Source organism: Xiphophorus hellerii, chromosome 2 (genome assembly GCF_003331165.1).
Source record: "Xiphophorus hellerii strain 12219 chromosome 2, Xiphophorus_hellerii-4.1, whole genome shotgun sequence".
In the NCBI taxonomy this organism is placed as follows: Eukaryota; Metazoa; Chordata; class Actinopteri; order Cyprinodontiformes; family Poeciliidae; genus Xiphophorus; species Xiphophorus hellerii.
The window spans coordinates 6,446,765-6,590,943 of NC_045673.1; the positions used below are offsets into that span (position 1 = coordinate 6,446,765).

Below are 144,179 nucleotides of genomic sequence, written 5' to 3' on the forward strand. Positions count from 1 at the left end.
AAAAAAAATGAAGATAAAAACCTAATATCTAAAGATCATGACACAAAGAAGTGTGTGTAATCTCCATTTACTCTCCATACCTGGGCGAAGGTATGGAGAGTACCACTCAACTACCACAGCTCATGATCGTACTATAAATGTAGTATAACTGACTAATTGTTCATACCATACAACCCATCTAATTGCAGTTATATCTTCTAAATATTTTAATATTAAAGTGAAAGTATTTTAAATCAATAATTGGTAACATATTGTTCTTTAACTTGGTATTTTTTTCAATGCTTTGCAAGGTTAGAGCAATTGGTTCAAATGTATTTAATGGATATTTTCTGTTATTTCTATTTATTTCACATACTCAGCAGAGTCACAGAAACAAAGAAGGTAAACAGAAGATTATAATAATCAAAAATGATGAACAGTTTTCATAATAAAATGCAACAATAGGAGTAAACAGTTCTGGAACATTAAGCACATTTAATTATAAATAACTTTTTATTTGTTATTTATGTCACTGATACTTTACAGTGCAAATGACTCTTTTTGTGCTTTATATAAAACCAAGAGTTTGTTTTTAAACTTTATAGAAAAGCCTTTAGATGCCACATCTCTTACTTAAATGAACAAATTCTAGCCAATAGGTGATATTTGTCATTTTTTATACACGGGACTCAGTAAAAACTTCACTTTGAGGTTTAATTTCAGATGCATTTAATTTTCCGCTGACGAAAATATGCAACAAACCAACAAATGAAGAAAAGCAGAGACAGGCTCTGCTGCACAACTCGACCAAATGCAGCTATTCCTACTTTTATCCAGCAGGTGGCGCCACAGTCCCAGCTGTTCCATCATTATTCATGGAGAAATTAAAACCTTCATACAAATAGAGTGAAAAGTATCGGTCCTATTATGGGTTTTCTTCAGTTCTTCCTTTTTTACCACAATTATTTCAGATCATAAAACAATTTAGATTTTTAATGATCAAATTGCCAAATTTATTAAGCCAAAACAGCAATTCAAACCATCTTAATCATTTATTAAATCATAAATTAACTAAAATTAACCAAATTTTTTCATCCGTTCACTGACCACACCCAGGTCTAAATACTACCAGACCCATTAAACTAATAAATCACCTACAATTGAGCTTCTCTGACAACATGAAGGAGACTAAAAGGTCACACATATTGCTTAATGAGACTAAAAACTAGCAAAGGATTTCAGAGAAAATAATGTACTAGCAACAGAAACTACATAGGTGGTGGCAGTATGATGGCCTGGGGCTGCTTCAGAATATGGTCAACCTGCAGCAAGTTGATGAATTATAAATTGCTTTTAGTTACTTTCTTACATAGTTTGTTTGGATATAAAACACCAGTCAGTTGGTTTTTCAAAATGGTGTCTTCTGTTGAGTTTTTATCACCCAGTCGGTCTAAACTTAGTCACAATACAATACTTGGAATACTGCAACTAAAAATTAAACAAAAGTATGAAAAAACAAAAACTGCTACTATAACTGAAAACTAAGCTAAAAACTAATCAATATTTATCTAACAGTAACTAATAAAAACGAACTGAATTTGACAAACAAAAAGTCACAACAAAATAAAACTAAACTATAACAAAAAATACAGCTATTATAAACGTGATGAAGACCCAACATTGCAGATGAATCTATCAAAGCAACATGGACTTTTATTTCACCTCAGCAGAACCGCAGGCTGATCAGCTACATCTCACGCAACGCAATTATTCATGCAAACAACAAGGTATGGAGGGCTGAGCCCACATTAAACATATCAAATCCACAAAAATAACGTGTGCAGAAAATATGCAGTACGACTTGATTCTCTCCATGGTTGAAAAATACTTTAACCAAAACACGAAGATAAGTAATTTGATATAAATGGATTATTTACAGATACAAAGCAAAAGAAGGAAGTGAAAACATTAGAGTGCAAATTGGCGAAGGAACGAGTTCCCACACCCTGGGTTGAATGCCCAGCAGTGAACACAAGCAGGAGAAAAACTAACAAAATCACTTAAAGTTGGCCTCAATTAAGTTATATAGTTTTATATAAATATTAAGTTTTATAAAGAACCAGTCTTGTTTTATTAGTCACGCTTTCACAACACCTCTGTGTTTGTTTGTCTCTCAACAACATGCCTCCTTTTAGAGCACTTTGCATCTTTCCGTTCCAAACACCGACATTTACCTAAAGGTAATCTAGGAATGCAAATATGTTTTGCGGTTGAAAAATTAAAATGAAACAAAACAGGAATAAAGGTACAATTCTAGCAGAAAAACTTGGCCACGCCACCAAGAAGGAGCTTCTGCTTTCTGCTCACGGTAAAATAATTTATTTCTACAATGCAAATATGAAGAATGAATAATTAGTCAAATATCTATATATGTGTATATATGTGTTTGTACTTATGTGAGTAACTATGATAACCAGGTAGCATGTTGAATACAGAATATTCCTGGGTTTGAACAGATTGTCTTGTTCTTTTTCTTTAAAATGAATGGGGAGATTTAATTTCACATGCTTCAAGCAACAGCTGATAAATTATACAAATTATAAATAAACTAAACATTAAAAAATTGCACATCTTTTATGATTTCTGTAGACGTTTATATGGAGATGGTCCAGGTTTTGCAGCTACAGCTTCAACTCTTCCTTAGACCGACCACAAGGTTTTAGGAGAGCAACACACCCATCAGACCTTGAAGACGCCATCAGAAGAAAAACTGTTTTTACCCATAAAACACAATAAGATGATGATGATAGCAACTTATGGTTTAACCTGTCTAAAAGTTTCTCTGAAATTGTATTTTGTCTTTTGGGGAAACTTTTCACATCCTTTTCTTTGTTAATCTTGAGATATTTGCATAGCACTTAGAGGAAAGTGAGATCCACATTATAGTAGAAAATGCTAGTTTGGTTTTTGTGTTAAATTCCCCTATTGAATATGGATCAGTAATATATTAAACAATTTAGGCACTTTTTTTCTATTTTGATTAAGCAGTGGATTGGTTAGTAATGTAACTCCTCCTTCACTGTAATGTTTATAAAAAGCTCAGGTACCTGAATCTTCAGAACTTGAACGTCCTTTACATCTTTTTTCCCTTTTGGTTTCACAGTTGATTATTTGTTTGGATCTACAATATTCATTTCCAACTTCAGATTGGTTTGGTTTGTTCTGCTGAAGACATTGAAGAGTTTTACTCTCGTATTTTGTTGCTTCTGGTCTTTATCTTGACTCAACCCATCAGGTAAATATACTTGCTTAATTTTAATGAGTCAATCTTTAGGATCCTGAGTGATTTTTGTATCTGTAAATGCTGCAGGGCTGACAAAAGAGTTTCAGTCTAACATCTTAAGTTCACATTAGAAGGCGGACATGTGATTGGCAATATTTTGCATGAATGACATGTACAGATAACCTAAAATGTCAAAAATATATTTAGTTTTCTTGCATAATCGGGACCATAACCTTCTACAGCATACCTTGCTGAGGCATTTAGAGAGCTGTGCTTAACTGAAAACCTGAAAATCTCAACGAAGCGAATCCACTGAAGCTTTTAACTACAGTTTCACACCAGCAGCTTCTTTACTCATCTATCAAGCCCACATCTCTCCGGTCCAACATGAAAATACAACCTTCTTTTAAATCTTCGTTTCGCCTTTATTTGCCTGTCCATCTTGTCTTCGCTATGAAGCTTACCGGAATCGCCTGTTCTGTAAACAACCGTCTTCCACTGCAAAGGGGGAAGTGCCAAGCCGAAAGAGGCGGGCAGGCGGCCATTAATGTTAGATATTTGGAAGGTGGTCAGCACAGACTGAACGGATTTGTTCACTTCCTCTGCTGCCTTTGCTAAAACTACAGGCGGACTACAGTTCTAAAACAGAAACAGAAAATCAATGTCATCGTTCACAACTTCTCCATCTGTTCGCTGGTTCTACTGGAGAAATCCAAGTGAATGGGAGAAAGCCCATGCTGTCGGTGAAGTGATGTGTTATGGGAAAGCAATAGCCAGCGTTCCTGTTGGTGTGAACGTTTTAAATAAAAATAACAAACATAGCTGTGATTTTTTACAGCTTTTTCTACATGTCAATGCATCAGCAGGTGGTTTCAGCAAATTACAAGGTTCTGTAAAAACACTCAGAAAACATTAGAAAATGTAATTTGTACTTTTGAATACTTGAGTAGTTCTAAATGCATATTCAGTAGTATTTTCAAAAATCAGTACTTAAGTATTTTAACTTGAATAAACTTGTGCTGAACAATCTTTACTTGTAGCTGAATAATATTTGATCATGAGTATCAAAACTGGATGTACATGAAGTGAATGTGTATTGTACTAGAGCTGAGTACTTTGTCCACTACTGTCATAGTAACAGTAACATAGTAACCTGGAGGGGTTATACTGGGAGGCAGAGAGGTCTGGGGATTTCTTAAACTGGTGCCCCTCCAGCCCAGTTTCAGTCAAGAAGTAAAGGATGGACGAATCTTTCTCTTCTCACAAACAGTATCTTTTCTTCTCCCTTTTTGTCAAACTGAGCACATTTTAACTCATGAATAAAGATGCATGCAGAGCATTTACCATGAAAAGAAACAAGTATTAAAACATTGTAAATTACACTTGGGTATACATTGATAAAATTATATCTATTGCTTCAATAATTTCACTTCTCTCTCTCTGTGTTTCCCAATTATAGAGCTAACTATGGATTTCAAGAACAACTGGATTTCCAAACTGAAAGGAGAATTTTCCAAAAGCCCAGTAGCAACAACTCTAAGCTTTGGACTGATCCAGATGGCAGTTTGAGAAACTGGTGGAAGTAGATTTCGCATGCCCCTGTGACTCTAGATACAATCAATTACATTCTTTGACATGTTTCATTGTTCCACCAATCGTAGTCTTTTTACTAATGTTTGCCATTAAATGTCACTGTAAACCACTTAGAACATTTGACTGTAAATCATGTATTAAATCAGTCTGTAAGGCCGTTAGTATCACCATTATTTCAGCCACAATATGGTTGATAATTGTGTTTTTTGATGGTCGTTATTACGCCTGTGCAAAGACCAGCTGGAAGGGAACCTACGAAACGATTAAGAACGATGAGCCTCTGAAATGGTGTAAACCAGACACAGACAGCTCCAACTCATCTCAGGAGCTACTGGACAAAACCCAGCTGTGGTATTCTGAGTCGCAGGTAAGAAACAAATTAGATTTGCACAAACTAATCAGCTTAAATCGCTGGTGCCCAAGTCCAGTCTTCAATAACTATCACCCTGTAGCTTTTATATTCCTCCTCTAACACACCTGGATCATATGAGTGGCTCATTAGCAGTATTTTCAGAGCTGTGACAGAAGTCAGCTGTAACTCATCCTCTAAATCAGAAGCAGGGATGCAGGTTGGCAGCTTTCGAGGACTGGCCTTGGGTACTTTGTTGTGCTATTGAAATACTGATTTTTACATTTGTTTCTCCATTTTGTCTGCTTTTTAGTTCATCGGATTCTGGATAATATTAGGGTTGACGGGTTTTTGTGTGCTCTGTTTGCTTGGCTCCCGGTGCTCATCCAGTTCTGATGAAAATGATGGAACTTCAAGAAATGAGAGAAACGACGTGGCTTCTGCACCTGTCTGAAGCAAAAACATTAAAAGAAATCATATATGAATGTCTAATTACATAGGACAAGTCATGTGTGGTTCTCATACTTTGATAGTCCTGTGGACTCGTTTAAAATGGGGGCCAAAGTTGCAACATTTGTTACATTTTTAGCTCATGTGTACGGTGGCCGACAGGTGCAAATGCGCAGCAAAAGAGAAAACATGCAAACAAAAAAGAAGACACCCCCGAATGAAATGCAGCAAACAAAAAAGAGAGACAGCAAACACCCCCGAATGAAAATGCAGCAAACAAAAAGAAGAGACCAAACACCCGCGAATGAAATGCAGCAAATAAAAAGAGAGACGCAAACACCCCCGAATGAAATGCAGCAAATAAAAAGAGAGACGCAAACACCCCCGAATGAAATGCAGCAAACAAAAAGTGTTGAAAACGGAAGTGCTCCAGACCACTAGGGGGAGTCAAAGAAAATAGTATTCATTTCTATGGGACCAGATGCAAGATTCAGAGAAAGAAATTTGAAAGAAAGTAAAGGTATCTCTCTGAATCTTGCATCTGGAAAGTGTGATTATTGTGAGAAGTCTGAAACAATAGAGCATGTTATTTTAGAGTGTTGTAAGTATGAAGAAGAGAGAAGATGCATGCTGAGAGAGTGTGTAGGTATTAAAGAAAGGTTTAATTTAATAGAATTTTTGAGGAGAGATTTCGGGAGTAGACATATTCAAATAATTATTCGGTATCTTAAAAAAACAAAGCTATTTCATAGGATATGAGTAGAGCAAGTTGGGTGTGAATGTGTAAAGAATATCAAAGAGGGGTATATAAAGTTATAAGCAAGTTGGATAATATAAGCAGGTGTGTATGTGTGGGGGTATGTTTAATCAGGAGTTAATGGAGGGAAAAGGTAGAAAGTGAAAGTTTATAGACCATCTCGAACCACACTCCATACTGGTAAGTGGCGGTAATGCTACTGTAAGTTTGTTGCCAACCGCTAATAAATACCAAGAAGAAGAAGAAGAAGAAGAATCTTGCATCTGGTCCCATAGAAATGAATACTATTTTCTTTGACTCCCCCTAGTGGTCTGGAGCACTTCCGTTTTCAACACTTTTTGTTTGCTGCATTTCATTCGGGGGTGTTTGCGTCTCTCTTTTTGTTTGCTGCATTTCATTCGGGGGTGTTTGCGTCTCTCTTTTTGTTTGCTGCATTTCATTCGGGGGTGTTTGCGTCTCTCTTTTTGTTTGCTGCATTTCATTCGGGGGTGTTTGCGTCTCTCTTTTTGTTTGCTGCATTTCATTCGGGGGTGTCTTCTTTTTTGTTTGCATGTTTTCTCTTTTGCTGCGCATTTGCACCTGTCGGCCACCGTACATGTGAATCACTTTCACACTGCACTGCGTCAAACAATCCAAACGAATTGAGAAAACCAGTTCCCCTTCTCGCCTGTGGCGGCGCTGCACCAAAAACAATTGAAGGAAACGACAGAAAAACCTCAGAAGAAGACATGAGCCACTTCCTTCTTTGAGAAATCTAACAAACTGGATACATTTCACAACTTGGTGGACGATTATATTTTACAAGTTATGTTTAAAATTCATAATAACATATAACCAGTAACCTCCAATAAAACAAACTAGAAGTAATCAAAAGCATTTATTTTTATTGAATAAATATGTAGAATATATGGAATAAAACCAAGGAAATATATTAAAAAAAATATAAGATGCTATTAAAATAAATACTTAGTTTATATTTTAGGAAATGTAATTTTTTATGTTTAAACTATCATGTGACATGTTAATATTATATGAATAAAATGTATAAAAGTTGAATATGCTTCCTTATTATCGCTAAAACTTTGAGCTTAATATACTAGAAGACAAGAAAATCTATTTATAATTGGTAATATAATAACTTAATTTTTTCAAGGTGTTGCAAGGTTAGAGCAACTGGTTCATTGTATTTAATGTGTTTTCTGTATTTCTATTCATTTCACTCAGCCTTCAATGTGAAGGAGTCACAGCAATAAAGAAGGTAAGGTAATTATTGTCAAACATGATAAACAGCTCTAATAAAATTTAACAATAGGAGTATAATGCTGGAACACTAAACACATTTAAATACAAATCATTTTTATTTGTTTATTTCTGTCATTAGTTAAATTTTTACAGTGCATATGTTCTTTTTTCTGTTTCATATTAAACCAAGTGTTTGTTTTTGAACTTTATAGAATAGCTTTCAAAGCCAAATTTCTTACTTAAATGAACTAATTTTAGCCATTTGTCGTTTTTATACCCAGCACTCTATTATGAGGTTTCATTTTACATGCACTTAATTTTCCCTAGAAGAAAATATGCAACAAACCAACAAATGAGGGATAAGCAGCAGGTTCTGCTGCGCAACTCGACCAAATGCAGCGATTTCTATTTTATTCCAGCAGGTGGCGCCACAGTCCCAGCTGTTCCATTATTATTTATGCAGCAATTAAAACCTTCATACAAATAGAAAAGTATCGGTTCTATCATAGTTCTTCTTCAGTTCTTCCTTTTTTACCACAATTATTTCAGATCATAAAACAAGTTCAGACAAATTATGACTTCATTCATTAAGCCTGACCATCTTATTCCTTTATTAAATTATAAATTAACAAAAATTAACCACATTTGTTCATCCTTTTCACTGACCACACCCTGGTCTTATTACTACCAGACCCATTCAACTAATAGATCATCGCAATGGAGCTTGTCTGACAACACGAAGGAGACTGAAAGATCACATATTCCTTAATGAGATTCAAAACTAACAAAGGACTTCAGAGAAAAATAACATAATCACAACAGACACACATGGTGGTGGCAGCATGATGGCCTGGGGTTGCTTTGCTAAAACTACAACTAATGAAAACTAAACAACTAAATAAGAACAAATTAAAATTAACTGAATTAGACCAAAAAAAAGTCACAACAAAATAAAACTAAACTATAATGAAAAATCCAAAACTATTATAACACTGCACAAGGCCTGACATTACAGATGAAGCTATGAAAGCAACCGGGCTCAGCAGAACCACAGGCTGATCAGCTACATGTGACCCAATGCAATTATTCATGCAAAACGAGGCCCAGACAAATATGGACTGTTTCCTTCTTCCTCCAAACACGGGAGGCTGAAAGTCAAAGGGTTTGAGTTTGTACTAATCTCATCACAGCATCTTTTTGTGACTGCTGATGTTTACAAAGCTGAACATCTGGATGATGAATATGTTAATGTGTCTTCACACTGGTTTAATCAGGGGAATATTTTGTTATTTTTTGATTGCAGAGATCAGATCCACCAATAATGTAAATAAACCTTTTCAAAAATAAACAATGCAATCAAGTTATACATGAAACTGGAGCATTTTCTGATGATCGCCAGTGAAATACTTCACTACTAAAATAAATCAATACATAAATACATTATAAAATGGTTTGTTTACAAGTACAAAGTGAAAGAAGAAAAGGAAAAAACGAGGGGAAACTTCAGCGAATGGATGAATTTCCACAACCGGAGTGTAGACCCAAATTCCCAGCAGGAGAAAAAGTAAGTTTTGTGTCATTTAAAAAAGTATTTATTAAGTGTTTATTGTTAAATTAATTAAAATCTTTATTTTAATCAGTCATGTTTTCTAATCTCCCCTCAGATTTTGTTCATGACACCAGCCTCATGTTGGTTTTTCAGTTCACTGAAGTACAAGCTTCCTTTCAAAGCTCTTTGCATGTTTTCCTTTACAAGCACAAATATTTCCTTAACACTGATCTCGAAAGCAAATATGTTCTGTTGCTAAAAAATTTAAATGATACCAAATGGACATTTCCAACCACTTCAGATTTTGATATTGGTTTATTTTCTGCTTACGGTAAATAATTTCACAATGCAAACTTGATTTTATCAAGATCAAACTGCCTAGTTTTGACTTTGAAACCAGGTGGCACAGGGAATATTAAATATCCCTGATATTTGTTTTGGTTGCTCAGGGTGATTTAGGACATTTTTGTGCTTCCCACTGGAGACAACATCAGCTCTGAATGGATCCAAATGCAATTTAAAAACTCTGACCAAGGTTTTATTGGTCTGATTTGGCAAAAGTTTGAAACAGCTGACCTTTGTGTTCATGATCACATGATTTTTCACCCAGACATTACAGACTCCATCAGAGGGAAAACAGTTTCACCATTTCATGCAGTCAGACCATAATGATAGCTCCATATGGTTCATCCTGTTTAAGATGTTTAATTTGATCATTTTCAGCTTTTGCTTCAGTTTTCTTTCAAAATGTATTTTGTCTGTTTTGGAAACTTTTCACATTTCTTTCTCTCTTTTTTGTTAAAACATTTTGAACTTTACATAGTTGCATCCACAACGTTCTCCAAAATGCTACTTTGTGTTTTGTGTTAAATTCTATTGATTATATTGGGCCAATATATTGAATAAGTTTTATCTAAACACTTTTTTCTATCTTGTTTAAGCAGTGGATTGGTTAGCGATGTAACGCCTCCTTCGTTGTCCTACTAATAAAAGGACAGGTGCGCCTACTTTAATCTTTTTGTGCTTTTGCTTCCACAGTTGACTTTATTTGTTTTGAACTTCTGTTTTAATTTTTTACTTACTGGATCAACCTCAAATTGGTTTATTTTGTTCATCTGAAGACATTGAACATTTTTATTTTGTATTTTGTTGCTGTTCTTCATCTTTATCTTGAGTCACACCATCAGGTAAATATATTTTCTTGATTTAAACTGGTCAAATGTTGGATTCCTGAGTGATGTTTGGGAAAACGGCTTTAGAAGTGACAAAAGGGAATCAGGCTAGGACGGTTAAATTCATATCAAAAGGTCGACTTGTGATAAGATATTTTGTACAATTTACATGCATAGATAGGGCAGATAATCCTGAAATATTCTCTTTTTTTTTGCTTGCTTTTTTCCGTATAATCAGGAAAAATACATCAGAGCAACAACAGTTCTTTATGTGGTTGTATTCAAGTCCAACCAAGAAGATTTATCAATGAAGACACAAGGAAGTAAAGTGAGTTTTATTATGTTTTATTGGGATTTTACTTGAAAAACCACCAGAGCAAGGTAGCATATAAAGTGAAATGAAGATCCAAACATGGCTTTCTGAAACAGAATATATATTTACAGTGTGCAACACACATGTATTCAGCCACTTTAACTCTGAAAGTATTTCATTTCTAAAATGTTCTTCTTGTGATCAGCAGGCTTGAAACCTTTGCCTCTATGTTTCTGATATAGAGAAATGTTTCTGATTGTGTATTCAGATTGTCTGGATGGACTTTGTGGATTCAATTTTATTTTTTTTAAATTAATTTCTTTATTTTTTGCTATGTGATTAAGAGAAACATAAAAACAGTGCAGGTGACCATAACAGCAGGAACTAACAGAATATATTTGCATGAACCAGTTCCTTGTTTACAACGTCAAATTTTCTGTTTTCCAATAACTGTACAAATTATTCAGAGGGAAATACTTCCATGAAGGATTTCCCTATCACTATGGTAACATACCATAGTGAGGAGAGAGTTGAGTAAACAAAGTTTTCATTTTTCCAGTCAGTTTCCCATCTGTCACATTTGCATAGGAGCAGATCTCTTTACACTAAACCTGAAATTAGCTTCTACAGACTGAAATCAACATCTGGAAAAGCTGTGGCGCTCGGTGAAAGTCAGTTATCACTTTCCCAGAAAGGGACTTTCTGTCTTACTGTGGCCTCCATAACCCAGAGTCAGACTCTTCTTGCTAGCAGTGTATTTATTTTCTTAACTGCAGTTAATGGTCTAACTGCATTTTAGATACCAGTTAGATACCAATATTGCTTTTGCTAGGCTTGTCACAATAAACAATAAGTCAATTAATTGCATGATAAATTACAACAAATTCAATTTCCATTTGTATGATTTATTGTTTCTCTTTTTCTACCAACAACTGGATGACAAAAGTCTCCAGTGTGGCGCCTTGGGCTCAACTAGCCCTTTTTTGAAGGACAATTTTGCTTAAAGAGACTTCATAATTAATTGTATTTGTTGTTTTTGGTTAAAATTCTTTATTTATTTCAGATATTTAAAATGTCTTCCAGTTCCAGTGTTAAATGTTTTTTAGAATTTAAAGTTTATTGATCTTTTAGAATGTGTTCTTGCATTATTATGCCATTACCATTATATTGCTCGAAAACTATCTCAACACATTGTCATTTATCGCAATAACTTCTGGGACAAATTATCGTTCAGCATAATTTATTGAGACAGACCCAGTTATTGCTTCTCCTGATTTAATTTTTTTCTGTGTTTTCCCCGTTATAGACTATGGATCCAACTATGGACCTGAGAAACAACTGGATGTCTAAACTGAAAGAAGAATTTTCCAGAAGTTCAGTGGCATCTACTTTAGGCTTTGTATTGATCCAGTTGGTGTTGGAGAAACTGGTGGAAACTGAGTTTTCATGCCCTTGTGACTCTAAATACAACTATTTACATAGTTCAGTATGTTTCATTGTTCCACCATTTATAGTCTTTTCTCTAATGTATGTCTCTGCATGTCACTGTAAACTCTTTGACGCCTTGAAACTCGGCATTATTCCAGCTGGAGTATGGTTGGTAATAGTGTTCCTTGATGGTCGTTATTACGCCTGTGCAATGACCGATTGGTCAGGGAAGTATGAAATGATTGTGAAAGCTGAACCTCAGAAATGGTGTCAACCATTAAACCTCAACTTATCTCAGGAGCTACTGACCAAAACCCAGTTCCTGTATTCTGAATCGCAGGTAAGATATAAGGACATTTTCCTGAGATTTGCATAAATGATGAGGAGTTTTTACTGCGAATGAAATCTAATTTTTAACATTTGTTTCTCTTTTTCTCTGTTTTTTTAGTTCTTTGGATTCCTGGCAGCGTTTTTGTTGACATTTGTTTATATTTCATGTTTGATCATCTCTTCCTTGTTCTCATACTGCTGTGCAAACATGGACAGAACGACCATATTCCTTCTTTCCATTTTTATCGTTCCATTATCTACTTATTGTTTAGTTCTACGGATTTTTGACTCTATTTTGGTTGCCTGTTCATGTGGTTTGGTTTGTCTGGCCCTGATGTTCGCAGGTAAACTCACAGAGGACTGAAGAGTTTAATAACTAACAGGATATACTCAGGGCCGGCCCAAGCCTCCATGGGGCCCTGAGCGAAATTTGGTTTGGGGCCCTCTACTTCTGCTAACAATGTGGATGCTGAAATCAACAGACGATTAGATCATTCACACATCTGATATAAACTTATTGCATCTTTGATGGCGCTGTTTGCATTATACCCTATGCATGTATAGTATAGGATACATTTATCAGCCAATCGATTTCTGGGTTAATTTTGGGGGATCGTGATCAGCCGATACTTACATGTGAAGCCCATCTTATCCACTGATCTTATTTTCGTCAGAAAAGGTTTAAAAATGAATTGATTTAATAAATGTCTTGTGAGTGATTTTACGTTCTGGTTTGTGTCTTGCCTGAGATATCTAAGACCCGGGTAGAGAGACGTGTTTCTAAAGAGATGGTTGTTACTGTCTCTCAACAGTACCAAGGATTCTGTGGAGCCCAACACAGATGGTCTTGTTAAGTGTCTGTTATTGCGCAATAGCCAGCCCCGCCCTTTCCTCACAACTCTCCTGGGCTGACTACTGACCAGTTCTCTGTCTAACAGGTCCGGAAAATCTCTAAGACCTGGGTATTACCCTAATGGAGATCTATGAGAGATAATCTGTTCAAACTGGTGGCGAAAGCGATTCGTCTAGCTCTAACTACCTCCAATCCAGAAGCTACGACCCTTTACAGTTAAGAAACAATCAGCTGAGTAGCCCTCGCAGCTGCATAATTCCAATAACCACTTCTGTTAACGGTAGCTCGCTTCCTATCATATAACTCGCTCTTGGAACCGGCTAGATTAGATTTAGTGACTTGGATGTAAGTCCCGGGGTCATTATTTACACTCACCAAAGGAAATTATGAAGCCTCCTACTTACTGGAATCATGTGCATTAGTTTTACCTTAGTTAAAAGAACTGAAAAATAGTCAAATGACTCAATTAATTCCAATGTCCACCAACCTCATTAGAATTTTATAGTATGAATTTATTAAGCACGCTTAAGCAGGGATATGCGACATACAAATCAATAATCAATTGTATATAATTCAAAAACAGTGTAATAAAATTTACATGTACAATCATACTACCCTGTCTCCTTTCCCTAACTTATGTCGCACGTTCTAAGATGGAATTTCAGGGAGCAGATTCAACTCATACCCAGACGATGGTGGATCTTTTGGCAACAGGAGTTTCTAGCATCCTTGGTCGAGGTCTTTGCCTTGTGTGGAAAAATCCTCCTTAGAAAGGAAACAAAGCAGAACGGGTCCGAATCCTTTTGCAAAACCCAGTTCCTTATCCCTCAGGGATCTTTGTCCTTCCTCCAAGTCTTGTTGCAGAGTTTGAAATTGTTGGGTTGAGACGGGACCGACGGTCGAATAAAGAACCAGAGCTGAGGCGGTGGGATCCAGTCCTTTCTTAGCGGTGTGAAGTCCGAGCTCCCCCGTGGTTCTGAAGTGCGGTCCGTTGCTCAATCTGCTGCTTCGTGTTGTCTCTTCTTCAGCGCCGCCGGACTAGGAACAGTTGGTTCCTCTTTTCAGCCCGTTTTTATACACTTCTCCACCATGTGTGTGTACGGGGAGTTTTTGGTCTACGTGACTTCCTGAACGTCTGCTGTGTCTCGTGAAAAAGTCCCAACGTTTCTCAACCTGTTTTTGCTGACTGTAGTGGAAAGTCCCGTCCTTCCCCAAACCTGTTGATCTTAGCCAACCTCACCGTACCACCCATCCTGTGCGCCCTGGCCATCTGTTCAGAACTGCTTGCGACATTTCCTGTTATCAGGACCTCACCCATAAATTCCTCTTCTTTCTCTAACTCACTACATTATTTGTTACTATTCATTAGACACATTCAACCTGTATTACTACGAAATTGATTTCAAATCATCACAGCTTCTGATATTCATTAACAATAAATCACATCTTTCTCATAATTATTTCATTGTTGTTGCCGTTACAGATCATTATTCAGACATACATTTCAGAATGTTATTCAGTGATTACTTATACCCATATCATACATATACAGTTTCAATTATTATTATAATCAAATCACAAGATTGCTTATTTTCTCTCAGGCCTTCGTGCACCTTTTCTGCGTGCACCCGGAAAGATCTCACACCCCATGCCAGTTTTCTTGACATAAGGAAAGGGGTTGTTCTTTGATGCTGAAGGGGGCATTTAAGTTCTGGGTTGGGGAAGTAACACGTATTGTCTCCATGATCAAGGAGCTCTCCGCTGCTGTTATATGACGCTGCAGAGGTCTATGTGAGAGCAGCTTGACCCGTCTCATGATAAGATTATGCAGATAACCTAAAGCAGAAGAGGAGTGAAGAGCATGTTATAAAATTTTCCATTACAGTGCTCAGGTGAAAGTACAATACACATTGTTTCCTAAAATGCCACTTTCTGTTTTGTGTTCAATTTCATTATACATAATGTTGGGGTAATTTATAGAAGAAGTCGCAACTAAGCACATTTTTAATACTGAATTAGCAGTGGATTGGTTAGAAAAGTAACTCCTCCTTTACTCTCCGAATTATAAAAAGGACAGGTACGCCTATCTTCAGGAAAACTGGAAACTTCAGAATGTCCTTTACATCTTTTTGTGCTTTTGCTTTCAGTTGATTGCTATTTGTTTGAACCTCTTTATCCATTTTTGCTGACTGGCTCAACTTCAAATTGATTTGATCTGATCCACTGAAAATATTGAAGACTTTTACTGTCTTGAATTTTTGTTGTTGTTGTTCTTTATTTTGAGTCATACGATCAGGTAAATACGCTTGTTTTATTTAAATTAGTCAATCTTTAGGATTCCAAGTGATGTTAATAGAAGGGTATGGAGGTGACAAAAGGGAATCAGTTTAGAACTGCTAAATTAATATCAGAAGGTGGTATTAAAAAAGAGGATCATTTAATGCTAGCTTTGGACAAAACGTTTGGCTCCTGCTTCCTCTTTTAATTTTGCCCGGGATCTTCGACGAGTGACGTTCTCAGTGGGCGACGTGCAGCGACCGCGTGCTGGTAAAACGAAACAACAACAAAGCGTGTTGACGTCACAGATCACAGAGTTTAATCTCATACAAAGCAATGAACAACAAAACTGCAGAGGAACAGAGATATGCATTTTTCATAAGAATAAAGACACACAAGGGGGAAGACAGACAAACACAAAACAAATACAAAAAGGCAAAAAATAGCGGCCGCTCTCTCTCTCTCTGCGTGCTCCGTGTACGTAATTTTTATACCAAAATAGGTGTTTCCCTATTTAATTTATGCAGCCAAGGCGTTCCGTTCTTTGACCAATTAGAAACTCCCTCAGCACTCAGAGAACTTGGGAACGCCCCTCATTTCAGCTCCGATGTCTGGTTTTTATCTAAGTGAAAGGGCGGACCACTTCGTCTTGGGCCGTGCCAGGTACGGGGAGAGGCGCCAAAGAGTCTGTAACTCCTATCGGAATGTAAATTTTATTGCTTTGTGTCTGTCAGCGGGGGAGGAAAAAAAAAGCCCTGCTTTGTCTGCTTTCCGCATCTCAGACGAGACCTGTTCCAAATAAGAGTATTGTATAGAACTGTTACACATGTCGTATATTGGCTATATTAAACACCAAAAAATAATCATTTTTCTTAACAGTGGACATGTGATAAATATTTTGTACGATTAACATGCATACATTGAACAGATAACCTGACATTTTACAATATCTTTTTTCAAACAATTAGTTTGAATTTATTTCAGGACCTTGATCTCAGGATGTTGACCATTTTGGATCAAGGCCGCCATCTTCTCTTTTTTATAGACTTCGTATCTGATTGAACTCATCCTACATCTTTTGAGATACAGACTGTTTGCCATGAAACATCAAGGTGCAATAACTTCCACATGCGAGGTCACAGCTGTATCAGACTTTCTGTCTCATTGTAGACCAGCCTTCATCTGTGCCAAATGACATACAATGTTAGAAGCTGGAGTTTTTGTATTCGTAGGGAGCTGTTTTGTCCACCAGGGGGAGCCATAAGGAGGCTTCTGGAGGAGGATGGTCGTCGTGAGTTATCAACCTCATCAACACCAGCATGAGAGGAGCGGGTGGCCAGTTCGCCGGCGCCGGAGTGTTATACCCGTTTTGGTACCCTGAGCCCCTCTGAGCTTCGTTCTCTGAGAATTTATTCGTGTACTCAGCTAGTCTGAGCCTTTTTCCCCTGACCTTCTCACAGGATTCCTCTCGTGGAGCCGTTCCTCGGTCAACTGCGGTCCGACTAACTGCCCGCCCTCCGACGTGCCTCCCTTCGGCTACTCCCAGCCGTCGGAACCTGGACTGAACCCTTCTCTTGTGCAAGAACCCAGACTCCAGCCTCCCTACAATCTACCTCCCTGGCAGATCCTCTTCATCTCTCCCAGTAAGCCCGCTCCATTCCTCCTTCCCCATAATTCCTACAACCCACTTACCTGTCATCTCCCCAGTCCTCAGATCGCTGACACCCCGGATCCAGTGGGTCTCGAAGTTACTCACATTTCACTACTGTTGATCTGTTCATCAATAAATTTTATTTATCTGATCCCTCCATCTCCTGTTTGTGTTCTGCATGTGAGTTAAGCGAGTAGCGTCCAACATGACATACAATGACAATAGCAAAGAGAGAGTTGGGTAAAAAGCCAAAGTTGTCATTCTTCCAGTCAGTTTCCCACCCCTTGCTTATGCACAGGAGCGGATCTCTTTACACTAAACCTGAAATTATCTTCTCTAATAGATGGACTGTAGTCAACATTTGGAAAAGCTGTGGAGCTCGGTGTAAAGTCAGTTATGTTTTCAGGACATTTTCCCAGGAAGGGACTTTCTGTCTTACTGTGGCCTCCATAACCCAGACTCAGACTCTTCTTGCTCACAGTGTATTTATTTTCTTAACTGCAATAAATGTTTCTTTCTTTAGTTAAACTGAGCATGTTTTAGCACATGGATGAGAAGAAACTTAAATCGTCCATAGTAGGTATAAAAACATTTTAAAAAAACATTTTAAATTCCAGTTTATGCATTTTTAAAATGCTTTTTAAATTCCAGTTTGGAATTTTAAAACTGGAATTTTTTCCAGTTTTTAAATTTGCATTTATAATTTGCATGATTAATGCAAATTAACTGATTTGCACAGTGTTGTATAGTAACGAAGTAAAAATACTTCACTACTTTACTTAAGTATATTTTGGAGTACTTCATACTTTCCTCGAGTATGAAAATTTTTGATGACTTTCACTTTTACTTCACTATATTTCCGAACTTAATTGCGTACTTTTACTCCGATACATTTTCAATGTGTGGTTTAGTTACTCCTTACAAAAAAGCGAGAGAGAGAAACGCAAGTGTTTTGACCCCACCTACTGATTAGCAAGTAGCAAGCAGGCTACCGAACAAAGTCGGTAGCCTACTTGCCTGGGCTTGTTCATCACCACCAATAGGATACACCTGTTTCGCTTCTCCCATTAAACACAAAGCAAGTCTCGCAATCAGCAGCAGCCACATGGAGGAGGAGACGGAGACCACAACACGGCTCCAGGGGAACCACCAGCTGGTGATGAGAGCCCATGGCCTTATTTAAACACAATATACTCTTTCGTGGGTGTTAAAGATTCGTCGTACCGCATGCAGTGTATGTTATTCCTGCCCGAAGATGTGGAAATTCTATCTTACAAAAACTCCCCGTCCAACTTGAAGAAACACATCGAGGTAACGTCTTATGAAATGGTTATAATCCTCCTGTTTCAGTAACTATAGCTTGGTCACTATTGTGAAATCTTGAGCATAACGTTACCTGTATAAATGAACTTTGTTTGGCATTGTTTCAGTTCCACACGTGGTGTATTTAGCTTAGGCCTAATGTTGACTGTAGCAGGCTACCTAGACTCCTCTGTTCAAGGGGGGACAGAAGCCATAGCGATAGCAATTTAGACTAAATTTAACGAATATAGGAAAGGCATGCAAGTTCAAAACCACAAACCATTAACATGTGCTACTCTTTAAAACTGGAACAATTTATTAGCAGGTTTAATTTTGCCTGCACTTGGTTGTGTACATTATTTTAAGTGTATTTGACAAGTTTACCAAAATATAAAAAAAAGTCATTCAAACTGCATTTGCTTTGTTTTACTTTTTACTTGTACTTTCATTATATTACTTGAGTACATCCATTTTTACAGTAATTTCCATACTTAAGTACAAGAAGTTTCAGATACTTTAAGACTTTAACTCAAGTAACATTTCAGTCAGTGACTTGGACTTTTACCAAAGTCGTATTTTGGAGAGATACTTATACTTTTACTTGACTCTGAGATTTCAGTACTTTATACAACACTGGATTTGCATTTATTAATCAATTAATAAATGCAAATCAATTAATTGCATGATAAATTTAAATAAATTCAATTTACATTTGTATGATTTATATATATATTTTCCCCCTCTCTTTCTATCAAAAACTGAATGACAAAAGTCTTCAGTCTGGTGCTTTAGTCTCAACCAGACCTTTACTAGAAGCATTCTTCGCCGCTCTCTCCTTCACGCTGTCACGGTTGCTATTCAACCTGAGTTACTAAGGTGGGGGCGGGTGATGGCCCCTGTCATTGATGGCCCCGCCTTCGCCAGGTGCCTCATCTGTCTGTTTTTGATTTCCTGTGACAACCAGAGGCTTATTCCGAAGCAGACTTGGGGTAAATACAGGAAGCTTTCACCAACCGCGAAGGTCTAGCCTTCACGGTTGGTGAACTGTGAAGGTCACCTACTTCGTAGTTGGTGACCTTTATAGTTGGTGAAGGCTAGAGCTGTCCGAATTCACAGCTTTTCTCTTCCGGTCGTCGTTTATTCGTGTATTTGCGGTCTGTGAAGGACGTGTCCTACGCAGACGTGTCACTCGAAGGATGCAGACCCTGAATTCGGACACAGCTACTATCTTGCCTTCTGCTGATTTTGGTTGCTTGGTTACGAACAGCCTTTGCCGTTATTCAGCTATTGTGTTGTTCAATAAAAATCTGAACAGAAAATATTCAGCAAATACATCTGAGCCTCCGCTATAATCGCCCTTTAGCCATTTCCCGAATCAGAAGCTACAATCGGAAGCCGACTTCAGCTTCGATCCAGACGGTCCGTTAGTATCACGTTTTAACAAGATACGCATCACGTTATAACATGATAGCGCTCAAAAAAATGTTTTCCTCCGTGATAGCAGTATGCTTCCGTACTGATCTCACGCAGTGAAATTATTCATGCAAAATGAGGCCCAATCAGTATGGAGGGCATAAAAATGAGCAGGCTTTTTTTCCTCCAACCAAACACAGCAGGTTGAAATCAAAGAGCTGGACTTTGTCCAAATCTTACCGCACCTCTTTCTAGCTGGTGTGTCTGAGGCTGCAGAAAACTTAGGATGAGTCTGTTCACGTCTTCCCACTGGTTTGATCAGTGCGCATAATGTTGGATATTTTGTAAAAATCTAATCAAATCTACAAAAAATGATGTGTTCAGAAAATATGCAGTACAACTTTTGAACAACTGGTTCAAAAATACATCAATTGAAGTAAAAACATTAGAGTGCAAATTGGCGAAGGGAAAAGTTCCACACATTGGGCTGAATGCCCAGAAGTGAACACAAGCAGGAGAAAAACTAACACAAAATTAATTAAAGTTTTAAACAGTTTTATAGGTCTTTATACATAAAGAACCAGTCTTGTTTTATTAGTCACACTTTTACACTAGCTTCATGTTTGTTTTTCATTCACTTAGCAACATGCCTCATTTTAGAGCACTTTGCATTTTTTTGTTCCTAACACAAACACTTACTTAGGAATGTGTTATATCAGCGGTCCCCAACCTTTTTACTCGTGCGGACCGGTCAGCCCTTCACAATTTTGCGAGTCGTAAGTATCGAGTCCAATGCTGTTGTTGGGGGGTGCGCCGCAGTACTCCGGTGTTGTTTTGTTACTCATTCTGCTGCAAATTGGCTCAATTTTGACGTAACCGGTAAAACAGGTTTAGGATTTTCAAAATAAAAGATCCGGAAGTAGTTCATTATTTCTTGCGCAGCCCGGTAACAATTGGTCCGCGGCCCGGTGGTTGGGGACCACTGTGTTATATGACTAAAAAAGAAAGTGAAACAAAACAGGAATAAAGGCAAAATTAGAGCAGAAAGCCTCAGCCACGCACACAGAAGGAGCTTTTTAACTTCAGCCCTTGACACTGGTTTTTGCGCTGACGGTAAAAACAAATTATTTCTACAATGCAAACTTAATTTTATAAAAAATTAAATGGTAAAGTTTTAACTTTGATAACCAGGGAACAGTATGAAGTTAGTGGGTTTTAAAAAAAAAATTTATTAAAAGAGAGGATTGTTAGTGGTGGTTTAGTTGATATTTTTAACTGTCATTAACTGTGTTGTTGTTAAGAGCAGACATAATCTCAAACATCTCTGTTTGTCATATAATTTTTCTCTTGTTGGTTATGTTTTGTTTCATTGGAAACATAAATTATCTCATAGTGATGTTAGATCATTAAACAGGTGGTGTTCATATTTTGAGAAATAAAATAACCTAAAAGTGGCTAAAGCTAAAAGGTAATGACTTCTTTTGTTTTGTTTCTTTCTGCAGAGATGAATGTAGCAGGAGTAAAACAATTTTTCTCAGCAGTGAAGGGACAGCTTGAGAATAATCCTCTGGCATCAAACATTGGCTTTGCACTGATCCTTCTCTGCTTTGAGGAAATTGTAGAGTTGGAGTTTGTTTGTCCCTGTCAGTCGAAACTGAATGCTGCCTCTGCGTTATCATTTTTCTTAGCTCCAGCATTGATTGTCTTTATGCTCATGATTAAAACAGATTGTCTGTGTCTGTGTCCGTGTAAATCATGTGTGCAAAATGTCCTTGGTGGTGTAGTTCCTGCTGTAACATGGTGTATAATACTGTTAATAGATGGTCGTTATTATGCCTGTTTTTGGACCAACTGGTCAGGATACTATGAACTTAGTGAGAGTGAGGCTGCTTCCCCTCTGAAATGGTGTAAACCATTTAATTTATCTCATGGAGAAGAGATCCAGACTCTGGAGTGGTACTCCAAGTCACAGGTAAGAGCTAGTTTCTACTTGTTTTACATTCATCAGCATATACACTCTGCTAAACATTGACATTATTTTTACATGCATTTTCTTGATGTGTTTTTTTAAAAGGTCATTGGACTCTGGGTTGCAGTTTGTCTCACTCTAGTTTTTAAGGTCTATTTGTTCTGTATGTCCTTCTTCTGCAAACATCAAGAAGGAACAGACAATGTAAATCCCTCTCAAGACATCCCTCTAGAGGGGCAGAACAGAGAATGACAGAAATTCAGAAAAGAAAACAATCACATTTGGTGGGAGGACTACCAATTTGAACAATCAGACATAATGCAGAAAATCTAGAGTAATGTTAAAATATCTTCCAATTATTCAAGTGCTATGGCGGATAATAAAACATTTGTAAGATATACTAAATTTACTTCTAGTTATAACAAAACAATGTCTTTACTTTCAAAATGTTATGTTAAATGGTTTGTTTTCTTAGAATATTAATGCATATTTCCTGTTTAGATTATTTATTGTATTATACATTCTAACTGTTACTTTTTTGTTTCTTAAACATATTTACATTATATTCTGTATAATTTTGAAATCATCATATTCAAGTCAAAGGTGTTGTTGCCATGTTACAGAGACTCTTTTCCGTGTGTCTAGCTTGATGCTTTGGGTGTGGCTTCATGTTGAACCTGAGCATACAGCTAAACAAATCTACTTATTCAAATCCTCCATTGTTTCGGGAAAAATTGAAATTTAATCATGTTTATTTCGTTACTTTCATTTTCCAAGTTGTATTACAGCAGTGTAACAGAGAGACAGGTGTGTATGTATGTATATGTGAATTTTGCCCATAATAATAATAATAATAGTGTGTATGTGTTTGTAATGAGATTTTTGAACCATGTGTTTGGAGCCACCTAGTGGTGTGATGAGTGACTGCATGCAACGGGTCCTGCAGGCGCTCTCTCGGCTTCCCCCTCCAGGATCCTGAGGAACTGCTGGTGGAGGTGCGAGAGAGGCAGCTCTTCGCTATTTCTTTTACTTAGGGTCATATTTTTCTAGTTCAACAATTAACGAAATACTGTAAGATCATTTAACAATTGTAAATATCATTTATAAAGTTTTCTCGTGGTTGGGCTGGAAAAATGTGACCCTATGAGTGGGAGCTGCGCCAGTTGGTGTTTGTGACTGACCGCTCGGTCACAACGCTAACTGTGTCTTTTGTTTTTCAGCTGTTGGACCACTTGCGTGCAGTCAGAGTCACATTGTGAGAATTTCATTTTATATCGCACTAGGTGGGTTCAAAGTATAAAGTTATGAATATATATATATATATATATTTAGAAAAAAAATGTTTTGTGAATGTAACTGTTAACTGCTCTGGCAGCTGTCTGTTATTTTACTGATTGATTCATGGAATGAAAATGTTTTGTTTTGAGGAATTGTTAACTGTTTTATTGTTTAAACTATATGATCACATCTAAAAAAGAGAAAAATAAAGAATTCTGAGGAATGCTGGTGGAACGATTGGACCACTTGCGTGCAGTCAGAGTCACATTGTGAGAGTTTTATTTTATATCACACTAGGTGCGATATAAAATAGCAAGCAAGGCTACACTGGTGCTGTGACAAGCGAGAAGGGTTACACCAGCTTTAGATAACCTTCGCCTTCACTCTCACTTTTCTAAATGAAATTCATTGCAACAAATTGCTCTTTCTAAATTAATTAAAATAAGAGTCTACCTATTTGTGTTCTGTGAAGGCATCAAGGGTTTAGTAGAGAACATTAGACATCAAGCGGCATCACAAAACCTGAACAACTTTGAGGGTTTATAGTTAAAACAAACCTCACTTAACAAAAATAAACTCCACTAAACAGGTCATTTACATTTTAGCAACACAGTCTGTCTTTTCTGTTCATCTCTCATTAGTTGATCCAAGTTTAACTAGGGAAACAATGTTTCTTTGCAGAGAAACAAGACATGTAAGTGAAAATACATACATTTTCATCCTGTGTCTTAAGCTGGGATGTATCACTGTTGCAAAAAAAATTGTTTTTTCAATAGCCTGCTTGTTGTGTTAATGTCTTTTTTAATTCAAGAATCATTTCACTCTTAATAAGGTAAAGTAAGTAAAGAAAAAGCAGTGGATTGGTTAGTTGGACAACTCCTCCTTCAGCATCTCCTCTGATAAATAACATGAAGGTTAGACTGAATACACTCACTTAAAGGATTCTTTATATTTTCTGACAAACTTTTCTGATAAATAGCTTTCATTTGTTTCTTGGACTTGTAGTCAAAAATATTTCATAATAAGTTGCGTTTGAAAATTTAGCATTAAAATCGGAAAAAAAACTATCTGAAAGGGAAATCACCTCAGTAGAATCAGACTGCTTTTAAGACATTTTGTTCCAACGTCATGCAACGGTTACCCAACCGGTGGCTAGCATTTATGCTAGCGGCAGTTAACAGTAACTTCCGGCCTTTATAGTAACTTCTAAAAACGGTATCAATATCCGAGACTCACCTGTCAAAACAGAAATTGCAATGTTAGTAGTGATTTCGCAGCGATGTTGTGATGCTCCGATATTCACACTTCCACAGTTTATGTCAGTACAGATGATAAGAGAGTATCCGCTCCTTATCTTCTTCAGCATAAGGTTTGGAATCCAGTCTCTCCTTCACTAGCCACTACTGCCATCTTAAGGTGTTAATTGGTATTACACCAGAATTTAAAATGAGTCACACAGCATAAATGATTTTATATATATATATATATATATATATATATATATATATATATAAAACACAGATAATAAAATAAAAAATTGTTTATTGAGTGACCTTGAATGGCTAAATAATCCTGAGTGCCACATAAAATTCATCAGTAGTAAACAAAAACATGAGCGAAGGGAGTAGCATTATGGATAATGGTGTCTAGAAATGTAACACCATATATTAAAATCATTAAAATGTAACAATATTATTGCCTGGTTAGTATATGTGCCAGAGGACAAAAGAGCGAGAAAAGAGTACGAGAGAGTACAGGTTTTCGTGATCAAAGTGTTTAGCTGCGTTTCTGTTATAAATGTGCACAAAACTTTGCAGATATTCTGCTAATGTTGAAGAAAACACAATTTCACAGTTTCAATTAAATAAGAAAAGCTATTAAAATCATGTGAATAATTTTGTTCCCTTGAAAAGTCATTAGAAAACATGTTGCGCCATCATTCCTTCAACCACTTCATGTTGCCTTCTTCGTCAGTATGTGTGCTAGAAGGCAAAAAGAGTGTGAAAGTGCAGGTTTTCATAATGGAAATGTCACAATATTCCCACCTTTAAAAAAATATTACAATAATCAGTCTCATAGAAACTAGCTGTATCTCCTGAGTAAATGCAGTCTTTCTGCCACATGAAGATGGAAAATTCAGGCATTCAGTTAATTTAAGGCAAGATACAAAAATATATATATTTACAATTCAGTTAACCTGTTTATGAAGGGGGTTTAATGAAAGCTGGATTACTATGTCCTGGTAGGTACGGGGTGTATACAATATACTGTAACAGGGTTTTAATGCAATAAAAACCAAAAAAAAATCACAAATAAATAAAAATGCCACTTGAGAATTGTTTTTATTTTTACATTACTGTTGTTTCATTTTTCTCCCAGTGAAAATCTTCCTCCACAAAAACCTAACAACTGCAATCAAGATGATCGTTACAAGCAGAACAGCTGCTAACAAAGCAGTAAAGACATCAACAGAGTTGTAGACAAACCAGGACATTTTATGGGCGCGTGTCTGCAGATGACGGGCTCCTTTGTGTCTTATGACATACTCGATCCAAAACACAGCCTGATCCAGGGGTTTCACCGGCTGATCTCTGTGCAGCTTTGAGAGAGTCCGCATGTTATCTCCAAAGGTGGAGTTGTAAATTACTGTCATCAGAGCGTCTTTGAAGATATGCCTGTCGAGCATGGCAATGTCTACGATGACAGCTGCTCCCTTCGCCTTGACCCTGGATAGATTATCAGGCTGATCGAAGAATAAAGGAAGTCCAATCACCGGAACGCCGTGGTAAATTGCCTCCTGGACGCCGTTGGTGCCTCCATGGGTGATGAATACTCGAGTTTTAGGATGACCTAAGAGGTTGTTTTGAGGCAGCCACTTCACTAGCAATGTGTTGTTGCCCAGGTTGTTTGGTTTTTGTCCTACATATCTCCAAATAACCTTCTGAGGCAGCTGGGCAAATGCTGCAGCAATCTCCTCAGAGACATCCTGCGGCAGGTTGCTCACCAGAGTTCCTAGAGTCATTACAACAATCCCGTGATCTCCAGAGCTTTGGACAAACTCCTCCAGATCAGCAGGGAGGGACTTAGAAGGCTTACACTGAAACCCTCCCATGTAGACGACATTGGGGACTGTTGGACGCGGGAATTCAAACACAAAGTCGTTTCTCATGAGCCAGATATCAGCATCGAGAAAAAAGGTTGAGTAGTCCACATCAGGGCCAAAGAAGCGTTTGACTATTGGTTTGTAGGCAGGTTCTGAGATGTACGATAAAGTGAACATCCCTACAAAGTAACTCAAGACATTCTTTAATCTCTGAGGGAAAGTCATTTTATCTGTGAGCTCGGTTGCAGTAAAGGGAATGTATGAGAGAGGTGAAGGAGCAATGAGGAAGTGGGCTTCACCCTGGATGGTCCAACGGACATTAAACACCAGAGGAAGTTGGAGTTTGCGCGCCAACATTGCACCTCCACCGATGCCAGGGTCTGTCAGGACCAAATCATATTTGGCAGCTTCCAATGACTGCATCAGATCCTCATTCTCAAACATGTGTGTAATTACATCCCCTACTTTCTTATGAAACTGGGAGAACTGGTCTAGTAGCACCCACCTCCATTTGCATGTGAGCCCAGATGTTGGACCAAAACGATCCGGGTTTTATCTGAAGCCGAATCTCCAGCTGTCGAGATAAGTACACGTCAAAGTTTTCCTCAAATCCTCCACGGCAGGTAAGAGTGACAGAGGTGTAGAGGGGTGACTTTTCCTTGATGTACCAGCTATCAGAGGGCCGAAGCACTGTGATCTCGTGGCCCCTGGCATGCAGTTCCTCTACGATCACTTTCATGTTTACCCAGTGGCTTCCGTCCAATGGGAACACCAGAATTTTGCCCCCTGATGCAACTGATAGTTGCATTAAGAGCAACATAAAGGTGAGAAAAGAAGAATGAGGCATCTTCATGCTGATCGCAGAATACCTTCAAAAATAGAGAAAATCAAGTCAGTGAAGGGACATGTTCTCTCTTCTCCCTGTACCTGGGTAGAAATTAGCCTTTAAAAATATCAGTGACTGTGACCTTGTATCATTTGTAGAGCTGGATAATATGGCTGAATAATGTATCATGATATACAGTAAGTATTTCATATCAGACGGTATTGATATATTGATTTGTTTTTTTGTTTTAAATATCTGAAAGTGACATTTCTTCTTTTATCCACAATTATGTTTTGGCAGTTATAAGGCACAGTGGTGAAACCTTACAACTTCTCCACAAGTTACTCAGCAGGTTGTTGCTAGGTAAAAGTGAGTGAGTTGCTAGGTAACCAAAGAGTGAGCGAGTTGCTAAGTTACCAAAGAGTGACAGAGTTAGTTGATACCACTCATCTTGCTTAGCTGGTAGTGAGAATTTAAGCTGCTAAAGCCTTTACTCTCCAAACATTCACCAGACACACACCTACAGTTTTTGTTAAAAGTTTTATAAGTTTCACATAAAAACTGATTTGTATATTATTTATATGAATTATTTTCATTTTGGTCCTTAAAATACCAAAAATATCCACATAACTTTATATTTTTGTCTGTCTGCTTATGTCATTTTTAAATATTAAATGATTGATGTTTTGATCATTTACGCAGTGGTTGAGTAGCCAATTTACCAATAATTTTTTTAAATGTACTTCTGTAATGTCTTGGACAGCTACTTTTTATTTTTACTTAAGTAAAAATATGTTGAAGTAATGCGATTCTTACTTGTGTATAATTTTCAGGTAGTCTCCCCACTTCTGCTTGAAACCTTCAATATTTTATTACATTATAACAACACAATTGTGTTTTTTGTTATATGTCATGTGATAGAACACACGAAAGTAGAAAATAATGGTAAAGAAGGAGAGTGAAATGTTTTTCTAGTTAACAAATATATTAAGTATATATACTTTGTTTTTTTTTATCTAAGCAAATAAAACCCCAGTAAAAAACATTGTAGTTTGTGCTTGTAATGTAATTCTTTTTACATTCCAGGGCTATAAATAAGGTTTTGGATGTTTATGTTTTACTGACATTTTTGCTATTCAACCCTCCTGTATCTTAACTCATATTCAAATATTGGAAAGTGAGAATAATAACTGCTCTATGAGAACAAGAACCAATTACAAATGTGATGTAGTTAAAATAATCCTATTTGAAGGCAAACAAACAATTGTTTCTATGAACGTGTTTTATGATGCATTGGACTTTAACTCTTGCATAAGATGTGTGCACTAAACCGACGCACGTTTCATGGTAAATTTACTTAGTTTTTATTTTATAATATTTAATATTCTTACCTGAATCTGGTTTTTATCTTTATAAACAGCAGCTGAAGAGAAAACACTTTGTTCTCCTCCTTCTCTGCCCATGAAAGGCTTGTTTGGGTGTCTTGTAGTCAAACGTCACATACGCTGTGATAGAAATGCACACATTTCATAACAGTTGTGTTATGAAATGTGTGCATTGGTCTTTGAACTGTCACAGTGGTTCATGTGTTGTTTCACAGTGGCGCCATCTAGTGTCAAGTTAAAGCAGCTTCCAGTTGAACTGAACTGATCTGATCAAAACGGTAAGCAATGTGTTGTTAAAGTACTTTCAGTTAAACAAAGTTATTAAATATGCTTTTTAAACTGTTAATTTACATAAATTATTTCGATTATACAGCATTTTGAGTTGTGCTGGGAGAAAAGGAAATTATTCTCCAGGTTCCCTATAAATAAGTACCAATGCTGGTTTTATCTTTATTTTTTATATATATTTAGGGTTTTGTTAGGTGATCTACATCTTACATAATAGAACTTTTTGTGTTCTGAGCTCTACAGTTAACTAAGAATAGCAGCAGAGGTGTGAAAAAGTGTTTGCCCCCTTCCCGATTTCCTCATTTTTTGCATGTTTGTCACACTTCAATGTTTCAGAACATCAAACCAGTTTAAATGTCAGTCAAAGACAACACAAGTAAACACAAAATGTAGTTTTTCATTTAAGGTATTTATTATTAAGGGAGAAAAAATATAAATCTACATGACCTGTGTGAAAAACTGATTGCCCACTAAACCTAATAAATGGTTGGGCCACCCTTAGCAACAACAAATGTAATCATTCAGCTTTTTACAGCACTATGGAGGAATTTTGGCTCACTCGTCTTTGCATTTTTCGAGTATGAACAGTCTTTTTAGGGTCATGCCGCAGTATATAAATGGGATCCGGGTCAGGACTTTCACTAGGCCAACCAAAGTCTTCATTTTGTTCAGAGGTGGTCTTGTCGGTATGTTTTGGATTAATCAATTTGGCGTCTCGAACAGATGGCCGGACGTTTTCCTTCAGGGTTTTTTTTGGTTGAAACCAGAATTTGTGGTTCCATTTATCACAGCAGATCTTCCAGATCCTGAAGGAGGTTCATGTTTTGCTGTTGTACGATGTTATTTTTCTGAAATGTGGTGTTACATTAACACCAAACGCAACGGGAGACACACCGTTCATTGTTTGTCCCGTCAGTCTGCAGAATGTTTTTCCAAAAGTCTTGAGGATCATCAATACGAATTCTGGAAAAATTAAGATGAACATTAAAGTTCAGCCGTGTTTTTTCTCTGCCATGCAGCCCCTTTTGTCCACTTTTTTTCTTATGGTGGAGGCATAAACTCTGACCTTAACTGAGGCAAGTGAGGCCTGCAGTTCTTCGGATGTTGCTGTGGGGTCTTTTGTGGCCTCTTGGATGAGTTTGGGGTAATTTTGGTCGACCTGCTGCTGGGAAGGTTCACCACTGTTCCATGTTTTCACAATTTGTGGATAACAGCTCTCACTGTGATTCTCTGGAGTACCAAACCTTTAGAAATGACTTTGTAATCCTCAATTCCTTTTTTTCTCATTTATTTTTGAATTACTTTGGATCTTGGTATAATGTCTAGCTTTTTAGGATCTCATTCCATTTAGTGATGTCTTGACTGAGAATATCCTTTAAGCAGGTATCTTAAATGCCATGTTTCCATTAGCTGCAACCAAGGAATTGTTATTAATACAAATAGAAGATTTGTCTGTGTAATTTGTTGAAGCCAAGTAGAGTAACCAACCAATAGGCAGAAGTTGAAGCCTTAAGAATCTACCCTCCTCATTTGCATGATTTTACTTTTCCACAGTAAAAAAGGGAGATGATAAAAAGATAAAAAGAACAAATGCTTGTATAAGGAAAGGACAAAATAAAATATATAAATTTCTTGACAAAAATGCATATTTAAGGAAAATGCAAAAGAAAATATTTACATTTCTTGACAAAAACGCACTCATTTTTAATTATGTCCATTTTGGGCCTCCATAGCTTGGGCACCAAAATTGACTCCAGCTAAGGGGCCGACATCTTTGTAAATCCGGCCCTGCCTAACAGTCAATGTTTTTGGACGGTGGGAAACATAATATGTCTATATTGGATTAAAACAATAAATTGAACTTTAAAGTTTTATCTATTGTATTTCATTGTATAATGTTTTATTATTACTGTTATTATTTTTACTAAGCTGTCATTTGAATAAATACGACTCCTAGAACAGACAAATTATATATATATATTTTTGAAATTGCCTAAAATTATTTTTGCTAAAATAATGCGTAAAGTCTGTGGGATAATGCGCAACTTATTGATGGTTTTCAGCTCAGTCTCCGGCTCTTTGTTGTTGTTCTCACGCTAACATGCGAGATCCGAAGAACCGACTCCACTGCGCGGTCGCATTCCGCCCTGACTTCCCCTCCGCCAGCGGCCTGGTGCTCTGAGATGAGCAGAAGATGTCGGTTTCGGGGCTGAAGGCCGAGCTGAAGTTTCTGGAGTCGATTTTTGACCCAAATCACGAGCGGTTTCGAATAATAGACTGGAAACCCGACGAACTAAGTTGCCAATTCAACGTCACAAGAGAGAAGCTGCTGATCATCCATTGCAACATCACGGTGAGTTTGAGGCCAGGCTAGCGACCTGACTATCATCTGGAAACCGAATCACTCCTCCGAACCAACCGTGTTTACAAACTGCGAGTTTGGTGTTCGCTTTTTTAATTTATTTAGTTTTTACATTTGGCGATATATAATTAAATTATTCGACGCGTTGTAAGACGAAGATAATGCCGTGAAATAGTTGAATTCACTTTTTAAATGCACAGAATGCCACCAAAACGTTTGGTAGTAACGACGCTGCGGTAGCTTTTTTGCTAGCATATTAACTGAAAGTAACGCTAGCTTGCCTGTTAGCCAAAAATAACTGCGTTACCATCTCAAATACAACACATTCCAACTTTATTTTAATAGAAATTGATTTAGTTTGATTAATAAACGAGCTACTTTTGTTACAAAAGCCTCCCTCCTTGTAAGAGGATTTTGGAAAACATTTTTAACGAATACGTCGTAAGCAGACGTAACGTCCAGAAGCGGTTTAATGGAATGTTGTTTCCTACCTTCCCAGTAAATAGACTGATCCTATTAGCCAACTTTTGGCACGGCTATGTTACTTTAACACCGTAACATTTTATGGAAACGGTTAGATGCCACACACATGTTTAATGAATTATTTTCTGGGTGTATTTATTTTAGGACACAAAGAACGTGTCTCCTAGCACGTCACCAGTTATTATGTCCCATTTCCCCGTATATTATTATGGTTTTTAGTCATTTTCAAACTAAAAGCGCTTAAAATCCTATAAGTGTAGATGACAGGTGTAAGAGCTGGATGTCCCCGTTGTTACAGCATTTGTTTTTTTTGTATGCTTCAGGTAGCACAGATGAAGAAGCTCTCTGACATCCTGACCACATCCTTGTTTCTCTGCACAAATACGCACACGCAGTTCATCTTTCACCTGGGTTTTGGGGGGTAACAGTCTTGTTTTGAGATCACAGGTAGATGCATCTCAATTGTGTGGTTTTGGTGCACAATGGGCTCGTTAAATAACGAGGCTGTTGAAAGGAAAAGGTGGAGCTTTGGTTTGTGTTAGACCAGGTTTGCTGGGAGGCCCCAGAGGTAAATGTTTGCACAATTGCATAACTATTACAGTTTCTTACTATAGTTAAAAATTGGATATGTTAGGGGACAAAACTATATATATTACACGAAATTATTATTCTTATTTTTAATTAAGACAATTGGATGCATAAAACTATATTTGGCAAATGTATTTGTGTAGCACATTTTGTGTACCAGATAATAAAAGAATTTCAAGTTTAAAAACACAGGTGTGAATTAAACAAGATGAAACAAATTAAATACAAGAAAGAAAATTAAATTAGAAAAGAAAGGACATAACTAAATATTGAATTATGAACTGTCCAATTCTAATTCGGAGCCACATTTTCTCTTTGCTGCTGCAGAGAAAAATGAGTCTAAAGCAGGTAAAAAACTAAATTTATTTCTGTTTTTAGATTTTAAAACAAAGAGAGTCATTTAACTTTTTCAGATGATTAAAAAAAAACTTTATTTTGTATGAAGACGAAGAGGGGCTAGCTGAGTGAACCGTTTTCATAAATATTGAAAACAAAAGATTCATATACCACTAAAAAATAATATGCAGAAATAGTTTAAAGTTAAAAAAAAGATTCATTTTAAAAGTCTTGTCCTTCTGGCTCCCTTTTGTTGTGAATATTTTATTCTGATTTTGCATGAAAACACACAATGGAACTTCTAAAACCCACCATTTTAATGATTTTTATAATTAAAACCTTTCTGATTTGGCTGCAAGGTCGAAAGAGCCACAAGCCTGAAAACCCTCAGTTTAATTAAAATGTAATCAGCTTCATAACTTTATTTAATTTTGACATTAACATAGGCTGTCAAAATTAAGACCTAATCAATTCAGCCATACAAAAATAAATACAGAATAAGAAAAAGCACATATGGGTTTTTGGAATAACATTCATTAACACAATTTAGGATCTCAAGTCCATTCAAAATATTCGTCTTATAGTCTCCCATATATGAGGAAATACTTCTTAATGTCTAGCAAAACATCTTAATGACACTTTGAAACATTTCCTAATGCTCTGAGATTTAGCATAATCAGATTTATTAGTGTTAGCACACAGAGTAATGAGTCTACATTTAAAATGACCTGATATAAATAAAACCAACTTTATTTATAAGCACTTATACAACATTAAAACTGACCAAATGGCTAAACAAATCATATAAAAACATCAGAATAAAACACATAAAAACTATTACACATTAACCATTCTGGGTGTTTTTGGTTGATACTGATATTGGTTTTGTTTTAGGTTAAATTAGCTGATTTCAATCTCTTTCTGATTAAGTTCTTTGTTGCTTCCTAATTGTGAGATCGCAGCCCAAGCAGTTCTCAGCGGTGTTGATTCTGCACCAAGAGATATTACGATAATAGCTTTACTCTGCATTGTCCAAACCTAAAGTCGTTCAAGGCTGTTCGTGTTGAACTGCTCAGATTTTTCTCAATCATATGAGATGCTCAGTCTATAAAACCTTCAGTGATCTGATGTTTCTTCAGATTGGTTCCAGTTATGCTGTCAGAAGTGCTCCTGCACGATTCTGGCAACATTATTTTAACTCTTAAGCCAGCAAAATACGACCAGTCTGCCTTTTAAGTCGAACTACGGATATTATTTGATCCCAAACAAGCAGCAAAATGTTTAAGATGTTTCCTTTCTTATGCTTTATGTAGTAAATGTATGGGAGGATAATAAAACAGAAATGTAACTGTAATATTTTCTGTAATAATTGTGTGAGTCTTGATAACAATGTCATCATATTTACAGCTTGGCAAATCTGCAAGAATACTTAATGCATGGGGGTTTGCAAAAAAAGGGGCTGACTTACTGAAGGCTGTTATTATTTATCTAATTACAGGAAATTAAATTGTCACCAAAAATATGGAGACAAGCCCCAAAATTATTAAAAGCTTCCTGCCACTTTCACTGAATTTAATCGTTTTTGTTACAGGAGGCATGTTGTGACCTATTTCAATCTCGTGTTTTCCTTTTCCGTTGATTATCGACAGCGCTTTAAACCACATACATGTAGAACAAACGTTTGCGTAATTGTGAAAACTGTGGGCTGAATTCATGTTTGATGTGAGACTAAATAGATAGTAAGTTGTACTCAAGACTGAAAAGTAAGGCTCACTTTAAAATCAAGCTCTGAACTTGCAGATGTTGCAGACGTCTTTTGTGTTCAATTCTAAATTTATGATCCTCTAAGCTGAACAAAGTGCAACATTAATTATTTTCATCTGTAATTTGATCATTTAACAGGCCTTGTGTGAAATATTTAAGCTGTAAAACTTTCAACAGGCTGAAGTATTCAATTTAAGGTGATTTAGTCATTGTTCTACAACAGGGATGTCCAAAGTGTGGGCTGTGGGCCATCTGTGGCCCTTTAAATTATTTTTTAAAAGTCCTCACTGCAAGTTAAGAATGGCAACAATTTTGCCAACAAAACCAAAAACAATTCATGACCCCAAAAATCTTTGAATTGTCAGTTTTTCTTTTTATTAAAAATATTTGAGCCAATCAGAACAAATAAATGGCAATAAACAATTCTAGTTATACATATACAGCTATAAATACACTTAATACTGATGAAATGATGCATAAAAAATTACAATGCACCAATTCTAGTCCCTTTTTTTGCTGCTTTATCAACTAAACGAAAAAGAAAATTAAATAAAAAATAAAACTTAAACAACAAACCCACCTCAGCTCCCCAAAGTCAACACAAAAAAACAAAAACCTTAGATATTTATACCCATATTCATAATCAATGCAGAAAATCTCAATTACAGGCACCATCAGCTGGGCAAAACCTCTAAGTTTGAAAAATAGGTAAGAAAACAATCTTTGTTTTTACTTTTAACAAGACAACAGTCTGATGCCCTTCTTTTGTTGTGGATCTGTAGTGATATTCAGATTTCACTAAAAAAACATGTTTATTATTGAACATGTAAAAGAAAAAGTTTAAATTTAGTGAATTTTGTGACCTGCCAGTAGTTTTGATTTGCCAGTTTTAGTACATATTTGGTCACCACTGTGTTAAACAGTTTAATTTCATCCGTTCTTTGAAACATTTGAGCTTTGAATTCTCGCTGAACCATGTCAACTTTTTAAGAACGCGTCGGTCAGTTTCCTGTCAAACACAAAGCATTCAGGCACGCTGACTCAAGATGAAACTCTGTTGAACAAATTAAACCTCAAAACAGTCATAGCTGTTGTTGTTTCTCCACATCATTCTGGTGTTTTGTTAAAAAATAACAGAACTTTTAAGCTTTGTTAAAAGATATATTTCAGATCAGTCAATTTTTAACTCTTGTTGCTCTGCAGTTTTTATCTCTACATTTAATCTGGATTAGACGTATAAATTGACATCGTTTATAGCCAGTGTAGCGTTGTTTCAGGGTTTAAGGTGACATCTTCACATTCAGCCTGAAGCTTTTTCTCGCCCAGCGTAAACAGAAGTTTGCTGAAACTACAGATCTAATTGCAGCGTTGGAGCCTCTTGTCATTCATGCTGGAGGTGTTATTTCTCTACATCACACTGAGGCCGAATTCCTCTCGTTCAGTGGGTGGCTACGTGGGCTGGAACATTTGGTTTGAAATAAACCTTGACTAGTTTTATGTAAATGTCACCATCTTTACTTCAAATCACAATTTTGGTCTCTGAAAAGCACACAATAAAATTGAAACTGGACACTTATCCTCGAAGAAAATTCAATAACAAAACAAAATAGAACAATTTATACACTATTTTATATCTGTATGATATCCACGTTCATAGTTAATAATTCTCCAGCTTCGCTTTCTTGTGGTTTAAAACTGTTACGGAAACGGTTTGAAAAATCCCCTGGTATTATAACCCAATAATAGCCTACCATAATGTCCTGCGATGCTATGCAGAGACTCAACTGGGCAGTGATGAGTGCAACATCTGAACTCTTGTCGTGTTTTTGTTTGCAGTCAGAAGTCTTAATTTTTTCATTTTTAAGTGTGAAAAAGAACAAAAACGACCCCTGAGGTTATAATTCTGACAAAATTAAGAATGAAGACATGATATGCTTTGTTTCTGTTGATTATGACTCTGACTCGGGCAAAGAAATGGGACAGATTATGGCTCCCGATTTATTAAAATGTTTGATATCCTGCTGGTAGCTTTTATTGTTCAGTGATATTTAAACTAGGAATGCAACTAATGAATATTTTAGTAACTTGCTGCTATCTACTGCTTTTTCTATCTGATGCTTTCTGCTCTTTCTATTCGGTTTATTTTGTTCTTTTACTGTTGTCTATTAATTGATTTTATTTTGTCAAGAAAGGTGCCTATAAGTAAAATATACTATTATTATTATTATTATTATTAATAATCTATCCATTATTATGATGTTTAATTGGATAAAGAAAATGACACAAACTGTAATTTTAAAAAAAAAATCAGGCTTTTTTATATACAATATTAGAAATACATTAAACTGGATGATAAAACTTTCCAGTTTGGGGTTTTGGTCTCCACCAGGCCTTTTTTTGAAGGACAATTTTGTTTACAAAGACCTCAAATTAATTTTTTTTAGTTGTTTTTGTTGTTTTATTTATTTTGGATATTTAAAATGTCTTCCAGTTCCAGTGTTAAATGTTTGTTAGAATTTAAGGTTTATTGATGAGAAAGTGCTTTTGCATTGTGATCCCAGTTATATTGCTTTAAAATGGTCTTAAAGCAACAATATTAAAACAATAACTTCAGGGACAATTTATCGTCCAGCAATGTTTAATGTAACAGAACAAGAATAAACTATTAACATTCTCAATCCCTTCATGAAATGTCCAATAGCAGATGACTTTTTCATACCTGAAAAGTCTGGAATTGCACGGCCAAAATTGCAAAATTCGCATCAATGGAGGGGTGAAATGACCAACAGCCTCTAAATTTGTCCCTTATTGCCTCTCTTACAGGAATCGTACCCATCAACGTCCCCGATATGGTTTGTTGACTCTGATGATCCCAGCCTGGCTGAAGTATTGGAGCGCCTGGAGGATGTTAGGAAAGGCAGCACGTTGGTACGTTGCCTCCTATCAGGGGCAAAATGAATTTCACATTTTCATCTGCAGTTTGGTTCACATTCATTCTGTGTAAAGGTACTAAGATCACAGCTTAGAGGGGTGATATTAACAACAATTAACTTTTTTGATTTACTGTAATTCCCTCATCAAAAACATACCTGGAGAGTTGCCCTGATTCTTTCATTCATGTTTGAGAAATCCATTGATCTCCATGGAAACCATTTACCTGTGCAAAACACCTTGGTGGACCTAGCCCCGCCTTCGAGGTGCAGCTCCTCCTCAGAACTGCAGTTTCCAAGCGTCAGAGTTTCGACATTACAGAGCACTCATCCCACATGATCCCCCCACTCAACTCCTTCAGACTAGCCAGCAGCAATTGGCGCCTGGTGGCACTGCACACCTGCTGAGCTCATTATAGGAGCTACTTCTCAGGGAAATGCTGGTGAAAACTTTGTTAAAGGGTTAATAGAGGAGTGATGTTGTGATAACTTTCTGAAGGCAGAGGTTCAAAAAGAAAGTTTTTAAAGAGACAGAGGCCCAATTTAAAGGCGTTGAATTACAACGTAAAATTTCTTTTAAGTCATATTTGATATACATAATTTTTCTAACAACTGAAGTTAACATAGTTACTTTATTCTGCCATAAAATGGCACTGTGGGCCACAATACAGCCCCTTTAATAACATCTTGGAATGTTTTTATTAACAAATGTTGCTATGTATCCTCCCAATTTTAACACTAAACACTGGTTATTTATAAAGTCCCCTATGACGACCTTTGTTGTGAATTGGCGCTTTATAAATAAACTGATTTCAGTTATTTTCCATGTATTAATAGCCTGTTATATTTTTTTACTTTCCAGCTTCTTCAGCAATTGAAGCGGCTTATTTGTGATCTCTGTCGGCTTTACAATCTGCCACAGCATCCAGATGTGGAAATGCTGGACCAGCCTCTACCTGCTTGCCCGATCACACAAGAGCGCAAGGTGGGCTCAGAAAACGAGAGCCGTGTTTGTCAAAATCAGAAATTCAGTTTGTTGACTCGCATTATTTTACTCTGCAACAGCATGGGCCAACAGATGAGGTGACATCTGAAGAGGAAGAGGAGGAGGAAATGGGAGAGGTTCCTATAAACGCTTCTGATCAAATTCGCATTATGAGACGCCGTCTTACCCAGTTAATTTAATTTTCTAACTTAGTTTCAATGCTGTAATCTGTCGCAGCAGGACATAGATCTGGACCAAGACCTGGACCATTACGACATGAAAGAAGAGGAACCCCCAGAGGGTAAAAAGTCAGAAGATGACGGAATAGAGAAAGAAAACCTGGCCATCTTGGAAAAAATACGTAAAAATCAGAGACAAGATCACTTGAATGTAAGATCCTCGTCTGTCGTTTTTACTTTATCAGAACCAAACCAGTAACTGGCTAAATGTTACATTTACCTGAATATTTTTTGGGAAAAAAAATGTACTCTACGCTGTACTTGAGTAATTTTATTATGAATTATCACTACTCCTACTTGAGCAAAATTCCTAGATACTCGACCAAATGTGAGTGACTTCACTGAATGGAGAATAATTATGTTTTAACCAAAGATTCACCAGACAAACAACTGCAATTCCTGTTAAAGTTTTATAATGAAAGAAATTTCTCTTTCGCCTGATTTTGTACGGCTGGACAATATGGCTGAAAAAGTTATCATGATAGAAGCGTTACATACCAGTCGATAGCGATAATTATTGATGAGTTTTTTTTAATTTTTATTTTAAAATATATGAAATACTACCAAACCGGTGGGGGTGGGATTTTCCAGTTTTATCCACAGTTTTCGCTCCACACCGTTGTTTATTTTTAAGCAGTTATGAAGCACAGTGCCAAAAACGTTGAACTGCTGCTGTGGCAGTCACTCAGCAGGTTGTTGCTAGGCAACCACAGAAAGAGTGAGTTACTCTACCTTGAGTAATTGCTTGTATTTAAGTAAAAACATGTTGAAGAGGTTCTACTCTTACTTGAGTACAGTTTTTGAGTGATCTTCCCACCTCTAATAATAACTCTGATTGTACTCAGACAGGGTAATCTCCTTTCTGGGGTTAATATCTAAGAACTGCATATCTGTCCATGTTGAAACTCTTTAATTAGATACTTAATTAAATTGCAGGGTGCCGTTTCTGGTTCAGTTCAAGCCTCGGATCGCTTAATGAAGGAACTCAGGGAGATCTACAGGTCGCAGAGTTACAAGACCGGTAAGGTCACCTATCATTCACTCCCTGTAGCTTTAACTCTAACACATTGAAGAAGGTGAATGAATTTTTTTCCTGCTAATTTCTCAGGTATTTATTCAGTCGAACTAGTCAATGACAGCCTTTATGAATGGCACGTCAAGTTAAGGAAGTAAGTTCTACCTTCGGCTTGTTGTTTGAAACTGATCTGTCTCTGATAAGCTTCTCTAATCTGCTGGATCTGATTCTGTTCAGGGTAGATCCAGATAGTCCATTGCATAGCGACTTACAGGTTTTAAAAGAAAAGGAAGGAGTGGACTTCATTCTGCTCAATTTCTCTTATAAAGTGAGTCAGGAGGAAACATTTGTATTTTCTTAGTGGGAGAAGGGTGGAAATGTTTTCTCACAACTGACCTTTTTCTCTGCTGCCTGACAGGATAATTTTCCTTTTGACCCTCCTTTTGTACGGGTTGTCTCTCCCGTGCTTTCTGGAGGGTAAGTGTACTGTTATAGTTATGCTGTTCATGCCTTGACAAAGTATTCATTAATTAAAACCATGAATGATGTTTGTTTTCAGCTATGTTCTAGGAGGAGGAGCGTTGTGCATGGAACTTCTCACAAAACAGGTATGTTCACAAATCTCTTACAGTGTCTATAAGTTTCATCTCTGGTGGTTAGAGAGCTGTATTCATTTATTTATATGTGTGTGTGCTTTTAGGGCTGGAGCAGTGCCTATTCAATAGAATCTGTTATTATGCAGATAAATGCAACTCTGGTTAAAGGCAAAGCCAGAGTGCAGTTTGGAGCCAATAAGGTACGGTGTCATCATGATTCAGTGTCCTAAAAACAAAGTTTTGGACCTTCAAGTTGTTCATTTTTAAACAGTCAACATCCAGTATGTGGGGATTTAATTCAGTATATTACATACATTCAAATTAAACCCAGTTATCAAACGATGCCTAGTTGTCTCTTAAAGAAACCCAGAACCCAACAGAACGCCAGACCTCTTCTATGGAGAGGAAATCGTAAAGCTAAGAGTTCAAATAACGGCAAATAATGCAGGTTGGAGAGCAGTAGAAGAAATTAGTGGAGCGAGGAAATGTGGTCAGTTTGTTCTCCAGCAGCAGCCAAACATTCAAAACTTCATTTAAACATAGCCTGGGCTTTGTAAAAACAAATATCTTACCCACATTGTTTAAAAAAATAATACCGTACACAGGATCAGTTTTAGAAATGTTTTCATCCACATGAACCCACAGAAATCTGCCACTCAGGGTTGTTTTAAACATGCCAAACCTATAGGGGGCAGTGTAGCACAAAGCTAAAACCTGTCAGCCAATCAGATTGCTCCAGAAAAACCACAACTTCCAGTTAGGAATCAAGCATGGCCTCATGATGGTCATAGGTGTGGACAGAGAGATTAGTTGAATTGCAGCGTATTAAAATCTAAAATTAATAAATCACAACACAACGCCTTTTGGGAATCATGTTGACGCAGGTATGGAGTTTTCTCAAATCTTCACTTTTGTGTGGAGTTTTTATTAGAGCTGGACAATATGGCTGGAAAACATATCACAATATCAGCGTTTCATATTGATAATTACTGATTAGATTTTTTGTTTTTAATATGTGAGATGCTGCCAAGCGGATGGTGCGATCATTCCGGTTTTATCCTCAGTTTTCACTCCACTACGTTTTCTTTTTAAGCAACTGAAACTGCTGCTGCGCAAATGACTGAACTGGTCGTTGCTAGGCAACCAAAGAGTGAGTGAGTTGATTCCACCAACTTTGCTTAGCTCACCATGAAAGGTTGAGCAACTGAAATCTTTCCTCTAAAGCCTACTTCCCCCAGAATGCCATGCGGTTGTGGATCTAAGCTCAGTGAAATTATTGAATATTCTGTCAGATGTATTGGCTATTGATACTGATCACGTCTCTATCTCAATATATATTGTTATTGATTTATTGTCCTGCTGTAGTTTTTATAAATAATTCTTTTGACAATTTAAAAAAGAGTTTTCATGTGGATGAAAAGCCAAAACTCATAAAAATATATTAGTTTTCCCAGATGTCCGGCTATGTTTGGACTAGGCCTAAAACATGGTGGTTTGATTTTCCTCCTAATTCACAATGATGCATTAATTTGAGTTTGTCTATCACAGAAAAAAAACAATCAGTTTGCAATTATGTGACAAAAGCAGGATGAACATGTGTGAGTTTTAATTTTTGTCATTTGTGCTTTAGAACCAGTACAATCTTGCCAGAGCACAACAGTCGTACAAATCGCTGGTGCAGATTCATGAAAAGAACGGTATGTTAAAAAAGTCTTAATTAGTTTTTAAAAAGTTCCACCACCAATCTTTTCTTTTCTTTTGCTGCTGTTGTTCCAGGCTGGTACACACCACCTAAAGAGGACGGATAAGGAGCTGCCACCTCTATGCACTGGGAACGCGTCATCTTTGGGTCACCTTGTTTTATTCAGAATATTTTCCCTCTCTGACTTGCTGGGAATATATCATCTTTCTCACAGAAACCATCTCGCTGCCTCATTTGATAAGTATTCTCCTGGAAAAACTAAACTGGTTTCGTTTTGTTCCCTTCTCTCCTTCCCTCGGAGCTTCAGTGAGAAGGCGAGGGCATCGCTCGTCCCGTTTTCTAAATGTTCTCTTTTGTGTTGGGGAAGGAGAAAAAAAAATTTTTTTCTTCCTTTAGATGTGAGGAAATACTTTTTCTTTAGCTGCTTTGGCGAAGTGGAGCCCCACAGTCAGTTTCCCTCTTGTCTAAATGACGTTTTTCTTTTTTTAAAAAAAGATCAAAACCGAAGCTCTTGAAGTGGCACCTCATTGCACCAGTTTTTAAATTAACTGTGATTTGATTTGATTTTTTTTGTTTTTCTTTTCTTTTGAAATTAACAGGTACATAAATGCATATATTGTTTTTAGACATTGTTTGAAAACTTCTTTTTTTTTGTTGTTGTTGTTATTTGAACAGCCTAGGACAATAAAAGATGTTGGGAGCGTATCTTAAAGCCGAGAAGAACTGCTCCACTTTTCAAAATGTATGAAGTGTAGAATAAAAAAGCTTCAGTGTTTCTGAACGAAGATCAGCCGAATAGGAAGATTACATGTGATGATATTTTACGTTTTGCCTTGTTTCTGTTCTCGCCCCTCAAAGTGCTGGTGGACGTTTCATTTTTTCAGCTCAGAATTGGCAGCATGTTTTCATTCGCATCTTTTTCTTTGACCTGGAATCGGCTCTGTGTAGACAACTGAAGATTTTTGTTGTTGTTTTTTTCGCCCCCCAACAAAGTGTGGCTATTAAATGAGTCCACCCTTAATTCAGTGTAGAGTTAACCAAAACATTTTAATCTCTCTTTCGTTTTACTCTTCAGAAAGTTCCTCCCTAAATCACCAAATAAGCTATTCTAGATCATTTTTTACCTAAACATTCACAGTAAACAAACCATTTTGTTTACATTTCCTGGTGGTGTTTGACTTATTTGTTGTTGGTAAAAGCTGAAAGTGGGCATTAAATGCTTAAATCTGACATTTAAGCACAGAGACCTCAAATTATCCTCTATTTAAACATGTTTTAGCTCTTATTGCTGTTTGAGCCTGTTGACTTTTATACAGTCTAACAGATTGTGCCCAGATTAAAGCCATAAAAACTCAAAGTGAACTTTCAAGTGCACTAAACGTCTTCAGAAATGAAAAACTAGTTTGCAAAATCTAAAACTGAACCATTTATTACCAGTTTCTTCTGATCTTTTTATTACTTTTTCTATTAAAACATTTCGGTTTCCTGTTTAATAGCCACACCTTTGTCAGTTAGTTTCAGCTTTTCTGTTTCCAGAACCCTTTTTGTCTCCAGAATGTTACATAAAATGTTTTTTTTTATATTAGAATCAGAGAGGGGTTGGTAATCTGACGTAAATCTAAAAATCTTGATGAAACTCAAACATTTTACCCTCCGGTTACACACACTGTAACTCAATCTGATGGTTCTTTTGCAGTTTATTTGCTAATACTATCTGTAAAAGTATGTCTTAAAGGCAACTCAGGTAATCAGCGACTCTTACGCAAAGGTTCGTGCATATTTGTGTTGGGTTATCTGGTTTTCTGGCTGAACAAAAAGAAACTAAATATTTTAGAAAAACAATTATTTTTGTCTTTAATTCAGTTGAAGACGCTGACGGAAGGAGCGTGAGGATTTCTGTAGCATGACGTACCTCTTCTTCGATATCCACTGTAATATTTGCTTTTGTTTACTCCCAGTTTTTGTGTGCAATCAAATGTTTCCAGGTCATTTGCATAGCTGGTCTTGGAGAATCGCTATAGGAACATGCGAGGTTCATATTTTTAGGTCAGAGAGACAAAAAAAAAAAAAAAAAAAAAAAAACCTCGCTCCACATCCTGTTGTTGCATTTGTTTGGGGGAGAGTTTTTCACCAGGATATTCACACCATGAATCTTTTTGGCATTTTTACCAACAACTTTAGCTGCAAAGTCTACATTCATCTGGGAGAGTGCCTCCTAAAACAAGCCGAAAGGCTGATCACAGGAGATGTTAAAGGAGGCTGACGGACAGGAAGTGATCACTTCTCCTGCGTCCCAACCTGGACTGTGTGTTTGGAAACATCCGTTTTCTCTCGATTGTCGTTGAATTTTGAATTTGTTTGAATCGCCAACAGAGACGATTGAATCTTGCTTTTGGCTCGCCCCACTTTCTGTTTATTTTTCAGTTTCCATTTGAAGATATTTTGACCGTGTACAGCAATTTGTAAACTTGCATCAAGTTTATGAATAAAGAATTTTAAAATATTTGATGTCTTCTGATGTTTTTAAAATTTGAGTCATGATAAATTAGAACTGTATTTAATAAAACAAAAAAACAGAAATATAACAGATATCCAGATAGCTAAGCATCATCAATACGTAACATTTTTTTTAGTCTGTATGAAAACAGTTGAGTTTAGTTAAATAATCTCCTTGCATTTGTTCATTTAAAACGTGTAGCAAAAAAAGAAAAAACAAGAAAACTTTTAGGGGTAAATACTTTTTTCCTCAGAACTGTAATTGTGTATTTAAATGCACAAGATAAAACTAATTAGCAAAAACGACAAGCCTCAGAAATTTCTCAAAAGTTTTAAAATGCTGCATTAGATTATATATTTTAACATTTCTGACACCCTTAATACTTAATGTTAAAATATATAAAAGTAAATAAATGTGAAATAATATCAAAAGTAAGGAAACTATAAGTTATGAGATATTTTTTTAACTATATGTTTAACATACTATATTGTCCTAAAAGTCATTTATGGATTTTTTTTTCCCTCAAAAATCATCACTTTTTTCTTCTTTTTTTTTGGCCAAAAGGTGATTTAGGCACAAAAATAAAAATCCCTTTCAGTAAAAAAAAAAATAAAAATCAATAAAATTTTTATTTAAAACTAATTTAAAACTTTGTCATTGAGGTTCGGAGGCAAATTTCTGTAAGGCTGCACAAGCTGGATTTTCAAAACAAGATCACATAAAATACAAAAAGAATACATTTTTATATTCAAGTGAATCACCAATATTTTCATTATTTTTAGCCATTTTTATCCAGAACAAGAAATATAGTAAATGTTTGTTGTTGTTTTTTTTAAAGAGAATTTAAATTAACCAGGTATTTTTTAAAAAATCAGCTGTAATAAGTGAAAAAGAACAAAACAGGCTGCAACAAGAACTATTTAATTTCTATCAGGGTAAGACCAAATAATACAAAAGTAATACACAAAAATGTTATTCCTCATTTACGTCACTTATGGAGACACAGCCTCCTCAAACATTTATTTCATCTAAATACAGCATGTTCCTACTGAATGTGGCAAATATTTACCACATGATATATTCAGGACTACCTATGATAGAATATATGATAATACATTTCATACAACATACAGTACAGTAAAGGTGGGAAACATGGAAAATGGCTTCCAGAGGCTTTGATACTGTGACACGAAATGCAGAGTGACATCTGTCCAAGGACCAGCAGCTACTGGAAAACAATAAATTCACACCAATCCCAGGAACTGCATATGTCTGAGCAATGTTTTACATTTACTGTACAGGAGGGAAAAAAGCAGATGTGTAGTGTCCTTTACAGTAATAACTACTTTATGTGCCTCTGCTGGTGAAAAAAAGTTGTAAATTCAATAATCAAGCCTGTTTTGTGTTTCATAATACTCTATAATAAAGCCAGGAACTTAAAAAGAAGCCAGTTTGTGCTGAACCTGACTAGATTCTGTTGATTATATAAGGACGTATTGCTTCACTGTAATTTCAACACAGGAAACCCAGCACAAACATTTAATTAAAGCTGCAGTATTTAATTTTTATTTAAATTTACATATATATATATATATATATATATATGTAGCTTTTTTTTTACATATTTGTTAAAAATGCCACCATGTCTTGACAGTATGAATAAGAGATAATCTGTGAAAAGATCAAACTCCTCCACCTTCTCAATCAGATCCTTTACTATCCGACAAAACGCACAAATACAACCAATCAGAGCAAGGAAGGGGGGTTAGAGATGTCAATCAAGCTTATGTACTGGCTCTTAAATGTCCCAATGGTGGAGAAACAACTCATTATTACAGGGAAACCGTTTTTCCGCCTTCAACAGTGGCTATGCTAACTAGCGAGAGGATGATTGACAGCACTAAGACCCGCCTCCTAACTCTGATTGGTTGTTTCTAGTTAGCATTAGGAGAACACAAAGAAGATCAATTTTTTCAACAAATATGTGAAAAAAATATTTTTTAAATAAAAGTTACATACTGCAGGTTTAAATGAAAAAACAACTTTCAAATAATTATAGTTTGAGCAACACTTCACCACAGCCATGGAAGGGACTCAATGAGCATGTGCTTCAGTCTCGACCTCACGTTACCCGAAATACACAGGAAAAACAGCGGTGGATACAAAACAAAAACAAGAAAAGTAAAAACAGAGCTTATTAAAAACCACATCATCACAACGGGACAAGACGACCCACAGATTTTTGAAATAATGACCATTTAGTTATACATCTTCACAGCTTTGTCAAGCGAAATACTTTATTTTACCGTAATAACCGTCTACTGAATGCTGAGGAAGTTCTCAAAAACAAAACAAATTACACTAGTCTGAAATTTTCCGGCTGGAAAATTCACCAAATCTCACACCTTGTCTTCAGTCTTAAGTGGAAATAATTGACTTTCAATTTAATATTCTATCTTATTTTACATTAATTCATGGAATAACACCAACAGCCACAAGATGACGCACTAATGTAAGGCCTGAAGTTCACAAGCATCCACATGTAGGGGGTTAATGGAAGAATATGCCAAAGACGGGAGGGAAACATCCATCACTCTGAGCACCTACAACAAATATTACCATAATTTACCATTTTTGTGTCTTTCTTTTAACTGTAGTTTTGGTTTTCCTCCATTCTTCCCCTGTACAACATTGATTTGGAATGTTTATCCAATAAAAACCCTAAACACTGAACCAAAATCAACACATTTATAACCAAACACTCCAATATGGGTAAGCTGGGGTAATAAAACAAACAAAAAAAAAATCCAAAAAGCTTGAAGTTTTTACAGGCTTAAAAACGGCTATCGCACCTTACCTGAGAATGTAGAAAATATCGAATAATCTTAAAACAAAACAGGTCCCAGAACAATAAACTTGATTAAACAGAAGAGGGTAAATTAATTGGTAACATTGGTAAAGATGTGAAGGCCTTCAAATAAATCAAGTTTTCAATATGTTAGAAATCTAACTTTCAACATGATTACTGTTCAGTTTGGAAAATAAAATAATATTAAGAAATAAATGTGTGTATTGAAGATGCACTGCTTTAATTCTTTAGCTGGAAGCATTTGATTTGTTTACATTTGACTTAAAGAAGCCGTGTTTCCATTGCAAATGTGCCCCAAACTGTTGATTTTTCGCTCATGTCAAAAAATGTTTAATTTTGCAGCTGCTGTGTTTCCATTAAATAAGAAACGCAATTAAAATCACGAGTGAATCCATTTGTTTATGTAGTAAATGGTTTAATAACCTGCTGTGCCCTCGTTCTCTTTCCACTTCCTGTCATCTTCTTTGTCATTTCTGCCAGAAGTAACATTCGGCTGTTGATCATATGACTTGTCTTGTGTGATGCAAAATTTCATCCTTTCAACCTCATATCGAAAAACATACGGTTTTTCGAAATTGCCTTCTTTCCATTATGCATATTTATTTCCACAATTCTAATCTGTGTGATCATATCGCCAATGGAAAAGCAGCTAACTCCAAATCAACTTTTTTTAGCTGATAAACTGTCTAAAAATGTTATTTAGGTTTTTATTATTATATTTTTGTGCTAATTTTGACATTTTTATGTAAATTAGTTTCGTAAAGCCTGAAATTTTTCTCTCTAAATTGTTGAATCATTTCTGTCTACGTCGTCTTGGCAGAACCTTTTTCTTGCCCTGTGCCCAACATCTGTTGGTTGACCGGTCAGAAATTTAACAATTACTTCCTAACATTTTTTTTTTACATCAAATAAATACACTCAAAATAAAGTTTGGATTGAACTTTTCTCTTGTGGGATTATTCTGCTGCAATGACAGATGCATTTATAACAAGGTTTTAACACATCTTTACCAGAGGTGACAACATATTTGTCTGAATCTATCACCCAGTGAACATTTCGTAATATTTGACAAAAAAAAAATCCCTCATGATTAAACTGTAGCTTCAGCTGTAGATTTGATGTTACCGCTAGCAGATGAGCCTAGCATAGCGGCAAAATGAGAAGGTAGAATAATGACTTTGACTCCTGGAAAACTTACTACATTTAACCTAAAGTCCTGTTTTAAGATGCAATAAACAGAATTGGGGTTGATTGTAACATCTTTGTTGCATTCAAACAGAGTCAGATATATTTTTATACTGCTAGTTAGCTTATACAGCTAGCTAGCTATATAAGCTAACTGGCCGGCTTATATACCTAGCTAGCTAGCTAGTTGTATAATGGCTAGTAGCAAGCAAAGAAGCTGTCAAACAGTTAGGGAGCCATTATATCATACAAGTGCTAGCAGCTAGCTAGCTAGGAAGCTGCTAATGAATGTTTATACTTTTCCTAAACTAGCCCTCAAATTAGAGATTTTTCTAACAAGTTCTCTTAATATTTTGATGCTAGCCAATGAGTATTAGCTGAGAAACTAGCTGCTACTCCTTGTAGCAACACAAAGAGGATTCAAAATCAAACAGGAAATGTCAATTTGTGACTTTGAGTGCTGCAACACATGATGGGACCTGGATGAATTAAATAGACACCTCAGGGGATTTCTTTAAGCCATATCAGACTGGAGGAAATCAACACACATGGTGAGCAGCAAAACAATAACAACAATTTGTTGATCTAAGAGTGAACTTTCTAAAACTTTTAAATTTGCTTAAAAGTACGTTTCTGTCTCCTTTTTCCCTACATTTTTCTACCTATAAAATGAGCCTGTCCTGCATTAAAATGAAGGGCACCTAATTCTTAGTTGTGTTCATAATTGTTCCTTTTTTAGCTCTCCCTCTCCACTCCTCCGGCCGGCCCGTCTGTCCTACATTGGGTCGTCGTAGTTGTAGGTGGGAGCCGCTGAGTACTGGTTCTGCTCCATGGCTCCCTGTGCAGCTCCCATAGCCGCCTGCTGGGCGGCTTGCTGGACGTGTGGGTTCTTCCAGGCCCCCGTGGCCCACTCCTCCTGGGCTTTACCCAGACTCCCACCGCTGCCACGGTAGAAGTTGTGGACCTGGAAAAAGGAGACCATGAGAATTAATCACTGCCTAAACTAGAGCTGAAACGATTATTCAGATTAATTGTGATTAATTGATTATTGAAAAACTTGTTAACTAATTTGTTAATCGATTAATCGTTAAGTGGAGTTTAAAGACACAAAAAAAGGCAATTTGCTGAAAAAAAACATCCTCAGAGCAGTAATTAAGCCAAAATTATACAAAAAATAAATTACCATTATACTAAGTAGGGCTGAGAAAATTAATCCAATTAATTGTGCTTAATTGTTAACTAATTTAGCAATTGTTAACTGAAGTATAGACTCAAAACAAGGCCATTTTCTGAAAAAAATAACATATTCAAAGCAGTAAGTTAAAACAAAACTGTACAAAAATATATACACGTTTTGCTTTTAAGTAGGGCTAAATCGATTAATCCGATTCATCCGATTAATCTTGATTAATCGATGATTGAAATTATTTTTTACTATTCTAGTAATTGATTATATTGTTAACTGGAGCATAGATTCACAACAAGGCAATTTTCGTAAAAAAAAAAACCAAAAACACCATCACAGCAGTTATCAAGCCAAAACTGTACAATAAATAGACAAGATTAAAACAGAAAATCTAATTTTTTACAGAAAGAGGACTCAGAACTAAAGAATAAAAAGTACAAAATCCACAGCTCTAAACCATACTGGTAAAAGAATAAGAGAATAAAAGATAAATTAACCACTACTCAAACTGAAATTGAACCTCTTGTTAAAAACAAAACAAAGTGTGCACTAATAATATACAATAAACCAAATTTAAGGGCCGCGACTGAAAGGCAAAACCCAACTCAGATCAAGAAACACTTCCTGATTCACCCAAAGGAAAGCGTAATGATCACCTTGGTAAGGGCAACGAATGAGAGCACAGCCACGGCAGTGAACATGACGGTGGGAATCAGCATCACCACAGCGGAGCCAATGTTGGTGCTAAAGAAGGTGATGGTGGCCAGCCAGCCGCTGAGGAGAACCACAATCAGATCCTGAGTCACATACGACAGTAGCGTAAAATCATGGCATGCATGACAAACAGCGCTTTCATCTAACGACTCAGTTTAACGACGCTATACATCACACCCAAAAGAACCTGAGAAGGATCATTTACCAAAAAAATTCAACATTTAAAGGGGACATATTTAGTACAATTTATATTTTGCATGTTTTTGTACTTCCATTTGGATTTCTGCTGCTTCTAGCAGCGCTTATAAAACCATCTAGCCGTTTTTTGGCAATAAGTTAATGTTTTTTAGTGTCTGGAAAATGAGCTGTTTCAAAAACATTTGGAAATTGCTACCTAGCAACTCCAGCAAAGCCCAGCCCGTTACCTAGTAACCAAAACGGAGCTCTGGCACGTTTGGTCAGCTGGTTTTACCGTTGTATGCGCTGCACAATGGCTGCTGGAGAAGACAAGTGTTTTATTGTCGTTCAGAAGCGACTTGCTGCATTCTTGTTGATTGTGCAGGAGGCTCTACTTCTGCTTTTCAAACATGTACAGCTGAGTCTTTGCAGCCATTTTCACATGTGAGTGTAAACGTTGACTTGGGGGGCGTGGCCAGAAGCAGTATATTTGAATTTAAAGTGACAAGATGCCCTAAAACAGCTCCTTCTGAAAGGAAATAGGCAGAACTGACCAGACTAAAATCTGATTATCTAAGAATAATTTTGTGCAAAAAAATGTAACAAACATGTTCTGTAAAGCCATAGACCTATTCTACCCTACTCAGGGAAGCATAATAAGTCACCTTCAAATGAATCTGGTCAGGGTTGAAACATAAAAGTATAACAATAATTATACTGGTTTATACTTACTAATATAAACCACACTCTGGCTTTATTAACCCCAAAGCTGCATGATTAGAACCTGTCTGACAACGTGAAGCAGGTTAGAACAAGGTTCTGGTCATGCAGTAAAAGCAGATGACCAAACCTGCTGGAGCTCCTTTAGGGTTGCTAGGTAACTGTGCTGGGCTAGGCTGGGGTTGCTAGGTAACGGCACAATACCCATGAAATGTGACTTAACAATCGGCTCATTTTCCAGACAACAAAAAACATAAACTTATTGCCAGAGAATGGCCTTGTAGGTTTTTTTAAGCGCTTGTGCTGTTTATAGAAGCAGTTGGAATTATAAAAACATCCAAAAATGTTATATTTATTAAGAAATGTAATATTTTCAAAACTGCTTTTTTTTGCCCTAGGTCAGACTATCTTTGTCTGGTATTAAAATTTGCATCAAGACCTGAAACATTTAAGTGAGTCAAGAAGAAACGAAGTGAAAATAGAATAAATCTGTACTGAAGTGAATACTTTTTCACTGCACTGTACAGTGTAAAAGTTAATAAAACACTGGAAGCTCTTACCAGACCCCCCAACCTGGGATGCCAACAGTCTGGATGATACTTATCACCACCTGAGCCATGAAGACGAAAAAGAAAGCCATGAAGTTGAAAGAGCTGTCGGTCCTGCAGAGAGACAATTATTGACAGAATAAATGATACAGCTAAAACTATTTAAAACTGTGTGCATGCTGAAAGAGAGGCATGCTTACTTAAATGCCTTGTAGATGGGCCTGAACCAGCACACATAGGAACATGGAGTGAAGAGTATGAGCCACAGGAAGGCCATGCCAAAGTTGGTTGCTCCTCCACCTCCACACATCCAGGCCAGGCAGCCTATCAGGTTAACGGCTAGCGTGGCAGAGTTCACTGTCAGCATCCCAGAGACACAGAGCAGCAAAACCCATCAGCTGGTTCATCGTGCAGCAGGATTTAATCACTGTGGATTCCTTTAACGCTCTCCGGATCATTCTGTCTCTGCTCCTAGTTTATGTTAAATAAGTGTGGGAAAACTTGAGCTAACTGGAACTGCTAGTCTTCGCTGGAGTGGATGTAGCTGTAATTTACCTCAAGTTTAGAGCCAAGAGTGTCTTAAAATCTCCAGGCTTCAGTGAGCATTTTAAATGTTAAAGTTCATGGCCAATTACTTAGAAAAAACACAGTTTGCTAAAATATTTGAAGGGAATATGGCAGCAGGATTTACAAATATACTCCTGGTAAAGCTTGACCAGGAACTCTTCTGAATACCAAAGCACACCAGAGTCAAATGTGGGCCAACTGTCTAACAGCTTTGGTGAAATTGGGTCATGCACACAAGGAGACATTGTTGTTATAAGGGGGTTGGGTCAACATTTTCAGAACAGTATGCTTCACATACACCACTTCCATTTTTCCTTGACCTTTGTCAGGTTGGACCATATTGTGAATTTTGGACAATTGAGGTCAGATTTGTCGGATTCTAGAACCTGATAAAGTCCAGACTTTATTTTATTCTGATGTGTAAAAACATTAGACTTTCTTCTTAACGTCCTTTCTCTTTTCAATTTTAAGTAACACGTTTTTGGAGCTGTCCAAACATGTTGGAACTCAGCTTGGGTTGCTAGGTGACGGGCTGAGCTTGGCTGGGGTTGCTAGGTAACGGGCAGTGCCTGCTGATTTGTGACCTTATATTCATAACGTTTTTGAAACGGCTCATTTTCCAGACACCAAAAAACATTCACTCATTGCCAAAAAATGGCTGTGTGGTTTTTTAAGCACTTGGGCTGATTGTAGAAACAGTAGAAACACAAATAGAAGTACAGAAAAAAAAACATGCAAAATGCTGGATTTTTTTAATAAAGGTCCCCTTTAAAATCAAACAACAAATCTTTTTTCCCAGATAAACTGTAAATTGTTCCTTAAAATTTGCTTAATTCTGCAGTACAGTGTTTGACTTCACGCTGTCTCAGTGCTGCCCTCTTTGGGTTGAATGATGGCTACTGCAGTTGAATTTTCCTATTGGTTCCAACATTAAAGCTTGATTAATTTTTACTGAATGCAGTGCTTAGGAAAAGAGACGGGGCTGAGGCAGAACTCGCTGTTCACTCCATCAGCGATTGGTGCTTCAGGTGTTTTCGCTGAAAAAAAGTCACAGGTGTCAAACTCCAGTCCTCAAGGGCCGGAGTTCCTGGTAGGTCCTGCAGGTTTTAGATGTGCCACAGGTACAAAATGAGCGAGTTTCGCATAATAGATTCCCTTTAAACTACAAAAATGTTGGTTCTATTCACTAATTAAACTACTTTCTGCCAATGAGTTGGATTTTATTTAGACGTATCAGAGGGAACGGGGCTTAATGCGAATGCACATGAATTGATTAAATGTTTTCTTAAATCTTTTTTTTTTTGCATGTGTTTTCTTTAATGTCTTAATTATTGCTTTGCTTTTTTGTTGGATTAATTTGTTTTAGTGCTTTGGCCAACTGTGTTGTTTTTAAATAAATAAAATTGTATTGTAAATAGTATTGTATCGAGGTTTGTATTTATGTCTACTTCACATCAATGCTGCTATTTTGTGTTGGCTTATCAGATAAAATAAAATAAAAATTCATTGCACTTTGTGGTTTTGATGTGGAAAACGGCACATGAAATACTTTTTTGGGACACTTTAGAAAATCATACATAATTGATTCATAATTAATATATAATCGTTAATAAAGATAATCAAAATTTTCAACAACAAAAACACAGAGATATTTACCATTTTGCCTGAATGCAGTATTTTTAAGATAAATGCCAATTGTCATTTTAATAAATTCCTCCCATTTCTTATTTTATCTTTTTAGTCAAAATAATAAAGGAACAGAACATGCGTCACTTAGCCTATTTAATCATTTAAGTTGTTATTTTTATATATATCAATGTAATTTTGGTAAACAACATAACATGGCATAAGGAAACAACCATAACACAGTTTAGCTTTGTGACTGACCTGAAGGCAGGCAAACTGGTGCTTTTGTAAACAACAGAGAGCAAAATATTCACTATTCTTCCCATGCAGGGAAGGTCCACTCACAGATCCAGAGGTAGTAGAGCCTCTTGCACATGGAGCGCCGTTGTTCTGGGATTTCATTGAAGTCCTGGTAAAAACATGGCTTGAGGGGGATGAATCTTGGCAAGGGAGGGAAGTTGTTTTCTGGCATACACAGGAAAAGTAAGCATGAATCACTAATGAATGAATGAATTATTTATTTAAAAAATAAATGGGAAACGCTTTGTGTATCTGAGTGACTCAAAAGCGGTAAAGCTTACCAGCCATGATCACTGTTCAGTGTTTTCCTCCACTTTCCAAACAGATGCAGAAACTTCAATCTGAGCGGCCGTCAGAACTGAAACTGTAGAAGAAGAGTTTCATTAACGTCACCAAGGCTACAGAGGCCACAGCTTCTTTCCTGTCGATCAAAATTTTAATTAGTGCAACGATTTGACTGCAAAGAAGAAAAGAAAAAGAAAATGGCACTAATCTGACTAAAACATTTGGTTTTATTTCTGTTTGAATAAAGCTAAGTGTTTATTCTGTTTGAATAAACAGAAATACAGAGTTGGTTGTAACTAGTTATATTTATTCAATTACATTTACATGAGTAACATTTTGGGGGTGAGGGGAATACTTTTAAGAGTATTTTTACTACGCTGTACTTTTTATTTTTACTTAAATAATTTTATTATGAAGTATTTCTTCTCTTATTTGGGTAAAATTTCTGGAATTTCTACCCATTGAATGAAAAACAAAGATGTTTTATCCAAACATTCACCAGGCACAGACACACACACCTGCAGTTTTTCTCAAAGTTTCATAAGTTTTAAATTGAAAGAAAACTATTTGTAAAAATTTTCCAAATCAGATTTTGTTATTTTTGCTACTTATATGAATTATTGTCACTTTGGTCTTAAAATACCGACATTTCCATTTAACTTTATATGTTCGGTCTGTCTGATTATGTATTTACATATTTTTAAATATTAAATGATAGATAATTTGATCAGCTACTCAGCACATGAGTACTTTTTTACTAAATACTTTTTTACTCTTAGAGTAACTTCTTGAATGGCTGCTTTGTACTTTTACTTGAGTAAAAATATGTTGTTGAAGTAGTACTACTCTTACTTAGGTACAATTTTTGGATTCTCTGCCCAAATCCTGCAGAAATAGATACATTTTGTGGACATTACAGCTATGTTTAAGGCACAGTATGGCCCTGTCCGGATGCTTTAAATGCACATAAATCAGAATAGGTACGTATAGAATCCACTATATTTATCACATATGACTGATAAACTTTATATAATTGGTGATAATAAACTCCTCTTACATTATTTTTCTGTTAGTAACCATCGTTGACTGTGCATTTGTGATTCAAGTATGAAGGACACATTCATCCCCGATAGATAAACAGCTTAATCTGTCACAAAACGCCCTGCTTGAAGGTGATTTTTTAAATTTATTTTTGCCATAATGATGTAAAATGTAAAATATTTCAGTGGGTGGCGGTGATGCAGCAGCAGGACGCGGTGCATCGTGATCACAGCGGATACAGGAGCGTCCTTCAGCCTGTGTGAGTCACGGTGCCTCGGTGATGCTACTATTGCTGCTGCTGCCGCCGCTGCTTCTTCTTCATCCTCATCATCCAGACGAGGCGCAGCTCCAGCAGTAAACTGCCTACACACCTCCAGGGTTTTCACACAGCAGCCACAATCCGCTCCATCTCATCATACTGTTTTTCCTTCCGCCCTCTTTGCAAGCTAGGTGTCCAATGAATGAAAATGCATTGATTTAAAACGTCTTACCTCCCGTTTACAATCCAAGAACAATGCTATAATCCTCCCTTTTCTTTAAATTGCATCCTATGATTCTTTTTCTCCCCTCCGACAATACGCGCTGCTGAAAGGAGGAATTTGCTGTTTAGAAAAACATATATAGGATCTATGGAGGCCGTTATTCCTCAAATGATGGGGCTGGGAGTCAGGAGTGGTCACGTGACGTGTGGTCTTTTTCTTTTTTTAACGAACAACCCCCCCCTCCCCCTCCGTTTTTTGCGTTGTACCCCGACGAGACGGGATTTGCTGCGGCCCACATGACCAATCAGAAAGCAGGAATGTTCGCCCAAGCCCCGCCCCTTTTAGATTTCATCCATAATGTCGAAAACAAGAGTCTGCTCTGATTGGCTACCAATCCGGAAGCTATTTCTTAATATATATATATATATATATATATATATATATATATATATATATATATATATATATATATATATATATATATATAATTATTATTATATTTATTAACAGCATATAATAAATATGGCATCGACATCAAATGTATTCAAACCTGAAAAATCCAGAATAGGTTGCTTCCAAACAACTATTATAAGATGAAAATAATTCTGAAGTTTTCAAATTTGTATAAGGTCAAAAATGTCTACATGTCTGGTTAATTGGGGATTCTAAATGATGACGTTATCTGAATGTAATTATCAATATAAAATGACTCCCACACTGTCAATGCTAAAGAGCTCTTCTAATTTATCACGCTTGTAATTTATGATGTAAATTGAGTGAAATATCCCCAGCAAGGACCGAACTAACATTTTATCACACTGCTTATATTTGCCATCTAGATATTGTGCAAGACTTTTAGTTGTAAGTTCTTAAAATGATAAAGTAAACTGACAGATAAGAATATTATTATCTAGTAAAATAAAATGCCTGACAAATATTAAAATAAAAATTGGGTTCTTCGTCAGGGGTCATATTATGCAAATTATTTATTTTGAGGTTTTTGAATAGCAAGCAAGAGGACACAACAAATGTATTTTTGAAGATTACGGGGAAAAGAAAAGGTATTACCAAATTAGGTAGAAGGAAATATGTTTTATTATTGTATCATATGTGCTGCTTTCGCGTATCTTCGTATCTGCCACTGTCTGCTGCTTTGGCGTCATGGAAAGGGTTGAAAAATCTAAAATGTTCGGCCAATTTTACTATATATCCCTATATTCGGGTTTAGAAATAAATAGATAATGCAGTTTTACAACAGAAGTTAGCTTCTTCACAAAGACATATTTTTATTTTGTGATTGTATTTTCCCTCTCATTCATAACGTGAAATTGTGACACACAAAGTTCATACTGCACTTGAACGCAGCAGAAATCTAGCTAACATTATGTTAGCTTTTCCTGTACTGTAGTGCTATGAGTTGAGGAAGACTTAAGCCAGGTAAGATCAGTTATTAATCAGTAATATCGCCTTTTAACCACACAGTGAATCTTTGTTAAACATTTCAATTAACAAACAGGAGTTAGATGTTTTATATTTGTCATAGATATCGATACGTTGTGGAAGATATTTATGTCGCAGCTAATGTTAGCCAGCTTCCCTACAGCAATTAGCTTGGAGTTTAAAGGCTCACAGACACTAAACAAGAACAAAAAATGCGGAATTTAAATGTTATTGTTTAATAAGTAGGCTTCCGTTTTCATTGATATGTCAAGTTTGATCTTGAAGTTCAGTATACAAGTTAATTTGGACCTCAATGAAGGTTATCAAGTGAACTAGGTGTATTGTAAAGTTTAGTAACCCTTGCAGAAATGACTCACCTTTTAAATTACTAAAGGAAAAGTAGGGGAAAAGTTACTAACAAATGCGCCTAATTAATTTCACCTCGACACTTTTCACTATATACAACGCTGAATTTAAATTTGGGTTCCAAGATTCAACATAAAGTGCATAAAAACATTTGTTTTGGTGTAAACCTGTTTGAGTCTTATCACCCGTGTTTGTTTGTTCAGTGCTGGGAATGCAGCCACCTCTGCCACCTGAGGCTGTCAGAGAGCTGGTGAGCTCCTGTCTGCACAGAGACCCCGTAGCAGCGGACCTACGCTGCAGCCTGTTTGTGGCTGCTGCTCAGAGCTACAAGAGGGACTCTTTGCTCAGACCCTTCCCTCCTCGCTACATAAGTGGTGACATTAAGGACTTTGAGGGCCTGGTAAGAGCTTTACAAACAATGAAAAGCTCATGCAGTTGCTGGTGTGTCCTAAATGTTAACATTCATCTTTAAAAACTTTATTTAATCTTTAGTCAGAGGTGAGCAGACTACCCAAAAATTGTACTTAAGTAAGAGTAGCACTACTTCAAGATATTTTTACTAAAGTATAAGTAAAAAGTAAGCATCCAAAAAATTACTCAAGTAAGATTAAAAGGCGCAAAGGCAACTCAAGTACTGAGTACCTGATCAAAATATCAATCAATTAATATTTAAAAATGACCTCGTTAGCTGGACCAAGATATAAAGTTACGTGTAAATGTTGGTATTTTAAAGACCAAAATCATTCATATAAATAACATAATTACATAATGCAAGATCAAACCAAAGAAACATTTTTCCAAATCAATTTGTGTCAATGTAAAACTTCTGAAACTTTAATAAAAATAACTGCAGGTGTGTGTCTTTATCTGGTGAACTTTTGGTTAAAATGTGTTTGATTTTCATTCAGTTGGTAGAGAATCTTGAACATTTACTTAAGTAAGAGCAGGAATACTTCATAATAAAATTACTCAACTAAGAGTAAAACGTACAGTGTAGTAAAAATACCCCTAGAGGTAAATTATTTCAAAGAAGTTACTCAAGTAAATGTAATTGAGTAAATGTAACTAGTTACTACCAGAAAAAGCTGAAAATGTTAACACTGCCATAAATAAATTCATTAAAATTGTAATTAATGGGATCTAATTTTAAATACTGCAATTTCAGTTTATTTACATTAGGAATACCTACAAACATTACAGAGATGATGATACTTTATGTAAACACTTGGTGGCAGTAATGTGCTACTAATGTTGCTATTTTTGTCTTTCTCTTTGTCTGCATATGATCATCATTCAACATTAAAGGAACTGTTTTGTTTTTGCACATTAAAGCAACATATGTGCCAGCTAGGTAAAATTTCCAACAGTTTATTGCACTATCATCTGCACCCCTACCTTAATAAACAATATTTTATATTATGTAGCATAGTGCTACGCTAAAATAATAACACTAAACTACTCATTTCAGTACATTTATTTAGTTGAAGAAAAAATAATGGCACTTCTGCTGTCACCTGCCACAGCTCAGTAGTGGCAGCTTCCAGCTTCAGTGACATGCCACGGCTTCTGTGTCATGTTGAATATAGAATATGAGCATGAATCATTTTATTTCAAACAAATAAATAACAAAAAAAACCCAGAATATATATATATATATATATATATATATATATATATATATATATATATATATATATATATATATATACACAATACAGACCAAAAGTTTGGACACACCTTCTAATTAAAATGGGTTTTCTTTATTTCCATGACTATTTATAAGGCAAGAAATCCCACTTATTAACCTGACAGGGCACCTATGAAGTGAAAACCATTTCAGGTGACTACATCTTGAAGCTCATCAAGAAAATGCAGAGTGTGTGCAAAGCAGTAATCACAGCAAAAGGTTGCTACTTTGAAGAAACTAGAATATAAGGGGTATTTTCAGTTGTTTTACACTTTTTTGTTTAGTGCATATTTCCACATGTGTTATTCATAGTTTTGATGCCTTCAGTGTGAATCTACAATGTCAATAGTCATGAAAATAAAGGAAACTCATTGAATTAAAAGGTGTGTCCAAACTTTTGGTCTGTACTGTATATACATACAGCTGCCACTGATTTGGTGTCAGATGCCACTGCTTTTGTATGTATATGCATTTTATTTTTATTTTATTTGTTCAAAATCACATTATTCATACTCAGTATTCAATCTGACACAGAAGCCGTGGCATATGTCACCAAGGCTGGAAGCTGCCTCTACTGAGCTGCAGCAGGTCAGCCGTGGCACGTGACACCGGAAGTGCCACTGTAGCTGCCACTGCCATGTTTTGAGTTAACATGCTAAAGAATGTTTGTCTTGTTCTTCAGTTGGCAGATGTGAACTCCCTGCCTGGTGTGAGAGATTTGGTGCGGTTAAGGCCCAGAGAAGGAGATCATCATCTGGCCCTCGTACACTGGATTCTTTCCTCGAAGAGCTTTGCTGTGAAGACGCTGCAAAAAGATGAGGTACAGCACTATGATTACACATAAACACACATCATATTCTGTTTTCCCACTTTGTATTCATCCTGTGTCATATTTAATCTTTAGTACGCCAAACTCTGCAAGCTGACAGAAAACGAGGGGGTTTCTGCACCGGTACCAGACTTCCTGTTTGAGCTGGAGTACCCTGATCACTTTAACACCCGGTTTGAGAAGATGAGAGAAGGACGAGAAGTTTTCTACGCATTCCACGGGAGCCGCTTGGAGAACTTTCATTCAATCATTCACAACGGGCTGCACTGTCACCTCAACAAGGTCTGAGCTTTAAAAATAAAACATACTACACGTCTAGGAATGCAGAAATTCATCGAAAGATTACAGTTTTTTAAAAATTTGTTAAATTATGATTTGCTCGAAATATCTGAGATTGATATAAAAAGAATTAAGCTTTTTCTCTGGCATATTTTCAACTTTCAAGCTTAGCAATTCTTACTTTTTGTAGGAAATTTATTAGGTTAATCTCCAGATTTTGTAGTTTTTCTTTCTAGCAAGTTTTCAACCTTTTCAAACACAGAACATTCTTCTTTTTCCTCAAATTTTTTACCTTAATCAAAAAAATTTTATATTTTATTTTCTATCTGCAATGGCCCTGATACATCGTCATAAACTAGACTGAAGGCGAAGTTTAATATAAAAGTAAGTGTTTAATGTTTCAATTAAAGCTTGCTTCTTAATTTTCAAGTTAATGTGAAATGTTTTATTTCTCATCACATCAAAAATCATACTTCAAACTTGTGACAAAAAGTTATGTTTTTTAATCGTATTATATTTTCTTATTAAGGTACTGAGTTGTTCATTTATTAGCATTTTCTCATATTTCTTTTACTGGTTTAAGTAGCAACTATGTCATCAGAATAATCGATAGTTTACTGAAATAATCATTTTTTTCTGACGTCCAACCTGATGTGATGCATGCAGAACTCGGTGTTTGGAGAGGGGACGTACCTCACCAGCGACCTCAGCATGGCCGTCCTCTACAGTCCCCACAGCAGCGGCTGGCGTGAGAGCATCCTGGGTCCTCAGCTCAGCTGTGTTGCCTTATGTGAAATCATCGATCATCCAGACGTTAAATGCCAAGTGAAGAAAAAAGGTGCATCTAGCTTTGTAACTCCTTGTCACAAATCATGAAAAGCTGCTGCTTGACTTACTGTTAGCTAAGCCTGTCGCAACAAGCAATACAATTGACAGTGTGATAAATTAAAACATGCTTGATCATTTTCTTTTGCATGATTTGTTGCTTTTCTCTTTTTCCTACTAAAAACTGGATGACAATAAGCTTCAGTCTGACGCATTAGACTCGACTCAGCATTTGTTTTTTGGAGGACAGTTTTGTTTACAGAGACTTCATTTGCTGCTTCAGTTCTTTTGTTTATTTATTTCGGATATTTAAAATGTCTTCCAGTTCTGGTGTTAAATGTCTGTTACAAATGAAAGTTTATTGATCTTTAAGAATGTGTTCTCAAAGATCATTGATCATCCAGAGTGCAGTTTTCAAGGTGCACTTGAAAATTGTCTCAAAACAGCAATATTATCGTTTATTGCAATAACTAAGGGTGCACCGATTTATCAGTGCTGATTTCCTTCATTTTGGGAGATCGATGATCAGCTGATACTTACGTGTGAAGTTGATCTTCTCCCCTGATCTTATCTACCTCAGCAAAGGTATAAAAATCAGCCACTGTCTTCTTTTGCTTTCCTCTGACAGAGGTTTGGCCAACAGACCGGCCCAGCAGGTCATGTCTGCACATTTGCAATTACCAATAGTTACCCCACCTTTGCAAACTCGCCGACTTTTTTTGCTATAATTAGTGACATTTCAGACAAAACAAATAGCATTGCCAAAAAATCGTAATCAGCAGGTCAGGATTTTTAAAGATCTGCAGTCGGAGATCGGTCCAAAAAACTGCAGTCGGTGCGGCCCACGCAGCAGTAACTTCAGCAGAATTTGACCGACTGTTTGCTAACGGCTGCTTGCTATTCGTTTGCCATTTCAGATTCTGATGCCATCGACAAGCAGCGCTCACGAGCCAAGAACAGCGAAGGGGGCGACGTTCCGCAGAAATACTTTATAGTCACCAACAATCAGCTTCTACGAGTCAAGTATCTGCTTGTGTACTCTCAGGGGAAACACCTGGCCAGGTAAGAGGTTCAAATCTCATTTCCAGTAAGATGTGCAGAAATCTGCTTTAATTAATCGGAAATAATCAACATGAATAGAGTTCAGTGAGACGTCATTCACTGCTGTTTATTATTTGTTTTTCGTCAGGCATTCTCGCAGCAGGTCGTGGCTCCTCAGACACCATTTTGCCATCATGATGAGTCTCTATCTCCTGCTCCTCATTTTCATCGGTGCCTTTAACTCCACCTCGTTCGTATCTTTCTGGAACAGACTATTCAGGTGACAGGACAGCATTAGGGACAGCCCCAGCTGCTTATTATCTGCAGTGCCTTTTCTGATCAGATGCCAAGATGCAGACCTGAGCTATGATTATGTTTATGCACCTTTAACTCTACTCCTCTACTGTAAAAATGCTCTTGTTTACTGTTATCCAGGATGTTTTAAATCACAGTTATAGCACCCTGTTCTGTATTAATCCTGATGAGGCTGCTCTGTATTTTAATAAAGGTCTGCAATGTTTTAACTGTAATTTCGGTGGTTTAATTAATCATTTAAAGACTCTATTTTAAAACTTAAAAACTGGACATTTGCATTTATCTTCAATAAAAACATTGCAGTAGACTAAGTTCGGGTGGTGTTGCTTCTACAGTTGTCAAATTGCTGCAAGAAAGGACATTTGTATATAACTGAAAGACATTTAAAGATTGCTTGAATTATTTTGAAGTCTGAGTAAGGACATGGTTGGTAGTTTTCTATTATAGGGTGTCACCTTAAAATTTTACATAAAATTATGAACTTAAAATGTCTTAAATTAAATTTTTTAAATTAATTTGTCTTAAATATGTTGTTCAGAGGTCTAACATTTTGTTGTCATGCTAAGAAAAGTAGAAAATATATAAAATTATGAGAATAAAGTCATAGAATGAAATAAGACGAAAATAGTCATATGAGAATGTCAATAAAATTGTATTATGACAAAAGTCATAATATTACGACTTTATTCTCGCAATTCTATAAATTTTTTCTAAAATTATGACTTTTTCTAAATTACTATTCTCATTATATTATTTTGATTTTGTTCTCGAAATAATCGATAATTCATCCATCCATTTTCTTACACCCTTGTCCCTAGTGGGGTCGGGAGGTGCTGGTGCCTAACTTAGAACTCTGACACCAGAGCTGCTCTACTGATAAGCTATGGGCTTGTTGTGCTTCCTCAGGCTTCAGAAGCAAAAAGCCTGAACCGTAAAATCCCTCGTTACTTGGTCTCTGACACTAACTGACAATAAACGCACGTAATATACTTGAAAATAAGGTAAAACCATTGTCCGTTGGAATGAATGAAAAATGTTTAGATACTTAAATAGCACATTTTTACAAGGAAAATGTCAGAGAATATTGCCTACTAGCATAAGCTAAAGCTAATGTTAGCCACAACGTTTAAAGAAAGTAAAGCTCATCTTCATATCTGTGAACGTATATCGAGGCAAACATCTTAAAACCTTTCTCCAGCTACTTGTTGGGGCTTCGGATCGATGTACATCATTAACTGTTACCTTGGACAAGCCCTGCAAATAGTTCCAGTGTAAAATGCCTTTTTCAATAGATCGGAAACGATCGAGCCGCTTTTCCTCGAACGCGGAAGCTGACGTGCAAAGAGCTCATTGGAGTCACGCGCACGCGCACATCTTCGTTGCGATCTAAGGCGGTTGCGACACCCGCTAATATGTCCTTGCTAGCTAGCTGGATTCTTTTGCATCTCTCATGGGTAAGTGTACATTTAAAAATATATGTATATATATTGTACATTTGTTACGATAAAAGTCTTACATTTCATTCATGATTTATGAAGGTCTTAAAAAAGTCTTAAGTTTGAGTCGGTATTGTCTGATTTTGTGTTGCGTTCAGATGCTAACATGGGTCACTCATTTATTACAGCTGGCACACAGCCTATCAGCCGTTTGGTGTCAGTAAAAAAAGTGAGACTGATAAGTGGGATTGATATCGGAGGCGGCCCGCTTTGGTGGCAGGTCTCTTCGCCCTAATAGCTGATAAAATCATACGCATTAACAGAAGCTGAGGCTGTAAGAAATAAAATTTTATTTACTAAAAAACAAAACAACACTGGTTTCTGCAAACAATAATAAGATAAAAAAACAACCTGTTTTGTTGACTTATTTCTCTTTTTTTTAAAATCCCTAGTAAACACTGGATGATCATATGAAATCAACAGATGCAAGTGTGCCCAGTTAAATGAAGATGAAAGCAAATGCAGGCCTTTGTTGACTTTAAAGCTTAGTCCTTCTTGCGAAATCCTTCAGATAAACTTCCTCTCTCCTGCAGAAGCTGCTCACTTTTGAAGGCCAGAGAACAAATACCCATTGTTGGTCCACACTTTAGTCCCTTTCCTCATTATTGCTGCCTCATAAACCATCTGTTATTCAATAACTACAACCTGTGAGGGGGGCAGCCATGGTAGAGGGGACTTGCTTTTGATCTGAAATGTAACTGACCCAACAAAATGGGAAACGCTTGATCAATCGATTTACTTTAGTTTGTTTCTAAACCTGCTTAACATCGTCATAGTTTGAGTCTTTAAGTTTTAATTTTTCATTTATTCAAGATTCACTTGTCTTTGGAATCAAAGGAAACAGAAGCGATGATGTAGATTGTCCCTCTTCTGCTTGTTTGCGACACAGTATATCAGGTTATGATAAGCAGCAGTAGAGTAATCAAAAATTGTACCCAAGTAAGAGTACTTTAACATATTTTTACTCAAGTAAAAGTAAAAAGTAGCCATCCAAGAAATTAGTCAAATAAGAATAAAAAAAGTATTTGGTAAAAAGGCCACTCAAGTATTGAATAACTGATATAATGTTTGAAAATTACATCATCAGACGGACCAAAATGTAAAGCTATGTGGAAAATTTTGTATTTTAAAAAACAAAATGAAAACGACTCATATCAATAAGACAATTAAAAACTAACAAAATCAGGCAAAAATAATCATTTATCCAAATCAGTTTTCTTCAAAATAAGACTTATGAAGTTAAAAACAAACTGCAGGTGTGTGTCTGTGTCTGGTGAATATTTGGTTGAAACATGCTCATTTACCATTCAGTGAAGATACTTATAGTGGATAGAGTATCCAGTAGTGTAGTGTTGTATTTCTATTTTGTCATTGTTCCATTATCTGACTGTAAAAGCCTTAGAAAACCCTGTCATTGTTATAACCGATATGACTTTAAGATGTTTATATTCCTTTATTTAATCAGGTAAACCCCGTTGAGATCTAGATCTCATTTTCAAGAGGGACCTGAAATGTTTGAAAGGCAAGTTTTTGATATAAATAAAAAGTCCTTATCCTTTACAATTCAGCAAACAAAATCTAAATTCTGCAATAAGCTGGTTGTATTAGTTAGGCCTGTCACAATAACACATTTTGGCTAGACAATAAATTGTCCCAGAACGTATTGCAATAAGCGATAATATTGTTGTTTTAAGATCATTTTCAAGTAACATAATAGTAATAACGGCATTCTCAAAGATCAATAAACTTTAAATTCAAATGAACATTTTAAGCACTGGAACTGGAAGACATTTGAAATACCCAAAATAAATAAAGAAAACAACAGAAACAACAAATAAAATGAATCATGAAGTCTCTGTAAGCAAAATTATCTGTCAAAAAAGGGACAGTTGAGACCAAAGCACCAGACTGAAGACTTTTATCATTCAGTTTTTGGTAAAAAAGAGAAAAACAATAAGTCGAGCAAATAAAAATTACAGAGTTTCTTTAAATTTATTATGTGATTAATTGTTTTATTGTTTATTGTAACAGGCCTAGTATTAGTATGCACAAACTTAAAGTGTAAGTTAAGCTTTTTTTTTTTATTTATTTAAAATCAAAGTCCAGTCTTTGATAATTAGCCTCCATTAACATAGTACACCTTGTCATATAGGGCTGGACAATATGGCTGAAAAACATATCATAATTGATAGAAGCATTTCATATCAGTCAATATCAATATTGATTAGGTTTTTTTGTTTAAAATATCTGAAATACTGCTATACTGGTGACAAACGTTCTTGTTTTGTCCACAGTTTTCACACCCAGCTGTTTGTTTTTAAGCAGTTATGAGGCACAGCTGGGCAAGTTTCTCAACAGGTTGTTGCTAGGTAACCAAAGAATGAGGGAGTTGCTAGGTAACCACAGAGTGAGTGCGCTAGTTGATTCCACAAACCTCTCTTAAAGTCAGTGAAGTTTATTGGACTGCACAGTACATTTTCAACATGTAACACAAAAGGTAAACAGGAAGTCAAACTATGAATACTGTAAATCCAGGATTAAACCAGACAGTTCAGTATCTCTTGGATGTTTAATTAGAAGAAATTTACACAAAGTTTATTTTACAAACTGCCAGATTACATATTTACAGGTTACATCATAAAATAAGATCGCATGAAGTATTTTCAAGCTACCGACATTAGGAAAATAGCTGCCATTTTTTCCCATTTTGCTAAATAATCCTGTGGTTTTTTTTATCAAATCCTCGTGTTTTGTGGGTTTACAGATGTGGGTTCGGGTGTAAACAGTCCGGCACCAAACACACTAAATTCCCCTCGGTGTTGTTCTAAAGACAATAAAGCACAACAGGCATGTTTTAATAAAACAATAATTAAATGCAGGTTTATGTTGTTGTTAGGGGTGCACCGATTGCCAGTTTTCTGGCAGATCACTGTTGACCAGTTAGGCCTGTCACAATTAGCAATTAATCAGTTAATCACATGATAAATTAAAACAAGCGGAATAATTTCTATTTGCATAATTTATTGCTTTTCTACCAAAAACTGGAAGACAAAAGTCTGGAGCTTTGGTCTCAACTAGCCCTTTATTTTGAAGGTCAGTTTTGTTTACAGAGACTTCAGTGTCAATTATATTTGTTGTTTCTGCTTTTTTTATTTATTTATTTTGGATTTTTAAAATGTTTTCAAGTAACAGTGTTAAATGTTTATTAGAATTTAACATTTATTGATCTTTTAGAATGTGTTCTTGGATTATTTCACCATTACAATTATATAACTTGAGAATGAAATTAAATCTTTATTTCGAAAGAGTAAAATGACAGAGAAAAAATGAGCAGAAACAAAAAAAAAAATATATGTATCATAATAATTAAACATGAAAACAAAACTTCTGGTCTCAAAACAACAGCATTATCGTTTATCGCAATAACGTCTCAGACAATTTATCGTTAAGCACAATTTTTTATCGTGTGACAGGCCAGTTACCGATTTTTAAAAAGCCTGACTTCACAGACTAAATGTGCTAAATGTTGCTAAGTATCGCAAGAAAGTTGCTCAGCTGATAACAGTTGGGTGACTATGGTTAACTGAAGTGTAGATCTTATGTACACTGCAAAAACACAAAACCTTATCAAGTAATTTTGGTCTAGTTTCTAGAGCAAATATCTTAGTACAATTGAAATAAGAGAAAAATTGGCTTAGAATAACTTTTCAGTAAAATGTAGAGGCTTGTTTAGAGTAAATAATTCCTTATTATTGATAAAAATATACTTGTTCCATTGGCAGATTGTTTCACTTATAACAAGACATTGTTATAAAATAGTTATAACCAGTGAAACTAGTATATTTTCAACAATAATAAGGAAATAAGGTCAAAATTATTTACTTTAAACAATCCTCTATATCTTACTGAAAAGTTACTCTAAGTCAGTTTTTCTCTTATTTCAATTGTACCAAGATATTTGCTCTAGAAACTAGACCAAAATTACTTGATAAGGTTTTTGCAGTGTAGATAAGATCGGCTTCACATTTAAGTATTGGCTGATCACCGATTTCCCCAGGAAATCGTTGCTGATTTATCGGTTAGCTGATTTATCGGTGCACCCCTGGTTGCTGCTGCTGCTGTTCTGGTGTTTACTCACCTGTATGTCACTGCTGCAGGCGGGATGAGCTCTCAGGTGATTGTGCACACACCTGCCAAAGCGGTGCAGGCAGGCGGGATCGGACGCGGCGCAGCTTTGGGGGCACGACGGACGCTTCAGCACGACGCAGCTTGAGCAGGTAGTGTGCTGGCAGGAGCCCTGGCATTCCTTCTTCTCCAGAGATGCAAACCTGCAGAAACAGGAATCAGGAAAACAGTTTTAAACAAGAAACCTGATGATAAATAAGGAGTTAATGTGGATTTTTGTGTTGTCACCTGGCGGAGCAGATTGCAGAAGGATTGGCCTGACAGAACTCCTTGGTGCAATCTGGGCTGCAGCTCTCTGGGTTGAGGGTTTCAATCACTGAAAAAAATAGAATATTAATAATCTGTTGGGTTCTCTACAGCCAAACATGAACAGCGCCTCTCGCAGGATGCCTGATATCAGGCCGTATCAGTGGCGGTGACACTTCTTTTCATCATGGACAGATAAGAGGGACAATTATGTGAGCGGGAACCTTTTGGATCAAAGGAACTGTTGGCCACGCTATCAGTCTTCGCAGCTCTTAAACGCGGTTTACCATATTGGCTCTGTTCCCATTGCAAACCCTCACAGAGATCAAATTCAACAGAATGTGCAGCAGAATGGCACCATATTTCTGTTTCTATTGTTTTTATCCATTTACATCTAAGATAAACTCGTTGTGTTTTAATTGGGGGGCAGCAGAAGTAGAAGTGTGCATATTTTGGTATTGATCTGATATCTGTATCAATACCGATATTTATTATTATCAAACTTCTGATATTTATGTGTTTTGGTGGTTTTTCCTTTCAATTATTATTTTTATCAAACAGCGCAGAATTTAGACAAAGTTTCTACTAAATATGATAATCACATATTAATATGATTTGTGTAAATATTCTGTAAATAAAGTGCAAAAAATTATCATTGCAACAATTTTTTTTCAGGTAAAGGTGAGGAGATATAATGCAAAAATAAAACAAAATTTCAAGAAAGAATCTGAGACTAAAGTATTGATCTATCACACTAGTATTGATCTGATACTGACTTGATATCGATATTATTCATATTTTGGATTATCCAAATATCCAAATAGAATACAAAAAATACATATATATATGTATACATATATAATAAGACATTTTGCTGGATGATAAATTGTCCCAGAAGCTATTGCGATAAACAATAATATAATATTGTTGTTTTGAGACAATTTTCAAGTAAACTAAGGGTAATAATGGAATGCAAGAACACATTCTCAGAGATCAATAAACTTTAAATTCAAAACCATTTAACACTGACGCTGGAAAATATGTTAAATATCCAAAATAAATAAACAAAACAGCAGACACAAGAAATAAAAATATTTATAAAGTCTCTATGAACAAAATTGTCCCTGAAAAAACGACCCAAGTTGAGACCAAATCTCCAGCTCAGAGACTTTTGTCATCCAGATTTTGGTAGAAACGATAAATGATGCAAGTTGAAAGTTTTGAGCTTGTTTTAATTTATTATGCGGATTAAATGATTTATTGTGAACTAGAATAATACTAAATCAATACAGTTGAACCTGTTCTTTTAATGTTTTGATCAAATATCAAAGAGTTTCCATGTTGAGCTCACCTGCCTTACAGACCCCTTTAGTTTCTGCATTTGGTTTATCAGCCTGCAGCGTCCTGAGAAACACACACCAGCCCCTCATCACACTTCCCCAGGTAGTCCCAGTTCCCGCCGCAGCTCTCCGCCTCCGTCCGGGCGCACACGGGGCAGCAGCCGCAGACGCCCGTCGTCACGCCGCCTTTGCACTGGAGCCTCAGCGCCCGCCTGGAGGAGCAGTGGATCCGCTCGCAGGGCGGGCAGTTCAGGGTCTGGAGCTGCTGGGCGTCCGCGGGCTGGGCGACCTCTGACCCCAACACCCCTAACGGGACACACAGAAGGAGGAGCGACCACATGCTTGGGGTCGTATTGGTGTGATCATGAGTGCAGGAAAAGTTTGTGCTTTTATAATAATGACGATCACAGCAGCAAGGCGAGGCGACAGGTAGACGTAAAGTGGGCGTTTCTACAACACAAACACTGATTGGCCAGATCCAGGAGCAGAAATTGGTGACACTTAATTTGAAGAGGGGTTCATGACACCGTCATTAACCTGAAATAACACCTTTCATGAAAATGAAAGAGTCTTCATGAATGTTATAACTTTTGTCATGAAGTGTCATTCAGTAAATAATGAGACTTTTAATGCAAAGTTGACACTTTTAATGGACTTTTAATGCAAGTTTTAATGCAACTTTGCTTCAAAAGTGTCATTATTTATCAAATAATGTAAAGTTGACACTTTTAATGGACTTTCAAAGCAGGTTTTAATGGAACTTTGCTTTTAAAATTTTGTTTTTTACTGAATGACACTTCATGACAGCAGTCATAAACATTCATGAAGACTTCTTCATATTTATGTTTGGGTGTTATGTCATGTCATGACACTGTCATGTCAGTCTGATGCACCCTTCAAATAAATTGTTACCACAGAAACTTGTAGAAATCTCATTTGCTGTCTTGCTCTGCAATTCCACTCGATTAAAATCTGACTTCATAGACAGTCGGGGCTTTCTCCCATCTACTTGGATTCCTCCAGCAGGATTTCTACCCGGCCAATCAGTGAACAGAAGAATTTGTGATGATATTGACTGTAGTCCGCCGTCTTAGCAATGGCGGCGGAGTAAGTGAACGAAGCCATTCAGTCTGTTGACCACGTTTCTAAATATTCATTTAACATCAACAGCCATCTTGTTTGGATCGTGGCTTCGCTCTGTTTGCAGTGGAGGATGATGTTTTACAGACCTGGCATTACACACGTTACGGTCAAACATTAGCGATTGGGTAACATTTGAAACTTCAACTAGTTTTTAACCATTCTAGCTCATCTGCAGTGGCTTTTAAAGTGTTGAACAGGAAATAAGAAGTTATAATTTCTGTATTAATGCGAGTTTATCCCCTTAGCTGGCGGTTTCCCATCCATGGGACAAATCTAGTTTGTTTGAATACTCTGCCTTTTTCGCTGCCAGTTAATTGGTTAAGTAACATTATTTTTTGAGTATACAACTCTGGAAAAAATTAAGAGACCACTTAAAATGATCAATTCTCTGATTTTACTGTTTATAGGTTTATGTAAATGAACATTGTTGTTTTATTCTATGAACTACTGACATGTCTCCGAAATGCCAAGCAAAAATTTAGTATTTATTTGCAGAAAATAAGAAATGGTCAAATTAACAAAAAAGATGCAGTGCTTTCAGAGCTCAACTAATGCAAAGAAAACAAGTTCATGTTAATTTAGAAACAACAATACCAATGTTTTAACTCGGGAAGAGTTCAGAAATCAATATTTGTTGGAATAACCAGGAGGTTTTCAACGAGGTTCAGTGCAGTGGGCTCTTAGCTTTTTTTTCCAGAGCTGTATATTTTTTATTGCGATCTAATATTGCAGTACTTTTAGATAAAATATTATTTTTATTGTGCCAACCTTCTGCAGTTTTTGCTGCTTGGCCCCCAGAAGAAGAAAAGCCTAGTCACGCCCCTGTGTGGTGATGTATAAGCCACAACCTCCTCTGGCAGCCAATAGATGAGGGGTTTAATCATCCCCTCATCTTATCTTCACACTATCAACAGCAAGGTTTTTGTTTAGAAACAATTCGTACTTCAGAACAAAGATAAGTGTAGTGAAGGTGTAAAGACTGGCCCCCTTTGTATTTGGAATCACATGACCTCCGACGTGGGCAATCCACAGCACACTTACGATCAGGTAATGACCCATTTCTCAAAAGAACAAAAGGATCAAGAAAACAACAGGTTATCTGATCAAGACGTCTCGTAATGTGGCGAATAAAAACTGGCAACGCAACAATGGACGACGGTCCGCTGCTGGAAGTTTATCCATTTCCTTATCAGATTCTCATTGAAAAAAACTTTCTCTGTATTGTTTTTGTACTTTCTGTCAGTAACTAATCAGTTATCTACTACATCACGTTGCTTCTTTTATGTTTTAAATATATTTTTATTATCAAACAGCCTCACTTATTTAGTCGTATTCTTCAGGAAATGTTCCGAAAACCAATAAGTAGGTAAGAAATATCTAAACTAGATATTTAAACTTATGAAGCAAGAAATTTTTTTTAAAGCTCTTCCTATAAATCTATTCTCTAAACTGTTTATGCTGAGAATAACATAAAATGACACCATAATGTTAAAAGATATTAATTGAACAGTTGTTCAAAAATATTTGTGACGCTATGAATGCTGGGACATGCAGCCACAGTTAAAAAAATCTTTTAAAAATAATTTTTACTGTTAAATATGTTACTGTATAGTTACATTCCATAAATGATCAGTTAGGCTTTGAGTCGTATAAAAATGTATTTATTTTCAAGAAAACCATTAAGTAACACTGAATACACCAGGAGTGATCATTCAATAGTCAATAAAACTCGTGACTCTTACATCAGAGATCTGACATACAAGACGTTTTGGAAAACAAGATTTGAAAGCAAATATGTTGGCAATTTGCTGGTGCTACAATTTTCTTTTTTCTTTACCCCAAATAACAAATTTAGGTGACGCACACCTGTGTAGAAAAGTGACAAGATTTTTAATATATGAACTTACAAAGGGCTGGATGTCAAAGTGCAAGATGCCTGAACCTCACCCCTCATCGAAGAGGACGATCAAAGTGTCGAAATCAGAAATGGATTCTCAGATACAAATCTTTAAAATTATTGTTTGGCCACTATGGCTTTGTATTCATTTGAGACCTTATTCTAGCTTATACGTCTTAACTTTAAAATATTTTTCTGCCAAAGATATATATATTTTTTTTAAAACTGCACCTTCTTACAGACGACTGCATGTAATGGAGTAAAGCATTACAGGAATATTGCAGGCATACGACAGGAAAAAAGAAGCAGCTGCTGCTTAACAATTTCAAAGAAAACATGACATTTTGTGGGTTTTTATAAAAGCAACCGATCAAAAAAAAAAAAAAAAAGTACATACTAAAATCCAGAGTGAAAATAAAATGACTTAAAAACCTCAAAGAACAAAAATAAAACAGTTATGTACATATATTTACAGGTAACAATAATGAATAATATACAGGTTTGACCGGCCGTTTAGGGTCCGTATGAACCAACATCACGCAACATTCACTTTTGTCAATCCAAAATGGTTTAGTTGGAGGCAAACTGCCCTCCAGAAGGTGGTTTGTTCAACTTTATATGAACAGCTTGGACTCTTTGAACCAAACAGAGCTTTTGATTTTTTTTTTTATTCTTCGTTTTAAATGTTTTGTTTTTAAAAAGCAACGGTAATGTAAAGAGAAAACCACTGATTATATCCTTCTGTTGAGTATTTCCCACAAACAATACTGAAGTGACGCGTCGATGAAGGTTCCTCAGTCCGGAGGGAGGAGGTCGTGCAAACGAAATCGTTCTCTGATGTGCGGCCGGACGTCTTCGTTCTGTCATGCAGAAGCAAACAATTTAAAAAATAAGTCTGACAGCATCTATAAGAAACTTAAGGCAAGTTTTAAAATGAAACTATTTAAAAATTCAGACAAAAAGGTACAAAAAAACAAGTTACTGAAGCCTGAAATAAGTCATTTTGAACAACGATCTTTGGGGGGTTAAAGTAGACCCACCTTTGACAGCTGATAAAAACATTTTTCTATTCTAAAAAAATAAATTGCAAACAATCTGTTCCAGAATTTGTCTAATTACAAGAATACAGTTCTATTATTAGAAGAATAAAGACACTTTTTCTAGAAGAAACATCTTAAATTACAAGAAAAAAGTTACTTTAACGAGAAAAGGTAACTTTTGTGAGTTTGTCCTGATAGTATTATCTTATACCAACATATAACTTCACAAGATGCTCAACAGTCATTGTAATTTTTTATTTTTTTGCATTTGAGCTTGCATAAAATTACTACTTCATTCTGGTAATATGAGGACTGATTTATTCTCATGCAATGAACTATGGGGGTTAAAGTAGACCCACCTTTGACACTTTTGACTTCCATAAAAAAAACTTTTTATGGAAGTTTTTTCCATAAAAACTTCATGAGTTATAAGAATTATGAGAAAAAGTGTTTTTGATGAGGACAAAGCTTTGATAGAGCTATCAGAACAAACTGAGTTTATGTAGCTCTTAATCTGTCCAATAAATTCCCCTATTTCAGAAAGAGAATATTGGACCCCGGTGCTTAAAGATCAACACTTCTAACTATTTGTCTCTAACTCTATAAGTCACACAGATTCAGATGTATTGTAATCTAAAACACATACCAGCTCCACCAGTTTCTCAAGGAAAGGAACGAGCTTCAGAAGCTCGTTGTCATTTCTATCCACAAACCAGCTCTCGATAGGGATTCCATTAGAAAGCTGCAAAAAACAGAATCCATGTTTAAATCAAAGTCACACGACAGGAAAGAAATAAAAAAACCTTCTGGTGTCACATTTTTACCTGATAAGCAAAGGCTTGGGGTGAGTTGTCGATTATTACCGTCTTTGCGAGATCCCGTCCGAGAATGTTCAGGTCTTTAATGTAATTTCCTTGAACACAGACGCAGTGTTCTCGAAACAGTCGATGTCTGGGGGAAAAAAGACAGAAAATGGAAATTAAATGGCACATCCAGTAGCCCGGTTGCAGAAATAAAATGGTCAAATAATCAGTAAATAAAAATAAAAATGTTTCAAATACAAATATAATGACTAATATTAGAGTTTGTACATGTTTCCCACAGTGAAATTCAAGCTTTTCAAGATAAGTTTTACAGTTAAAAGTTATACAAATAAACTATTTCATTACTATTATTCTGCATTCAACAGCAACATAAACTAAAACATAACAAAATTTTATGTTTTCTCTTTTACAAAAAAATACACTTATTTGTAGTTTATTCATATTATTTTTATGTGGAAAAGTTTGAAAACGTACTGTAGGAAACATGAACAAACTCTAATATTAGAGCAAAAATTCTCTAAAAAAAATTTCTCCTCAAGTTTTCTGGAATTTAGAAAATAAAATTTTCATGATTCTAGCAGACCAAAAACAAGAAAAGTTTAGTCTGATTTAACTTTAGAAGGATGAGAAAAAAAATTCAGGTGTGTTTTTATTATATTTAAATATCTGGTTTTATAAATATAAGTTTTCTCCAAATTTAGGCTTCTAATTAAATGATAGATTTAACTTTATTAGAAAAACTGTTTTGATGTGTTTTGGACATCAAACAATTTTCTAAACCTTGAAAACACCTAATTATTTACAAAATGGAAAAGTGCCACGCAATTTAAAAAACATTTTTCAAACATTGGAATAAATGGACACAATATATCAAACAATATATGCAGGAAATAATTAGAATATTTGTGTGAAACGAATAAAACATTAAGGAAAAATGCCACCTGACTTTAGTTTGTACTTTATTGCAATAGATTTATTGATTCAATCTATTGCATTGCTGATCTATAGTCGCATATATTATAGTTCCACTTTCCGACCTAAGTTTTCTATTTGCTTCATTTTTGCTCTCAGAAACAAAACCTGGATAAAGAAAGAAAGAACAGACTCCATGAAATGTTCATGTTGGTGAGAACATTTATTTTTCTTTGATTTACTTAAGTTGTACCAACAAATCTGTGTCTACATTATGAGAAATGTCGATGTCACTATCTGAAAACTAAAATAAAAATGTAAGACAAAAGAGTAAAGACCTAACATTTAAGTTTTTTAACTTTTAACTTAAAAACATTTAAGTTTTTGAAGCACCGTGATGAAACTTAAAGTGAAATTCTTACCTTACTAACTGTTTTTTCGGATCCAGGATGTTGAGCAGCTTATCTGCATAGACCTTTTTTGAAGCAGTGAAGAGAATAATCTGAAATTTGAACAGCCACACAAACATTTCATCACATATTTCTACAAACGAAATCTGTGTGATTATTCAGCAGCGGAGATTAATCTCACCTCGTACAACTGAGACATGCGCTCAAGAAACTCCCGGAAAAACGGCCTCAATCGGACGTAGACCTTCAGGATAAAAAAAAGCAAACAAAAAGTGAATTAAATCATCAATAAAAATCAGAGATTTGATTAATTTTCAAAGCTACCTGGTATATAACGTCTTGAAAGAGCACAGGGAATGTCAGAGCTGCATCTTCTAGTTCATTCAAACTGCAGTGGACTAAAGTTTCATCCTGGCAGCAAAACAACAAAATAAACATTTATTTCTAAAATTAGCTAATTACTTAACAAACCTTTTACTACCTACCAGATCCAAGACGAGAGAGAACTCAGGTGTGCTGCGTGTTTTTAAAGGTAACGCTGGTTTACGTGTTAACTGCTCTTCTGTCAGCGGAGGCACATGCTTGATGAAGAAGTACCTAAAAACAAAACAAAAAGAGACCTGGGTAAAAGTCAGCACCCACAAACTTTACTCAAGTAAAAAAAAATCCATCCAAGAAACTACTCAAGAGTAAAAAGTATTTGGTAAAAAGTCCAATCAACTACTGAGTAACTGATCAAATTATTAATCATTAAAAATCACATCAGACGGATTAAATATAAAGATAATTGGAAATTTGGGTATTTTAAGAACCAAATGACAATAATTCATATAATAAAAACGAAAATAAATCTGGGAAAATACAAGTTTTCCAAATCAGTTTCTTCCAATTGAAAACTTATAAAACTTTAACAAAAACTGCAGGTGTGTATTTGGTGAATTTTGGTTAAAACATGTTTGTTTTTCATTCAGTGGGTAGAAAATCCAGAAACTTTACTGAACTAGGAGTAGCGATACTTCATAATGCAATTATCAAGTGAAAGTAAAAAGTACAGTGTAGTAAAAACACTCCTAAAAACGTTACTCAATTAAATGTAATTGAGTAAATGTAACTAGTTATTACCCAATTCTGGTAAAAGTATAAACAGAACAAACTTTATTATGACTTAAATGGTAAATCAAACTTATTAAAGTGGGGCTCAAAGCAGCTAAATTCAAATTTTGGTGCAGAAAACTTCTGATAATGTTGGTGTGGCCATTTATCATGAAAAACTAAGAATTTTGATTCATCATTTTCATGATAAATTTCACTTATTAGCTGCGTTTCCAATGACCGTAATAACTGAGCAATTTGACATTTTGAAAATAAATTTGCTTTGGGGAAACATGGCAATTTAATTTTTTTTATAAAAACGTTGTGATGCTAGGATGAGAACGTTGTTCTGTTTTATCAAAATTGGTTCACTGATAAACAACCAGATGTTACTACTGGCACAAACCACAAACAAGAAGATGACAGTTAACGGCAATAATTTAGATAATCGATTCATCACGAATTAATCTGATGGCGACTCTGACCACATTTAAAGATATTTGCGGACCTCAATCTTTAACAAACTGCAGTCCAAAAAAAACTAAGAGGAAAAAAAGTATGTAAATAATAGTCAAATGAAAGTGAGAGGAAATCTGAAAATGAACAACAATGTATTTTAAGGTGAGTAGTTCTTAAGGTGGTGGAACGCCATAAGACAGTTCTGTCCTGTTAACAGAATCTCTTTTCAGAGATTCAGAATCTTATTAAGTATAAATATGAGAGAAAAAAAAATCTAATTACTAAACAAACTTTATGAAAACTACTTTTACTGGCCTTTACAACCCAAAACAAGCCACAAACATCGTAAACCAGCAGCTGGGATATAAATACACGGCTTTTTGCTGCCATCTAGTGCTTAAAATTTCCATTACAATCATATCAGGGCAACTTTATGTTTGACTATAAACCTCATCCACATATCTACAAAAATCAGAAAGTGGAGCAAATGCAAATGAGTGTTTTTAAATGTCTTTACTACTTTTTTAAAATATATTTTCATAAGTAACTTATATTAAAAAAAGCAATGGCCTTACGGGTCGAACACTTCCCAGTCCTCCTCATACGAGGTTTCTGCAGGTGCTGAAGGTAAAGAGTGCGGGTAGCTGCCATCTGGCATACAGCCAGGAGCTGGGAAACATGAAAACAAAAGAAGAAAAACTAAACAGTAAGATGATATACGACTCAATTATGTTTTCTTTACAAGACAAGAAAAGACGGAAGGAGTTTTAGCAATAAAAAATCAACATGTTATAAAAAACAGCAAACTTTTCCAGCTCCACACTTTGAAGACAAAAATAATACAAATGAATTCAAAAAGATAGTTTTAATTCACTAATTATATGATATTTAATTAATAATGTTTTGTGATGTAAAATTGCTCAATTTTATGTTTTGAAATGTCACACCTGACTGGTTTGAGAACAAAACTAATTTTATAAAAAAATAATAATAATAATTCAATATTGTTTTTTAACATATAAAATATAAGCCAACCTTTATTTTAATTACATTAATCAATAAGTCATTGACACATTAGGAACAATAAATATTCAACAAACTGAAACAATCCAAACAAATTATAACATAATTGATCTTCAAGCTCAAATTAAAAGCTTAAACACAATATACAAAAAATCTAAGAGTTCCCGTTATTTAGCAAATGGGAATAATTTATGATTCCAACAAAATCCAATTCAAAGATACTTTTTTGATCCCCAGAAGGAAATTAAATGTTGTAACTCATTAATTCAAGTTATTGTAGATGATAATGGCTGTTAACAGGAAATATTTTCTGTAGCAGTCTGTATTACAGCGAATTTGAAGAAGCCTCTGACTGAAGACACTAAAGAGGGTTGTCTATAATTTTCTTGATTTTATGTGAAAACCTTACCAAACCTAAAACAGGAAAAGTTTAATATGCCTTAACTTTAGACAGAAAATAGCAGTTTTATGAAAATATCTGGCTTCACCTTGTAAATAGTTTTCCTAAATTAAGGCTTTAAATCAGACATTAGGTCAAACTTTATTACAAACTGTGCAACCTTAAGGACATTTTTAATTGAAGTTCAAGCATTTTGAAGGATTTCAAGCAGCCGAACCAACCCTGTTTCAAGACAATAAATCCATTTCCTGTTTAAACCGGTACCAACCGCTGAGTCGTTTCTCAGGTTTTTCTCTGGATTAGTTTTGTCTGGATCGGCTCTGAGCTCGGTTACCTGTTAGCGGGGGTATGTCAGTTTCGGTGACGATTTCTCCTTCTTCGATGGTTGTGTCCGAGTTGATCTGAAGCCTCTGCGGCAGCATTTGGACCGTGTGACAAGGAGTGATTCCTTCCCTGGACGTCACGGTGCTGCTGGGCATTTCCTCCGCCGGCTCAATGTCCAGCTGTTTGATGATTTCCTCCGCCTCTACCGCCTGGCCCGGCGAGTCCGAGCCCGGAGTGGCTGAAGGCGACACAAACGGAGAAATATGAGAAACAACCTGGCATCCTCTGGACCAAGTGGTTCATTATTCCTGCCTACCAGTTTTAGTTGCTGGTGAGAAGAAGTTGAAAACTGGAGAGAAGATGGTCCCCAGTAGGGTTGTACGCGGCGGGCTGCTGGGCGAATCGATGGGCGCCTCCAGTTTACCGTTTGGTTTGATGGGTTTACTGTTGCAGGTCATTGTGTCTGAAATGCACAATAAGACAGAAACAGTTGACAATCGATTATTCCAACAGTTAATTGAGGATTCCAACGACCGATTATTTTATCGATAAATGGGTAGAATGATTAATAGATGATTCTATCGATCAAGCAATGATTCTAATGATCAATGAGTATAACGATCAACCGATGACTTGATCGACTGATTATTCCAATGATTAATCAATTGTTCTGACAATTAATCGATGATTCTAATGACCAATTATTCTAACGACAAATGGGTGTAACGATTAATGTACGATTCTAACAATCTATGAGTGTAATGACCAATCAATAAATCTGACGATCAATCAATGATTCTAACTATCAATGGGTGTAATGACTAAGTTATGATTCTAACGATTAATCAATGATTTAAACAATCTATGAGTATAACGACCGATCAATAATTCCGACAATAATAATTATTGTAACAATTAATTGGTAATTCTAATGATTAATCAATGATTCTAACAATTAATTTGATAAGACAATTGCCACATTCTGTCACTTTTTCATTTAAGCCTTTTTGACATAATGTTAGAAATACATTAAAAGATAAACAATTATTTTTTTTTAACTAAGAAAGACATTTTATTGCCTAAAATACAACATAATGTTTCTTTAGCTTGATCATTTGTAGCAAAGCATGTTGAAGGTTTCAACACAGTAAAATATCAAATGTGCTCCTTTTCCATCTAAAGGTTAAATGCTCCACAATCAGTTTTTTATTTGTGCAAACAACTCAAAATAAACTCTAAACTATAACTTAGAGGTCTAATTTTAACATGCTAACTTAGGTCTGCAGAATTGGATTCAGAAACTTCTTTTTTTCCCCCAGTGGAAAGCAGCAATGAAAGCAGCAATGAATCCAAAACTTTAGTAACAAACTAAAGTCCCTTTTTAAAAAGAAAACTTAAATATGTTAAACCTTAGAATGGAAATACATAAAATATGAAACCCAAGAAGTTCCTGCTATACCTTTACTTTGAGTTTTTCTGCAAACTCTTGATGCAGATTTGTTGGACAGACCTTGGGGTGTCGAAGTAATGAGGTCATTGTCTGAATTACAATCAATGCGACTCCTCTTGGCTGGGATTTCCTGCTCCACCTACAAACAAAAACACAAACAAATAAATATAAATCACCAAATTTACGCCCTTTGGTGTCTGTAACTATTTTTGCTGATAGAAAAAATAAAACCAGGGGAACCAGAAAATTGACCAATCAGAACTATTAACAATTCAAGACTAAAGATCTTGGAATTTTTTAGAATTATGTGATTGATGTGAAATTTATGAACTAAACCTCCTTTCCCACTTTATAACTGCAGTCAATGTATTTAAAATTAGTTACGAACTCTTGAGATTCACAGTTTCCTCCATGTTGATGTGATTTTATACATCAAATGATGTTGTGTTACTATTTAAAGTATTTATAACAAGGATTTTTTTCTAATAAACATGAGTTTAAATATTTATCATAAAACAGGACTCATGTCGTTTCAGCAGCAAAATTTGCTTTTTGTTGCCAGGATTTCATTTTTCTATAAACACGAAATTACTTCCCTATAAGTTTCCAAAATTATCAGGGGAAAGCAGGTTGTTTCTATTATTAGAAACACGTATTTATTAAAAAATAATGTCAGATTAACAAGTGGAAGCCTTTCTGCATTTAAAACAAAAAATAAAGGCTTTTTTTCACAAGTTATTTTCTGTTTCCTCCAACCAGAATAATACAAAAATCAATTTGTTTCCAGTTAGATCAGGGGTGGGCAATCCTGGTCCTGGAGGGCCGGTGTCCTGCAACTCTTAGATGTCTCCCTGGTCCAACACACTTGAATCCAACAGCTGAATCACCTCCTAAGTGCAGTCAGGTTCTCCAGAGTCCTGCTAATGACCTCATTATTTGACTCGGGTGTGTTGAAGTAGAGACACATCTAAAAGTTGCAGGAGACCGGCCCTCGAGGCCTGGAGTTGCCCACCCCTGAGTTAGATCTTTGAAATAAGAAGTGTTTGCTTTAAATGTTTGAAAAATACTATTAATACATAATCACTTTACATTATTTGACCAACGAGAATGAGTTTTAGGCCTGTCATAATAAGCAATAAATCAATTATTTGCATGATAAATTGAATCTAACTCAATTTACATTTACATGATTTATCATTTTTCTCTTTTCTCTCATTCTACAAAAAGTGAATGAAAAAAAGTCTTCAGATTGGTGCTTTGGTCTCAACCAGCGCTTTATTTGAAGGATAAAATAGACTTCATGATTCATTTTATTTGTCGTTTTTTATTTATTTTAGATCCAGCGTTAAATGTTCATTAGAATTTAAAGTTTCTTTATCACTGAATTACTTAAAAACGGTCTCAAAACAACAATATTATCGTTTATTGCAATAACTTCTGGAACAATTTATCATTCAGTAAAATTAATTATGACAGGAGTAACAATATTTCCCCCATAGAGATGGAGGATCTTTTTGTAATAAAAACAAAACTAAAGAGCAGTAAATCTGTTCTTACCTTGACAGCATTCCCACGGATAAATTTCTTTATGGTGGAGAGGAGCCCAGATTCATTTTTCTGCATTTTGCCTCGACCGCTCACCGGGGACGACGGCTCCACTTCGCTGTGTTTTCGTTTGGCCTGGTATGGGAGCGTTCTGTGGCCTTTGCTGGGGTGCTGAGGAGCTTTACGCACTCTCAGCCTCATCATGCTACGACGTCACATAGAAAAACCTGACAAGAGCAGAAATGACAGCAGAAAAATACAGTTTTCAGTCACATTCGTCTAGTAGTTTAGCATCCTAATTGTTTTTGCTTTATCTTAGATGTGGTGAAAAGTTACTGCATGCCTTACCCAACTTTCTATCCTTTTAACCAGCATTTTATGTATACAATTAATGAAAAATATAGTTTCACAACTTAATACTCAATGCAACAAGTCGGTAAACCACTACTTGGCAAAGTTAATCCCTGACAAACGTTTGATACATTTTATGACTTTATAGCTACAGACTTAAATGAATCTGGTATTTTATAAGTCCAACCCATAAGAGTGAAGTGGAAGGAAAAAGATACACTGTTTTGATAAAGGTCTAGTTAAAGTGCAGCCCTAAACCAGGTAAAAATCAGTGGCCACAGGTTTGAATCAAATGTTCTGATTACTCAGCTTGACTGAACTTGAGCTATTTTTTTAATAATTTTCCACCTTCATGTGCAAAATGGTAAGGGCACAACTGTTTCCCATTTGCCTCCTACCAAAAAATTGATAAATAAAATTTAAAAAACACCTTAATGTATCCTTTTAATGAGACTAAACATGACAAAGGAAAATAAAAATGTAGTTGTATGAATTCCTTTGCAAGTAATTGTACATTGGATGTTAAATTAAATACAATCAATGTACAGAAACTGTTCAATGTGGTCAGTATTTTTATATTAGGAGAAAGAAATGAAAATGAAAGCTGCACATAGTATTTTATGTTTTCAATTTTCTAAGAACAAAAATGTGCCATTAGGTGATTTTATTTGTAAATTTTCAGTTCCCTTTTCTAAATCAACTCAGAACAAACACAAATCTACTTTTAGGTAGCAGCATAAACTGAAATTAATTGAATACAATTGTGAAAAGTAATAACATTTTAAATTAGATCGAGAAATTTAAAACAACTTGTCATGTCTTTACATAAATCTGCATCAATTTACGTTTCATAAAACCCAAATAGATAAAGTCATTGGCAACATTTTGACTCAGCCAATCAAACGCTAAATCTGTAGCTAATTAAAGACAAGTTAAGGTTGACTGATCGCTACGTGATTAACATAAAAACAGTCTCCAGCTGCTTTGTTCAAGTCCAGGTAGTTTTTCTGTTTTTAGGTTTAGTTTCGCGCTTTGTTGCTGAACAGTATCTTGACAGCAAACAGCACCGCTGTCTGTCGTTATGTAACATCGGACACAAACAGCGTTAGCCAAGTGCTGCCGTGTAGCACCCGAACCGGAGTCTGTAACACGAAGCAGGAGGCTGACGCTGGTTTTTAATAATCCGATCGTGCAATGTTGCGTGGATGTGAACACAACTGACATTTATCGGCGTCAACCATCGCTTTTAATGCAGATAAAACAAATGCTGTCAGTGGGTTCAGTGACTAACAAGCTACGGTTAGCTTCGAGGCTAACAAAACGCCAAAGGCAGAACAAGCAGTGCCGTAATGTTATATCCCGCGTTATCTACAGCAATAATCAGTCTTATAAATTATTTTAAATATGAATCCGTGATCTATAATTTAATGTGCATCACAACCCAAACCAACAACTCGTTTTGTTCGCCTCCATAACTATGTTCAGCCATTAGACTACGCCCCCTTCGCTGACTAACGTTAGCCGCTAGCTAGCAGCAGTTGGACTTTCACAGTGGCAAATATTTGTTGTTTACACGGCGTCCTGTGTCCTACCGCTGTTTTCGGAAGCTCGTTAAAACCCGCCACAGCGTTGTCAGTCTCGGCCGCAACCGTGGCGGCCACCGTTAGATGTCGAGCCGTGGTTGTTGCCGCCAGCTACGTCCGCCTCTCAGTGGCTAAGTCACAGAACAGCCGTGTCTTTGGACGCCATTTCCCGCCTCATCACAAACAGAACGCTGGCGGAGCGCAGGGGAATGCGACACAGGCAGAGAGAGGAACCGACGAGGCGGGTATGGCAAGCCACGTTATCATATAATAATCACATTTAGATATCCACACTTTCCAGCTCTTTGTTGTCAAAAGTACTACGGTTTATTAGTATTATATGGAGGACCAAAACTGACATAATTCAAAATAAAAGCAGAAATCCCTATTTTTTGTTTTTCCTTTTCCTTACACATGCATTTTCAACAAGAAATATGTTTTGTTTTTTCTTTTTCTTAAACATGTGTCTATTAGGACCTTTGTAGATAAAAAAACAGAAAGTTAATTTACTAAAAAAAAAAAAAATTCTTTAGATTAAGTTTGAAAAATTAAAAATTTGCTAGAAAAAACGTAGAATATTTACAAGTAAAAAATGTTTGATTTTTGAAACTTAGAAATGTCCATTTTCTTTCTAGAAAATTTCTGAGAATAACCTAACAAATTCCTTGTTTTTTCTAGCAATTCTAGCAAAGTTTTGGCTTTTCAAACTCAGAAATGTCCTTTTTTTTTCTTGTTTTCAATTATGGGGCAATATAGGGCGGACTTGCATAAAACCACAAATACATTAGGTCTGTGCAGCGGTAAATTAAGTTATAAAATGTGGGAAAGTTTGTGAGATGTGAAAACAGTAAATTCTGTGAAAAATCTGAATTCAATTTTTTTTTTCTGATTTTATGAACTTAGAAGTGTCATATAATGCTATGAATTAAATCAAAAACATACCTGGAGTGATGCTTTGATTCTTTCATGCATGTTTGAGAAATCCTTGAATCTCTCATGGCAACCACTTGGGACCGTCTCACCGATCGCAGCTTTTTCCACACAGCTCCATTTTCCAAGTCGAGCTCACAGAGCAGTGCTCCCCCAGGCGTTCCCTTCTCAGCTCCTTCAGACTAGCCAGCAGCAATTAGCAAACGCCTGGTGAAACTGAGTATCTACAGAACTCATTATATGAGCTACTTCTTAGTGCAATACTGGTAAAAATGTTTCAAAGGGTTAATAGTTCAAAGGGGCCATGTTGTGATGACATCCTGAAGGCGGAGTTTGAGAAAGAGCAGGAGTTTCTTAAAGAGACAGAGGCCCAATTTCAAGGCGATAAATTAAGTCAAATTTGTTTTAAGTCATATTTGATATGTGCAGCATTTATATAACAGCTGAAGGTAACAGTTACTTGATTATGCTATAAAATGACACTATATGCCTGGAATATACATAATACAATACCCTTAAAAAAACAACTAACAAAAAAAAAAAAAAAAAAATTCCGACCAAAAATAAACCCGGTGACATCCCTGAATCTAAAGTCAAAGAAAATAATATGCATTACTTCATAGTATGAATGAAATCCATGCATTTTCAAACAAGAAAATGTTTAAAAAGCCACAAAATAACCAAAGTGACACATAAATGAAGATATAATAAATTCTAAATATGACCAACAGGGAAGAAAACTTAAATTATTAAAAAGTAATTATAGAGTAAAATCACACCATTGTTCTACAAATTAACACATAAACACAAATAAATATTTATCTATTCTCATTTTTTTTAACTTGTGTAATTTCTATCATTCTCATTTCTTTTTTTAAAAAAAAGCCTCTCGTAGTTAAAAATGAGAAATCTTACATCCTTTATTCATATTACATCTGTCACAAAGAAAAAACAAACATTTTCACTCCCAGATAGAAACATTTAACCCAGTAAAAGTTGCAGCTTTATGTTATATTTTGATAAACATACTGATGGTGTTAAATCATTTGTATGGTTTAAGACCATGCAAATGATTTATTTCTATTTATTTCAAAGATTCCATGAATTTGAAACCTTATTGTCATTTTATTGATTTAGGAGCAATAAATTTTTGTTAATTCAAATAATTTGTTTGAGTGGTCATAATGGTAATTTAGAATAAAAAATCTAAAATGTAAAACAAAATGTCCAACACTGACATATCAAATGTGAGAGAAAGCACTTATGGTGGTTCTCATGTTTATAGTCCAGCATTTTAAGTTGAACTCCAGCTGATAAATTGCACACCTCGGTTTTTTGCTAAAGTGAGACAAAACAAACGCAATCTGATCAAGTTAAAACAACTAATATCAGCCACCAGGACAACACTTTTCACTAGCAACTTAGATTAAAACAGTCATACGAAGCTTTTAAATACTACCATCAACATTAAAGCTGTGGAGTTAAAGGCGTTTCTATGATGTATCATATAATGTGATTGTTCCAATAACAGAAAGATGCTCATCCTTGTGTTTGTCAGCTTTGAACCAGCAGAGCAGTTTCACTTTTCCTTTACCTCATCAAATGAAGCTAGAAGTGACTCACAGTTAAAGTTATTTATTTTTGTTGCTACTACAAAACTGCCCCCTTTTTTAAGACAGCTGAGATGAATTTGTTTGGTCTGATGTCACAGATAAGCATGCATCTGTCCTTTCAGGGGTTATGAAATAATTAACTGTATTAATTCACTAGTTTCTTTGTAGAAGGAGGTTTTACTTCATTCCAAGATGGAGGAGCTTCCTGTATGGTCCGGGTCCGCCCCACAGGCCCCTGAAAACAGAAATAAAAAAATTAGGTAGCAGCCAAGACAATAATAATAATAATAATTAAAAATAAGATGGTATTACAATTAAGCATTTAATTGTAACCATGGCAACCTGACTACAGAAAGAGACAGCCTGCCTTTTATATGATAATCCCTCTATCGGTGATTACTGATCGTATGCATACCTGAGAAGCCCGTGCCAGTACAGGTGAGGCATCACATCGGCTTTCATGTAGTACATTAATCTCCGCTCCTTGGCCTGGTTGATTGGGAACGTTTCCAGCGGCTGCCCGTTGTAGTCGAACTCTGCCAGGACCACTGTGTTGTAGCTCGTCACCAGCGGACAGGAAGTGTAGCCATCGTACTACAAAAAACAAGACAACTTCTGTTTGAACCCAAAACAAATGGGCGAATTCAAAATTTTAACAGAGTTAGGTCTGTCATGATTACAAATTTTGATACGATAAATTATTGTTGAGATGTTATTGAGATAAATGATAATTTTGTTGGTTTGAGAATATAACGGTAATGGTATAATAATGCATTCTCAAAGAGCAATACATTTTTAATTTTAATGACCTTTTAGCACTGGAACTAGAAGATACTTTAAATATCAAAAATAAATAAACAAAAACAACAGAAACAACAAATGAAATTAATTATGAAGTATCTGTAATCAAAAAATGTTCTTCAAAAAAAATAGGCCTACTTGAGACCAATGCACTAGACTGAAGACTTTTTGTTTTAATTTATCATGTGATTAATTGATTTATTCCTTATTTTAACAGATCTAAATAGTTATTTTACAGAGGAAATACAGTTCTTAGAGCTGATAAATGAGTAAATCCAACCTCAGATGCACAAAAAGCAGATATTTTCAGTACAAATCCCGCAGATGTCTTTAAAGTTACCCACAATTAGGTGAACATATTTGCTTAAAAAGTGTTGTAATTTTCAAATTAACTAAAAAATTGCTCGTTTATGATATGCAAAAACTGATAATTACTTCAAAAATGTTATATCTTTCATTACATTTTATATTTTTCACCCACTGAAGTTGCCATTTTTTCCACTTGTGGATCAGTTTTCTACAGAGTTAAACACAATGTCTGTGTAGATTTAGACAATGCCACACTGCGTCGCTGTTGGCTGTAGTTAAAAAAAAAAAAGCAATATAAAATGAACATTCCTCAAACTAATCGTGGATCCCTTTAAAGCAAAAACTAAAACACATAGGAGCTGATTAGCAACATTTACCTTCTTATCTGGCTTCTGGTTTTTCAGTAATTTGCCGATGGTTCTGTTCAGGATCGCAGACTGTGCAGCTAAAAACAAAAAAACAAAAGAAAGATTTAACTTGTTTTACAGGAATGAGTTAAAAATCCAGACACTTTCACCATCCTGAAACATCCTTCACATTCAGGAGCTACAGCCTGTCCCAGCATGCTCTGACCAAAACAAACACAGTCCTGCTAATCCTCGCTGCCGATGGATGAATGTAGACGATTACACCTTAAAGAGACAGTGACCCTTTTTTGAAGCAGGTTTCTGTTAGAATGTTACCGCTACTTAAAGTTTTATCACCTGACAAGCCTAATCATCTTTTCATCAAACTGAGAGGATTACCTAGCCTGGTATTTACCAACCGTAACACGTTTTCCTGATATATTTCAGCCCTAATGATGGAGACATCGATCGATTCAGAAAGAATGAGGAAGTTCAAACCACATTTTCCACCAAACGTAATGAGCAAAGATCGTATTACGGACTCAAACTCTGCTCCGCTTTCCAACCATATGGCCAGATAAAGGTTTAAATGGGAGCAGCAAAATCACATGTGGAACTGGAAGACATTTTAAATATCCAAACTAAAAACAACAACAGAAATAACAAATAAAATTAATTATAAAGTCTCTCTAAATAAAATAATCCTTCAAATAAAGAACTAGTGGAGAACAAAGCATCAAACCAAAGACTTTTCTCATCCAGTTTTTGGTAGAAAAAAGAAAAATAAATCATGCAAATGGTAATTATTAAACTTGTTTTAATTTATCATGCCTTTAAATTATTTATTGTGGCAGGCCTATAACATGTTTTACTGTGAAATATCTCTCCTTCCCGGAAACTCAGCTACTGGCATATCATTATATTAAACTCTAATACAGCAACAGTCTTCAGTCAGAGGCCTCTTTAGATGCGTTGCAAGACTGACTGCTACTGAAGATTGTTCCTGCCCAAAGTGACTTTTTGAAGATGTATGGTATGATTTACGACACCAATTATTTTTTCTTTGGTGTAAATTCAGTATTTATGGATTGAATTACGTATGATTTACTATTTATTTTTTCTTTGATGTAAATTAAGTATTTATGGGTTGAATTAAGCTAGAAGAGACAAAATGTGGAAGATGCGAGTGGATATACCACAATGTCATGTTTTCTAGGGTTGCATCTGATAATACTGGTAAACATTGTGATGATAAATGGTCATTTCACTCCCTCCAATTGTCCCTGTGTGTGTTTCAGCATGTTGGGTACAATAATCTATCATTAATTTAGTATGAGCGTCTACTGCAGTGATCACATCTAACAGGCTGAATACTACAGTATGAACTCAGAAAACTTTAAATATATTAGCCAAATATTTGTGCATCATAGAAATATTATTGCAGATTGTTATTGCAATGATAATTTACTTGTGTGATAATCGGCAGCCCTGAGAGTTTTCTGATATCACACAAATTAATTAAGAATGAGGTAATTTTACTTCTAAAAATCACTTATTTTTATATTTCCCTCTTGATGGTTTGACACAATTCATTTTGCAGATTTTACTGTGGTAACAGATTTCCACAGCTGCGGTGAAATAATGTGGTTTAATTTGACTGTTTTGTGTGCCATTCTGGAGATGCTACTGCAGGGGGCAGTGTTGCCTCTTCAGATAAATTACAGTTTATATCTTGGGCAGGCAAACATTTAAGCCCAGGCCCACCGTACAAAGGGAAGTTAACACAAAATTATACCACATTTATAGTTGTTGCAATGCATTTCTTAGTTTTATTAGATTTCTGTAGAAGCAACATTTCTGCCTTGTCAATATTGATGGATTAATTCACCAATATGAAAAAAATAACCTTACACCAGCTGGTATGTTTTATGTAGAGCTGAAACATCGATTATTAAAATAAAAAAGTAATGGCATAATCTTTAAAATTGTCTAAAAGACAATTTTATTTGCAGCAATAGTTTTATACATTACATTTTGATACTTTTAACAAAGCTGAAAAAATTAAATGGAAGTAAATTAAATTAAAATGAAAACTAATATTAAGTAAGATGTAATAAACATTCTGATGAGCAATAAAATAGAAATTTATTACCATTTAAAACAGTAAAACTTCCATTGTTCATATTCAGTGCAATTAAAAACATCTATACTCAACATTTTGAAGGTTAAAACCTAATAAAAACTTCAACATTTGACTCCTTCTCCCCTCCGACTGAATATATACGTCCATAATTTGAAGAAAACTGGCAACACATCCGTCTTGAGAACAGTCTGCAAGATGCTAAAAGAAGTCTCCAGAAACCCTAAATTGTCACCCCAGGACCCAAACCAGACTTTTGCTACTCCTGATATGAAAATGTATACCTCCACCTTAAAAGTCTTACTGAAGTTTGCCAGAGAAAACAGACAACAGTTAGATGCGTCTAAAACTCATCTATACACCAGAGTAGATAATATATGTTTGGTTTAAACTAAATACAGGCATTTCAAGAAAATAATCTGATTAACAATGTAAAGCATGGTAGTGGAGGTGGCATGGTTTAGAGATGCTTTTTAATTCAAATTCAAAAATACTTCATAGATCTCAAAAGGAAATTAAATGTTGTTGTAACTCATATTAATAATATATTTTTAAGAGTTATTGTAGATGGTGATGGCTGGGTAGGACATATCTCCTATTGGGTAAAAGTCTGTATTGCAGCAAATTTGAATAAGCCTCTGACTGAAGACACTGTTTTTCTAAGACAGTTTCATGGAGAGAATAATCATTGAGTAGAAAATACTAATTTTTGTTGCTTAAGTGGAATCTATTCATTTCCTTTTACACAGATTAATAAAAAAATAAGAAAATTTCTTCATAAATACCTGAAAATTGAATGGAAAATTCTAATGTTTTTTTTTATACCTGAGCACCACCAATCTGCTACTCCAGGATATAAATATACGCAAACAGCCTAGGGGAGAATAAGGGCTCGGGGTAATTAAGCTTCAGAGGATTAAAAAACAAGAGTTTCCCATTTGAACTGATTATTTAAATTACATCATGGACTGATTCAGTGTTACAGTCACTTTTATCTGAGTGGCTGTGTAAACATGATGCAGAATCGTTGTGAAATAATGAAATAAATATGTAAAATCTGAAAATACAAGCTTGGAAAACCGCCAGCTAGCTCGCTCTCCAACCTCAGCAGCTCCGACTAAATTTATCACCAAGTGCTGGCAGCTTGTTGAAATGTTTGACCCAGTCGCTGCTCTAAATGAGGCACACAGCAGGAAAGGCTAACGCTAATGCTAATGCACACACCACAACGTTCATGTTAAAGCTGAGGTTAAATTACAAGCTAAAATATAAGCTAAAATATTTTATTTTGAAGTGGATGCATAATTATGCTGCATATGGAGTTGATAAAAGAAATTATTTAAAAAGAAAACCTAAACTGTTATGTAATTTTTCTTGCTATTGAGTGTTTCCTATAGTACCGTGACCTAAATAACTATAAATATGTATATTCACATGTATAAATATGTGTATATATATGAAATATGTAACATGAAACCATACAAACACATGTGGCTGAATAAGCAAGCTAGTAGGTCAGGGAAACAGACCTACTAGCGTAGGTGAACGGGTTTTTCAAACAGTTTGGATCATTTGGTACAGAACAGTGAGAAATTACTTATTACTTATTTCTGTGCAGGTGAAGACATCCTCTGGTACCAACACATTACTCCAAAAGACTGAACGTGGGTCGGCTTAAACATACCTGCCACACTTTTCACATTTTTTTTCCCCACAAATTCTGCACTGTTATTCACTACAAAATCCCAATAAAGTTTGAGGTTGTAACGTTACAAAATGAGGAAAAAATTAGCGGTTAGGAATACTTTTGTCATTCACTGCTTTCCGTAAATGTTGCACCTCACAGCCGTCGAGGGAACAAAATAAAACAAAAACCCCTCCCAGACTTTCTGCTTCTGCCTTTAGATAACTCTTTCCATTGTGATGCAACAAGATTCTCCTTCCAGCGTAACAATGACTCAGCTAAAATCTAAACTGGGTTGGGTTCAGGACAGTGCCGTTTTCACACTTGCACAAGCATCCTTGTGACATTCCATACTTAATTCAGGCAGCCTGGATGTATGGTAACGAAAATGTCTGGTCCAGAAAACATAAATACATCGTTAAAAGGACAATTTACTGCCAGTAAGACGTGAATGCATTTGTGACGTCAGAGTGAAGACTGCTGAGCTCAAAGAAAAATGTCTGGCAGAGGAGATAAAGACATAAAGCTATTTCTCTCTGTCCTAAAATTCAAGGATCACAGCAGATAACCAAAGTCCAAACTGCATGTTGGTCATGTGACTGCAGCCTTTTTTTTGTTTCATTTCCTCACATGTAGCAACTCTTGCACAATACAGAGCTTTTCTTTGTCTGTGCCATACTAGATCTGGCATCAGAAAAGCCAGACAGATATTTGTTAGATCTATAAATGTGACAAATTCATCCAAACCCTGGATGCCATTTTTAATGCCTACTTAAAGACTGGTCAGTATTGTCAGTCTTCAAGGTGATCTATTATGCTTCTTTGTCTTTGGGTTATACAAAACATAATTCTTACTTCTTTTTTTTTTTTTTTTTTAAACAAAATCATTCTTACACTGCAAAAACACAAAATCTTACCAAGTATTTTTGGTCTAGTTTCTAGTGCAAATATCTCAGCAAACTTGAAATACGACAAACTTTTTAGCAAGATATGACTTCTTGTTTTAAGTAAATAATTCCTCAGTACTGAGGAAAACGTACTTGTTGCAATGGCAGATAAATTAACCTAATGCGAAAATGGTTGAAAACAGATACATCTTTGAAAAGCAGAAGTAGAGCCTCCAACACAACCAACAAGAATGCAGTGGTTTCTGGATGGTAAGTCAACGGCAGCCATTGTACAGCGCATATAGTGGTAAAACCAGCTGACCAAACCTACTGGAGTTCCGCTGGGGTTGCTAGGTGACGGGTAGAATTCTGCTAGGGTTGCTAGGTAACCACACATTGGCCATCATATGTGACTGTTTTTAAAACGGCCCATTTTCCAGACACCAAAAAACATTAGCTTATTGTTAAAAAAAACAGCTGGATGTTAGAATGGTCCGTAAGAGAGATAGGATAAATTACTCAAATCCAATTAAAGGTCTTCACGCTTACATAAAGGATTGCATCCTTAAATGCTTACAGCATTTCTTCATACAAGCGTTAATTATTCTGTCCTAAACATTCATTAAAATGTTTCACAAGAAGCCTGACAATAAAAATATAAGCTTTTAATGGATTTTCCGTTTATAAGGAGATATCAGTTTGCAGTAAAAAGAATCCTTTCTGGAAAAACCCCTTCATGTTTACAATGAATGTGTAAAGAGAGATAAAGAGATTCACTTTACTGCGTCACACTGTCTCAATATTAAAATCTTTATACCAACTAGATAACAACTATGAGAAAATCTGGCCTAACTGACAGTCAGGGTTCACCTGATTTCTTTGTATAAAATGATAATTATCTTTTTTGACTGAATGCAAAAACTTCCCTGTATTTTTAAACTTTCGTCGACTTGGTTTATATCTTATGACAGTTGTGTAAACAATACAGATTTTAAAGATAAAAGCATCTTAAGTACACAATAATACTGTTATTAACTGGATTACAAGCAGTTTCCATGATTGCTTTAAACTAATAATCACTTACCGACGGCAGCTCCGGTTTTGGCAGTAGGGGAGGTTGGTGCAGTCTCCAATCCCAAAAACATTTGGATATTTGTTGTGTTGGAGCGTTTCTTTGTTTAAATCCAGCCAGCCGTTCTCATCAGCGAGTGGACTGCCTTTAACCACCAGGCTGGGTCCCATTGGCGGAGTTACATGAAGCATTTCATACTAATTCAGAAAACAGAGGAGTTTAACATCAAATTATCAAGATAAATTTAAAATAACTTTATTTAAAGGTGACCTGTTATGTTTCCCTCAACAGGTTCGGATAGGTCTATGAGTTATACAAAACATAATCAATACATTTTTGAACAAAATTAGAGTTTTGACTGTTTTGCGTCCCTTTCAGAATGAGCTGTTTTAGGGCTTCTATCCCTCAGCTTTGGTTGCTAGGTGACAGGCTGGGCTCAGCTGGGGTTGCCAGGCAATGGGCTGGTGATTTGTTACATTACATTCCAAAAGTTTTTGAAATGGATGATTTTACAGACACCAAAAAACATTAACTTATTGCCAAAAAAAGATGAATTTTGCATAGTAGGTCACCTTTAAAGCAGAATTGGAACAATGGCCAATGGAAAATATAGAGGAAGTTACCTCAAACACTTTGGTCTCTTCTGGTTTGTCGAGGTTTTCAAACACAGCTTCCTGTTTGTCTGGCCGCACTTCGATCAGATTGTGTCTGAGGTTTACTTGTAGATCGCGGGTTTTAACGATGTCCCACAACGTGTCGGCGTATTTCTTGATCCCAAAGAGCACCGGCAGTGATGTGTTGTATATCACATTGGCCTTTGCCCTTTTTCCTGTCTTAAATATAAAAAGTGTCCTTGTGAAATTCAGAACAACACATTTAAACTCTTTTAAATACGTTATCTTTTGATCCAAGAGACTAAGCACCTTTCTCAGGTAAGCATCCGATAAGTACATGATCTTCTGTGGCGCTCCGGCGCATTTCACAGGAGTGTTTGGGAAGGTGAACACAGCGTTGCCCTCTTTGAAGTTCTGCAGAGCCTTCCAGGTTTTCTCCACAGTTTGGACAGAGTAGTTTGATCCAATCTTTGGATGCTCTAACGCCTCTGGCAGGCCTTTAATCTACATTTAAAAGAATATAAATTACCACTTTGCAATTTGTACCATCATTTTGTACTCTTGCGTTTAATACCTCCATTTTGTACCTATAAACGAACCATTTCAGACCCATACGAATCTCCAGTTTAAAACAGTCTTTGAAAAGTTAATTTTGTTCAAAAAGTGAATCTCCTATTTTATATAGATTAAATACACAGTGATATTTCTGGTAATGTTTTTGATTATGACTTCTGGTTAAAGAAAACCCCAAATCAGTATCTTTGAATATTAGAATATTACATAAAACCAATAAAAATGAGTTTTCAATACAGAAATATCAGCCTAGTAAAAACCATATACATACTGTATTCACTCAGTACATGTTTGGGGATCCCTTTACTGCATTTGTTTCACAATATTCTTAAGGAAGCAGATATCACACTTTTTCCTTCCACTCAACTTTCCATTAATATACTTGAATACAGCCCTCTGAACAGCCAGCTTTTTTTATTGACTGGTTAAAATCCATGTGAAGGAGGCCAGTGACTGTCAAGACCGTAATAAAACATTTCTGTCTTAAATGTCCTGTTTTTCAAAAGAAAATTAATTATTTAATATTTAATTTTTTGACCATTTTTCATTTGTGTAAGTAGCGTAAGCAAATGAATTAAGATACAATAAATACATTTCAATTGAATTGGTGTAATAAATTAACTTTTTTATGATTTCCTGATTTTTCTTTTAGGAGTTAGATATTTTGATAAATAAATACTTTTATAAAAATGCGCAAATCTCTCACTTAATTGACTGAACTACATGTAATTTCCCATTGCCACTGAATATTGTTATGAACCTGGTTTGAGCTAGCTAAATTTTATGAAGGGCATAAGATTATGACCTCTGATCAAACAGTCAGTTTGGAACTTCCTGCTTGCCTGTTAATAGCAGGAAAAGTCAGGCATGAAAACGCCACAGCAGCACATGTTCAAACTGGTGAAGCAATGAAATGACCAACGCTTTATGTAATTACATTACACAGAATGTAAAAGGAGAAACAAATAGGTGCAGAAAGCATGACCGTACCTTTTCATAATGGAGCTGTAAGCCAAGAGCCACTATCAAATATTCATAGGAGATCTGTAGAGAAGAAAAGAATCACTTCAAACTCACTGTTTTATACCACTAATCTTTCAGGTCACAGTCTAGAAGAATTAAATCACCTCAGTCCCGTCGTCTACAAGGACAGAGTTTTTGTCTGGGTGTATTTCCTGAACCTTGGATTTCACCCACTTCACACCCGATGGCATAACACTGGCAGTGGGACGAGCCGATGAGGCGACCGTCTTAGCTCCAGCCCCAACGAGCGTCCATATCGGCTGATAGTAATGCACCTGACAGAAGCAAAGAAAAGTTGGATAAAGTTGCTTTGGAAACTTTCCACACTGCTAAAAACACAAAATGTTACCAAGTATTTTGGTCTAGTTTCTAGTGCAAATATCTTAGTACTCTGGAAATAAGACAAAACTGACTCATAAGTAACTTTTCAGCTAGAAATATGTGTTTGTTCTTATATTAATGAAAGTACATGTTCTATTGGCAGGTTTTCACTTATAAAAGACATTTTTCCAATGTATTAAGTGAAATAATCTGCCAATTGAACTAGAACGTGTTCATCAATATTAAAGAATTAATTACTTAAAATAAGTTCCCCATATCTTGCTGAAAAGTTACTTTTAATTAGTAAACTTGGAATAAGACAAAACTAAGATATTTGCTTTAGAAACTAGAGCAAAAATAATTGGTAAGATTTTGTGGTTTGCAGTACAGTTATTATTAGGGTGCCCCGAATTCCCCGATTGCAGTTTTTTGGCCGATCACTGATTATCGGTGTCTTAAAAATGCTGATTTGCAGACTTCCGACTTGAGTAAGTACTGATTTTTTTTGTCTGAAATGTTGGGCTACTTGAGACAAGGCCTGTCAAAATAAGCAATAAATCAATTGTGCTTAATTATTCCAAACACACTCAATAATTTCCATTTGCATAATTTAAAGTTTTTCCTCTTTTCTCTCTTTTTCTACCAAAAACTGGATGACAAAAGTCTTCAGTCTGGTGCTTTGGGCTCAACTAGCCCTGTTTTTGAAGGAACTATTTTATTTCATAGAGACTCTACAATTAATTTTGTTTGTTGTTTCATGTTGTTTTGTTTATTTATTTTGGATATTTGAAATGTCTTCCAGTTCAAGTGTTAAATGTTCACTAGAATTTAAAGTTTATTAATCCCTGAGAATGTGATCTTGCAATATTATGCTATTACCATCATATTACTTGAAAATGGTCTCAAAACAACAATAATATTGTATATTGCAATAACTTGTGGGACAATTTATCATTTATTTGCTGTCCTAACAGGCCTATTTCAGACCAAATAACTTGATTGAAGACTTTAAGTTTTTGGTAGAAAGGAGAAAAACAACAAATCATGCAAATGCAAATTGCCAAGGTAGGTCAGATCGGGTTCACAAGTAAGTATTGGCTGATCAATGATCGCCCAAAATTAAGGAAATCGAGAAAAAATATGTGATTACTCTCATATCCTTGCCTCGGATGGCTCCACGACAGCCACATTGTCGGCTCCGAACATTCTCTTCATCCGTGCACTCATGCAAATGCCCCCACTTCCTCCTCCCAGCACCAGCATCTTGTAGTGCTGCTTAGGCAGACGCCCGGCTGCTGGTGTGGAGATGAGAGATAGCGACGCCCGTGGAGTGGCACAGCCTCAGACGACGCCACGAAGAAGCCATGCTGATCCTGGTTCTCCGGGGACAAATCATTTCTGCTCAGCAACAATTTCACCAAGGCCTCAAAACTCATAAAATATTGCAACAATCTGCACTTCCTGTTTTGCTGCTGCTGCATGAAGAATTTTACAGTGTTGAGATGGTAACTTGTTTTTTTAAGTGGCAGAAACAGAGAATTAGGTAACTTCTTTACATTGTTGTTTTTTTTTTTTAGATTAAACAAATGCTTGTTCTGCTGCAGAGTCATATAACATCTATAAGCCCAAAGGTTTGATTGTGGCATTAAAACCACAGACATTGTAACATACGGGTGAACCACAGCAACCTTTGCAAAAGCATAGAGAATGTGCAAAACTCACTATACTTAACAGCAGGAGACTTTTTTTTTTTTTTAGCTGTGAGGTGAACCTAGCAATTACAATTAACTTCTCTGTTGAACTTAAATTTAATACCGAGTAAACCAAAGGTCCTTGTACAGCAGAACCAGACAAGCAGCAGAAGTAAACATTGGCTTAATCAGGGGTAGAGCAGGAGAGAGAGGGCCGGACTGACCCCAACCTAGGAGCATTTTTCAGTCAGCTGTCCTGATAACAATCATTCCTGTACATAAACACACCGACGGACATTATGCGCGGTTGTAGAAAAAAAAGACACTTACCTTGAAGAGCAGTAATTGTTAACCGCCTGTTTTTGTCGCCAATTCTGGCAAAAGAGAAGAAGAAACCCTAAATGGACGATTAAATTCTTCCTGTTTACACCGCGGTGGAAAAACAGCGGAATAGCTCTGCACCTCAGAGTCCGACGCGATATGAGCCTGGCAGATTAAAACACTCTCCCAACGGACAGAGCCAGCGTCCAATCAGAATGCACCTCCAGGACATCTGTCCCGCCTCTCTGGACGTTTGACCAATCATAAAGCAGCACTTGAAACAGTAAAATGTTACACAATTAGCTTGAATTGTATTAACAGTGAAACACATTTGACCTTCGCAACGACGTGGAAAATGTAAGGCACATCATTTCCGTTACTAGTGGTGCGGATAATAACTTCTGTACCCGGAAATGTGACAGTTATTTTGTGCTACATAACTTTGAAACCGTCCTGCGGGCATTTCTAGGTGGGCGGGTTTGGGTCGGTGTCAGCAGGTAGACGGCGCCCATCCGTAGACATGTGGTTATGTCATTTAAATTTTAAATACTGGCATAATCAGATGGACCAAAATATAAGGTTAAGTGGAAATTTTGGCATTTTAAAGACGAAAAGTTACACTAATTCAAATTAGTATTAAAAAAAAGAACAAAATCAGGGAAAAGAAAAAATTCCAAAACAATTTCTTATATGTTTTGAATATGTCTCCTGAGCTCCATGTTCCCAAAAAATTAGAACAACTTCACAATTTTCAAATACTTGAATGTTGTTTCTATTCAGAAAAATCCCAAAATGTTAATACAATTCATCTTATATACAAAGCAAAACACACAACATACATTCATTTAAAAAAATAATAATAATTTAAAGTATTTTTGTCCCCCCAAAACATTGTGCCCTGGGCTACTGCCCCCTGTAAGCCCTTTCTAAAGTCTGGCCCAACCTAGACTAGACTTTTTTAATTTGATGACTTAAATACTTTAGTTATATTCCAAATATATAATAACTGCACATTTGTCTACATGTCATTTAAAAAATTTAATCTCCTCAAGATTTGCAGGGGACCTAAGAAGTTGGCTACATAAACTCCTGATAAATCTAAAACTGTTTCACATTTCTAATGCAAAGCATACAAATAAAGTTTATGCAACACTTTGTGTCACTATTTTGAATTAAAGCTCACAATAAATAACTCATTTTGGTTATAAGTTATTTAGATTTAACCATTCATTTGCATTGATTTTAACCCAAGAGGTACAATAAGTAAAAAATACAAAAAACCTTAAACCTAATCAGTGATTTCAGATAATAAGCTAGTTTTAACTCATTCACTAACAGTGACTTCATGAAATACAAGCTGAAAAAAGTGCAAATAAACATTTGAAAATATGTTTAAAAAGTAGCAGCCCTGCTGGATTTTGAGTGATAAATCAGAATTTTTTTTTTAGTGAAATTCAAACACAATTAAACCATATTCTTTTGTTTTTTATGACAAAACACAATGTACTGCTGTACAGCTCAGTTCAGCAGTGGAAATGTGTGGCCTATTGGCCGTACCTGGATGACAAAACGTTTGCTAAGGTTGTAATGGCTGTAAACAGTTGAGAGCTACTGTACTGAAGCATTTGTGGCAACAGAAAGGTCACAATCTGAGACATCTGCTGGAACACATGAGCCATAACACAAAATCTCTTCATCACCATGACTCAGCTTATCTCCAGTCATCATACTGGTTTTACTGGTCCCTTTATCATTCATAGAAACGGCCTCCATTCTGTTATTTATATAGAAATAGATCTGCAGTGTCTATCTGCCTTTTGCCCGCTCAGAAGTGGTAGTTCATTTCCATCTTTGCTCAACTTGAGTGAGAGTGATTTAACACTCTGGACTCTACAAATACATGGACTTCTGTTCCATTAACGCTGAATGAATAAACAAGCTTTAGAGCAGTGATATCTTTCTAATAACAGCATCTGGTGCTTGTATATTCCCTACAGGCTTGGCTTTGCCCTCTGGACATCTGTTTATTTATTTCACAGCACAGGAGCACCAGTCTATTACTACTGCACACAAAGCAAGACACTCATAACCGCAAGATTTTCCACATTTTATTAAAGTAAAGCTTCCATATTTACTGGTTTATTTGCGACAGATTAACAAAAAGCACCACATAATTTTGAGGTGTAAAATTAAACTTGGTTTTCAAAGATTTTCTAATTGGCCTCTGGAAGGGCTTGGCTCAGCGGCTCTCAATAATACAATCAAAGTTTGGACTCGCAGCATTTAAAAGACATGTTTATGCGGGTTTATGGGTATTAATGCTAGCATATAATTAGCTGAACTTAAAGACAAAAGACAATCAATTAGTTTATTTGTAGAGAACAGTTCAGCAACAAGACAGTTCAAAGTGCTTTACATCATAAAAGCACAAAAATAAAAAGTCATAATCATACAGTCAACATTTCAGAAACCAGTAACAAACGTTACATTTTGCCGAGTGACATCATCAAAAACATCAATACAAATGTGTGTATATGTGTATAGGTTAGCTATTTTTCATAGCCACTATGCTAGCTATGAAAAATAGCTAGCCTAGCCTAGCTTAAAAATAAGAAAATTAGGACTCCCTAAAACAATATTTGAAATTTTGTTTTACATAAGGCTGACATAATATTATGACATACAAGCGTTTCATATTGGTCAATATTGACAATTATTGATTAGTTTTTTTGTTTAAATATCTGAAATACACCAGTTTGGCTGTATTTCAGATATTAGTTCCTGTTTTATCCAGTTTTCACTTCACACTGTTTTTTTTATTTTTAAGGAGCTATATGAGACATGGAAGCGAAATCCTAAACTGCTGCTGCGCAAGTTACTCAACAGGTTGTTGCTAAGTAACCAAAGAACGAGTGGGTTGCTAGGTAACCAAATGTAAGACAGTGAGTTGATTCCACCGACATGGATTTTTTTTTTTCTTTTGCGTTAACTTGCAAAAGTATTGCATTCCCTTGCAATAATGTATTGATTAGTTTATGCGGCATAAATTAATACTTAAAGTCTTTCCGCTATATTATAAGGTTTTGGTTTGTATGTTAATATCTCATTTGAGAATTAAGTTTTATAGTAAGAAGAAAGAAAGAAAAAAAGAAAAGAAAGAAAGATACAGCTAAACTATTTGAATTATTTTTGAGTTATTTTCATGGGGTAATAAAATCATATGACAGTTTAGATCGTGTCTGTTTGTGTTTGTAGTCTGAATGGTTAATAAAGGTTATTTTCATGTGCAATACCATCCCAACCTTACAAAAACAAACATGAACACGCATTAATAGTTCGATTTTCAGTTTTTTTGCACCAGAAAAAAATTTATAAACGTGTTTTCACTGAGGCTCTTTGTATAACTGCTCACTTTTAAATTGACATCTGTTACTGTACATAAAATACACACACAACACAACAAGAGAAAAAGAAAGGAAAATAGCGGGCTCCGTACTTTAAGCTGATTTTGACCCTCGGTGTAAAAAGTTTGCATACCATTGGATTAATGCATTTATTCTCCCTGCATTAATAAGTTGCATTCTTCCTATACACCACGTGAGGGCGCTAGAATCATCCAAATCAAACCTACTGTTGGGAATAAAGGAGGAAAACAAAGTAAAAAAAAAATTAACATAATTACTTAATTTCACCTCTAGATCTTTAATAAACACGTTTATTTAAATAATTTAGATGTAACCTTAAATAGACCAGATGGGTTTTTTTTTTGTTTATTTGTTTTTTTAAGGTTTTTAAAGTACAAAAAAAAATAGACATTAAGAGTAATTAATTCTCAGTGTATTGTTGAGATAATCGGTTTATTTTCCTGATAAAGCTCCTGCCTCTCTGCTGATTCCTCGCTGCTCTCCGGTTTCTCCTCAGATTATGAGTCTCAGAGGAGCGGGACGGATTTTCTGCCTGCACCATTTTTTTCTCATCCCCAACAACCCACACCTTTCCTCTCCTCTGCTTCTGCTGCCTACTACTCACCTCGGCTCTGCAGCATCTTCACACGAGTCCAGCAGAGCCGGTTCTGGTTCTGGTCCTGGTGGGGAACGTCATGGTTCGAGCGGCGCCTAATTTACTGTGAGGAAAATGTGCGGAACGCGTCGCTTGGAATAAACAAATGGTCGCTACAGATTGCCAGGATTCATGGAGACAACACAAGACTGCGCCTGTTACAAAGTTGTGCAAGGTAAGACCGGAGAGACTGAGCATTCGCCGGCTGTTCCTGCACCCATTTTGTAAAAACTGACACATATCAACAAGGTCTGTGAAGCAATTCCCATACCTTTACTTAAACTTATCCAGAATACAATAAAATATTCATCAATCAGTGCTCGCTTCCTCTCGCTGACAGTTTATAACAAGATAGAAAATGTAATAATAAACAGTCCCTCTAGCCTTTAAACAAAATATATTTTGTAATTCTAACGCAAATAAAAGCAGAAGATTTAATAATTTACATTTAAAGTAAAAGTCAGGGCCGGTCCAAACCTTTTTGGGGCCCTAAGCAGATTTTCACTTTCACCTACCAACATGTCAACACCTTTATGTAAGCTACTGTTTGTACATCCCTACTATTATTAGCATAATTTGTAATTAACTTACATGCACCAGTGTTATTATGGCTATTGATTTTAACCTTACAGAAGTAACAAACAAAAGATTTTATATTTGAAATTCAGAGTGGTACTTCAGTGTGCTATGTGTGCAACATGTAAGTGAAAGTATCCGCCAATGGAAATAAAAAATTTTTAATCAATAATAAGGAATTATTTACTTAAAACAAGCTCTTATGTCATTCTGAAAAGTTGCTTGTAAGTTAGTTTTGTTTTATTTCTGGACTTGGTAAGATTAAATGTTTTTGCAGTAAACACACTCTGTTCTACTCACCTGGGATCTTTAGTTAGGCCGGGGATTTTTCACCACTGCTGCTCATGTTTTTAAAGTTTGCAAATAATGCGGTGTCTTTACTTTTGTGTGCTGTTAATTGTTAAACATTTTTATTTCTTTATCTTTATTTCTTTCTCCAGGGAAAGTCTGGGAACGTCCCAGGAAAAAATGCCATTCTGGAGGAGAAATACATATGTTGGTAAGACACATTTGCTTGTGTTTATTCTGTATTCTGGCAGAAATATTCCTGGTATTTAGAAATCAAGCATTTTGCAGCCTGCTGTTCTTTGGCTAAACATTTTAAACCTGAAAAATGTAATAAATATAAAGGCTAGTTATAGGGGAGGGCGACACAGATATAGAATTTTGTCATGATATTTTATGGTTCTATAGTGACAATGATAAAAATCATGATGAAAAACTACTTATTACGTCTTTTTTTAGGTAACTGTAAGACACAGCAAGCATATAGCGCCTCTTGAAAAATGTTCACCATTTTAAATTGACTTTGTCAGGACTCCGCATACTTAAGAAAATTTGATTTATATCATCAAACTGCACACAAAAACTGCATTTAATCATATTTTTACATTTACAGATATTTGTGGAACAAATAATAAAAATAAAATTTCCAATAATGTCAGTTTTTTAAAAATATCATTAAAGGAAATTTATCGAAACAGCAATAAATCAAGATTTTCAAAGGAATTTTCACGATAATTTGTTTTTTCATGGTATGTTTGCCCAGAATTTCCACAACAGAATAACACAAATTCAGTTAAAAAAAAATCCCAAACAGAAATTAAATATTGTCATATTAACCAAATCACCAGTAGCAGTCAGTCTTCCAACAAATCTAAAGAAGCCTCTGACCGAAGACTGCAAATGTGGAATATTCTACAGCAGCACCAGAAACTATCCACTTTGATTCATCTGGGACAATTCAAATTTCTTTTAAGACTTATCTTTTAATTCTTCTAGTTGTAGGATGAAACTTTGAAGAAATAAAGTCAAAAATGTTTAGAAGCAATTATTGCATCAGTTTACTGAGAACTGCTCAGAATTACAAAATTACAAAGTACAAACACAAACTAACTTGAATTAACATAAACTGCATGCATATATATATATATATATATATATATATATATATATATATATATATATATATATATATATATATATATATACACAGGGCGCCAGAGTGAACAAGAGAAGCAGGTTTGTTAATAATTCATCATTGTAGTAACTGATAGCTGATCTCAGTCGATGTGTGAGATCATCTGTCTTGTTGCAGCTTGCTGCTTCTATGTTATACATAATTGAGCAACAGTTTAACCTCGTCTGGACACAGCAGGTTTATCTTGTGTGAAATGTTAGATAACGTTCGATAATTCGACTGTAAGGTTGTGGCTAGTGTTTCTGACGGGGTTTGTTTACTGTTTAGACGTAATTAAATAAGATGGAGCATGATAATGCCCCTTTACTGAACCCAGAGGGGAATGAATAGTTAACTTGTTACAGAGTTAGTGGGGAAAGATGGGCAGGTAGAGACAAGCTCAGGTATTTTCTCACCTTTGTGTTGCCAAATTACTGATGTAGACCAAGTCAGTAAGGCGTCATTTCCAATGAAAACTATTAGCGTGGCAGGGTTCATAAAAGCCTCTACATGTAAAATGGATAAAGACACAGATAAAATAAAGTGTAATAAAACTATAAACATTGTATCTCTTTTCTGGTGTGGTTTTCATGTCTCATATCATCAAACAAAAATACAAAATGTGACTTTAAAATTATGATTTCATTAATTAATTGGAAAAAGAAAATATATCCAGCTACACCAACCTGTGTGAAAAACCGTGTGTTTTGTGACTGCAGAGAAGGAACGCCGTGTAAAAGCCAATGCACGAGAATACAATGAGAAGTTCTCATACGCTGTAAGTGAACCTTACAGATGCTTCAGTCTTTGCTTTTGCCTTTACCCACAGCTGAGGCCCTGCAGGATTCAATCTGTATTATTTATGTTATTTTTTGTTGTTGTTGTGCAGAACAATCACATTAAGACTTCAAAGTACAACGTCTTCACCTTCCTGCCCATCAACTTGTTTGAGCAGTTCCAGAGGGTGGCGAATGCTTACTTTGTTGTGCTGCTGATCCTTCAGGTAAGGCAGACCATCTGCTCGTTAGTGGGGTACCATACCCTGGTTCCCTCCTATGTAATATCTACAAGATAGCTCAGGTTATAACAACAAAGAAGATTAGCTACCGTAACTACGCAGATGATACACAGATCTACATTACGATGTCACCAGGTGACTCTGAATCCATCCAGTCACAGAACAAATGCTTGGAACAGATCAATGTCTGGATCTGCCAAAACTGAGGTTATAATCTTTGGACCTAAAGAGGAGCAAGCTGGCTCACAGTTTTGATTATTACAGCTAGAAACTAATGACCCAAAATCTGGGTGTGGCGATGGATTCAGACCTCAACCTTCAGAGCCACATAAAGACGGTTACAAAGTCAACCTTCTATCACCTGAAGAACATCTCCAGGATTAGAGAACTAATGTCCCAGCTAGATCTAGAGAAACTCATCCATGGGCTTCTCTTTAGTCACATTGATTACTGCAACAGCATCTTCACAGGTCTGTCTAAAAAAAATCAATCAGATCCAGAACGCTGCTGCTGGTGTTCTGACTAAAACCAGGAAGATAGAGCACATAACACCAGTTTTAATCCTTACACTGGGTCTCTAGGTCTTGTATTTTAAAAATCATTGAAGTTTCTGGTTGCTTATCATTTGTCTCTAAAATAATAACACTTCAAATGCAGCATTAAATTAAAAGCCTATATGTAAATCTCTAAACTAACAACAGATTTAAAATACTGCTGCTAGTTTATAAATCACTGAACGGCTTAGCACTACAATATCAACCTTCCTTGTTGCTGAAATGTGCTTTATAAATAAACTTGACTTGAGATTGGTTGAAAACAGAATCTTAAAGTAGATTTTCTTTATAGTTAATCCCAGAAATCTCGTCTCTGTCCTGGTTCACAACCATCGTGCCTTTGGTTTTGGTGCTGGTGATCACAGCTGTTAAAGATGCCACCGATGACTACGTAGGATTATGATTCCCCTCCTCACTCATTATTCATCAATCTCAAAAGAATTACTTTTATTTTTTTAAAATCATCATCTTTTTCAAATTTCAGTTTCGACACAAGAGCGATCGGCAAGTCAACAACCGCCAATCTCAGGTTCTCATCAGAGGAAGGTACTTCTGTCAGATCCTGTCAACAATTCTCAATAAAATCCCCAAACAAACCACTGATTGTAGGTTTTATTTGTTTAAGTTTACAGAAGGAGAAATGGATGAATGTTCGAGTGGGAGACATCATCCAACTGGAGAATAATCAGTTTGTTGCTGTGAGTTAAATGCACAAACATGCAATAACTTCCAATAGGTTTTTCAATTACATTCCCAAAACATTATTTGTCATATTTGCATAGATAAGCCTTAAAAATAATTATATTTACTTTTTGGAAACCCATTTTTATTCTTTATATCAAGAATCACTGTGACAAGTTTTATTTAGGTTATGTTTTTTGTTTTAAATAAGATTAATTTTGTTTCTTGAGAAGCATTTGTCTGTAAAACTGGTGAATTTAATCAATTTAGTCCTGAGCTTTTTCACTTGCCACAGTTTGTTGTGTTTACATGCAAAATTGGTTATTTTGTATGAAGTGAACAAGAATAATCAAATACAAACTAAATAAATGTACAAAAGGTGGTACAACTAATTTAAGAACATGTAAAAATTATTAAAATAACTGAGAAACCACACAGAGTGAAATTATCGGTATCGGTTTATTAAAAATAATTCTATGTTTACAAAGTTACAATAAAAATTTAATTTTCATAAAAATGTTGCAACCTGTTTACATTGGGTAAAGTACCTAAAAAATTTACTTAAAAGTAAAAGTAGCACTACTTCAACATATTTCTACTCAAGTAAAAAAATTAACCATCCAAGAAATTACTCAAGTAAGAGTAAAAAAGTATTTTGGTAAAAATGTGACTCAAGTGCTGAGTAACTAATCAAATTATCAACCATTTAAAGTACATCAGACAGTTCAAAATGTAAAGTTTTAACTAGTTACATTTACTTAAATTGTTTTTGTATTTTAATGACGAAAATGACAATAATTCATATAAATATCAAACAATAAAACCAGGCAATTTTGTTCCATATATGTTTCTTTCTGTAAAGAAAAAAATATAAAGTGTTTGTTTTTTATTCAGTGGGTAAAAAAAATACATTTTTCTCAAGAGGAAAAATACTTCACAATAAAACTTCTCAAGTAAAAGTAAAAAGCATAGCAAAAATACTCCTAAAAGTGAATTCTTTCTAAAAAGTTACTCAAGTAAATGTGACTGTTTGATTTGGATATTCTTGCAGGCCGATATCCTCCTCCTGTGCAGCAGCGAGCCTTATGGCCTTTGCTATATTGAGACAGCAGAGCTGGATGGGTGAGAGCTGCACCAGTTATACAAAATATAATCAGAAAATATATATATAATCCAACCTGAGCTGGACGGGTGTTTGTGTTTGTGAAGCGAAACTTACAGATTGCCATTTTCCCTCCAACAGGGAGACAAATCTGAAAGTCCGCCAGGCCTTGAGTGTGACCTCAGATTTGGGAGACGTTTCAAAACTGATGGACTTTGATGGTGAGTTGCTGCAGAGTGTTTGTATTTGCCCTGTTAATGCACACCTGTCAAGTTTAGGATTTAAAAATGAGGGAAATTTTACGCTACCTGCTGAAACCTGTCACAGCAGTCCAACCTAGATCCAGTATCCCTTACATTTTAATACAGGTTTACAAGAAATCTACTTTCCCATTAGCATTATTATGGTAAAATACATATTTTACCGATCTATGCAGTAAAATACACACACACACGTGAGCGCACATGCACTCGTGTTTTCATCACTTGTGGGGACTTCACATTGACTTCCATTAATTTCTACAGCCCAACCCTTACCATAATCCTAACCCTAACCATCACAAACCTAACCCTTACCTTAACCTTTACCCTAACCCTAAATATCACATACCTAACCCTTACCTTAACCTTTACCCTAACCCTAACCATCACAGACCTAACCCTTACCTTAACCTTTACCCTAACCCAACCATCACAGACCTAACCACTAACCCAAAAACAACAATTTCCTTCATGGGGACCAAGAACATGTCCCCACAAGAAGCAATGGTCCCAATGACCCCACATTGTAGACAGAAATAGGTTCCCAGAAGGATATAAAAACCTGGTACACACACACACACACACCCCCCCCCCCCCCCCCCCCCCCACCCCCCCACACACACACACACCCACACCTGCCCACCCCTGCACACACCCACGCACGCACACACCCCTACATACATGCATACAAACAAGAAATTTTTTCTAAAAAGTTAATGTAATTCAAACTAGTTACAATTACCATTTTAGTTACAGTTATTGTATTAATACAGTATGGTACCGTATTAATGCAGTAAAATCTGTATTAATACGGATTTACTGTATCAATACGGTAAATCCGTATTGATATATCAAAATCCGTATTGATACGGATTTTAAATACAGTAAAATTTTGTGGCTGCCAGAATTTATATTATACGGTTAAATCAGTATTCCTAAAAGTAAACTTTTTCAAAAACGTTACTCAAGTAAATGTAATTGAGTAAATGTAACTAGTTACATTCACCGTTTTGACTAGTTACATTTACCGTATTAATACATGTACAGTATACGATAAAATTTAATTTATACAGAAATTGCCGTATGTTGAGGCACAGAAATGCTTTCTTATAATTATTATATTATCATACTTGATGTTTACGGGCAAATTTTAATACGGGAGGACGGAGGGAAAGAGAGGTAAAATACGGTACTTCTCCGACCACAACGGGAGACTTGACTTGTATCTTAATGTTTTTACGAGATCATTTCCTTTTGTCTTGTTGTTTCTCCTCAGGAGAAGTCATTTGTGAACCACCAAACAACAAGCTGGATAAATTTACAGGCACTTTGCACTGGAGAGACAATAAATACTCTCTGGATAATGAAAAAATGCTCCTGCGCGGTTGTGTTCTCAGAAACACTGAGTGGTGCTTCGGCATGGTCATATTTGCTGGTATTATTAATCAATATTTAATGACTTCAGTCTCCATGTCACTGAGCTTTGTCTCAATATTTGTTGTTTATCAGCTTTTTATTACTGCTTTCATCAGGGCTACAAACCAAGCTGATGCAGAACTGTGGACGGACTAAGTTCAAACGGACCAGCATTGACAAACTTATGAACACACTAGTTTTATGGGTGAGAAGTTGCTTTTCTTTTTATAAAACATTTTTGTTTTGTAGCTTTATTTTTTGTGAGATATTTGGTGTCACTGGCTCCAGATGAGTTTGTGATTTAAGAAAAAAAAACAATTGAAATACACTGTAAAACATTTAAATGTGGTTTAACTGAAAGTCCACCTGCTGCCTTGAAAATGTAATTTAAGTCAACAAGAAAACTGTTTTGGTTTTAATTCAGAAATTAAAGTTCATGAAGTTGATTTAACAACAAGAGACAAGTTGTTTAAACATTGTTTTTAAGTTCATTAATTTTGAATTGTGAGTTTTAATTAACCGTTAGTTAAAGAGCCACATTTCTCTCTTATTTTACTCACAATATCAAGTTAAAATAATACTTATTTTACTTTAGAATAATTTAAATTCTTGTTTCAAACTGCAGGAACAATATTTCTGATCTGATAATGAATTTTATTAAACATCCCAATGAATTCAGCTCAGAAACATTTAGTGTGAACAGGACATTATCCTCAAGCTTTGCTAACTGAGAATTGCATTAAAATGAACATTTGCCTTAATAAAACACAAGAGTCAGATCAATGTAACGCACTTCCATCTCAGGAGACAAAAACATGCCGCTAAGCATTCTGGGAAATAGTTCCCACTTCCGTCTTTTTCCTCTTTCAGTTTTTTAAGTGCTAACCTAAAAACTCTAATTTATTCAACTCTTGGAGGTTTGACTAAATTAATAAATTAATATTAATAAAATAAATTAAAAATAAATAAAAGTAATTAATAAATAAATTAATAAAAAGTTAACAACTTACTGCTGTAAGTACAAACAGAAGCTTGAAACAGCTAGCTTAGAAACCGACCCATTCCTCCTCCCTCCTGACCTGGTGAATTGCCTGAATTCACACCATATAATTTATATCACTATGTCATAAACGGCGTTTCCCCTTAAATCGGACCAGCTTTAGAAACGTACAGAAGACGAGATGCTAACCAGTTTTATCCATACATGCTAGGCTACATGCTTGTGCGTTGTTGTCTCCATGGTTACCAATGGTTAGATGCGTACCTTCTCCATAATGCGATATTTGATATCTTTTTAATCATATTAACTTCTAAAGCAAATGATTGTTAATCTTCTTACTTTGTAAAAAGTGTTCGCTGTAAATCTGCCGTTACACCGAGGGTTGTCACTATGATTAACGGCTGATATCCATCGCCGCCGTATCGTCCCTCATTAAAAGTTATAAAATGACAAGTTTGGTTTCTATCCTTGTCTGTTTATGCAACCGACCCATTTTTAAATTGAAATCAGCTAAATAAGAGTAATATTAGGATATCGGCGGCCTGTTTTTTCACAGGCTTTGATGGAGCGCATTGGTAGTTTTGACGTCCGTCATGGCGGAGCGGGCGGAGTTCTGGAGAGCGTGACGTCACGTGCAAAGGGCCAATACTGTTTCTTTTTTCAGATTTTTGCCTTCCTCATCTGTATGGGAGTGGTTTTGGCAATAGGAAACACCATTTGGGAGACTTGTGTGGGCAGAAAGTTTGAGCTGTTCCTACCATGGGATGAGTTTCAGAGCAGCGCCGTTTTTTCTGGCTTCCTCACCTTCTGGTCCTACATCATCATCCTCAACACTGTTGTCCCCATTTCCCTGTATGTCAGGTAAAAACAAAGAACCTCATTTACTTTTAGAGGCTATAATTATGTCAGCTTACTTATGACATTTTGCAGAACATCAAATGCTTTTTCTCACACGTTCCTTCAGTGTGGAGGTCCTGCGGCTCGGTCACAGTTTCTTCATTAACTGGGACCAGAAGATGTACCACAATCAGAGCGACACGCCGGCCGAGGCTCGCACCACCACCCTGAACGAGGAGCTCGGACAGGTCGAGTTCATCTTTTCTGACAAGACCGGCACGCTGACGCAGAACATCATGGCATTCAGCAAGTGCTCCATTAATGGGCAGACGTACGGTATGAGTGAGGCTCTTTAATCTCGCTCATAAATATGAAAACAAATGGCCATATCATTAAATGTAGACGTTAATATTTGTAAACATTGCAGAAACACAAAATTATACCAAGTATTTTTGGTCTAGTTTCTAGTGTAAATGTCTTAGTTCACTTGAGACAAGACAAAACTAACTTGCAAGTAACATTTCAGAAAGAAATATGAGTTTTTTTAAAGTCAATAAACGATTAGTTGTAAGTGAATGTAATCACCCAGTGGAACAAACATTTTAACTTATATTATGGGGAAATGTTGTGTTCCACTGGGATATTATTTAACTTAAATACTTGGTAAGATTTTGTGTTTTTGCATTGGAACCACACAGAGAGACTTAATTTATAAACATATCTCTAGGCCTGTCGCAGTAAATCAGTCAATAATAAATTAAATTGAACTCAATAATTTCCATTTGGATGGTTTACTGTTTTTCTCTTTTCTGTCTTTCTTCCAGAAACTGGATGATAAAGTTTCAGTTTGGTATTTTGGTCTCAACTAGCTGTTTTTTGAAGGACAATTGTATTTACATTCATTTTATTTGTTGTTTTTGTTGTTTTGCTTATTTAAAATGTCTTTCAATATTAAATGTCTATTAGAATTTAAATTTTATACATTTTTGAGAATATTTTTATGCCATTGATATTATATCAATTTAAAATGGTCTCAAAATAATATTATCAGTTTATCAGCAATAACTTTCTGGGACAATTTATTATCCAGCAAAATGTGTTAATGTGACAGGCCTGCAAATATTCCTGTTTTTAAAAAATGCAACAATAAAAGCACTTTTGTGCTTTTTGGATTTATGAGTCATTTGACTTGGTTATTCATTGACTGCCGGAAGATTATTACAACTAATTAAGTGAGATATAATTTAGTTAATGTCAATGGAAAAACATTTTCCATCTCCTGTTATTTATTTTGTAAATACAGTTTAGATTGTGTGAAATTAAAACATCTGATTTTGATTCCACTGTATTGTTCATTCAACAGACAATCAAGAACCTTTTCAAGCTTATTTGGAGTTATTGTTTAAGTTTTGGTAAGATGCTGAAGTGTTTGAATTTTTCATTTGTTTTCAAGGTGATGTCTATGATGAATTCAACCAGAAGGTGGAAATTACAGAGGTATGTTAGATTTAACTCCTTTATGTCTCCTTTACATCTTGACTTGGACATATTTTCCCAGCTATCTTTTCCTCAATGGTCCAAATCTGTGATATTGTGAGAACATTTCCTTTGCACAGCCTTCTTCTGACAGGGCCATTGCAAAACTTTAGACTTCTTTTGTTGGGATTTTTTAAGTCGCTTTGAGTCAATGTCATGCTGAAAGACAAAGTTCATCAAAAAACTGAAGGTTTTGTGCCATTGGTGTCTGGTATGGTGGCTCAGAAGGGTCAATAAAATACAAAAGCTGCAACAGATACTGTAACAACAAAAAAGGACAACAACTTCTGAGGACGGTATTTGCTTGTACTTTAAATCTATATGCTAAATTTAGCTCATTTAGTTTAATCTACATTAAGTCATGTAGATTTCAGACCATAACTGAAGCTCTGTTTGGTCATAAAATGCATTAACTGCTATAAACTACGGTCTACAAATAACTCTGCAGTCTAACTTACCCACCTGATGAGTGGGCACTGGAGACAAATCCACTCTTCTTATCAAGACACCCACACTGTGCAGAAACACTATTTTCACATACTAAAGTGTCATCTGATGCTTCAAAATAAAAAAAACTCATCTTGATGTGCAGAGTAATAGAATTATGATTTTTTTGTTGTGCATAAAGTTAAGGAAGTGATTTAACGTCCAGAAACAAAATATTTCGCTAAATTGTGGCAGCAGCTTTTCAGGCTTTACTCGGGACTATTAGTTATATTTGGATATTTATCAATATATTTTTCTCAGTACTGATATGTATTTCTGTACATCAAAATATCCAGCCTGTTACCTATTTTTGCAGCAGCACAAACATCCCCAACACTAATGTCAGCGTCCATATTAAAGTATTTTTTTTTAAGAAGTTACATGAATGATCAGGTGCAAAGCTGAATGGGGAGACTAGCACTTTCCCCAATCTGATGATTAAAAACAGTAAATCTGGTCTGGTCTTACCAGAGTACAATCGTTAAGTTCTTTATCTAAGGGTGTATTGTTTAGTACCTCTCTAATCTAAGCTTTAGTTTGTCAAGAAAGTCTGGTTTGTTCACGGAGGTGTGAAGGCATAATCTAATTCTGATGCGGACCAAAGAAGCAAACTCTGGTCCGCCTAAAAACCTCGATCTTGGTTCTGTTAAAGTGAACTCTGGTGCGGTTCGAATGCATAATGTGGATGCAAACGGACCGGAGAGTGCTCCAAAAGCAGGAAGTGGACTATAAGCGCAGGGCATTCTGGGTAAATACAAGCAAAACAACCATCATTTACATTTTGTGAAGAAGGAAGTTGCGCTCATGTCTTCTTCAGAAGTTTATATGTTGTTTCCTTCAGTGGTTCTTAGTTGCAGCGCCCCCACAGGTGAGGAAGGGAGCAGGTTTTTCAAACAGTTTGGTTGGTTTGACATGATGCAGTGTGAAAGCAAACTGCAGCAGCTGAAAATGTAACAAATGTTGCAATTTTGGCCCCAAATTGGGCCGAGTCTACCAGGCTATCAGGTGAAAACACATAGTAACCCGTCTCAGTTTAGTTTATCCCGTTGCTTCTCCAACAAATGTCACTTTTATTTCTGAAATAAATTGACGATAACCATCTGTATCCTCAGAAAACAGAGTGCGTAGACTTTTCCTTCAACCCGCTCTGCGACAAAGCCTTCAAGTTTTACGACTGCAGCCTGGTTGAAGCCGTCAAACAGCAGGAATCTGCAGCACAGGACTTCTTCAGACTGCTGGCTCTGTGCCACACCGTCATGCCAGAGGAGAAGAGTGAAGGTAAAGCTACACACACCCGTTACAGTTATATCCTTCATGATCCTCTGATCATTATTTCTGTTTGAATGAAGGGAATCTGGTGTACCAGGCCCAGTCACCGGATGAAGGAGCATTGGTAACCGCAGCACGAAACTTTGGGTTTATCTTCCGGGCTCGAACTCCAGAAACCATCACGCTTTGTGAGAGGGGAAGAGCAGGCTACCTACGACCTGCTGGCCATACTGGACTTCAACAACGTGCGCAAGAGAATGAGTGTCATTGGTTAGGTCTTTACGTATAATAGCACCAGTAGTCAACATGACTCCATTTTTCTTATTAGCACACTGAAAGAAAATTAGCTCGCTTTAAGTGTCCTTTATTGCCTGCGACTTTTGTGTCAAACTCAAGACCCGGGCCAAATTTTGCCCACTGTAGCTATTTATGTGGCCCTTTGGACTCCATAGAGACGCATAAATAACTTACCTTTAACTCAACAGTTGTGTGCTTAAATATTATTGTATCGATCAAGTTAAAGCAGTTTTTATCTGCTAAATTGTATCAGTCTCTCCATTTTTTTGCGATTCCACAATCATAAAAAATCAAGAGATTCCTCCGAATGAAGGATGAGGCTTTACTGATGAACAGTGAGATTTAATGGAAATAAAACTGTAGTTTCACAATAAGAACTGTATGTACACACAAAAAGAAACACACTCTTACAACCATAACATTCATACCATGAAAAAAGTTTACATATCTGATATAATCTTAAAACTGCACGCTAGGTTTTGTGTACGATGAAACAAATTCACAGTTTTAGATGTTCAATGCTAAAGACATATTTGTTTACAACATAAACATACAGTTTAATGGGTTTTGTCAATAGATTCTGGCACAACCGACCCTTTAACAACACTCATGATCGTGATGCGGCCTGAAATGAAAATAGTTTTGACATTCCTGATCTACTTATTTGTTGTCCTAGCTTATGTTATTTTTTTAAAGCCCTTTTTTTTTTGCTTGTTTTGTTTTCTGATACAGTGAGGAATCCCGAAGGTCAGATTAAACTATATTGCAAAGGAGCCGACACAATCATCTTTGACCGCCTGGATCCGTTCCAGCGAAGACCTCATGTACGCTACCTCAGAACACCTCAGTGTGAGTTTTACCTGAGCGATTCAAGGAGAACTATCATGAAAAATTCTCATTTTGAATGTTTTTATACTTCCATTTGGGTCTCTATTGCTTCTAAAAACAGCAGTAGCACTTTAAAAAAACACAGATGTTTCTTAGGCAATAATTTAATATTTTTTGGTGTCTGGAAAATGAGCCATTTAAAAACTCTCAGGATGTAACGCCACATATCAGCACCTAGCAACCCCAGCGTAGCCCAGCCTGTTACCAAGCTGAGCTCCAGCATGTTTGGTCAGCAGATTTTACTGCTGTATTGTGGCTGCTGGAAAAGAGAAGTGTTTTGTTTTTGACTTACCATTCAGAAACCACTTGCTGCATTCTTGTTGGTTGTGCAGGAGGCTCAACTTCTGCTTTTCAAAGATGTACAGTTGTATAATTGCGCATCTGTTCGCTGCCATTTCACATGTGAGTTTTTTATTTTAATTTATGTGTTTATTTATTTGATCTGATTCATTCTTTTAGCCATGGTGACATAGCATCATTTTAACATGCAAAAAAAATATCTACACCTGAAAAAGAAGCATTCAAAGGATTATAGATTATGGATTATAATCTGACTCAACAGATTGAAGTGACAAAATGCATTTGTGTGCTTCGAGCATTCCTGCAGCAGCTGAACTAAATTGGATCTACGTGGTTTTCCTTGAATATTTTTTTAAATTTACATGTATCCAGATTGCATTAGCATTTTGACTAAAGAACACAGAAGAGCATTGCTGCAGCTTTGATTGCTTTTTAAAACTCAAGTGTTCTGTTTGATTAGCTGATTTTTTTAAACTTTCTTTGTCTCCAGAGCTGTTGATTGTGTTCGTTTTCTCACAGGAATTTGCAGGAGAAGGGCTTCGAACTCTAGCTCTTGCCTACAAAGACCTCAGCAAAGAATATTATCAGGTGTGGCAGAAGAAGCTTCACTACGTGAGCACTGTGATTGAGAACCGTGAAGAGCAGCTGGCTGCTCTCTACGAGGAAATAGAGCAAGGCATGAAGGTAAAACTGGCTTCCTTTTTGTTTGCACCGTTGAAACGATGAATCTTACCTAGACTGACTTCTGACTCGGTTCAAGCTTCTTGGAGCCACAGCGATAGAGGACAAACTTCAAGAAGGAGTGCCGGAGACAATCGCTTGTCTGAATCTAGCCGACATCAAGATCTGGGTCCTAACAGGAGACAAGCTAGGTAGCTAACAACTGAATAAATCTGGATGATGAGTAGCTGCTAACATGCTGCATCTGTGGAGAGTTTCAGATCTGTGAACTGTGTTGTTTTAGAGACGGCGATGAGCATCGGTTACTCCTGCAACATGCTGCGGGACGACATGGATGAGGTGTTTGTTATCTCTGGGCTCACGCAGCTGGAGGTGCAGCAGCAGCTCAGGTAAACGCACCGCGTTCATGCAACAGACTGGAAACCAAACAATCATAACCCCAAAGCAGGCTGGCTGTGTTTTCTCCTAAAATTAAACTTTCATCAGAACTGAAAAAAACAGTTTGATAATGAGCGATTTGTCGATCTTAAATGAAGCACTCAGGGTCGTTATGTCCAGGACGACTGCAAATCCACAACAAACTCTGTTTTGACTTTTTATTTTATTTAGTAAGGTAAATAAACTATCCTGCAAAAACACAAAATCTTATCAAATATTTCTGGTCGAGATTATAGTGTCGATATCTCAGTGCACTAGAAAAACAACATAACTTACAAGCAGAGTTGGGTAGTCATTTATTTGCATTTACTCAATTACATTTACTTGAGCAACTTTTTGGGGAAAAAAAATACTTTTAATAATATTTTTACTGTGCTGTACTTTTACTTGAGTAATTTTAGTATTCAAGTAATATAGTTACTTGAGTAATAAAAGAGATAATGAAATATCTCTACTCTTGAAAAGAAAATTCTGGATTTTCTACCCAGTGAAGGAAAAACAAACATGTTTTAGGCAAAAATTAACCAGACACAGACATACAACTGCAGTTTTTATTAAAGTTTTATACATTTTTTACTGAAAGAAACTAATTTGAAAAATTATCTTTGGCCTGATTTTGTTATTTTTTGTTACTTATTAAATTATTATAAATTTTGTCCTTTTTTCTAGCAGTAAGCAGCAGCTTATTTAGACTTGAAGAGACAAGATTCCCTAAAAGAGCTAATTTTAAAAGGAGCTCAAAACTAAAATGTCATTGTCTTAAAGTGATTTTGTAATGTAATTAACATATTTTTTTTATAGCCCTAACCTGTTCAAGCAAGCATAGTAGGTCTTTCCTCTCTCCTTAGGAACGCTAAGGAGAACATCCTCGGCCTGCGCCGGCTGAGCAGCACAGCAGACGTCGAGAAAGGCGACGTGTTTGCAGAAGATTCAGTGTTTGAAGAAACGATTATTTCCGAGTATGCCTTGGTCATCAACGGTCACAGTCTGGTGAGATGCTATCAAACTGTTACTTACTTTTCATTTGGTTTTGAACCCAGCAGGTGTTAAACCATTAAACAGCAGAGATGGGTAGTAACTAGTTACATTTACTCAGTTACATTTACTTGAGTAACTTTTTGAAAAAAAACAAAAAACTTTTTGGAGTATTTTTACTACGCTGTACTTTTTACTTCTACTCAAGTAATTTTATTATGAAGTATCTCAACTCTTACTTGAGTAATATGTCTGTATTTTCTTCCCACTGAATGAAAAACCCAAAATTCACCAGACAGACACACACCTGCAGTTTTTGTTAAAGTTTTATAAAATTTTCTTTTGCCTGCCTTTGTTATTTTTTGTTACTTATATGAATTATTGTCATTTTCATCCTTAAAATACCTAAATTTCCACGTAACTTTATATTTTGGTCCGTCTGATGATGTAATTTTGACATATTAAATGATTGATAATTTCATCAGTTACTGAGGACTTGAGTTGCCCTTTTACCAAATACTTTTTACCCTTACTTGAGTAAAAACATCTTGAAGTAGTGCTACTCTTACTCTGGTTGTTTTTCTGCTGAATGTTGTGTCTCTCTTCACCTGCTGCCGACTAAATAAAGTCCAATTAGCAGAAAGCTGCCGGCCTTCTGACGGCCGTCGGCTTCATTACAGGTTTTCATTAACATCCATTTCCTTACCGCCTGCAGCCAGATGGGAAACGGTCCACTGCTGCCTCAGCAGGGTCGTTTTTTCAGCGCCGCCGTGGGACGGTGTGTTAATCAGGTGTGATGTATGTGTTCGGCCCGCAGGCTCACGCGCTGGAGCCCCAGCTGGAGCACACGCTGCTGGATCTGGCCTGTTTGTGTAAAACGGTCATCTGCTGTCGGGTCACGCCGATGCAGAAAGCTCAGGTGGTGGAGCTGGTGAGGAGGCACAAGATGGCCGTCACGCTGGCCGTGGGGGACGGCGCCAACGACGTCAGCATGATCAAAAGTGAGTAAAGGCCGGTGCCGATGCGATGTGGTTCAAAATTAAGACTTTTATTTTGATCTTCTCACTTTGTTTTCTGAAAAATACAGGAGAGAATTATGGCTGCTGGAAAAATATTAAGAATCTGACTTTAATCTCAGGTTTTTTTACTTTAATCTCTGAATTTTGACTATTCTGATTTTAAGCTTTGGAGATCAAAAGTCAGAATTCTAACAAAACATTTTCCCCATGTTATAAGTGACATAATCTGCCATTGGAACTTGTACTTTTTCATCAGTATTAAGGATTTAATGATTTAAAACAAGCTCCTATATCTTGCTAAAAAGTTACTTTTTTATTATGTATATTATGGTAGTTTTGTCTTATTTCAAGTTAACACTTGTACTAAAAACTCGACCAAAATTACTTGGTATGATTTTGTGTTTTTACAGTGTCTGATAATTCATTATTCAGATTTCACTAAAACCAAGCAAAACAATCAAACTACAAACCAACAGATAATTCATAAAACAATTTCTTTACTTTTAATAATAATTAGTGAAAATGTGCAAGCATTTTATGACTTTAATATGTTACAACAGTTTTATTAAAAGCAGTCCTACATTGTGTGCCCCCAGTTGTAGGTGTGAACTTTTTAATCCTAGATATTATCTTTAATATGTGTGATTTTCCAGTGTTGGGTGACCCACATTATGCTTTTTTCTTGTGCTGCGTCAGCCGCCCACATCGGCGTAGGCATCAGCGGACAGGAGGGGATGCAAGCTGTTCTGGCCTCAGATTACTCCTTCGCTCAGTTTCGGTACCTGCAGAGGCTGCTGCTGGTGCACGGGCGCTGGTCCTACTTCCGAATGTGTAATTTCCTGGCCTACTTCTTCTACAAGAACTTTGCCTTCACCCTGGTCCACTTCTGGTACGGCTTCTTCTGTGGTTTCTCAGCACAGGTGAGAAAACTGTCGTTTACATTAAAATATATGACCAGTTTTATATAAAAAAAATATGTAATCTACTTTTTCCCACAGACTGTGTACGACCAGTGGTTCATAACCCTCTTCAATATTGTTTATACATCGTTACCAGTTCTGGCGATGGGACTTTTTGATCAGGTATTGTTAGAAAACATGGAATAAATAATAAACATAAACTTCCATATGATAGTATCCTACTGTACTGGAAGATAAATTAATGTTTACAGTGGATGCCATACAAATTGAAGGTGCTGTATATCTTAAGGCAGGGATGTCCAAATGTGGCCATTTGGACCCACAAAACGACTTCAGGTGCGGCCCTTAATTAGAACTCAATTAATAGCCTAACTTTGGATTTGCCGAGTTTGATGCAGATACACATTTAAAAATAATATTAGAGTGAAATTTTTACAGAAATTTCACAAGCCGTCCAAAACAGACACAATTAAAATCTTGAAATGGGAAATATAAGGTAGAACTCAAAGTGTTTTGCTTTCAATTTAATTTAATTTGTTAGTAACAGGGACCAAACCATCTAGTGGATTTTACTAAAATGCAGAAACTTATTCCTTAAACTGTTCTTGATTGCTGAAAATATAATCAAGCTGAAAAATTAGGACATGGTTAGCTGTTTTCTCTTTTTATTTGGCAAACCTGTAAAACTCTTTTTGTTTAGTTTGTTTAGAAAATACAAATTGCCTAATTTAATTAAAACATTGTGTGTTATTTAGCTGGTAAAAATAAAAAGGAGATTTTTTCTGCATTTTTAATTAAAAAGAAAGATATTAAATGTTCTGGTTCCCAGAGTACTTGCAATTTGGACATTAAAAAGTTTGGACACCCCTGGCTTAAGCTGTGCCTTTTTGGATTAAAAAATTATGTCCACAGTTTGTCAATTTCCTAATTCTTCCAAAACTTTTGTCTTTTCAAGACACTGTCAGGCAATCCAGGTGAATATTGGGTTATGCTGCCCTGTTTTACTGTTTTAAATAACAAACCTCCTTGATATTTAAAATATATATCCTCATCACAATAAATGTAACTAATCTGTTACTAATTCTTGAACCCATATGCTACAACTAATACTAATTTACTCTCTATATGTTACCTTCAACTAACCATTTGTCTTGCTAACCTTGTAGGTATTAGACTTTAATAACGAGGAACTGCTTAACTTATCTAATTACCAACTTATTTCTGCCAGGACGTCAACGACCAGAACAGCCTTCGCTACCCGAGCCTGTACAAACCGGGCCAACAGAACCTGCTCTTCAACAAACGCCAGTTCTTCCTCTGCACGCTGCAAGGCATGGTGACGTCATTTCCTGCTTTTCTTTATTCCCTACGGAGCGTTCTCCAGTCATGCTGAAGGACGACGGCCTCCGACTTCTCTGACCAGCAGGCGTTTGCCGTCACCATAGCAACAACGTTAGTCATTGTTGTGAGTGTTCAGGTGAGTCTCTGAACAGACTGAACTGTTCTCACACAGTGACGTTTACTAATAATAACCAACACTGTACATTAAAAGGGATTTTGCACGTTTTTATACTTCCATTTATATTTCTACTGCTTCTAAAAACGGCCCAAATGATTAGAAAAAACACCCAGCTGTTTTTGAGCAATAATTTAATTTTTTTTTGGTGTCTGGAAAATAAGCCTGCTTCAAAAGCCTTCCAATTGTAACTTCGCATATCAGCAGCTAGCAACCCCAGCGAAGCCAAGCCCGTTACCTAGCAACCCCAGCGGAGTTCCGCTCGTCACCTAGCAACCCAAACAGAGCTCCGATCAAGCCCATTTGGCTGCTGGAAAAGTTGGACTTATCATCTACAATAACTTCTTTGAAGAATTTTCCCTTTGGTATCAATAAAGTAGTTTTAAATTATATTGAATTGAATCTTTTGGCAGCTTTTTTCATGTGTGAGTGTAAACGCTGAGTTGGCCAGAAGCAACTTATTTAGATTTAAAGTGACAAGAGGCCCTAAAACAGCTCAAGATAGACAAACTGAGCAGGCTAAAATCTCACTATTTAAGAATGATTTTGTGCAAAAAAAATGTTTTGTATCGCCCATAGATCTATCCTAACCTGTTAAATGTGTGACGTTTTTGTTAATTAGATTGGACTGGATACACACTACTGGACAGCAGTCAATCATCTGTTCATGTGGGGCAGCCTGATCGTGTATTTTGCCATTCTGTTTGCAATGCAAAGTGACGGCCTGTTTGGCATCTTTCCGAGTAATTTCCCATTTATTGGTGAGTTTGGCTCAATATGATTAAAAAACAAAAGACTGGTGGAAACGAAGCAGAAGGAATTTCCTATTGCTGTTTTTCCACAGGTACGGCTCGTAACTGTCTCTCGGAGAAGAGCGTGTGGTTGGTCATCCTGCTCACCACTGTGGTGTGCATTTTGCCTGGCTTAGTCGTGAGCTTTCTGAGAGTCGATCTCTTCCCAACTCTAACAGACAAGGTGCAGTAACAGTGAAAAGAAGTCACAAACAGCTTAATAAACCAGATTTACCAGTAAAATGCTGCAGAAACAGTGATTCATCAGTATTTACAATGCCCTACACAATATTATTATATTATATGGACATATATAAGTTTAGGCAAATTAGCCATGTGTAAGGGGACAAACATTATTTACACTCTGTACTTGCAAGATATACACTGCAAAAAACCCACTAAATCTTACCAAGTATGTTTGTTCTATTTTCTAGTGCAAATATATTAGTACCTTTTAAATAAAAAAATTAATTTACAGGTAACTTTTCACCAAGAAATACTGGTTCCACTGGCAGATTATTTCACTTATAACATGTGAAACATGTCTTGTTTTAAGTGAAATAATCTACCAGTGGAACCAATACTTTTTAAAATCAATATTAAGAAATTATTTACTTAAAACAATCTCATATATCTTGCTGAAAAGGCACTTGTAAGTTAGTTTTATCTTATTTCAAGTGTACTAAGATATTTCCACCAGAAAGTGGAACAAAAGTACTTGGTAAGATTTTTTTTCAGCAGTGTAGACTCTTGTCTTGTCCACTCAGTATAGAAGATGCTGTCAAATCTGACGAATCTTAGGGGAATGAAGAGATCGCTGGTTTGTCTTCACAGGTTCGTCATTTGCAGCAGTCCAGGAAAAAACAAAGGCCTCAGGAGCAGAACCTGAGGCGAGTCCGCCGGACGAAGCTCTCGCCGCTCTGCCTACGCCTTCTCCCACCAGCAAGGCTACGGAGAGCTGATCACCTCGGGCAAAAACATGAGAGTGAGCACACTGTCTTCCTCTCGCTCCCTGGAAAGAATAGCACAGAGCTCCAGCTGGATAGAAAATATACTGAAGAGGAAGAACGAAGTCTCAGCAGAACCGGCAGAGAGCCATAAAGCAGACAGGCTGAAGTAACACTAAGGGATTCCAGTGCCTAACCAGAGTATTAACACCCATTTTAACTTCTCACATTTTTGTTATGTTACAAATACAAACTTTAATTTTAGTAGGATTTTATATTGTTGGCCAAAAGCCGAGGTGGAAGGAAATTGATATATGTTGTTATCAGAATGTTTTACAAATAAAAATCTGGAACAGTTTGGCATGTATTTCTATACAGTCAACACCGTAGACTATAACCTTTTGTGGCAATCACAGGTCCAAGTCTTTTGGAGCATATTACTACCAGCCTTGGGTATCTAGAGACTGAAATTTTTGACTGTTGTTCCTTGCAAAATAATTGAAGTAATTGAATCCAAGAGGAATAGATGGCCCTGACGGAACCGACAATCCACTCAACGCTAACCATGATAATTCTCAACAAACTGGAGGGAGTGATTGATAAAATTTGGCAGTAAACAAATAAAAACTGCATTGATTTGATTGATAGCATAATATTTAAGCTCATTTAATGTTTAGTCTAGAATTTAGAGGGCCAGATAAAAAGCTAAGGCGGGCCGGGTTTGGCCCAGAAAACTTTCTGCTTCGGGGCGCTAGCGCAGCCCGTCCAGCCGGCCGTGTTTTTGAGTTAAAAAATGTTCAAAGTTGACAGGAAATTTGAAATTATCACTTGATAGTTATGTGTTATTGAAAGATTGGAAGATTAATACATAAACACCAACTATAAAGTCTTAAAAAAGGCAATCATTAAAAAAAAACTAAAACAAATAAACGATGCGAAGCCTGGTGGGGACACAAGTAAAGCCTGGAGGCCCGCCAGGCTTACAATACACTGTGGAAAACCCTGGCGGGTCGGATTTGGCCCCCGGGCCTCGAGTTTGACACATGTGGGCTACAGGTCCAAGTGTAAGTGGACCATTTTGTTTGACTGCATTTGTTTATTCTGAATAATTCAACTCATGTTCACGCAGTCCAAGCTGTTAAGACTCATTTGCATTCCAAATGTTTCCTAATTTTCACTTGTTTTCCACAAAAGGAAGGAAGCAAGAGAAGATCTGGTTTCCATGACATAAATAATTAAGCTTGTGAAGCGTGCAGATGAAAAAAAAAAACACTAAGTGGTTTTTATTCCATGAACGCAAATGTCAAGATGAGCTTAGCACGACCCAACGGATTCGCCGTTCAGAATAAAGATCACATAGACGTTTAATCAGGTGTGAATACAGTATATATATAAATTTAACAGCGCCGGTTATTGCTTACATATGTAACCCTTCTTTGTTTGCTTCAGGTCCAGCAGGTTGACTTCACAACAAACACACTCAGGTTCACCATATTTATAACAAAAGAGAAAATAAAGTTGGTGGTTATTCTCAGTCCAGCAGCTACTGACTCTATAGATAAAATGAAATAAAATAAATAACCCTTAACAAACTAATGGTTCTCAATGAGGAGCTGACAGCAATTAACAGTAATAGAATTAAACACAATCAAAACGCACATTAATTATGGTAATAACAGTCAAAAAACATATACAAAATATGGCAAAATTACACATGAAACCCTGTATATGACTAAATTAATCTAAAATATGTTAAAATTTAATACTTACAGAGAAAAAAACAGAGCCGAACATAATAAATACCACAGTAACAGAATGGGAACAGAAAAAAAGGGGGACAAACTGTCAGTTACCGGTTGCTATGGTAACCACCAACCGTCACTCTGGTTGGGGTGGGCGTATAGGACTTAAAGTTATATCACAATATTAGTAGGTAGTATTCCAGTAATGGTAAAAGTGATCATAAAAACTCCTTTTTAGTTTAAACATTATTACCTGAATTTATGGTGACAACTATAAATCAAAATTCTTATAAAAAAAATTATCATGATAAATCATAAACAATACAATGGCTCTATTTTTTTTATAAAGCTAGGGAGCCCTTGCTCTTACAACATATACCTCTATTAATTATGCATTAGTTATCTTTATTAACTAATTATGTAACTTCTGGATCAAATTAACAGTGGCCACAACATTTTGTGTTTCTCTTTCACATGAAATACATATAAGTTTGTTGTTGTAATGTAAGAAAATGTGAAAAAGTCCAAAGGGTTGGAATAATGTAGTGACATACTGTATATTTGCATGGATCTGACAAACCAAGCACAAGCTGTGATAGTTTTTTTTATTTGGGTAAATCGAAGCTCAAATGATTACGAAGCATCCCTCATTTTTTAATACTGTGAATCGTGTCAAGGGTCTGATGAAACCAGAAAGTCTGGGGGAAATTCTGGGTCCCTGCACAATCTGAAATTTTATTTTAGTATTTTCCAGATCTGGACAAGAATTTAAATAAATAAAAGAATAGAGAAAAATAGTACGACATATTCTTGCTTCCTTGTGTAACACCTTTTTTCTTCATTTTTTAAAATCCATCCTTGGTTCGTTCCTTATTTGCTCTTTTAGTTTTTTGTTCCTGTTTTACCATATGGAGAAAAGTAAAAGAAATTAAAGCCATCATTTCCAGCTCCTGAATATTAAAAAAATTGTTTTGATTAGTTTAGTGAATTAAACAGCCCAGAAGGCAAAACTCATCCAAAGGTTTTCACAACTTGAAACTTGTCTTACCAAGTACGTAATTTTTATTTCCAGGTTATTATTTTGCCTTTTGATTAAATCTTTTCCTACTTTATTCATCCTTAAAGTGCAGCAGAAATGTACACACTACAAATGTAAAGTTTTTTAGAGTTTGGTTTTATTTTTGGGTGGAAAATCATTTGACATCATCCCCCAGATTAATTTTTAAAAAAATCAAGAAAATACATATCACACTTACAGATGGATATTTTGCCCTTCTGTCACCATTTATAGAAAAGTTTTAAAAAAAAATAGCACCATAATTTCCTGTTTTGTTTTTTTTTATTACAGTTTCCATTGGTTTTGTTTTAGATTTAGTGAATTGAACCGTCCGTGTTTTTATTCTTTTGCCTTTTAATTAAACTTGTTTGGATATTACTTATTCCTTAATAAAGTGTACCAGTATTTTATACTGTACAAATACAGTTGATTTTACAGCTTGGTTTTATTTTTGGGTACAAAATCATCTGACATCATCTCCCAGATTAATTTTTTAGAAAATCATAAGAAAATATCACAAAAGTGCATATTTGGCCCTTATGTTCCCACCTGTAGAAAAGCAAAAAAAAAAAAAAAAAAGATTAACATCCTAAATTCCACCTTCTGAATGTAAAAAAAAAAATTACAGTTTGCATTTGTTTTAGTTGATTTGTTTGCAAAATAAACAAGTAAACATCGGTTATGTAATTCACTCCTCCAGTAGGATTGCAGCTCCTCCCGCCGGCTTCGTCACAAACAGACTTTGTTTCTCCATCGCCGCTCTGCGTGGGTCCGGCGTGTAGTAAGCATCTCTGACGGCTCGGAGGAAAGACGCCGCCTTCTCGCCGGTAACCATGGAAACAGCACAGCCTCCCCAGCCCGCTCCGGTCAACCTGGAGCCGACGGCTCCCGACTTCCTGCAACCAGAAGGAACGACGAAGACTCAGCGCTGCGGCGAAACTTTCGGCGTCATTAATCTTTATGAAAAATCAATGTGAGAGATACAGTTTTATTGAACTGAAAGAGGTTTTACTGAGTCAGTTGCTTGCAGTGGTAAAAGCTGAAATCAATAGCTGGATTAGTGGGTGTGTGTGTGTGTGTGTGTGTGTGTGTGTGTGTGATACCAAATTGATCATGCTAGCTGTAAAACATGGGGCAGTAAAAATAAAAATGCACACTTACAATTTTTGTAAAAGGAACTAGGTAAACAGAAGCAACTCAGTAAATTACAATAAAAAGTTTGTCTTTTTTTGTTCATAAAGTTAAAAAGAAAAACTGATATTGATTATACACAGTTTGACCACAAGGTGGCACTACAGGTACATGAGTTCAGCTGAAGGTGTTTATTTGTTGCCTAGTTTACAGATTAATTTTTAGTAAGTCTTCATACTCCTAAATGACACTAAGGACAAAGTTTTTTTAATGCTGTGTCCTACAATAGACAGGAAACTAAAAAAAAAGGAATTCTGGCTTTTTTCCCCTCAAAATTCTGATTTTAATGAGAGAATTTTGACTTTTGATCTCAGAAAATTAAAGTCAAAATTCTGAAATTTAAGTCAGATTTTTTTTTATAATCCATATGTGTTGTCCCAAACCTCTATACAATAAATCAGATATGAAAAAACAAAAGCGTATGATTACTCTATATATTTATTTAGAAGTCCAATAGATTCACATAGTTTTTGTTTTATGATCCAAAACAACCCCTAAAAATTTAACTTCATTTATTCATTTCTCTAGAATCATCTATAGACATTATAATAAAATCAAATATTTTTTCTGCTACCAAATTCATACATTTTTGTTTTCATCCAGTTTATTCTAATTTTCTTATTTAAAAATCTCTTTTTTGTGTGTGTTGGTTTGTCTTGTTGTACTCACAGACAGATGTCCACCAGCCGGTCCAGTTCTGGGCAGCTGCACTCGTACAGGTCTCTGCAGCTTGCATGGCTCTGGTTCATCAGCTCTCCCAGCAGGGTTATGGATCCTGCAGCTCCAGCGTCGCAAACGCTCTTAAACCTCATCACGCGTTCAGCTTCACCGTACACATGCTTGGCTCGCTGGTGAAGCTTGAAATTTGTTACTGAGAAACAAATAGACAAAAAATCCACAATTTTATGGTGTTAAATATAATTTTCCAAATCTTTTAATATATAGAACAAACAGATATTGCGTCATCTTAAGAGTGACGCAACTTAAGTGTTGTTTAGTATTGAAAAATAGGGCCAGGCAATGTCATACTGAATTTAATTTCCAATTTTAATCAAATTTTCTCAATGAAAAATCTTCAGAATCAGACGATTTGATTTTTAATCAAATTTTCTCAATGAAAAATCTTCAGAATCAGACGATTTGATTAATCATCAAAGTAATCAAAATAATCTATTACTAAAATAATCACTAGCTGCAGCCCTAAATCAGCTGATTTGTGAGCAACACTACTGGATGCTGGTTGCATCAATTATACCAAAGATTTTTTGACTAAATCAGGTGATTTTACTCCAGATTATGCAGATGTGTTCAGTTACCCACCATGCTGAGTGTTAGCGCTCAGCAGCTCTGTGCACATCTGCTCGGTGGTGATGCCCAGCACTTTACAGATCTCCTCACGGCTGTACGGCTCAGGATGCAGCACCTCGTCCACCAGGGCCAGCATCTCCTCCAGGGAGGCCTTCAGCTCCGTCTGAACCTGAAAGAGCTTCACCAACCTGCTCGGATCCAGGCCTCGAGCCTGCGCCAACATCTGCGCCCAAACCGGAGGACACTTAGTGTTATCATTCAAGATACCACACAGTTGTGTAAACTAGGGATGCAAGCAATCAATCAAATAACTATTAATTATTTATTAGATAATTTTTTTTTCATCCGATTAACAACTATTAACGTCCGCGTAGACATTCTTTCAGCGTTGCAGTTTAGCTGCCATCCAGCAGAGGGCGCCGCTGGTCATCCTTAGCGGAGCCCCTAGTACAGAATTAAAGATGGCGGCGACCATGCCATAACAGGAAAGAAAAACGGCCGAAAACAGAGTCTGATGTTGGACGCCAGATGCACGTTAAGCAGTTCTGTTTTGAAATATAAACACCTTTATATTGTCTAAGGACAAGATTCCTAAGTTGTCAACTTAATATTAGCGATTATTCAGTCCAGCTTTTCAACCAACAATTAATGATTTGCTATGAAAAATTGCAAAATGATGGCAAATGACGTAATGACTATAAGCACGGTTTATTTCGAGGGCTTTCTAAGTGTAATAATGTGAAAAAAACACTTTTTTGTATATGTAGCCAGAATTTAGCAAAGCTAACATATAACGTTAATATGTAATAATGTGCTTCGTTTTTGTTTTTTTTATGTAGCCCTTCATGTTACGGAAAGACAGTCCAGTTGATACAAGAGTAGCCACTTAAAGTAACTAATCGCTAGTCGAAGAGCAATCAACTTTAGATTAACACATTAATCGATAACTTGCATCCCTACTAGGTTGTTATTGTATTAGATCAGTGTTTCCCAATCTAAAATGCATAGTTTAGATCTTTCCCTGCTTCCACACACCCCATTCAGATTATTCAGCCTGTTGATCAGCCATCAACTGAAATCACCTGTGCTGAAGCAGGGAAATGCCTGAAACATTAGGACCAGAGTTTAAAAACACTGTAAAATTACAAATTCATAATGAAAGAACAAGTCACAATGCTTTTTTCAGCTTATTGCAGCTTCAGATGCACCTTTGTTGCAATCCGACATTCCACCACCCGGATGTTGTAGTGAGAAGAAGCAGCTTTGTTCATCTCAACGCAGCAGTTGGAGATCACAAACACGGCCCCGTCTGGGAGCTTGACATCGGTGGCCCTCAGAGGCTGGAACTCTATCAGCTTCGCCTGATAAGTGGTTGAAATTCCGTCATTTCAATAAACATTAACCATCTGAATGTAGAAATATTGCAGTGGTGGAAAAAAAAAAATCTTCATACAGTTCCTTTCTCTGCCAGGAATGATATGGACTGGTCCATGCCTCCTCCCTCTGTCCCGATGTAGCGCTCACTTTTGGTACATATCTCAGCTAGATCCACCTGGAGGGCAGATTACAGAGGACAAAAACAGAGTAAAGAATCAATAAACATATCAAATCTCCACAAAATATTCCTTCACATTGAGGAATGGAAAGGTAAACACATAAAGGGGTTGTCTTAATTTGATGGATAATTTCCTGGGTTTTTTCCCCCCCACTTAAGAATGTCTTTGCCCCAGCATTCAGAGCTTTTGAAATTTTTAATTTTCTTTTTTTTTTTTTGCATTAAACTACAAACTTCAATATATTTTATTGGGAATTTGTTGGCAGGAACAACACAAAGCACTGGAAAATGATAAATTGTCCCAGATGTTATTGCGAAGATAAATGATAATGTTGTTTTGAGACCATTTTCAAACTTTTTTTGTTGTTTTTTTTTTTTACCTTAGAAAGAGACTTCTGGTTTGCCTCCATTGTTAAGAGGCCAGAACAGCAAACTAAGGCACTTGAACTGGACAGACCGGAACTGGGAGGAATGGTTCCATCAACAACACAAGACATTCCAGCCAGACAACCAATCCCAAACTTCTCCTGGAGAAAATAAAATCAGATCAATATATAATACTGTAGGATAGTTAAAGAACTTTCCATTTAATAACTACACAATACAGTTAAAAAAGAAAGTTTACATACTTCTCACTGTCTGAAGTTAAATCCGACCAAACTCCCTTTGTCTCAGGTCAGTTAGAATTATCAAAATTATTTCTATTTAATAAATAGAAATAATATAAAATAGGGTAAAAAAAAAATAGGTCAAGAAGTGTGACTCCATTTAACAAGAAGTTAAATGGAGTCACTTCATGGTTTTCAAAGCCATGAAAGCATCATTGATCCTTTTCCTCATTGTATAAAAGAAATAATAACCATTCTGTATGTAAAATTCTGGTTTTAGTAATAAATCTTACATATTATTTTTCTCATTATTGTGTCATTTAGCAAATAGAAATAATTTTGCTAATTCTAACTGACTTAAAACAAGAGAAGTTTGTTTTAACTTCAGCCATTGAGAAAAGAAGATGTATGCCTTTTTTATTCAACTGTTTAAGCTTTAAATCTTATTTATTTTAGCCACGGCTTCACTAACACATCTTACCTGGATACCTTTGACTCCACAGAGAAAATAATAATACCACTTTGGATTTTCTCTGTCTATGACAATGTCCTCTGAGCAGGACACTTTAAAATCTCTGCAAATATACAAAAAGCCTTGAAAAAAACATAACAAAACAAAGCAGCACCAATATTTTTGAAGCCCTTAATTAAAGTTGCAAAAATATAAAATAAAAGTGCAGTAATCTTTGGCGTCTTACTGGTACTGAGGATTTGTGTTTGCCAGCTGGATCGTTCCGGAGTTGTTCACAGACACGGCGGCCAGGATGTTCTGCTCGATGGCCATTGGCAGGACTGAGTATCCACAGTAGTCAATGTGCTCGCCTGGAGAAAAACAAAAATTTACAATTAATTTGAAATAAGTCAATTGTTTGGCACTTCTGGCACCGTAGAAATATTTTAGCTACTCGAGTTCTGCAATATTAGGAATATTTCTATCTAAAAACTCTGATTAGTAATCCAAAGTATTTAGGTGTTTGTTACATTTCTTTAAGGTTTTAACTTTTTACTTTTGTGTCAGACTGAAACTGCTTCTGCAATTCATATCCACAGAAACCAATTGCCACTCTGTTTCCTTAGCAATTTAGTAAACAGAGTCCAACTTTGTCTCATTCAATCTCATTATAAATCCAATGTTTCATTGAAAAATGGTTATAGAAAGTATTGATTACTTGTGATACATTTATATTTTTATTTGTAAATTTAAAAAACCCCACTCATATCCATGGCTTTTAACTTCATAATTATTTACCATTATGTGTTGTTATGTTAAGTAAAAATCAACTGAACAAATTAAATGTACAACAAATAAAAAAATACTGGGCTTGTGAGTACTTTCATAATATATAGAAAAACCTCAGCAGTTTAACATGTTAATTGTGGTTTAATGGGTTTAGACAACCTCATTTAGTGACACAGGGCCATCTGAATATAAAAGAGGAACAAAATTTACAAGTAGTAAAACTTTAAGGTGGTCAAAGTCTGAAATGATCTTTTAAATTATTAAATTACCTATTAGATTTACCCTTCCAGGTGCACATGCATAGAAGAGAGGAGATTCTCCAAACTTTGCTTCAAAATGATCCTTCAAGTTTTTCAGCCTGTGCATGAAGAAAATAAAAATAATTGGTAAACATGCATTGCTCATTTCAACACCGGACAATCGGTCCCATTCATTGCTTCTCACCTTTCATTGGAAGTTATCTCAATCTTCAGTGTGGGTGGATTAGATGCCATGTTTACTTGATCAGAGATTACTTGGGTTTTAATCAGTTTCTTGTCGAAGTTCTCACACAGCAGCCTGACTGCTGTCAGCTGACTGCCCCACAGAAATCCCGGATATGAAACCGCTGACCTCCGATGTGCTGAAGCAACACCTACTCATTCCATTTAGCTGCTGTTTGATTAGGGAGCTGACTCAGGAACAGCTGTAGAGCCAAGACGCGGAAATAGGAAGAGAAATGACCTACACTGGCCACCGTAGAAAGCGAAGCGACTTCAAACTGGACATTTCAGCATTATTTAATCAATAACCTCCAGTTTGAAGTAATTTCTGAAAAAATAATGAGTATTATTATTATTAGTATTATTATTATGACTTTGGCGAGCCCAAAAAGACTATAATTAGAGATTTTTTTTAGACCAAATATTTTTAGTTTTATGATTTATTTGAGTTTGTTACTTACTACTGATCATAAGAAAAGAAAATATCTGTTACCTTAAAAACCTTGGAATGATAAAATAAAACTATTCGCTCTCGGAGCGTGTTTGGAGTCAACTATCAGTAGAATATTGGTACATACCAAGAACTACCCTACCCATAATTCCAGTAAAACCGTTACTATGGAGATGTTGCTAACCTAGACTTTTTCCTGAATTAGAAAGAGAGCTAAAACATTTTTGGCGTGTCTGTTCGACTAAGTGGACGGAATGTTCATGACTAAACCAGTGAAATAACAGTATTTATGCTTCCTCATGAAGCTGCATTCAGTTTTTGGGCAGCGTTTTTCCTTTTTCCTGTTTACATCCGCGGGGGTTTGGCGCTGCTAATGCGCGCGAGTTTTCAAAGCGGATGAGTCGACGTCACGCGTATGTTGAACAGGCTAGTTAGCTGGCTAACTTGTGTTAGCTTCTGATTTTAGAGTTTACTCCCCGGAGAAATGCTCGGAAAGTTTTGTTAAACGCTGCACTAGCAAAAATAATCGACGTCTACAGATACCGTTCTATATGAAAGGGGTTTGTGCTTTTGTTAATTAAAAAAAAGCAACAAAGTTTTTTTTTAAATCGCTGCTTTAAAATGTAAACAGTAGCATAGTCAGCACTCAACTGAATCTTAGATGAGCTACTAAAAGGAACTTCCAACTTTTTTACCCCCTCCACTTGGTAAGTTACTAATATGCATATCTGCTTGTGACAACAAAAATTCAATTTAACATACATTTTACTTATCTTTTAAGTTAACGCCTGACTACACTGTTGCAGCGTACCGAGCTGACCAGACTGTTTATTCTTCTTTCCAAGCAGGCAGTGCAACATGTCCATTGATTTTGACAGCGCTGCCCTTCAGACTCAACATGAGGAAGATGAATACGACCAGGAAGACTACGCAAGAGAACAAGAGGTGCAAAACATAGCATGTCACAGTGTTAGGGGACTTATTTTCCTCAGCTTAATATTCATCTCTTTGTGCCATGGTTATTTATTTGGATCTAAATATTTAAATACATAGGATAACTGCATCTAATTGTTTTTTTAATTCTGTTTTAATGACATTAAATGACTATACATTTCCACGTTTAAGTCAGTTAGCAGCATCAGTATAAAAGTTCATACCAAAAAAGTTTTTAACATGTTAAAAACAAGATTAACAATAACAACAATAATAGTAATAATAATAATATACTACTATAACAGAAAAATACTGCAGTTATTAGCAATAAAAATATTGGATTTGCGATCCCAGGGATGTGCAACTGAGTCGGATCACTTTGTATTTGGTCATATAATCATATAGCTGGTCATAACTTTAACAGTTTATGGCACCATTCCTGCTGTGAAGAACAGAGTTGGCAACATCATTGCTTTGGGGTAAAGAGACTGGTAGACTTTCCAAAACAGATGGTGTTATATGGAAAAGACAATGCTGAAGCGGTATTCAAGATATCAGTCAGTAACTAAAGCTTGGCAACAAATCGGTCTTACAAATTGGCATTGATCAAAAGCATACAGCCAAGATAGAAAGGAGTTAAAGAATAACAAAATTAATGTTTTGGATTGGCTATTCTTAGTCACACAGAAAAAAAAAGCAATACTAGAGGTGAAAAGGTGGGTGTAAGTAAAATAGCCTGCAAACCTAGGAAATTATTTAAAAAATGGCATCAAACTAATGTACAAAGCTTTTGGATCTATCTGTCTATCTATCCATCGTAAATTTGCTTCAATGTTTTTCAAACAGAAATGTCAGCCTACTATAAAGTATTTCCATGTACTTTATAGTAAATGTACTCCACATGTTGTTGAAGCTTCTTTTGCATGAATTACTGCATCTGTGCAGCCGGTCCAGTCACCATGTGGCTCTGCTGAGGTTTTAAGGAGGTCTGGGTTGCCTTAATGATGGCTTTCAGTTCATCTGCATCATTGGGTCTGTTGTCATTTAGTCAAACACATTGGTATCATCAACACCTTTGATTTTGGCAGTGTGGGCAGGTGTTAGGTTGTCCTGGTAAAATGAAAGTGTATTGAGATAAACATGAGATAAAATGGTGCAAAGAACAACTGGAGAAAGTGAAAATTGGTCTGTCATGATAAGTTTTGCTGGATGATAAATTGTCCCAGAAGTTATTGCAATAAACGATAATACTACTGTTTTAAGACCATTTTCAAGTAATACAATCTAATCTAACTAATATTTAACACTGGAACTAGAAGACATTTTAAATATCCAAAATAAATAATAGAAAAAACATCAGATAAAAAATAAAATTACCTATGTAGTTTCTGTACACAAAATTTTCCTTCAAACAATTTTGAGGGAAAGTTTTGACCAAAACACCAGACTGAAGAATTTTGTCCTCCAGTTTTTGGTAGGAAGAGAAAAATAATAAATCATGCAAATAGAAATGATTCAACTCGTTTTAATTTATTTTGTGATGAATTAATTGATCTATTGCTACAGGCCTAACAGGGAGAGCTCTTCACTGCTGTTGGATAGTGATAGTAGATGATAAATCTGTCAGGTTGTTCTCTGCTGTTTGAATAGGGCTGTTTGTAGAAGCAGTAAAGTGTTCATTGTTTGAATTTCAGAAATCACAGCCACCCTCTCATGGGCCCACCTCCACTTAGCGCTGTTCACACCCACAATCTGTTACTCCATGTGTCTGAGCTATTATTGGCTCGGTGGAGAGGCCTCCTTCCAGGTGTGTCACGCTGAAACTCGCTCTGCCCTGTGGCCTCCCTACTTTCTCTGTTTGAGTCGATTTCTTTCCACTCTTGACCCCGTTTGAGCTCGAGTTCGGAGGGAAGAAATGTTGCTGAGCTGCTTACTAATTAGATTCAAAACTAACTGCTTCCCTCCAAGTTGATTTTATTTTATCAATTCATTGTAATCTGCTTATTACACACAAACTGGTCAAGGGGACCTCGTTTGCTGCCAGTAACTGGAATGTTTCTGCTCCAGTTAACCCTGCTATATGTTTTTTTTCTGAACAATGGAGGTCTTTGGGAGCGAAACGCAGTGATGTCACAGGAAGCCGACAACATGCCGGGCGCACTTTGCATGTTTCACACAGGAGGTCATCTCCGCAGATATATTAGGCTATGTTGGTGGTATTGATAGAAGCGGTGGATTTTTTCTAGATGTGTTATTGTGGTGATATGGCTCCTTCAGTCGTGGACACAGTCGAGGATTTGAGGAATATTCAGGAGTCTTTGTGGGAAGTAAGTCCAGCAGGTTCTGCTCGTTTCTGGAAGCCTGTTTACTGATACAAAACTTTCTCTGCTTTTCATTTTTAAAGGTGCAAAAATGTGTAAATAAGGCATTTTATTACTGATTCAAGTAAAAATGTACACATTTGAAAAACTCTGGTTAGTTTGTTGAACGACTATCGTTTCAAAACAAATAAATTGTTTAGTTTAGTTTCAGAATCTTCATAAAACACATAAGAAGATCAGAAAATACTTTCTGTCACTTTTGAGAAAACAAAGTTCAGCCTCTCCTTGCTGTTTCTCACGTCGTTGTTGATCTCTGTTATTTCTTTACACTTCGTTACTTTATAACTTTGTTGCTGAGCAACCTTGCTGACTAATTTCCATGTGTCATGTCTCTGCAGCTGCACAAGCTGCTCACTGACTTACCAGATGACATGCTGGAAGATAGCAGAGACTCCTCCTCCCCTGAGCTGGAGAGCTCTACCTACAGCAATAAAAACAGCGGCAGCAGGTAACACGTGTTTCTGTTCACTCATCAGTCCAATCTGGAGATTTTTAGAAGTGGTTGAGAGTGATTTTTGTTTTCTCTCAGCCCTCAGACGAAGTGGAACCAGGATTGGTCTGATCATTCGCATCCAACCTCTCACACACAGGTTGTCTTACTGTGTCTTCGTATTAAATCTACTACCGAAACAATTAATCACGATGAATCAATTACTCAAATAATTGTCAAATTAGTAATTGATTAATTAACTCTAGCGTAGACTCAAACAGTAAACTCAGAGCAATAATTCAGCCAAAACTGTACAAAACTACAAACATTTTGCATTTAATATGGAGATATTAGTAGATTAATCAGTTCAAAACTCCACAGGTCACAGTTTTAGCTTCACCTGATTCAAATTCTGTAAATAAAAATCTGCTATCATTCACCTTTAAGAACTGTTGTTATTGTCTTGTTTTTGCTATCAAATTATTACTTGGTTAATCCAAATAAAAAACAGATCACTGGATTGATGTTAAGTCAAGAAAGGTCTGAACTGTTCACATGTTGTTAGAAGTTTTTGTTTTAGCTGCAGATTCATCCTTTGCTAAAAAAGGTCAAACGTTTGCTCAAGCAAATCTGTTTTTGCATTTTAGGCAATACATTTTGTTGTATAAAAAAAGGAACTAAATTATTTATTTGCTTCTTTTCTTGTATTTGTAATACTGTATGAAAAAGACATAAGTGGACAAATTAAAAATCTGCCAATTTTGCAATCTGATTAATCCATCTCTAAAATAATTGTTGGTTGCAGCCCTAATTAGATCATTACTGTCCAATATTCAAAGTAAATAATAACAGATCAATAATGCTATCACTGATTCTCTGAAGGCCTACGAAGTCGACTGTGATCACGGCTCGCATGATGAGTATGTGTACGAGGATGGACCTGCCCACGCTAACGGACACCTGCCTCAGAATCTGCCTCCCGGCTGGACCCAGGGTCGTCACTTTGCTCAGGAAAATCGAACAAACATGGACTCAGATGAATATGTAGAGACCGGGGATTATTCTGCAGAGTGTGACCCCCGGTTGTTCCCTGAAAGCACCAGAAGCAATCTGGATTATAATGGCGATGGAGGCTACAGGAATCCGCAGTGCCTTGGCGACCACAACACCAGAAATCATTTCCAAGTGAGTTATTCATTTTTGTCTGGAGAAATCCTGAAGTTTTTGTTTTTAGTTCTGTTAAATGTGTAATAAAAAGTTTTTCTTTGTTTTGATCCTCAGAAGTTAAACTCTGGACCAGGTGACCATGGCAACAATCAGTTCAAGGTTAATTATAACCCTCAGCATCCAGCCCATCAGCCAAAAATGTTAAACCCTCATAGTGCTCAGCAAAAAGATCAATTCGAACAGCTACAGAGGGAATTTCTTGATTCGACGCAACGTAAGTTTCAGTAATCTTCGTTTTGATGCTGCATTAAAGAACTGTTGTTATTGTCTTGTTTTTTTCTTTTTGAAGTTTTAATGTTGGTGAAATGCTGAGGATTAAAAAGCCTTACCAACTGATAGCCTACCGTATTTTCTGGACTATAAGGCGACCTTAAAACCCTTTAATTTAATCAAAAAACAACAGGTGCCTTATAATCCGGAGTATTTTAAAAATACTGCTTTTGTTAAAACTGAATAATTTGGGGATTCAAATGTCTGTGGCGTTTCAGAAACCGCAGACAGGGAGCAGGTCGCCCAGCTGCAGGTGTTAAACAAAGCTCAGCAGAGGCAAATTGAAGACCTGGAGCGGAAACTGGAAGATTCACGCCGAAATATGAGATACATCGAGCATCAGTTTGCAATTGTCAAGGGTTAGTTTCACTTTGTTTGTCTTCACACTATGAAATATATGTGAAAATAACCACATACATGAGGGTCTGCTGTAATTTTTAACAGATGAAAAAGATGGCCTGGCGGTAAGTTTCAGGGAGTCGAGTCGATTGATTGAAGAAGCAAAGAAAGGAGAAGCTCAAATGCAAAGCAAACTAAAGGCTCTGGAGCAGCAGGTCAAGATCCTGAAAGAGAAAGACCAGGAGGTAAACGTTTCAACGACTCATGCTGCTGTTTCACTTCTTCATCTTTACTGCTTATTGCTTAGTTTATTTGCTAATTTAATCTAGAAAATTTTCTTGAAAAATCAGCTGCAATAGCCCATGAAATCTAGAAAATTTCTGAAGTTGATCTCAGAACTAATTCAGAGATTAACTTTTGAGATTTTCTGAAAAAAATCTTAAAAGAAAGTGAGATTTCAAGAAAATTAATTTTCAAAATTTCGGAGTGTTTTTTGGGCAGAATTTAACTCTTTTTTTCCATCTGCAGTGGCCCTATTATGCTGTCGTAAAATGGCTAATTATGTCAAAGTTGTAGCATTTATGAACTGCAATTAAACACAATACATTCTATGTGCAGAAATAATGTACATTAAGTAATTTAAGCTGATGTTCTCCCTTCCTTTGCTTTATATATTCTGTCATTGAAATCATTTGGAGAATAAATCAGGTCAAATCAGTTTTAAAGCCGAAGCATTTCGTGTTGCAGAACATGAAGAAGCTGAAGGTTGCTGATGCTGCAGTGGACAGCATGAAGCAGCAGATGCTGGAGCTTTGTCGCTCTGACACGCTGTCCAGAGCGCGGCAGCAGCATGACAGAGACCTCGCCGTCATAAAGGAGCAACACGAAGCGGCGCTGCTGGCCTTGCAGCAGAAACTCGACTCCACCTCCCAGGCTTTGAACGACCAGGTGAGTAATTTTATTTAGAACTATTAATCCATCAATAATTTGTGCAGAAACATCATAAGTATGGTTTTTGTGTTGCTCTTGTTTGCTTTCTTGCTTCTAGATTGATGTTAGTCAGAAGTTGCAGCAGCAAGTTCAGCAGCTGGAGCGTCAGAGAGAGGAAGAGCAGCTGGAGAGAGCCAGAATCGTCAATTCTCTGAGCCAGCGCCTCGAAGAGAGTCAGCAGCAATGTGCCAAGCTGCTGCAGACGAGTCAGTAAAGAGTCCAGATATGTGCTGGGAAAATTATTTACACCCTCACAGATTTCTTTCGTGTTCTTCTGAGACAGGATCGTCAAATACCTTTTGATATCAGACAAAACTAACGTGTAAATACAAACTGAGGTTTTCAAATTATGATTTTACTTATTAAGGAAAACTCATTGCCTCACTTTCCTTGTTAAATTGTGAATTTGCTGTGATTTAAATTTTTTTTAATGAAAACTGAGGTTGGTGTCAGTTGCCACATCCAGGCCTGATTACTGCCTGACTTCAACAAAACCTGTCTGACAGCATGAAGTAGGTAAAAAGACTTCTTAGACCAACACATCACGCTCTGATCCAGAGAAATTCAGAATCAAAGTTGAAATACACTGCAAAAACACAAAATCTTACAGCACTGGAAATGAGACTAACTTTGAGGGTTCAGACTATTTCTATAGGCAGATAAGTTAACCTATAAACATGGGAAAATGTCTTGTTGTAAACTAAATAATCTGCCAATGAAACAAGAACACTTTCATCAATATTAAGGACATATTTACTTAAAACAAACTACGTTATCTTGTTGAAACGTTACTTTTAACTTAGTTTGTCTTGTTTCAGGTTTACAAAGATATCTGCACTAGAAACTAGACCAAACATATTTGGTAAGATTTTGTGTTTTTGCAGTGTAATCGTTAACTAGAGTACAAAGACTCCAAAAAAGGTCATTTGCTGAAAGAACCAGATGATTAAAAGTAGCCAAAACTGAACAAAAATATTACATTTTGCATTTATGATAAAAAAAAAACATCTTTCTCTATAAATATGTTTTACCCAGAGCTCCTCACGTGGAATAGTTTCGTCTCAACCTGTTTCAAGTTCTCTAAAAAGAAAACATAAATCTCCTAACAAGCTCATTTTGCTCCCCAATTATTAATTGATTGAACCAAAAATAATCAAAAGTTTAGTCTTGCACTGTATTTATGTTCAGTCAATCAGAAAGGCCTGAGGGTTTTACATTTTTCCCGCTGTAAATGCATCATTTGCTTCAAATAATCAAGAGTTTGCTAAATGTTATTGGATCTTAAGCTATAAAATGTTTTTTTCTTTAAAAAGGGAATTTAATTATTTGTTTATTTGCATCTTTTAATGCATTTAAAAGATGTAATAAGTGGATGAATGGAAAATTTGTAGAATGTGTAAATTTTTAATGGAACTAATTGATTAGTTGTCAGAAATAATCTTTAGTTGCAGCCAAGTTAATTCAATTCTGAAAAAAAAAGCGGGGCAAAATTTATACAGAGCAGCGTAAAAGACTTACTGCTAGTTACCGGAAACATCAATGTTGGTGTCTGAAATATTAAAAAAATGAGTAAATACTTTGTCACAGTGCTGTATATATTAAAAATCACAAGATTTTGCTGAACCGAATGTGGTTGGTTACTCATTTGCTTTAGTTGTTGAGTAATTTTGCTTGTTTCTCTTCAGATTCTGTTCAGGAAATGAGTCAAATGCAGATCAAACTACAACAAGCTCAGTCAGCCAAGACGCTGAGTGAAAACCTAAACAAAGTTTTACAGGTTTGCTTTCCATTTATTTTATTTTATTTTATTACAACTAAATTACTGTTCAAAGTTCTCCAAAGACAGGGCTGTGTAAACTTGTCAACCTAAACCTTTTTTTGTTCACCTGAAAGGAGGACATGGCTGAACTGAAGGAGCAGATTACGCTGTATGAATCTGCACTGAAACACGGCGTTATAGCGTTTGACCTCAGTAACGACTGGGAGAACCAACTGTCTGAATCCTGCATGGATCTGGGATTAAAGAAACCCGAAAGGAAAAATGGAACAGTTCACAGGTGGGCTGCGATCGTTGGGATTTCACTCTGCCTCAGAGGTTAACACAGGGTTTCCTGAAATCTGTTAAAATTACTTGAATTTCAAGTAAAGTGCTTGATATTCAAACTGCAGTTTTGTAATAAACATTTGACTAAAAGCTAAAAACATAATTTACAGTTGAAACCTGGTATTTTCAAACATCTACTAAAAAAAGATATTTTTTATGACTGAAGTTAAATGAAACTAAACTTCACTTGTTTATTACCAAAATTATTTGTATTTGCTAAAGGCCAGAAAATTTATCAAGAATTTTATATATATATATATATATATATATATATATATATATATATATATATATATATATATATACTGTATATGCAGTAACTTTCTTTTTGTATTAAATTTGAGCTTAAAGGTCATTTATCACTAATAAATACTAATAAATATTAAATGATTTATTGATCTGTGTAACTGAGGTAAAGGTTTGGCTTAGGGCTGAAAAATAAATCAATAGCAATATAAATTGTGATGGACACATGATCAATATCAGTAGATAATACTTCTGACAGAATATTCAATAAATAGAATATTCACTGAACTTACCTTGAAGAATTCTTAAATTTTGCTGTTGAAACGTGAACGAACCCTGCAGATGTAACATCAGATCACTTCTGTTGGTACTCATGAAACTTACAGTTTTCTCTTTCCCTGTTCAGCACCACCATGAATCACCTGTCCGACTCGAAGCTGCCCAAAGAGGAAGCGTTGAGGCTGCTGCGTGTGGAAATGCAGCGCTGCCTGGGATGTTTAAAGGGAAAGAGGCAGAAGATCAACCAGCTGCAGGAGGAGCTGCGGCTCGCTGAGGGTCGAGTGGGAGAGCTGGAGGCCCAGCTGGAGGAGGCGCAGCTCTGCTCTGCAGTAAGGGCTCCCCCTGGTGGATGCTTTTAAAGTTTAACTTACATTGACCAGCTTGTGATGCTGTATTGACCTCAATCAGTGTATTTCAAAGAGATTTTACATGATAGACCAATAGAGTCGTGCATAATAATGAAGTGGAATGGAAGCAGTTTTTTTATATATATATATTTTTTTAACAATATTTGTATTTAGTCCCTCTGAGTCTGTATATTTGAACAAAATTAGTCTTCAAAAAAGGGCTAGTTGAGACCAAAGCACCAGACTGCAAACTTTTGAAATCCACTTTTTGATATATAGAGAAAAAAGGAAAAATGATAAATTATGCAAATGGAAATCATTGAGTTAATTTTAATTATTATTTGCGACTAGACGTCATTTTGTAGCAAAAAGGCCTTTTGGAATTCAAACGGTTCCTGACTCCTGGTCTATCTCATGAAAAACTTAAAACATTTTAAATAAACAGTTTTACACTGCAAATGGACCTGGAAGACTCGTGACTAACTGAAGTTATCCTTGTTCTGAAATAAATAACTTTTGCTCCTCAGGCCAGAGAAACCAGCCAGATGAAACATCTGGACACGACTGAAGGCTCTCAGAAAGAGTTGAGATCACAGAAAGAGACACACCTGCTGGAACAAGTGGAGGTTGAGTTTTGTCCATTTTCTTTACCTTCTTTTGGTTTATTTTGGACAAAATGTTAAGTCTGTTTTATTGTCAACCTGTAGATGCTTGAAAAGAAGAATAAAGAGCTGAAACAGAATGAGGAAAAGCTGAAATCTGCCAACTCTGAGCTGTGCACCAAAATGAGAGAAATGATCCAAGAACTGGACCAAGAAAAGCAAGAAGCTACTCAGAGGTAAGACCCAAGACAAGATGGGTTTATTTATTTATCTGCTAAAACAATTAATCGTGATTAATCGATTATTTAAATAATCGTCAACTAATTTAGTAATCAATTAATCATTTACTAAGGCAATTTGCTGAAAGAACAACAGAGTCAGAGCAGGAATTAAACTAAAACTGCAAAATAGTTTTGCAGTTTTAGTATTTAAGATAAAAAAGAAACATTTGTTTGTAAATATATTCTACCCAAAACTACTCCTCCAATTATTGATCAGTTAATCCAAAAAATGATCAAGCATGCACTAAAGGAATGTTATGTTGTTGCATTTCAGGC

General features: G+C 36.0%; 9 protein-coding genes and 3 long non-coding RNA genes across 15 annotated transcripts in view; 7 read left to right on the plus strand and 5 right to left on the minus strand.

The window, feature by feature from the left end:
* The first annotated feature begins 3,042 nt into the window (after positions 1–3,042).
* Positions 3,043–5,795, plus strand: LOC116711707 (uncharacterized). Its single transcript, XR_004337313.1, has 3 exons — positions 3,043–3,274; positions 4,722–5,222; positions 5,518–5,795. It is a non-coding gene; the product is annotated as an uncharacterized LOC116711707 (long non-coding RNA).
* A 4,460-nt stretch (positions 5,796–10,255) lies between these two features.
* LOC116711699 (uncharacterized) lies at positions 10,256–13,388 on the plus strand. 2 transcript variants are annotated; one of them, XR_004337311.1, is made up of 4 exons: positions 10,256–10,389; positions 10,613–10,702; positions 11,994–12,455; positions 12,564–13,388. It is a non-coding gene; the product is annotated as an uncharacterized LOC116711699 (long non-coding RNA). The 2 variants fall into 2 exon arrangements; XR_004337310.1 differs by lacking the exon at positions 10,613–10,702.
* Positions 13,389–14,581: 1,193 nt separating this feature from the next.
* On the plus strand, positions 14,582–23,644 carry LOC116711692 (uncharacterized). Of its 2 annotated transcripts, none has more exons than XR_004337309.1 (3): positions 14,582–14,596; positions 21,459–21,913; positions 22,016–23,644. It is a non-coding gene; the product is annotated as an uncharacterized LOC116711692 (long non-coding RNA). The 2 variants fall into 2 exon arrangements; XR_004337308.1 differs by lacking the exon at positions 14,582–14,596 and adding an exon at positions 21,000–21,054 and having other exon boundaries at positions 21,444–21,913.
* A 1,171-nt stretch (positions 23,645–24,815) lies between these two features.
* LOC116711688 (UDP-glucuronosyltransferase 2C1-like) lies at positions 24,816–27,147 on the minus strand. The gene is given in 2 exon segments (XM_032551141.1): positions 24,816–26,792; positions 26,794–27,147. Coding segments are annotated over 2 exon segments (1,602 nt in total). The 5' UTR covers positions 27,145–27,147; the 3' UTR covers positions 24,816–25,541.
* Positions 27,148–30,889: 3,742 nt separating this feature from the next.
* On the plus strand, positions 30,890–44,294 carry LOC116731831 (ubiquitin-conjugating enzyme E2 Q2-like). 2 transcript variants are annotated; one of them, XM_032581696.1, is made up of 13 exons: positions 30,890–31,143; positions 37,147–37,251; positions 38,116–38,238; positions 38,319–38,375; positions 38,479–38,628; positions 39,414–39,498; positions 39,586–39,646; positions 39,730–39,820; positions 39,911–39,969; positions 40,052–40,100; positions 40,193–40,288; positions 41,719–41,785; positions 41,865–44,294. In XM_032581696.1, the coding sequence occupies exons 1-13, from the start codon at positions 30,985–30,987 to the stop codon at positions 41,894–41,896; spliced, it is 1,134 nt and encodes a 377-aa protein (XP_032437587.1). In that variant the 5' UTR covers positions 30,890–30,984; the 3' UTR covers positions 41,897–44,294. The 2 variants fall into 2 exon arrangements, with proteins under 2 accessions (XP_032437587.1, XP_032437581.1); XM_032581690.1 differs by having other exon boundaries at positions 30,891–31,143; positions 38,476–38,628.
* Positions 44,295–45,192: 898 nt separating this feature from the next.
* Positions 45,193–56,206, minus strand: scamp5a (secretory carrier membrane protein 5a). The gene is made up of 7 exons (XM_032581707.1): positions 55,997–56,206; positions 54,461–54,543; positions 54,225–54,344; positions 51,887–52,043; positions 51,699–51,800; positions 50,184–50,301; positions 45,193–49,305 (listed from the first exon to the last, which is right to left on the minus strand). Exons 2-7 carry the CDS (start codon positions 54,465–54,467, stop codon positions 49,117–49,119), a joined length of 693 nt encoding a protein of 230 aa, XP_032437598.1. The 5' UTR covers positions 54,468–54,543; positions 55,997–56,206; the 3' UTR covers positions 45,193–49,116.
* Positions 56,207–57,320: 1,114 nt separating this feature from the next.
* parp16 (poly (ADP-ribose) polymerase family, member 16) lies at positions 57,321–62,984 on the plus strand. Its single transcript, XM_032551189.1, has 7 exons — positions 57,321–57,424; positions 57,997–58,193; positions 60,163–60,300; positions 60,385–60,591; positions 61,255–61,426; positions 62,331–62,475; positions 62,603–62,984. Exons 2-7 carry the CDS (start codon positions 58,005–58,007, stop codon positions 62,736–62,738), a joined length of 987 nt encoding a protein of 328 aa, XP_032407080.1. The 5' UTR covers positions 57,321–57,424; positions 57,997–58,004; the 3' UTR covers positions 62,739–62,984.
* A 9,840-nt stretch (positions 62,985–72,824) lies between these two features.
* On the minus strand, positions 72,825–84,710 carry ctdspl2a (CTD (carboxy-terminal domain, RNA polymerase II, polypeptide A) small phosphatase like 2a). Its single transcript, XM_032590578.1, has 13 exons — positions 84,499–84,710; positions 82,568–82,782; positions 81,020–81,149; positions 79,877–80,023; positions 79,571–79,798; positions 78,389–78,482; positions 76,748–76,859; positions 76,587–76,673; positions 76,444–76,506; positions 76,275–76,354; positions 74,941–75,067; positions 74,763–74,858; positions 72,825–73,936 (listed from the first exon to the last, which is right to left on the minus strand). The coding sequence occupies exons 2-13, from the start codon at positions 82,757–82,759 to the stop codon at positions 73,871–73,873; spliced, it is 1,422 nt and encodes a 473-aa protein (XP_032446469.1). The 5' UTR covers positions 82,760–82,782; positions 84,499–84,710; the 3' UTR covers positions 72,825–73,870.
* Positions 84,711–86,314: 1,604 nt separating this feature from the next.
* On the minus strand, positions 86,315–99,327 carry sqor (sulfide quinone oxidoreductase). The gene is given in 13 exon segments (XM_032549518.1): positions 86,315–87,267; positions 87,448–87,626; positions 88,520–88,587; positions 94,285–94,312; positions 94,314–94,469; positions 94,896–95,105; positions 95,196–95,390; positions 96,450–96,503; positions 96,587–96,757; positions 97,968–98,081; positions 98,083–98,182; positions 98,825–99,089; positions 99,252–99,327. Coding segments are annotated over 13 exon segments (1,674 nt in total). The 3' UTR covers positions 86,315–87,209.
* A 3,436-nt stretch (positions 99,328–102,763) lies between these two features.
* atp8b4 (ATPase phospholipid transporting 8B4) lies at positions 102,764–124,198 on the plus strand. The gene is given in 33 exon segments (XM_032581719.1): positions 102,764–103,049; positions 103,891–103,949; positions 105,629–105,687; positions 105,799–105,912; positions 106,774–106,872; positions 106,966–107,027; positions 107,107–107,179; positions 108,214–108,284; positions 108,406–108,485; positions 109,801–109,959; positions 110,057–110,145; positions 111,605–111,801; positions 111,905–112,113; positions 113,231–113,274; positions 114,912–115,077; positions 115,149–115,273; positions 115,275–115,338; positions 116,098–116,171; positions 116,173–116,214; positions 117,073–117,237; positions 117,314–117,425; positions 117,518–117,623; positions 118,521–118,662; positions 119,465–119,648; positions 120,363–120,586; positions 120,665–120,748; positions 121,815–121,931; positions 121,933–121,977; positions 121,980–122,063; positions 122,725–122,863; positions 122,947–123,077; positions 123,728–123,799; positions 123,801–124,198. Coding segments are annotated over 32 exon segments (3,576 nt in total). The 5' UTR covers positions 102,764–103,049; positions 103,891–103,918; the 3' UTR covers positions 124,014–124,198.
* Positions 124,199–126,735: 2,537 nt separating this feature from the next.
* Positions 126,736–133,224, minus strand: galk2 (galactokinase 2). The gene is made up of 10 exons (XM_032581772.1): positions 132,986–133,224; positions 132,811–132,899; positions 132,000–132,123; positions 131,783–131,876; positions 131,074–131,220; positions 130,592–130,690; positions 130,347–130,499; positions 129,151–129,361; positions 128,500–128,701; positions 126,736–127,535 (listed from the first exon to the last, which is right to left on the minus strand). The coding sequence occupies exons 1-10, from the start codon at positions 133,033–133,035 to the stop codon at positions 127,328–127,330; spliced, it is 1,377 nt and encodes a 458-aa protein (XP_032437663.1). The 5' UTR covers positions 133,036–133,224; the 3' UTR covers positions 126,736–127,327.
* A 136-nt stretch (positions 133,225–133,360) lies between these two features.
* Positions 133,361–144,179, plus strand: part of cep152 (centrosomal protein 152) — an 18,881-nt gene continuing 8,062 nt past the window's right edge. Inside the window, 15 exon segments of the mRNA XM_032581747.1 lie at positions 133,361–134,181; positions 134,323–134,419; positions 137,127–137,236; positions 137,318–137,378; positions 138,101–138,403; positions 138,500–138,659; positions 138,934–139,074; positions 139,160–139,299; positions 139,802–140,002; positions 140,103–140,250; positions 141,730–141,821; positions 141,938–142,101; positions 142,801–143,002; positions 143,548–143,646; positions 143,728–143,858. Coding sequence (XP_032437638.1) covers positions 134,333–134,419; positions 137,127–137,236; positions 137,318–137,378; positions 138,101–138,403; positions 138,500–138,659; positions 138,934–139,074; positions 139,160–139,299; positions 139,802–140,002; positions 140,103–140,250; positions 141,730–141,821; positions 141,938–142,101; positions 142,801–143,002; positions 143,548–143,646; positions 143,728–143,858 — 2,039 coding nt within the window. The 5' untranslated portion in view covers positions 133,361–134,181; positions 134,323–134,332.

Bases quoted from the DNA above. Each gene is read 5' to 3' on its own strand.
- LOC116731831 (XM_032581690.1), top strand. From the start codon at position 30,985: ATGTCGGTTTCGGGGCTGAAGGCCGAGCTGAAGTTTCTGGAGTCGATT. The intron at 38,376-38,475 runs GTTCCTATAAAC...AATCTGTCGCAG, and splicing joins AGGAGGAGGAAATGGGAGAG to CAGGACATAGATCTGGACCA. The intron at 39,647-39,729 runs GTAAGTTCTACC...GATTCTGTTCAG, and splicing joins TGGCACGTCAAGTTAAGGAA to GGTAGATCCAGATAGTCCAT.
- scamp5a (XM_032581707.1), bottom strand. The intron at 52,044-54,224 runs GTGAGTGGACCT...GGATGCTGACAG, and splicing joins GCTCTACTACCTCTGGATCT to TGAACTCTGCCACGCTAGCC. The intron at 51,801-51,886 runs GTAAGCATGCCT...GTCTCTCTGCAG, and splicing joins CCCATCTACAAGGCATTTAA to GACCGACAGCTCTTTCAACT.
- parp16 (XM_032551189.1), top strand. From the start codon at position 58,005: ATGCAGCCACCTCTGCCACCTGAGGCTGTCAGAGAGCTGGTGAGCTCC. The intron at 60,301-60,384 runs GTACAGCACTAT...TTTAATCTTTAG, and splicing joins AGACGCTGCAAAAAGATGAG to TACGCCAAACTCTGCAAGCT. The intron at 61,427-62,330 runs GTGCATCTAGCT...TTGCCATTTCAG, and splicing joins ATGCCAAGTGAAGAAAAAAG to ATTCTGATGCCATCGACAAG.
- ctdspl2a (XM_032590578.1), bottom strand. From the start codon at position 82,759: ATGATGAGGCTGAGAGTGCGTAAAGCTCCTCAGCACCCCAGCAAAGGC. The intron at 79,799-79,876 runs GTAGGCAGGAAT...TGTCGCCTTCAG, and splicing joins CTCACCAGCAACTAAAACTG to CCACTCCGGGCTCGGACTCG. The intron at 76,674-76,747 runs GTAGGTAGTAAA...TTTTGCTGCCAG, and splicing joins TCTCTCTCGTCTTGGATCTG to GATGAAACTTTAGTCCACTG.
- galk2 (XM_032581772.1), bottom strand. From the start codon at position 133,035: ATGGCATCTAATCCACCCACACTGAAGATTGAGATAACTTCCAATGAA. The intron at 132,900-132,985 runs GTGAGAAGCAAT...CTTCATGCACAG, and splicing joins GAGATAACTTCCAATGAAAG to GCTGAAAAACTTGAAGGATC. The intron at 127,536-128,499 runs GTGAGTACAACA...TTCTGGTTGCAG, and splicing joins CGGCTGGTGGACATCTGTCT to GAAGTCGGGAGCCGTCGGCT.